The 144,179-nt window shown below is 38.2% G+C and overlaps 7 protein-coding genes, 4 long non-coding RNA genes and 5 pseudogenes across 12 annotated transcripts in view; 9 read left to right on the forward strand and 7 right to left on the reverse strand.

Annotated features, from left to right (window-relative positions):
• The window catches only part of LOC148297514 (uncharacterized), a 600-nt gene extending 210 nt beyond the window's left edge, over positions 1-390 (reverse strand). The window contains exon 1 of the mRNA XM_088254487.1: positions 1-390. This exon is cut by the window's left edge and continues 210 nt beyond it. Within this exon, the coding sequence (XP_088110613.1) occupies positions 1-390 (390 nt within the window).
• A 2,673-nt stretch (positions 391-3,063) lies between these two features.
• On the forward strand, positions 3,064-4,151 carry LOC148297515 (DNA repair protein XRCC3 homolog pseudogene; annotated as a pseudogene).
• Positions 4,152-4,376: 225 nt separating this feature from the next.
• Positions 4,377-6,889, reverse strand: LOC148297516 (uncharacterized; annotated as a pseudogene).
• Positions 6,890-18,506: 11,617 nt separating this feature from the next.
• Positions 18,507-78,979, forward strand: LOC148297517 (uncharacterized). Its single transcript, XR_015825634.1, has 3 exons — positions 18,507-18,579; positions 78,524-78,633; positions 78,934-78,979. It is a non-coding gene; the product is annotated as an uncharacterized LOC148297517 (long non-coding RNA).
• Positions 28,999-31,339, reverse strand: LOC110763138 (uncharacterized). Its single transcript, XR_002527682.2, has 3 exons — positions 31,079-31,339; positions 30,222-30,302; positions 28,999-29,304 (listed from the first exon to the last, which is right to left on the reverse strand). It is a non-coding gene; the product is annotated as an uncharacterized LOC110763138 (long non-coding RNA).
• On the reverse strand, positions 32,035-34,269 carry LOC110763137 (uncharacterized). Of its 2 annotated transcripts, XR_002527678.2 has the most exons (3): positions 33,774-34,240; positions 33,538-33,680; positions 32,035-32,455 (listed from the first exon to the last, which is right to left on the reverse strand). It is a non-coding gene; the product is annotated as an uncharacterized LOC110763137 (long non-coding RNA). The 2 variants fall into 2 exon arrangements; XR_015835254.1 differs by having other exon boundaries at positions 33,538-34,269.
• LOC110763143 (F-box/FBD/LRR-repeat protein At5g22700-like) lies at positions 41,299-44,102 on the forward strand. Its single transcript, XM_088247528.1, has 4 exons — positions 41,299-41,619; positions 42,098-43,102; positions 43,184-43,327; positions 43,605-44,102. The coding sequence occupies exons 1-4, from the start codon at positions 41,575-41,577 to the stop codon at positions 43,908-43,910; spliced, it is 1,500 nt and encodes a 499-aa protein (XP_088103654.1). The 5' UTR covers positions 41,299-41,574; the 3' UTR covers positions 43,911-44,102.
• On the forward strand, positions 53,382-54,190 carry LOC148297518 (uncharacterized). The gene is made up of 2 exons (XM_088246741.1): positions 53,382-53,462; positions 53,537-54,190. The coding sequence occupies exons 1-2, from the start codon at positions 53,382-53,384 to the stop codon at positions 54,188-54,190; spliced, it is 735 nt and encodes a 244-aa protein (XP_088102867.1).
• Positions 62,289-70,540, forward strand: LOC110763145 (RNA-binding ASCH domain protein). Its single transcript, XM_021965902.2, has 13 exons — positions 62,289-62,450; positions 62,590-62,857; positions 63,134-63,324; positions 63,429-63,489; positions 63,649-63,697; positions 66,698-66,752; positions 66,829-66,916; positions 67,855-67,973; positions 68,159-68,284; positions 68,680-68,773; positions 69,514-69,668; positions 69,934-69,997; positions 70,152-70,540. Exons 2-12 carry the CDS (start codon positions 62,614-62,616, stop codon positions 69,991-69,993), a joined length of 1,242 nt encoding a protein of 413 aa, XP_021821594.1. The 5' UTR covers positions 62,289-62,450; positions 62,590-62,613; the 3' UTR covers positions 69,994-69,997; positions 70,152-70,540.
• Positions 74,181-75,585, forward strand: LOC148297519 (uncharacterized). Its single transcript, XM_088246747.1, has 3 exons — positions 74,181-74,263; positions 74,349-74,546; positions 74,659-75,585. The coding sequence occupies exons 1-3, from the start codon at positions 74,237-74,239 to the stop codon at positions 75,583-75,585; spliced, it is 1,152 nt and encodes a 383-aa protein (XP_088102873.1). The 5' UTR covers positions 74,181-74,236.
• Positions 78,980-84,762: 5,783 nt separating the features above from the next.
• On the forward strand, positions 84,763-85,644 carry LOC148297520 (DNA repair protein XRCC3 homolog pseudogene; annotated as a pseudogene).
• A 305-nt stretch (positions 85,645-85,949) lies between these two features.
• Positions 85,950-87,329, reverse strand: LOC148297521 (uncharacterized). The gene has a single exon (XM_088247411.1). The coding sequence runs from the start codon at positions 87,327-87,329 to the stop codon at positions 85,950-85,952; it is 1,380 nt and encodes a 459-aa protein (XP_088103537.1).
• A 129-nt stretch (positions 87,330-87,458) lies between these two features.
• Positions 87,459-88,309, reverse strand: LOC148297522 (uncharacterized). The gene has a single exon (XM_088247412.1). It carries the CDS (start codon positions 88,260-88,262, stop codon positions 87,459-87,461), a length of 804 nt encoding a protein of 267 aa, XP_088103538.1. The 5' UTR covers positions 88,263-88,309.
• Positions 88,310-94,005: 5,696 nt separating this feature from the next.
• On the reverse strand, positions 94,006-95,451 carry LOC148297523 (uncharacterized). Its single transcript, XR_015836467.1, has 3 exons — positions 95,382-95,451; positions 94,346-94,536; positions 94,006-94,053 (listed from the first exon to the last, which is right to left on the reverse strand). It is a non-coding gene; the product is annotated as an uncharacterized LOC148297523 (long non-coding RNA).
• Positions 95,452-112,825: 17,374 nt separating this feature from the next.
• On the forward strand, positions 112,826-114,555 carry LOC110766463 (protein SHORT-ROOT pseudogene; annotated as a pseudogene).
• Positions 114,556-120,122: 5,567 nt separating this feature from the next.
• On the forward strand, positions 120,123-129,613 carry LOC148297524 (uncharacterized; annotated as a pseudogene).
• The last annotated feature ends 14,566 nt before the right edge of the window (positions 129,614-144,179 follow it).

The following is a 144,179-nucleotide window of genomic DNA, read 5'->3' on the forward strand; positions in this document are numbered from 1 at the left end:
ATATTCTTCAGATTTTGTGAATTTTTCGACGGCATCTTTCTTTCGCTGTTCCAATTTCAACTTCAACGACTCTAACTTTTTGCTCCGACTTTTTGCTTTTAGAGTTTGCTTCACTTCTCCAGCAAATGCTTTGTTCAACTTGTTGGCCAAGTTTCCCATCACTTGGCCATCAAGATCACATTTGGTCTCCCACCAATCTGTTGCCTTAGAGAAATATTGGAGCTCCTGATTCACGGCACAGATTTTGTCAAGGGGATCAGTGCTGTCGGCCTCACTTCCAGATGAAGTGGGATCATCATTGGGAGTCAGCGGTGGAGATGGGAATGGCACATGCCACGTCATGTCCCCCGGGTAACTCACTTGCTCGTTTGGAGGCCGTACATCCGACATCTTCAAGTATTGAAGTATTGAAGTACTACAATTCACAGCTGCCGACTGCAACAAAACAAATAAACGTAGATTCTGTCTGAAGTTGTAAACGACAATATGGTTAGCTTTAGTGGAGAATGTTTGCGTTTGAGTAAGACTGATATGAAGTACTGATATGAATGTGGAGAATGCTTGCCTTTGAGTAAGACTGATATGAATGTTTGCCTTTGCCTTTGAGTCAGACTGATATGAATGTTGACCTTTCCCGTTAATTAAGCTACCTATGTTGCAGTTATATATACGAAGGTTCATATATTGGGTATTTTGTTGGTGCATTAAATTGATGGGATTGCAAACTACACCATTAACTCCTTGGCTGTAATTTACAGCAGTACAGCATTACATTAACAACAATAAAATTGGCTTACAAACGAAAAAAAAGCAAACCTTAATGGGAAATTGCAAAATTGCAAAATTGCAAAATAGCAAAATAGCAATAGTGCAAAAGTGCAAACTTGGAAATTGGGAAATAAGGAAACTTGGAAAATTGGAAAATTGAAAATAGAAGAAAAGGAAAATCGGAAAATCGGAAATACGAAAAAATGGAAACTTTGAAAATTGGAAAATTGGAAAATTGGAAAGAGGAAACTAGGAAATAGGATAAAAGGACACTTGGAAAATTGGAAAATTGGAAAAAGGAAAAAAGGACAGTTGGAAAATAGGAAATTGGAAAATTGGGTAATTGGAAAATAAAGCAACTTGGAAAATTGGAAAATTCGAAATTCGAAATTGAAGAAAAGGAAACTTGGAAAATAGGAAAAAGGAAAAAAAGGAAACTCTGAAAACATGAAAATTGGAAAAAAGGAAAATTGGAAAATTGGAAATAGGAAATAGGAAATAGGAAAAAAGGACACTTGGAAAATAGGCAAATTCGCAAATTGGAAAATTGGAAAATTGGACTATTGGATACCTGGATAATTGAAAAATAGCAAATAAGGCAACTTGGAAAAGAGCAAAATAGGAAATAGAACAAAAGGAAAGTTAGCAAATTGGAAAATTGGAAAATTGGAAATAGGAAAAATAGAAAACTTAGAAAATAGGGCAATTGGAAAAAAGAAAATTGGTTAATAGAACAATTGGATAATTGGACAAAAACTGAAAATTGGATAAATGGAAATAGGAAACAGGGACACATGGAAAAAAGGAAAATTGGAAACGAATTACAATTACCATATTGGACAATTTTAATTACTTTCTCAATTAGGCAAAGTAGGCAACTTTTTTGAATTACATAATGGGAAAATAGGAACATTGAAAAATTGGAAAACTGGAAATAGAACAAAAGCAAACTTGGGAAATTGCAAAATAGGAAAACATAATAATTTGATAATTGCATAATTGGATGACACATGGAAAATAGGAAAATATGAATAATGGAAAAATGGAAACGAATTGAGATTGCTGAAATGAGAAATAAGACAATAACCATATTGGTAAATTTGAATGAGTTGATCAATTAGGCAAATAGGCAAATCCCTTATTTGAATTACATAATGGGAAAATTACCAACTTTGGAACATCCAAAATAGAAATATATTACAAAAAGGCATACAATCAACTGGGTAATAACTCCCGCCCAATACTATCCCGCCTAAGACTCCCGCCAATCCCTCCCGCCACTAACTGTCTCTGTTACTCCAGGTCATTAAAACCTGCCTATATTAATAAACCCAGCTGTTTGAAATCAAAGCTTCCATCACATTAACTCCTGCATGCAGCCATTACCTTCCCCACTGATTTCACTCCCATCACATTTAGTCCCCCTTTTTTCCAATTAAGTCATACACCAACCTACAATAAATATCGAAGACCATGGACCATAACCTCACACCAAACCCAACGCTTTCAATTACTGAAGGAGGGGAGACTGAAACAGAAGCCAAGTCACCCAATTCACTCACTGCAGACTTGGTCCATGGCATGCAACAGTGTCGAGGCAATACCATGTTTTGGAAAAATCTCCATGCAGACATAGTATCAAAAATTGTGGAGGGCCAAGCTAGATGGGATGTCATAAAAAAGCGCACAATTCGCTCTCGTTATCATGCCCGCATGCATCTCGTACATATAAAGGCAATGAAAGGAAAAATTGAAATTGCCCCTACCACTGCAATTATGGTATTCAAGGAATCAGAAGAAATGGCCAAGTTGAAGCAAGAACAAGTGGAAAGGGGATTTGAACTATTTCGTAAGTTTGCAAAAATAGTGGATCCGGCAGGAAACTGGGCCAACATCACTGTGGGCGGGGTCATGAATTTCATGGGTCGTGGTCGCCGCACTTGAACAGTATGCAAACTTCGAATTTGTCAACAGCAGGGAAATGGAACTATGAGGTGGCGTATTTTTGTATTATGTAACCATGGGGTGGCCTGTTGTTGTATTATGTAAGTTTGGAAATAGGATTTTATGGAATGATCATGCCTCTTTTTGTATTTGTGCGTATACAGTTTATCGGTGTCCAGTTGAGTGGCGATATAGCAGCAATAACTATACAATAAACAAGCGTATAATGGCAATATTATGTCAATAAGAGTACAATAGAGAGATGATAGAGTTACAATATGATCCTATTACAGTACGTACTGCATCAGAATGTTTTTCAAATTATTTGGTCCTCAACAATTTGGTGAAAAAAAAAAAAAAAAGTAATTACAACCTGGAAAAAGGATGAAGTATACATCCCTTAAAAGACATATGGCCTACATTACAGACCTTCAAAATGAACTCTATATATATAATGCATGCCTTGTGGCACCATCACATCCCCCCCTAAATTACAGAAACATGACACCCCAAAACCTCATGCTCCTTCCTCTTTCAACCCCTAAATTATCCATTGGATGCCCAATACTAGATCACTGCTTGGGGGGTGGGATACCCTGCAACTCCATAACAGAATTGGTAGGGGAGAGTGGTTCCGGGAAGACGCAGCTTTGTCTCCAACTTACGGTACGAGCTCAGCTCCCACCCTCACATGGCGGACTAGGGGGCTCCTCCATCTACATATTCACAGAATTTAGCTTCTCATTTCGTCGATTGCAACAACTAGGCAACCTTTATCATGCATCATACCCCAACTTAATAAGGTTGGAGCCATTGGAAGACATATATGTTCGTGGTGTTCATGATGCTCAAGAACTCATCCATGTCCTTGGAGACATAGAAGCATTTATTGCCATTGATCACACCCGCCTACCTGTCAAACTCATTGTCATTGATTCCATTGGTGCATTGTTCCGATCACAGTATCAGACAACACCGGCAGATTTGAAACGGCGGTCTGAATTGTTCTTCAACATATCTGGGATATTGAAGGGTTTAGCAAATAAGTTTGGGTTGGCGGTGGTTGTCACCAACCAAGTGGTGGATTTTATTGGGCCACATGATGGAGTGAATGGGGTGAGGTTGGGAAACTTGGAGTCCCTGGACACATCAGGCAGACGGGTGAGTCCAGCTTTGGGACTGGCTTGGGCACATTGCATAAATTCAAGAGTGTTCTTGGCAAGACATGAGCAATCTATTGGGGTTAACATTCGTAATGCTCCTTCAACAACTATATGTAGTCAAACACATAGGACATTTCACCTTGTATTTGCCCCACATCTGGCCTATGCATCCGCCGAATTTGTAATCAGAAAAGAAGGTTTAGTCGGAGTATCAGGGTAACTGTGTAATAAAGGAATTCTAAGAACTTTAATGTTTTGGATCCTTTTGGAATTACATTCCAGGCCCTTTAATTTCGCACTCAAATTATAATAGCAATCTGGAAGCAATACCAGTGCAATAAAAGTACAATAAAATAGCAATCTGGAAGCAATACAGCATGCTGTAGCAATGCAACCCAAATTATGCAAATTTAAAACAATTCCCATTCAACATAACACGAAACCCACCACAAATAAAAGTAAAGTTTACATGACCTACCAAAGAAACACAAATCATATTGTCTAAGATACATTACGCAATGGAATATTGTTTTTACAGGTGCTTTTATTGTGGCCTCCGGAACCTCACCTTGAGCACTTTCTTGTAATGGTGCCCTCTCCGTGCGAGGGAATTCTTAACTTCTTTCGTCTGCCTGGCATGACCCTTGCCATGGGAGGCAGCACAACTTGACTTCGAACATCTTCAGGAATATCCCACCTTCCGTGAGGCTGTACCGGGTAGATGCTATCCGAATAAGCATCCATCCAAGTTTTTCGAGTGTAATACCGAGAAGCCTTTGAGTATACATTTACTTTCAAGAAGCGGCAAACTGCAACTACATGCTTGCAAGGTAGCTGCTCAAGCTGAAACTTTCTACAACTACAACTGTTGTTCGTCAAATCTACGAGGCCGTCCATATAACCGTCCAAAACATTATACTGTGCATTATTTACTTTAACCACATTCATCCTTGCAGCATCCTCCAACCTGTTCCTCAACTTCTTCTCTCCAAAATTGGGGCACAATGTTGTTGTGCAATTCAAAGCCAAGTCACGACATTCGGTGAACCATTTCACAAGGAGATTCATAATTTCCCCTATCAAATGAACCACTGGCATCATCCTTGCAAACCTAAGGACTGAGTTGATTGACTCCGCAATATTTGTTGTCATTACATTGTAGCGGCGTCCATCCATGTGAGCTCTAGACCACTTATGTAACCCTGCGTCTTCAAGATATTGAGCAACATGTTCCTTTCGCTTGATCTTGCGAAAATGACAATCAAATTCAGCAATGGAATAAGATTTCGCAGCCTTCTCAAAGTTCATAAGTATGCGATCATGCTTTTTCAACTTGCAAGTGCGTTTCATGTTCCCCTTCATATGATAAAAGCATATGCCATGTTGCGCCGTTGGAAAAACTTTGTTCCACACATTCTCTATGCTAACATTGCGATCAGAAATAATAACAAGATTGGGACACTCACCAATGGCTTCATGAAGTTTAGTGAAAAACCAATGCCATGATGCATCCGTCTCCAAATCCCCAATCCCAAAAGCAAGAGGATATATATTTTGATTACCATCAAATGCATTTGCTACAAACATAACACCCTTGTACTTGGATTTTAAATGAGTGGCATCCACGGCTATCACTGGGCGCATGGAAGAACGAAACCCTCTGATACATGCGCCAACCGCCATAAATAAATACACAAAGTGATTGTTCTCATCAGTTTGGATGTATGTTTTTGTGCCGGGATTCATACGCTCCAATTCATAGCAATAAGCTGGAAGGATATAATATGCCTCCTCTGATGATCCTCTAATGGACAATAGAGCTAACTCCCTTGCTTTCCAAGCTTTCGAATAATGGATGCTGAAACCAAAGTTGTGTTTCACATCTCTCATAATGTCACTTGGTGTGTATATTGTCCGAGAATCCTTAAACTTCCTTTTAAATGAAGTGGCTACAAGTGCTGCAGTTGCTTGACGATGGTTGTCACTTACAACCCTCAAATCACATTTATGGACAGTTGTACACCTCACAATCATGAAGCTATTATCTCCAAATCTCGATGCTCGGACTCGCCATGGGCATGGACGTTGACAAAAAACCACAACCAACCTCTTAGTGCAAGACGATTGCACCTTAAATTCAAAGTGGCCTCTTAATGCCATCAACTGTAACTCCGTCAACAATGCTTTCTTAGTAGAGAAAATTTGCCCAACTGTAATTTTCGGATTCCAATGACTTCGCGAAAACCCCCCATCCAAATATGCTTCTCCATCATTTACACCGGCTTCATTGTACTGGTTCTGTTCACCTATTTCATTCGAATAATGTTCACGAATGGGTTCAGATTCTCCTCCTAAACGCATTATTGGCAGTTGGGCAGATGTGTTCAAGCAGCCCAAAATAGGAGGGGCAGAGTACACTGACACTTCATTTCTTTCAGTACCATTATCACCACCATGCATCTGATCCACCTCGCTAAAATCAATCATATCCATAAAATCTGTCCCTATTTCACCTCCCACATCAGTGCCATTTGTATTATTCCAAGTTACTTGATTGCTTTCAACAATGCCAACTGAAGAACGACCCATCCGACTACTATCTGTCGTCATATGCATACTATCAACTACATCATTTCTCAGTCCTTTATCTTCTATACTCACGAGTAAGGGAGCTAGTTTTGAAGGTGTTACCTCACAATTGTACTTCATAAAAAATTTGACATCATCATCGTCCTCAATCTTTATGTGCTTCCACTCATTCGAGGCCACCAAAACTGAGAATTTTAAGCTAACCTTGTCTTCCCTGCCGTTTGTATTACGAATCTGATGCACACGGTCCAACAGTTCAGCAAATTTGATGGTCCGTGGAACTATTAAGCCTTTTGACTCACCCCCTTCGTATTTGCACATCTTCTTCGAGGTGACCCATTTTCCATTGTAGCACACGAGAATAACAATTGTCTCCATTTCTGACCATGACAAAACAACATTTCATTAACACAATATAACCACAATAACCATACAATACAATAGCAATATAACAACAATATAAAACCAATATAATAGCAATATAACATCAACATAACAACAATACGACAGTGAAATAAGAGGAACGCAACAGCAGTACAACGGTAACACATCAGCAATCACACTATACAGATATACTACATCAAATGGAAAATCCCAAGTTTTAAGATTCACATATCCAAACCAATCTAAGTGCAATTGGTACAAACCCAGATGACTGAGCATGAATATTCAACAAAACCTAACCCAAAGCAATTAAAGCCAAAACGAATTTATCACAAACACAAACAATCAAAATATAACCCATTTCACATAATCCCACTAATTTTAAGAAAATAACCATCAACACAACCTTTTCGAGGTCGGCAATCCATTAAAGCTTCAAGGTTGCAAGCAGCTATTCAGAAGACATACCTAAAGGGAGGGGTTCGCGATTCCAAACAGAGAGCAAGAGACCGAATAGAGGGAGAAAGATACATAACGAACCTAGAGAGAGAAAGAGCTGCGCTATGAGAAAGAGAGCAAAGAGAGAGACACAGAGTTGCGCTAGACACAGAGAGAGCCAAGAGAGAGAGAGCCAAGAGAGACACAGCGAGCTGCTTTAGACAGAAACCAAACAGAAAGAGAGCTGTGCCAGAGAGAGAGAGAGAGCTGAGTGACCTAAGAGAGAACAAAATTTCTGAAGTTGTGAAAATTCAGCAATAAGTGGACAATAATTTTATATTTATAGGTGATAGTTGTACAAATATTGGGGGGGTGTGGTATTTTTAGTTAAGATTATAAACTTGGGGGTATATACCGCTATTTCCCTAAAATCTTTAGCACTTTGACGACGTAGCATATGCGTCATGGATTTATAATTTTTTCCCCCAAAAAATTTTCGCGTGCCGCCCTTTTTTCACCAAATTTAAGTTTGGTGCGTCTTTTTTTTGGGGTCAAATTCTCTCTCCCTTACAGAAGCCTCATATTCTACCTCCAATCTCTAACTTATTCTTTAATCCCAAATGCTCTCTCAGATCTTTTCCTTCTCAGACTTTGCAAATTTCTCTCTCTCTCTCTCTCTCTCTCTCTCATCATATCCCATCGAAACCCTCCCTCTCTTTCTCTGGCTTCTTCTCTGTCTCCCTCTCTCACAATCTATGGCTTCTCTCTCACTAGAACATTCAAGAGCTTCAACTCCTCATCAGCTAGAAGACAATTGCTCGAGGCCAATTGCTTTGAAGGTGAAGGCTGCGTGACAGTTCCCAAGGTGCGATTTTGTAAAGCTCTAACCTCCATGCTTGATACAAAGTTTTGGTATCAATTTAGGATGTCTGTAGCTTGCTTTAATTGTGGATCCTATGTGAATGTTTGTTTTTATTTGGATTCTATATGTATGTGATTTTATTTTATTGAATCCAAGATCCTACTTGCATTTCTGATTTTATTTGATTGTTTGGGTTCTAGTTGTGCGTTAGTATTTAGAATTTTTATTTTTGTTTTATTTTCAAAGAGTAATTACGATTTTGTGAATATTTCTCCTCTTGGTTATTATTTGGGTATTATCAGTAGCTTAAGAATACAACACTTCAAACTTAATTTTCTTCGGTGGGCACTTCAATCATCGTTTTGTACTGGGTGGGCATGTGTGCTGGAATTTTAGTTCTTGCTTGAAATTTTAATTTGATATCTTATTCCCTGACAATTTATTCTTTGATGCAGCTCTTAATAAAGATGAGTTACTTCAAATGGTGAGGTTTGGTGCTGAAATGGTGTTGCTCATATGCTTGCACAATTGTCTAAGGCCTTTGAGATAAATTTTATGGCTTAATATCTATGTTTGCACCAAAGCAGGTGGAACTTTCAAGAGAGTGTTTTTGATTGATTATATCTTTTAGTAGCTTTGATTACATCTCTTTTTGCACCATGTAGAGTTTAATTAGCTTTGGTTACGTTTCATAAATGTATCAAATATCCCTTTTCAGTTTCTGTTTTCACATCATCATCACCCATGTTTTTCAATTAGCCTCGAGTCATTCAACTGCATCTCTCCTAACACAGGCATATTGCTTTTGTTATCTTTCTGTTTGGATAGTCAGATGCCTATGAATGTTTTGTGGATATGACATATATATTACTGATGCAGCTATGGTTCGAAGACATCTCCAATTGAGTTATAATCTACTTTATTTTAATTACTTTCACAATTACTTTCTATTTCTTATTGTTTCCATTTTATCTTGACACATTAAATGCTTTAACCCTTGACTCTTATGCCCTGCTTACTTGCACCTCTAACTTTCTGATTAAGTCAATTGCTACTTTTATCCATCTAATAATCTTATATTGGCTTGATATATACTCTATCTTAACAAGTTGTTCACTTTAGCAATGGACAAAGAATGGGCTGAATTTGAAATATTGTTGCTTTGGAAATGTTAGGAAGTTCAAAAGTTGGCAAGGGAGGCTGCTGAAATTGTGATCTTAGTCATAGATGAGGACGATGTCGAATCTCTTATATCTAAGGTTGTTATAGCTGTCAATGGTAGTCAAGTATTTCATGTTCTATTATTGACTTCAAGCGTATAATATTGTATTTCATGTTCTGTTATTTCATGTTTTGTTCACCAAAAGCATTTAAGCCTTTGCTTCCACTATTTCTATCAGAGCTGCCGAACTTGGTATTAATCGTGCTATTGCAGATATTGTCATTCTTTATGATAGTGATAGGTATTAATCGTGTTCTGAGATGATACATTTCCAGCTATGCATTGATGGCATTATGTAGTTATTTATCAAACCATGATTTTCATTTTCAAACAGTATATATACTACTGAGGAGAAAGCGATTGAGAGGGCTTATAACCACTTATCGATTTTTTTTTCTTTCTAGACCATTGAAAGCAGTCTCTTGGATAATTCAGGGTCTGTGAAGTCTTTTGAAGCCAACTTGCTGGAAGTGAACGTGCCTCCCAAACAAATGCAGATGGTAGAAGATTGAAGGACGGTAGTCTACTATCACCCCGTACCTCTTATTCTTCAATGTATGAATCATTTCCTCATTGACGAGAAGAGAGACGAATGAAGTTATGTACTTCTTAGTTAATTTAAATGTACTAAAGACAATTTATTTTCATTAAACTTCTCATGATGTACTAGAATCATTTTGAGTAATAGAAATATAATTTAAAGTACTTTGCCTTTGTGTCTTTATTTTTTCTTTAATATATTAATTTCTTTTTGCATAATTAAAATGATGGAATATATATAGATTAAGAATTTTTATTTTTTAAAAATTTTTAAAGAATTTCAACGACGTCTAAACTGTGTCACTGAAACCACATTCCATGACGCGGAATAGACGTCATGTTTTGGAAATGTTTCCATGACACGATATCCGCGTCATTGAAACCCCATTCCATGACGTGGAACAGACGTCGTGTTTTGAAAACGTTTCCAGGACACGCCATTCGCGTCATTGAAATCCCATTCCATGACGCGGCACAGACGTCGTGTTTTAAAAAAGTTTCCATGACGCGCTATCCGCGTCATTGAAACCCTATTCCATGACGCAGAACAGACGTCGTGTTTTAAAATGTTTTCATGACACGCTATCCGCGTCATTGAAAACCTATCCCATGACGCAGAACAAACGTCGTGTTTTGAAAAAGTTTCCATGACCCCCCCTTTCGAAAATGCGGGTAACGACGCTTGATCCGCGTCATTAAATGCCTTCTATGACGCAAATTAGACGTCATAGAAGGGTTTTTGTGTTGTAGTGAATAAAAGCACAAATAAAATACTCAAGCGCCAGCACACACAATTTAAAGCACACAGTTTACAAATGGCATCCGACCACAAATCCAACCCTACATGGGCGTATTCAGAGCATACTAAGAATTTCGTTAGTTTGCAAGTAGAAAACAAAAGAAAAGTCATGAAAAGAAAATCCTACGATAGCGACGGCCATGCGGAGAAGGAGTTCCTAATCTTGGTTGTTAAGCTCCTCAAGTCACGGCCTAGGGGGGGCGCAAAACCATAAAAGATGTGAGTGGACGAAAAGTAAGTTTAACCAAAGTAAAACAAACATACTAACCCTGCCTTTTCGAAAACATTAGCCTGAAAGCCATGCATGTAAAACCTTTTAACACGTGCTTGATTTAAAAACCTGTTTAATCCCATAAATCCCTTTTATACAAATAAACGCACACACATCCATAGCTATGTACCAGGGGAAAACAATCCAACGCAAGGATTGTTTTACTAGACCACATGGCAGAATCCTCAATGCTCATGTGGCTAGGGAATGAGCAGTCCAATCGGGCGACTATTGCTCCCTAGACACGAACGGTAGAATCCTCAATACATGTGCGGCTGAATTAAGTCATACACGCACTGACAGCCCGTCAAGGCCTTCGGTACACCCAGTCAGTGGTGCTCGGTTCCAGACACGCCTCCGAAGAGTTACCACGTGTCAAAAATAAAATATCCAGAGTAACCCCTTTTTATTCCCACATGCAAACATGCATAAATTTTCAATATTTCCCATATCCAAGTAAAAACAAATATAAATTTAAAAATCCATTTCTATGCATGAAATTTATACTTTAAAACAATACTTGTTTAAAACAAGACTCACAGAAAGTCCAAGCTGGTATGGAAAGTCTAAGCTGGTATGGCCCGATGGGGGTCCCGCCTGCTGGCTAGCCGGAGCTTGAGCACCTATTCAAGAAATATCGAGATATGTTAAAAATTGTATTTCGAACACGAACTTTAAATTAGAAAGAAAACCCTAATTCCAGGGATTTCATGCGTAGTTCATGCTAAGACGGTCTCGATAGGTTCATGGTCAACGGTTTGGTTAACTTCCCATTTTTGGTCAACCCGGGCCCACGTGGCCTACGACCTCTGATTTCCAAACTGAGAGTTCCTAAAGATCCAACTCAAAACAAACAACATGTCCTGAGGGTTTGGTCTCGATCGAGCGGTCGGATTACTCTCGAGCGCACAATCGGACGGTTATCGATTACCCAATCCTAAACTCCTTGAATCAAAGTATCTGGGACTCCGATTCCCGATCAACCAATTCTTACACCATCCTAGGCATACGAGGAACCACATAATTTAAAATGAAACAGATCGGACAGTCTAAACCTATCGAACTCGAGTATCGCCTAACATGTGAAATTTTGTTTGATAGTCAAACAATAACCTATCGCAAATCCGAGCATACCGTCGTGCTCGGGACGACATGGGGATTATTTTGGAACCTTAAAAGTTGCCACAGTGGTCCCACACGTGGGTGTCTTGAATAATTTTCGATGATAAAAAAAATCCCAAACCATCGATCAACACCCACACCTACAGAACCCCAACAACTAGGGGAGTCACTTTTGGTCTTGGACCCAAGCCAAAAAGTGGCCGAAGCTAGGCTAAAAACACCTCAACAGTCTGTAACATCCTGGGCCAAGTTTTAATTATTTAATTATGAAATTACAATTTTGCCCTCATTGATAGGGTTATTTTGGTCACTTTTTAATTCGGTAGGATTTTGGGGAAATGAATGGCACCATGATGTAGATCGCGTCGATATGAGTCCGTAGACACATAGTTGGCTCTCTCTCTCCCCTTATCTTCTCCTTCGCGCGACAAACCCCCCCCCCCCCCCCAATTTTTGTACAGCCGATCGATTTTTTGGCTACCACCACCACCTCTGGCCACCAATCTTGATGGGGTTGGTACCAAAAGAACCACTGTGACCTCCTCTCTCCATCCCATCCCCATCCCCGCCACCAATAGCTACCGCCGCTACCGGAAAATACCAAAAAGCTGCTGGTTTTGACCCAAAACTTCCGCCGTTCATTCCGGCGATTCCGGCCACCAAATTTGTCGATCTAGGTACGCTTTCCGATCCTCTCAATGTGCTCTAGCTGATGGTTGGCTTGATTAGGATCGATTTTTGAGTTTTGAAACTCGATTTACAACTTAAAGTTTGGCCAGTATTCGACTCGAGTTTCTGGTAAGTTCCGGTCACTTTTTGGCCATGGTCCAAGAACAAAAGTTGCTCCACTCGTTGTCCTGGTCACGTAGGTATAGGTATTGTTAGGTATTGCTGGTGGCGTGTGGGCCACTTTTGGGTGGTCCATTTGGTCCTAAAATGATCCTCATATAGTCCCGAGCACGATGGTATACAAGGATTAAAATGTCGGCTGTGCAGATAATATCGGGCCTCCAATTTATAGATATTTCGGGGGATATATCGTTATCGTTTTAGGTATCAGAAAATGACAGATATAGGCATTGAAACACATAATTTTGGTCTAAAACTTTCATAGATGTTATGTACATTGTCAATGAATGTATAGAACAAATAAAACTCAAAATTTACTAATAATAAGATATAATATATATATATATATATATATATACATATATATGATGAAATATAAGTGGTATGTAATGCGCGTTAATGAAAAGTTTGAACATAAAATGTTTATTAGAATGAATAAACCATGCATAAATCCATAGTTTGTTTAAACATTAGATTACAATTTAGATAAGTGTCCAACTACATAAATTAAGAGCTCCTATGAGGTTCAAACAATGAGGAAAAACCATCTAGATTCATACAATAGTCATACCAAGTCATGTAAACCGAGCAGTTTGTAAGCCATGTTTGAACATGGTGCACATATGTCTCTCTTGAGCTCCCTATTGTCCTCCCATATATGGGATAGTTAGGATTAACCCAACTAGTAGGTCCATAGTCTGTTTCATCATCTTGAGCTCCATAACTAGTTCCATTATAATGAGACATGACATAACCATAGCCATCATAAGATTCATTTGAGTTAGTACTAAGTCTAGTTCCTATGCTCATAGATCCAAAACTGATCGCCATGTCATCTTCAGATGGATTGGTTGGTTGGCTTATTTTCCTTGAGTGTTGCTTCCCAATTGCTCCAATGCCTGGTCCAGCTTCTCTGCATCCATGATCCTCATCTTGGGTGCATGAGTAAAATCAGCCTCAATAGTAAATGGGCTATATTGTCTTCCTTCTTCATTACCTCCTGATCTAGCATTACTTCCTCCATCATTATCTGACGAATTGGATGAACTTTCCTTTCTACTAGTACTGGCATCGTCTCTCAAGGGACGTCTTTCACCTTGCCGAGGTCCAAGCATATCCCTTTCAAATGATGAAGTATCTCCACTCCTAACATCTTCGGATATGACTCTATCAACATCAACTCCTTCTTGGGTAGCATGTTGTGCTATAACGGCATCAGGATTGCCTTGTTCATCATCCAAGTGAGCTGTCATAATCCATTGTTGAATTGGATTATTATCATCATCATATGGTTGCCCTGCAATGTCAAGAAGGTCTATGTAGTCATTTTCTGCAACCTTGTTCATTTCGGCCTCTTCATCACGTAGCTTAAGTTTCATATTATAATAGCAAAAGACAATCTTTTCCAACCTAGTATATGCGAGATGGTTCCTTTGTTTCGTGTGAATAAGAGCAAATGTACTCCAATTTCTCTCACATGCCGATGATGATGCTGTCTGTGACAATATACGCATAGCAATTTTTTGCAAGTTCGGGGCAGAATCACCATGAAGATTCCACAATCTGCTGGGGGATCGATTTTCTTGATTTGACGGCCATCTTAGTGCGAAATGTCTTTCTACAGTCTCTAAAATTTATCACCTGGATTCACAATGGATTCACAATGTTTTGTGTTCAGTATGCATAAAACTAAACTTAATGAGGAAGACATTGTTTTGTGTTCACTTACCTCGGCCCCAAATGCTTGCAAACCTCTATCCCCAGTTGGATTCAACCTTTCAAATACGCGTTGGAGTCCAGAAAGTAACTATTTATTGTGGCCAACCCCTGTTTCATATTGATATCTAGGGTTCAAGTAGTGGGCTACAAATATGAAGATTAGTTAATGCCCGTTGTATAAATTTAAAAATTGATGCACGTTTTTACTAAGAGATTAAAACATACCAGCTTGATGTAATGGACAAGATAATGTGACATCCCATCTGTGATTGATGATTTTGAGAATCCATTTTTTTCCCTTCAACTTAGAAATCTTCTCTTTCATTATGTGAAACATATCATATAAGATAGGCATTGTAGGAACTACCTCTGTGTCAACAATTCGCAGGATGCTATACAAAGGCTCATAGATGGATTGCACTCCTTCCATGGCATCTCAGAATCTATGATCAAGGACTCGACTTTCAATTCTCTTCCCCTCTTGTGATTCACTGAATCGACTATTATACCATTCCTCACTTGCACTACTACAAATATTCAAAAGGACAACGATGAATACACAACGATTGGCTCCAAAACCGTTGTAGTTGTTTCTTCCACAACAGTTACTACGTAACCGTTGTTAAAAGGGGTTTTTAAGCGTTGTGGTTTAGGGTATGTGGTTTTTTGATTTTTTTTTTTTCACAACTTTCCACAACAGTTTTCGTTTCAACCGTTGTAATTGAAGCTTTTTTTAAAAAAAAACCCGGAGTGAATAGTGACTCAATATTTTTTCTTAAGCCCCGATAGTTCTCATTCTCTCTTATCTCTCTTGTCTGTCACGTCTACCTCTCTCCACGGTCTTGTTCTTCCCACCTCGTCGCCTTGCCTTCGCCATGGCCAATAGATAGAGAGACTCTGTCTCTCGCGTCTCCCTCTCTCCACGCTCTCTCTCTCTCTCTCTCTCTCTCTCTGTGTGTGTGTAAAACCAGGCCCTAAGCTCTAAAAGCCTACAGAGGGGGGGTGAAGTAGGCTATAGGTCAAAGACCTACCCTTTTTAAAATTAAACTTCTTTAAAGGCACACAAGCACAAACACAAGCAATTTCGTGGTTAATAAAATAAAACTAGTAACAGCGGAATGTAACTAACACACAATAATTGTTGACCCAGAAAACCCAACAAGGTGAAAAACTGGGGGCACCAAGCCAGGAGAGATCCAATCTACTCAATTAAGAAATACAAGAAAAACGAAAGAAGACTTAGCTCATCTATCACCTGTAGGCAGCTATAATCCAACCTTTCAGCAAGCACCTTTTCTTTATCTCTTAGCAGCAGATCCTCTCAAGAGCACCAAGCTCAAGTTGCATGTAGTTTGATGTATGAAGTGAGTTATGGTTTCACAGATTCATCTATCTCAATCACAAAGTATGATTGAGCTAGACAAATGAAACCTAAGTGTTGTGATGATTAAACTAGAAGTAATGAACTTGAAGCATATAGTTTAATTCAGCAAAACAACAATGAAACAAACAAATGTTCAACCGAAATCTTGTAAGTGTTTACTTGGAGAAATCTATATGTATACAATCAATCATATACTCACAAGTAACATATACTAGTTGAACAAATAATAAAGAGAATGAATTAAAGAAAAACATTCAGCCATTTAGAGATTTAAAGTTATCTTGGGGAAGCACTTATGTGAATGCAATCATTCTCATAACCCTCAAGAGTATGAACTCTGGCTGAAGCAAAAACTCTTTTCAGAGTTTTCATTCCCACTCGGTTTTCATGACAGGAAGGAAGGCATAAACCATCTGTGAAAATGCATGAGCCGAACCAACACTTCTAACAGTTTTTTTGAAGGAATAAATAGAGAGCATTTTGAGAAACACACTTTTCTTTAATTTAAAACAAGCTGCAGACAACAGCATGGGAGTGGCTCAAGTTACCACCATACAAGATAAGGAAAGTTATTCCTTTTGTAGAAGAAAAGTGAGCTGACAAGTTTTAAGGGAATGGGAAAACCCAAGAGCATGGGTGTCGTGGGTTCCTATCTGAAAAGCAAGTTTTAAATAATAAAAAGGAACAACACTCTATAAGGTGGAAGACAAAAGAATAATTTATAAAATAAATGTCAAGCTTGGTTTCAAACAAAGCAAAACCGTTTGAGAGTAAATAAAATACTCTCAAATGTTTGTCAACTTTTTGAAATGGAGAATAGAGAAAGAAGCCCATGCTTTTGTCAGAAAAGCATGTTTAAAATATTTGGGAAATAGCCTTCTATGCCACCCATTTTATAATTTTAACTAAAAATATCACACCTTCCCAATTTTTTTACAACTGTTACCTATAAATATAAAACTATTGTCCACTTATTGCTGATTTTTCACAAGTTCAGAAATTTTGTTCTCTCTTAGGTCACTCAGCTCTCTCTCTCTCTCTCTCTCTCTGGCACAACTCTCTTTCTCTTTGGTTTGTCTAACGCAGCTCTCTGTGTCTCTCTTGGCTCTCTCCCTCTCTAGCGCAACTCTCTGTCTCTCTCTTTGCTCTCTTTCTCATAGCCCTGCTCTTTCTCTCTCTAGCTTCGTTATGTCTCTTTCTCCCCCTATTCGGTCTCTTGCTCTCTGTTTGGAATCGGGAACCCCTCCCTTTAGGTATGTCTTCTGAATAGCTGCTTGCAACCTTGAAGCTCTAGTGGATTGCCGACCTCGAAAAGGTAGTGTTGATGGTTATTTTCTTAATATCAGTGGGATTATGTGAAATGGGTTATATTTTGATTGTTTGGGTTTGTGTTAAATTCATTTTGGCTTTAATTGCTTTGGGTTAGGTTTTGTTGAATATTCATGCTCATTCATCTGGGTTTGTACTAATTGCACTTAGATTGGTCTGGATATGTGAATCTTGAAATTTGGGATTTTCCATTTGATGTAGTAGATCTGTATAGTGTGATTCTGATGTGTTACTGGTATACTGCTGTTGTGTTCCTCTTATTTTACTGTCGTATTGCTGTTATGTTGCTGTTATATTGCCATTATATTGCTGTTATATTGCTGTTATATTGTCATTGTATTGTATGGTTATTGTGGTTATTTGTTCTATTTCTAAGTTGATTCAATTCTCTTATGAAAATTTATTTGAAGTCTTATACATAGTTTTTGCTCTAATTTTTCGTTTTGAATTATTCGTTAAAGTTTATTTATTTATTCATTTAAAATTTTGGAATTGATGAGATATCTGGTCTAGGCTTGAGATTACCCTAATTTATTGTTCTTTATTGTGATTGTGATTTTAGCTAATGATTGGGTGATGTGTTTTTGTTTTGGGTCATTTGATATGGTTTTGAGATTGGTTTCATATCTATGATTTTGGTTAGTGTTAAAGTAAATAAATGGGTATTTCATTCTTGTGGTTTTTGTGGAGGTACACCATTGTATCATACTTATTTTCTCTTCTGATGATATGGTTCTATAATGTATTTGTTTGGTCAGGCCAGTTTGATAAGTGCATGAGCTGTGCTGAAAAGTGGCAAAAAAAACTTAAAATGCAGAGCAATAGGCTCTTTAAATACACAAGTTGAAATGCCTCAGCAGGTTTGTACCTGTCAGTGCATGGATTTAAATGTGTTATTGACTCTTCAACTTTTATAATATTTTTATATTGTGAAAAATGAAAAGATTATGTTCATTGTATCAAAGTTACCTGTAAGTAATAATATCATGTCGTAGTGAAAGATAAGCCCCTGCCATCATTTAATCTCACTCTGTTATTTACCTTTTACTGAGGCCCTCAGTATAGTCTCTTATGTAGTGTTTTTTGGTATATATGATCACTGCTCTAATTAATTTTTCTACTTGCAGACGAAACTTAAACTTACTGGGAATCCACGTGGTCGTTTAGTGACATATTCAGAAACTCAGAGTCTGATGGTTTGTTTCTAAGAATCTTTTTTCTTCTGGTTGCTAACTTTATCCTGGTTGAAAATATTGAACAGAGGTCTTCGCATTTATTAATTATTATGGACTCATGTAAAGCATCTGTGCCCATTGTTTTTCACAACAAAGAAAGAAAATAACTTATAGATTACACTGCGATTAGATGCTAAAATTAGTAAAGCATTGATGGAGCGTTATGCTTTAGGTTTGCATTCCCTTTGTTTCCAGTTAATTTTACACCATGAGATTGGGGGAAGGGAAAGAGGTCAAATAGGGATTCCTTTAGAGCTATTCCCAATTAATTTTTTCTTTCCAAGATGCAAGCAGGAGGCTTAAGGCTGCTGAGAATCATATGCCTGTGATTTCTTTCCCATGCCCTACAAAATTTCTTAGATTTATATGGGGGTGGGTTGGGCCATGTTGTGTATGAAGGTTTGTCTGTCTTTAATAATGATTTCTCTCAGGGTGTAATTCCATTCGGAGCTATCTCATTTGCAATATGTGTTTTTTGAACCATTGGGAAAGCATGATGGCATGTAAGTGAGCTCCTGACTCGTGCTATGTTTTGTTTTTGGCATCTCATGTGCCAATCATAAAAATGGTATATTCTTGGTTCTGTTGTTCCTAACAATTTCTCATTTCCTTAGAATAATCATAGCAAGGTTAATATCATTTATTGTTGTGAGTACATCTAGTGATAGACGTTGAGGACAGAAAGTGCATGTGAAGAAATTGTTTTGTTCAAATAAAAGAAACCTGCATAGAGTGATGTAAAAGATAATGTTTACGTGATTTTTTTTTGTGTGGTTAATGTATTAAATATCTAAGAAATAAAAGCAGATTTCAATTACAAGTCTTTGGATTCAACATAGTAGAGTAGTTCAACCTAAAAAAAACAAGAGCCTAGTATCTATAAGCTAGACTATGAGCTAATATATTATGTCTGCTATCTTTTGATTGAGTACATCACAATTTTTCCATTCTCATGAGTATATTTTGCTCAAGGAGAAAATTCCCATAGGAAATAATATATATAACTCTCATTTTACCTGCAGAAAGTAAATTCTTGGTTGACGCTTGGTTTTGTGTGTGTTAAATTGGTGGATGCTTCTCATCTGGTTTTGGCTGATAACATGTAATATTGTCTGGTAGTAAAGATACACTTTTTTGTCCCTTCTACTTTATTATTTTTGTTCTTCCTTTTAGCTAGTAGTGTACATGTTTTGTTACAGCATGCTTTTCTTCATTCTTTCTCTCTTTTATCAGGTTTGGTAAATCATGTTTGTGTCATTCAGTGCAACATTATATTACAGTGCACTACGAGCAAAAAGACACACTAATTGTTATGTGTTACGAAGATAATGGAATCTAAACTCATATTATACAATTTTAAATGCTTTGGAGAATTTAGGGCTCACCTCATATGTGTATGAATCCAATCAATAGCCATTCTTGTCACTGAACTAGTTTCTAAGATTGGTGAATTTTGAATATTCTTCCCTCTGAAATTCTGCACATACAACCTTATATTTCTTGAAATTGGTGTCTGTTACAGTGTTGGTGATCTTTGGTATGTTACTAAATCCGCTAGAACCAAAATTCTTTCATGTTGTGATTTTGCTATACCATGAGTGGACATTTTTGAATTGCCTATTTTAAATTTGCATTCCTGTTTTCTGCATATTATTTGGTTGAGATTCCTCTTCTTCATATCATAGGGTGAAAGGAACAAAATATTTCAATTGCCCCCCACTTCATGGTGGAATCGTTCGGCCAGACAAAGTAAAGGTTTGTATGCATTTGTATTCTAGAACACTTCGAAATGATTTTTTTTCCTGATTTTCCTATCAAGATGTGGAGTATATTATTGTTTGGTTCGATTGGCTGTTTCACAAGGAACATGAATGTGTTTGTTTTAAGGTTTAATATGACCTGTTAGCTCATAGGTTGTCACCCATCTGTGGTATTTCAATCGCTTCATGAACAGAACAATAGTTTGGGGCTCACCTTTTAGCCCTGGATAAGCTAAAAGTTCACCTATATCCTTCTTGGTATGGACTGTCATCCAATGTTGCAAACTGTGATAACTAAGTGATATGTCTTTGGTAGTTTTGTTAAGAGGGACTCGTAGATTTTGTATTACTGGGAACTGTTGCAAAAGTATGATAAATGAAATTTGTCAATGATTAAGGTAAAATTCGATATATGGAGTCCTATTTGACAATTTAATCTAGAAGGTGTGAGTGTTTTTCAATAATATAAAAATTAAGACTTTTACTGTTATACATTAGAAGAAGAACTCAAGGTTAAGGCGGGGAGTTAGCTTAGGAACTATTCCTCAATGATGACTTGGTTAATTGCAAATCGTGGAGTCAGCAATGACTGTTAAATGCAGTTGGATTCCTACCATTCTAGTGCACATACCTTTTACATCTGAAGTGTCTTATGTGAAATGAAATTGCTTTTAAAGACCTAATTGAAAGGGTTTCTTTATATTCATTCACAGCGGATAAGTAATATCATTGTAAAATTCTAACTTCAAACCTTTTAGCTAACAGTCTATTGAGTGCCTTTGTGTATTTCCTGCATGACTTGTTCATGGAGTTGACTAATGTGACTAATGCAATTTCAGGTTGGTGACTACCCTGAACGAGATCCATTCGAGGAGGATGAAATCTAAGCTGGTCTTAGGGAGAGTACTTATGTATTTCGTGTTTCTACATAACCTTTTTGGGGCAATCGCCCTGAAGTTTCCTTATATTTTTCAAGGTGTTATATTATTGGGAGGGAGGGTCCAGGAATGAAACCGAGAAACCTGCTGAGGTTTGAATAAGAACTCTTTTATCTAGTATTTACATCATTCTTGAACATTGTAATGGAGCCAATCTGCTTGTATGCATATCTGATGCTTTCTGCTGAGGTTCCCATTTATGTCATGCCTCTTTTTTCTTTTTTACTTTGCTTTTTTTCTTTTGGCTTGTCATATCTGTGTGCCAGATAACTGCATTTGGCACTATGAACTGACTCGGTGGCAGTTACAAATTAACATAGGTCTTAATTCTGGAACTGCCATTCATAAACTCTATCTTTGTACTTAACCCAGTTTTTTTGCAGGTCGGTCTCAACCAAGTGTTAATTGCAATATTCTAAAGAAGATGACCATACACTGTTATTTTATGTAGGCATACGTATGAGATGGCTTAGCTTTAATTGGTTTGGTTGTTCCAAGTTTTATGTACACAATCTCACAGTCACTGCCGAGTTGTTTTTCATTTCATGTATTTCTCCGTGGTTTTTTCCCCCCAATATTCTGATTATGGAGATGAAGTAAATATTACTGTGGAGCTTATAGCATGTTTAGTTTATTTTGTGGGCTTAATTGTGTGAGAGATGCCCTTATAATGTCAAACAAATAGTATTGACATCAATCTTTTGAAATAATTGAAATCACACCGTTTATTATTATTATTATTTTTGTTTCTTCCTCCGAGAACAAGCAAAGTGGTTACAAATATGAAAGATTCCGAATAAGTTTTCTTCTTTCAAATTCCGCATGGACCTATAGTTCTACGGTACCATCCGATGATACTTCACACTGGTGTTGGAAGGACATGTAAAAGGGTTATTGTGCGTTCCATTGTACAAGCTTGAATGGATTTTCTTTTCTGTTGTATTTGGCCCTTCTCTTTTCAAGTATGCCAAAAATCATCCTGGTTTTGTAATATGTGGTTTGTGCCCAATTAATTTACCGTGGATATTGCATTTTTGTACCCAATATTTGATAGCTGCCTTCTTTTGAATGACGATTCATTGAGGGAGAGAATTACTTTCCTTTTGAATATGAATCGATGTGCAACTCCAACTATCATTTGAAAGGTCAACATCAATTCATGGTAATATAAGGATGGATAACAATTGTCGTGTCCGTGATATTTGAATTCAGGATTACTTTGAACGAAGTGGAGACTGTTATTAGACCAAATGCCATTGACATACGATATAATAGCAATATTAGGCCAATATACTTGCACTATAGAGGCAATATTAGAGCAATATAAGGATAATACAATAGCAATAGTATTACAATATACATCCAATAGGGTGGCAATATGCATACACTATCTATACAATACAAAGGCAATATTAAGCAATATACATACAATATAACAACAATATTAAGTGAATCTACATACAATACACACACACATCCATTACAGACTACATTTTACACATGCAAAACAAATCGCATTTTACACATGCAAAACAAATCGCCACCGAACCTTAACAATACTATCCCGCGAAGGGAAAACGAAGGCAACAAAAGATCCATGTACACGGGTGAGATGAACTGAAGCAGCACTCACCCTTACTACAGGTCCATCAAAAGATCCATGTCTTTGTCCTTTCACTTGGGAAACTGTCTTCGGATCAGCCTTCCTCAATAACAAGCCGTGGACAATTGGCGAAGTCCACTTCAACTCCTCAATCAGTAGGAGATGACCAAAACAGCTCTCTTCAAACCTTCGTAGCTGTTGCTGACTGAATTTCTCCTTTATGGTACTGATTGCAGTCTTTGTATGGGATAGAGACAATGCTTTTCCTTGGAACTTTTCTTCCTCTGCAATCATCAACTTAATTGGAGAAACCATATTTCCCTACATGCCAATATTATAAAAATAATTTCAGTCCGTTGCAATCTAGACAATAACAAGCAATAAACAATTAGCACTTATCAACAGCCTATTATAGGATATTAAGTGAAAAATAAACAAAAAATACATAGCATAAACAAAATCCCAGCTATTTACAACTGACCTACTAATTCAACGGCTCAAAGCCATTTAGAAAATTGTCATATCCAAATAAATAGTGTTGGTTATAACTCTTTTATCGGTTACAATTGTTTAGTAAGCCAGTTGAGGTTAGCTGTAACTATAATAAGATGGTGCAATGTAATTGAACAAATCAGAATATCTAATTTCTTAGCACCTCTTATCTCTATAACCACTCTGTCAAAGTTGTGCTCACAATGGGGTCTTCTTGGACACAAATACTAATAACTAGCTACTAGCAATACCAATATCCTATGATCAAAGAGTCGTTGTTCATAATGTATGCATGTTGTTTTTCTATTATAAATCAATTGTTCAAAAATATTGCATTCAAATTCATAATTAAGCTCACATATTTTTTAAAAAAAACAAAACAAAACAAACTCAGCACTTATCAATAGCCTGTTATTATATCATTGTATTCAAAGAGCCTATCACCCCACTATTGTATTCAAACGAGCATTTTTTACACCAAAAAGCACCTTTTGCTATGCAAAATTGTGTATTTAAGGAGCCTATTGCTCTGCATTTTAAGTTTTTTTGCCACTTTCCAGCATAGCTCATGCACTTATCAAGCCAGCTTGACCAAACAAATACATTATAGAACCATATCATCAAAAGAGAAAATAAGCATGATACAATGGTGTACCTCCACAAAAACCACAGGAATGAAATACCCATTTATTTACTTTAACACTAACCAAAATCATAGATATGAAACCAATCTCAAAACCATATCAAATGACCCAAAACAAAAACACATCACCCAATCCTTAGATAAAATCACAATCACAATAAAGAACAATAAATTAGGGTAATCTCAAGCCCAGACCAGATATCTCATCAATTCCAAAATTTTAAATGAATAAATAAATAAACTTTAACGAATAATTCAAAACGAAAAATTAGAGCAAAAACTATGTATAAGACTTCAAATAAATTTTCATAAGAGAATTGAATCAACTTAGAAATAGAACAAATAACCACAATAACCATACAATACAATGGCAATATAACAGCAATATAATGGCAATATAACATCAACATAACAGCAATACGACAGTAAAATAAGAGGAACACAACAGCAGTATACCAGTAACACATCAGAATCACACTATACAGATCTACTACATCAAATGGAAAATCCCAAGTTTCAAGATTCACATATCCAGATCAATCTAAGTGCAATTAGTACAAACCCAGATGAATGAGCATGAATATTCAACAAAACCTAACCCAAAGCAATTAAAGCCAAAACGAATTTAACACAAACCCAAACAATCAAAATATAATCCATTTCACATAATCCCACTTATATTAAGAAAATAACCATCAACACTATCTTTTCGAGGTCAGCAATCCACTAGAGCTTCAAGGTTACAAGCAGCTATTCAGAAGACATACCTAAAGGGAGGGGTTCCCGATTCCAAACAGAGAGCAAGAGACCAAATAGGGGGAGAAAGAGACGTAACGAAGCTAGAGAGAGAAAGATCTGCGCTATGAGAAAGAGAGCAAAGAGAGAGAGACGGAGAGTTGCGCTAGAGAGGGAGAGAGCCAAGAGAGAGAGAGCCAAGAGAGACACAGAGGGCTGCGTTAGACAAACCAAAGAGAAGAGAGCTGTGTGTGTGTGAGAGAGAGAGAGAGAGAGAGAGAGAGAGAGAGAGAGAGAGAGCTGAGTGACCTAAGAGAGAACAAAATTTCTGAACTTGTGAAAAATCAGCAATAAGTGGACAATAATTTTATATTTATAGGTAATAGTTGTAAAAAAATTGGGAAGGGGTGGTATTTTTAGTTAAAATTATAAAATGGGTGGCATAGAAGGCTATTTCCCAAAATATTTTGACATTTAAAAAAGATTCTTTTGAAAACAAGTCTCATGGAAAATAATATATTATAAAAATAATATATTATGTTTCTCAATCTCCACACACACTCGTTGGGCTAAGGAGCCAACATTAAAAAAAGGAATGAAGAATGAAAAAAAAGGAATCTGCCACCAACTTGAAAACACTGACGCAACATGGATTAATATTGTCATAGAAAGTATTAATATAAAAAAACATACTGGAGAAATATGTTGCAGCATACAAGAATGTACGTTGGATCAATCCAAGTGAATATGGATTATTCCATGTGAACAATGCAAATGTTTTACCTTTTGACCTGCAATGAGGAGACTTGGAAGCCCTTCAACCCACACTGATTCTAACCTAGAATCTAATTAATATTACAAGGGTTTTATTGGTTTAAGAGAAGAGCCAAAATACAATAAATGTTCAAATAAAAACCTTACACACACACACACTCTCTCTCTCTCTCTCTCTCTCTCTCTCTCTCCTCCCTCCTTCTAGTTCAGAGGGATTTGAGTTGTAATTTTAGGGTTACTGATTTGGGGTTACTGGTTTGGGTTTTAATCTAACCTTTTGGGTGTTGGCTTGCGGTTGCTCTACCTCAATCAACAAAGGTAAAGAAAAAAAAAATTTAGGGTTTAAATTTATTTCAGCACTGTTGTGATTTGGGTGTTAGCAATCTCTCTTTGTTTCCTCTGCAGGTGCTTAGCTTTTCCATCTCTCTTGCCCTCTGCGGATGTTGCGCTCACTCTGAAGCTTTGATAGGTAAGAACTCTGGAGTGCTTCTCTTTCATAAGAACTCTGGCCAGTCCCCTTTCTCAGTCTCAGGCCACTTTCTCAGTCCCCTTTCTTTCATAACAACTCTGTGGTTTGCGAATTTGAAGGTGGGGTTCAGATAATCTCAGTTGAGTCTTGCTAATGCTACAGCTATTTCATATGTATATTTTAATTTCATTTGAGATCTCTCTGTCTTTTTTCTTTTTTAAAAAAAATTTTGGGTTCTCTTTCTTGATCCATGGTATGTCTCAAATTGTCTTTACTTCTTGTCATTGTTTTCTCTATTTATGTTTCTCTTTTTTTCCCATTGTTTCCTTGTTTCTCAATCACGATGGCTGCCTCTTCTCATCTGAATTGTCCGTTTTCCCCCTTCATTTACTCGATTCATATATGACCAATGCTTCATATCTTATTTAACCAAGTCAATTTCGATCCCCGGCGGCATGAATTTGCATTGTTCTCTTGATTTGAGACTAGGGGCGGATCCACATAGGGGCAAGAGGGGTCAATTGACCCCTGCAAACCCGAAATCCATCATTGGAGGCGAAGATGTTGACTCCTAAAAATTGCCCATAAGTAAACGTCTTTATCCTTTTACTTTCATTTATTTTTATATTACTTAAGTTTACAATGTAAATAAGGAAGTACCCCCCATTTGGATTCAAATAAAAATACTAGAAAATCAAATTCCCACCAAATCAAAATATGAAAAATCGGTTTTAGTGCAAAATACGATTTAGGCTAAAAATGATGACTCATTAAGTCAATATATACTTCATATTAAAATCACATAAAATCAAGTTTTCTTATTTGATGTGTAAGGAATAAAAGCCGCCAAAAATTATCTTGAGAAAATGATTATTTTGAAAAACCATTTTTCATACTTAGCCAATATTTTTACATACCTTATTTTTAATTAATTAATTATTTGTGTTTCTCAAATGTGGTTATTTTGCCTTTTTCTTTTTTTTTGGTATGCAAATTTGTTGCTTTCGTGCTTTGAATTTTTATAATGTGCTGTATAGCCTGCTATATATGGAATTTGGAGTTGTCAATAATGGACGTTTTAGCTATCCTGTGACATTTCAAACATGGTTAAATTTTTATGGTTTTATGGTTTATATTCCTTTAAATCTCTTCAACTATGTGTGTTGTTAAAATTGCCCTTTTGGAATCCTGCCGTCAAAGATTGCTTGAAATTCTTTAAACATCCTTTTGTGAGACTTGTGCAGGTGTTGTCTGATGGTTCACATAGTTAGTTTTAAAGTTATGTAAAATTGTTCAAAATACGGTTTTTGTTTAAGAAAAAGCCAAAGGAGGAGATTGTAAGGATTGTAATTGTTGTTTTGTTTGGCTCTTCTCTTTTTTGGAACAAAACCATTGTAATCTCCTTAGATATTTGAGATAGTCTCTAGGTTAGAATAAGTGGTTGCTGTTTCCAAAGATATCTTTTTGTGAAGAACAGGTAAGAACATCTTGCATACATTCACTAGGATTGATACAACTTTAAAATCGTTTGATGCTTTCATTCTATATCAATCCTCTCCTGTCTGTTTCAATCCATCTGTTACTTTGCATACATTCGCAGAGTTTGATATACGGGGATTGATACACACTTTAAAAAACGTTTTTTGTTTCATTTTGTATCAATCCATCCTATATCTGTTTTAATCCATCCATTGCAGAAATCAACTAATAGTTTATTAGAAATATCTTCTTTGCACTTGATTTCTGAAATGATTAAAAAGAATTATCCTCTGCATCTTCATTCTCTTTTCAGTCAAACTTTCTTGAAACTATTGCTCTTCATGGGATCAATAGTTTCATAATAGTTCCACTTAGTTGAAACTATTATTTTCTTTAAAGTGAAACTATATTCTTCTTGAAACCAGGTTCCCAACTGAACCTGTTTTTTGGTTATTGAACTCCTCTTTATTGAAACTTGTTGTTCAGTTCTCTATAAATACTGAACTTAGTTTTGATGAAGAGGTAAGCATATTAAGCATTTGGCATCACGTTTTAAATCTCAGCCTTTACTATGCTTCCAAGTTCATGTTTTTTGAAAGATCATCATATCAGTTTTTAAACATTCAAAAACTTACTTCAGTCATCTTGAATTCTTGAGAGTTATGAGTATGATTGCATACACATAAAACTTACTCCAAGTTTATTCTGACTTTGATTAAATGACTGCTTTGGTTTCATTATTGTATTTATGATTAAAATCATGTTTCAAAGTTCAAACATCTTTTGGTTTTAATTCATAACTGTACACGGTTTCTTTAATCTAATTTAATCATTTGAATGATTGAGATAGATGAATTTTATGAAACCATAACTCACTTCATAACATTATATCGGGAGCAACTTATGCTTGGTGTTGTTGCGAGGTCGAGAAAAGAATTCGTTGCTGTGAAGTAAAGAAATGGTGCTTTGCTAGAAGGTTAGATAGTTAGCTGCCTATTGTGTGTAGTTGAGCTAATATCCCTATATTTCTTGTACTTTACAATTGAGTGGATTGAATCTTTTCCTGGCTTGGTCCACCAGTTTTTCCCTTATGGGTTTCTGGGTTAACAAATACTGTGTTATTTACATTATTGCATTTACCTTGGTTACTTGATCACCACAAGCAGTATTTGTGTTTAATGTCATTTGTCACTAAGTAATAATTTTAAATTGGTGAGTTTTTTTCAAGTCAGTTGGAATAAATTTATAGGGAGAGTATGGAGTTTGTGTATTGCTGTTGTATAGCCCGTTTTTGCGTTCATATTACCATTGTATAGCTCCCGTATTGCCCTTTATTTTCAATTCTTGAATGAAATTATAGTAGGAATGTGGAGTTTTTTTATTGCCATTGTAGTGCCTTGCCTTGTTATTGTCACGCCCCGAATTTTCAACAACAAATAATCTGCAAAATTAAGCAGAACAACCAACGATCCGGGACGCGAAGCTCGGAACCTTCAACAAAAGTACCTAGAAATTTAAACTTTTCTTTCTTGATACAACACCACTGTTCCGAACCACAATGTCAATAATGACTCAACTCTTCTGAGTCAAATATTACATTACGAACTCACATAATAAATGAACAATCATCATTTTACATAATATGCTCCTCAGAGCTTATTTCACACAGCGGAAGTCTAACACTCACCAACACTCTCACACCACACTTTACAGTCTGTGGAACCACCAATGAGCCTCCTGCTCCTCACCTTAATTCTCCTGCTCACCGTCTCTACAACCTGCAGGATTTTCCCCTACACCATTGAATAGTGCACCGGGTTCACCACAGAACAACCCGGTAAGCTTTCTAAAGCTCGTATGAGTAAACCACGTCCACAGTATAATATGTCAATTGCACATAATATACAAACACATGCACTTACATTAGCACACCACAATCCTTGTATAACCAAGGTAATCATAATCATCAATATCATCACAATCACAATTCTTTTGTTTTATTTAAAGAACTGTTACGATCACCACCTGTGACCACACCAAAACTCTTTATTTCAAAGTAGTTTTCACACGTCAATTGTTTGACAGATAGAAGAGAGAATACTATGAACCTCTAATCTATAACACTACAAAACACCATAGTAGTGTTCACTCATGATTACACACCAGTCATGAGTACTAGATGGCGCCAGACTAGAGCTCTAACTGTTCTTGGGTCTTGCTCCCTAGGGTAATTTATCCCTCATTATTTGCCACGAGAATGCCCACCTGACAAACTCAGAAGGGATTCAAGGTATTCTCACCTAAATCCATCAACACCAAAACACCAACACCAAAACACCAACGCCAAAACAATATAAAATGTAGTTTCACATTAAACATTGTTTTATAGCCAAATACACCAATCACAGCAATATATATTTATTATATATATTTATGTGGTTATTCACGAATGAATTTCCACCATACATCCACAACATATATTATATGGTTAAACACCAAAATCTCCAATAATAATAATTAATTCAAAACAAAATAGGTTTCACTTACCTCATGAACCGTTGATGAACAAGTTCATGTGTTTTAAATCAATTAAACATTTTATAAAATCACAACCAACATGTTAATTATAGCCATTAACATTATCCAAGGTCACCTTATAATAAATATAATAATTCGTGACTTTACTCACGATTAGGATGGTTTTACTCACCTCTCGTCCAAGCTGCGTCTTCAACAACTTAACGAATCCTCAATCTCAAACCTCAACGAGCAACTCAATCTCCAATAGTACCTAAGCAAAGTACATAGCTCAACTTAGCACAAAACTCCAAAAATCCAAGATTTCGCAACTAATGACGAAATTGCCCTTTGGACCAACCGGGGGTCCAAAGCGATCAAATCTCGTCCAACCAACTTCAAAACTGTGACATACGTGCTGTCGACGTCGAATCATGACCAATGACACCCATTGTCCAAAAGGTCACTATTTGGGTCCCATGGGTCCCACATGTCTAACCGACACTCCAAAAATCCGCCTTTGGCCCACAACCTCGGATTCCAAATCCGATCTCACCAATGGACTCTAAATAGTCCCAACATCACCCTGCAACAATTTGGGCCCAATCCAACGGTCGGATAATTCTACATTACACGATCGAATGGCGATCGCTCGCCTTAACTTTGAAATTTAATAACTTAAGATCGGGACGTCCGATCATCAATCCGTCTGAACCTACAGACTCCTCACAACACCAGCTACAACATAATTAAAATTGGACACGATCCAACGGTCCGATCATCTCCAATCAATGGTCCACATTTGTGAGGCTCCGATCGTCGATTAAACGACGGAATCTCAACAATTTAAACATACTAACATGTTCAGTTACTCCAGGACTACATTCTGTCTCTAAAGCCCTAACTCAGAATCGCCACCCAGCGCCGCCACGCGCCGCCACCGCCGGTGGTGGTTCGGGTACTATTCCGGCGACGGACCACCCTAAAATCGCCGGTCAAGACCTATGCCAAAATGTTCGTAATACTGAGTAGAACAACTTTAATTCTTACCTCGAGGTCCAATTCGAAGCGTAAGTGACTCAAACCGCCGGTTGAAGTTGCTGATTTCACTATTGACGAACCAACTTCGCGGCGTCGCCCAGCCTTCACCGCACCTCCGATGGCTCCGATTCTTCTTGGGTTATGTTCACAAGATAGCAGGCTTCCTATCTGGGTTGGTGGTGTCGATCACCTCCACCGTACGCCGCCGCAGCAGCCGCCGGAAATCGCCTCTCCGACGAGCTCTCAAACCGCCCCTCCTCTCTGGCCCTCACGGTTTTGTTTCTGGGAGCTCACTACCAACTTCCCAGTGGGTCACCCATCCTGGGATTGCTCTCGCCCCCAACTCGCTTAACTTCGGAGTTCCTTCGACTCCGAAGCCAGTTAGCTCCCAAAAGGCCTCGTGCTATATGGATGCGGGCATGTACATATAAGGCACATCAACACACTTTCCGTTGGTCGATGTGGGATCTTACAATCCACCCCCCTTAGGGCCCGACGTCCTCGTCGGCACACTCGCACCACACGGCAAAGTGGCTCTGATTGCAATTTAGTCCCTGAAACTTCAAACGAGTATAACTTCTTCGTTTCAACTCGGATTCACGAACCGTTTGCGCCTACGCGTTTCGTAAGATCAATCTCGATTTTCCAAATCAAAAATCATAATTTTCTCGCTTCAATTTCTTGTACTTCCTTTGTAAAATCATAAACTTAATCATAAAGGTATTTTGTCCCAATTTGAGATTAAGTCACTTAATTCCAATATTTTCACACCAAACCAAAATAGTCACACGACTTAATAATAATTTCCACAAAAATAATAAAACCAAATATTATTTTTGAGGTCATTACAGTTATTGCCTTTTCCTCCATGTATTTAAGGTTTATCTTAACAAATCTAAAGTCGCAAGCATCAGTATTTCAATGAAAAACGAAGCAAAAAATAGGATCTGAAAGAAGGCTTGACATAACACAATTTCTCACTTCAATTTATTTATACAGAAAGTCATACAAGTTGAGAGAGAAACATTGTCGCTTAGAAACAAGGACAAGTTGAACGAGTACATGATAGTTTACAGGATACCACCCAAATTTCATCAACTTAGACATATTAAATGACTACTTCCACGTTAAATAGGCCAAGACTTAGCCGCAGCCACAGCTTCTGCAGGCTTTGCTTCGGGCTCTGCAGGTGCTTCTGAAAAGTTTGATGAAAGTAAATTGGCATTAACCAAGTCAAAAAAGTTTTCCTATAGCTTGAGAGGATTGGATACTTGCATTGTCCAAAAGAAAGTAGACATCCAAAACGATCAGCCCCACGAAGATGTGTGAGGATTTGTTACTCCATATTCAAAAGAGAGAGACATTCAAGAAACTAGCCCTTATTACCTGCTTGAAAATGTAAATATACATAAATAGAATGAGCTAAATAACCAAAAGAGGACTCGAAATGAATTCTTAAGTTGTTCTTGCATATCCCCTTTGCCTCTGAAGTCTTCATGACATTCATGTCATTTCTATAAATCAAACAGAAAATCACTGAAATAAAACTAAGGACAACCCAACATTTTTCTGATCTAGCTAAATTAAGCCAAGTATTATTTTAAAAAAAAACAAAAACAAAAGGTATTTTCTACAAAGAACATGACAGAAACAATATGCACCACAAGAAAAACATGACACAAAAGCAGAAAAAGAAGCATACATGTGCTGTTGATTCACCATAGGCCTACAAATTTCTAACATGCCCTACAATCTAAATATTATAGACTCCACGAATCCAGTACAACAAAATAAATCTTTTGATTCACCACAGGAAATTTGTGGCGAGGCAAAGTAAATCACAAGCTATCGAATCAGATAAACTGTAAATCGAATCTTCAAAGTTGCTGCCTACTTGTATGGGCAAGGGTCACTACTACAAAACTGCTCTAAAGACACATTTTATAGAGCACAAAAGAAGGATCATGTCTTTTTCAACTTCATTTAGCACAAAAATGTCTTAAACATGTCTTTTACACAAAAAAACACTGTAGGTTTGTGTCTAAGACGAGCACAGAAAGAATCCATTTGTGTCCATTGAAATTTGGACACAATATTTGTGCCCAATATCCATGTCAATATCACCTTTTACCATGTCACTTCAACTTCCCTGTTGCATACAAAAGTTTCAATTTACCCCACTTATCCTTCACGGGCAGCACGTCGAAATGAAAGAAACTCAAGACATGACACAAAAGCATAAAAATAAGAAAATAAATATAATAGAATTCGAAATATCAAATGACAGAACCAAGTATCCATTCACTATAAACTTTGACATAATATGGCACTTGTGTAAGTCTTCATGTCAAAACAGGGACATTTCTCAAGCATTGTTAAAAGGTAATCAAACTAATGTCAATGGTGATCTAACAAAACCATTATGCACTATAAAGACATCTTCGTAAACAAAATATAATAAAACTCACATGTTCTTCCTTCCATTTGGATGGGTTCATTGGGTCCTCCCAGAAGTTCACGTATATACCATGAGAATTGGCCCAATTTGTTTGTATCTCAAAGAAAACCATAGTGCGCTCATTAAGGTGATTCATCGAACACCTGCGGGGCACTTTTTTCATGCACTCATCAACTCAGCCTAACCAAACAAATAGAACTATATATTAAGAACAAGCAAATAAGCATGATAAATAAAACGATGTACCAAGGATTTGGATTTTGAGCAACTTTCTAGACCAATATTCTCCATCATTAACTATCAATTTTGATCCGGGCATGGATTAGGAAACCTTTCTTGTTGATTTATGTATTTACTTCAGGTATGAGCTCGACCTTGCATCCTTCTAGAACCTCCTGCAGTTTCCATGACTTCGTTGCTCCAAACACAACACTCGCAACAAGGGGTGGCGCAAAAGAAGATGGCCTTTGGATCCAGAAAACGAAGAATATGTAGAATTGAGAATTAGGGCTGGGTATCAGTAAGAGAGAGGAGATGCAAAATTGTGGTTTCATCACAGATAGAGCATAGCAGAGAAGAGAAGAAGAAATTTAGGGTTTCATCTGTGAGAGAGAGCAGAACAGATAGGAAGAAGAAGAAGAAGAAAGCAGATTTTTGAGAGGGAGCAGAGGCCAATTTCAAACGACAAAAATAAAAGTGATAAAAAGGTTATACGGGCAATACGGAGTTTTTATATGAGACATTTTTTATTGAGTTTCCGAAGGGTTACATTATTGAAAAAAACATTGGAGCGGGGACAAAGCCACCTATTTTAAAGGGTGGTGATTTTTCCACTCCCTTTTGTTTTTTAATAGTTTTTAGTATAACAAAAAAGGGAGTGTAAGTGGACAAAAGATGAGTGGGAACTAGAGGTGTCAAATGGGACGGGCCGGCCCAGCACGGCATGAGCCCAGCCCGTTTAAATGAGGCACGGCACAACATGAGCACGAATATTAATGGGCCATGCTTGGCACGGCACGAAAACTTGGGCCAGGCTGGGATCAAAAAATAGGTCCAATGGACCAGGTCGTCCTATGGCCCGATATGGGCCGGGCTTGGCCCGAGCTCGCTTCAAGCACGGCACAAGCCCAAGCCCACTTCAAGCACGGCACGAGCCCAAGCCCACTTCAAGCACGACCCAAGCCCGTCCCATTTAGCTTTTTTTTTTCCTTCTCAAAAAGTCAAAATGCAATAATTTGACATCTAATGTCATTGTTTATATGTTTATTTTTAATCATAAACATATATTTGATGTCTTTCATTTTAGGGAAATTACTTGGGTCCTTAATTAATTAAACATATCAACTACAAATTAATTAAACAACATTGGACTTGATATCTAATCGATACATATGACATATACGCTTCTCTTATAATCAAAGCAAGACATTTCTTCACATATAAAATAATAAGTTGTTTAAAGATTAAAAGTTGAAGTGGACTTTGTGGATTTGGACACTTTTTGCCCTCCGCCCCTTCATATTGTTTGGATGTTTGATTGATTAATGTTTTCAAATAGTTCATTATTTCTTGCCTCTAATTATATTTTTAATGTTTATAATTTGAATTATCTAGTGAAAAAAAAAATCAAGTGAAAAAAATTCAAATTAAATGGGTTGGTTCTTGGGCTCGAGTATGGCACGAGCACGGGCACGGCACGAGCCCGACCCGGCCCGTTTGAATGTGGACAGCCTATTGCCCATCTTTCACTTTTGTTTAGTCGTTCTGAGCTCTCTCAAATCCTCTTTCACAATTTCTCTTGGTCTCACTCACTCAACCATCCTCTCCTTTCTTCTCTTTCTCTCTCGCTCGCACCCACATTGGCAACAGTCACTGTCACCTCCTCAAAAACCCTAACCCACATCGGAGACGACGACCTCACCCTTTCCACCTCCATCTCTCACTCTCTGTCACCTCTTTCAACCTCCATGCCTACATATGGCGTCTCAAGTAGCCAGCTTGGCTTTTCTCCTACACATTTGGGTTTTCTTCTCCTTGTTTAAATTTCATATATGGGTTTGGATTTTTGGTGCTTGATTTGAGTGAGATTGAACATAAATTTGTTGAAACATAATTGTGGGTTTAATTTAAAATTTTACTCTCTCTGTTTACAATTAATATTTTCAGCTTATGTAAAGAATGTTAGAGCAGTGGGATTATACAATAACCTTTTGAACCAAAATTTTGGGATTGTGCAACAAATATTTCTCAGTTTGTCTTAAGGAATAGGCCTTTTATCACAAAACGTCCCCGACGTTTGCGAAACTGTCAAATTGCATCCTTAAAGTTTTTTTGTATCACTCAGGGTCCCTAACGTTAATATGGGTGCTCTTAAATAGTCCCTTTGTTAAAAAGAACGGTTAAATCTAAGGATATAATCGTCAAATCAATCCAAAATTATTAAAAATATACATATAGGCTTCGTTTGGTACATCGTATTAGACTCTGGATAGGAGTAAATAGTCTATGTCAGGTGTTTGGTGTCAACTTGTATTATTTAATTACCTAACTATTTTATACGGGTTGGGCTTTTAATACTCTCCTTACCTGACTAACTAATACAACTCACACACCCCGGTTTAGATAATACACGCTTAATTATACGGCTAGGGAAAAAAACCACACACGTTCACGGGAAAAATCAGACTCTATTTTCTTCTTCTTCTCTCTAGGGTTCTTCTCTACTATCCTTCTCTACATGTTATTTTCTTCACTCTTCTCCAAGAAAATGAACTAGCAAAATAGAGCTTGAACATCTATTTAGCTTGGCCCCAAGCAAGCTAAAACCCCAAATCCTATTATGCAAACTCGCAAATCTTGGAGAACCCAGTTAATCAATTTGAGAACAACTCTATTTCAATTCATCTCCCCTTTATCTCCTGATGCAAACAGAACAAAAGGTTTCTACGAATTCCAAGATATATAATTATTTTGATAATTAATAACGAAGGAATTTCCAATTCTGAAAGAAACCCATATGATTTGAAAATAAGGGGAAAGAGGTCAATTGACCTTTGTCGTCGATGACAACACAGGGTCTTTCGAACGGTGATGGAAGATGCGGAATCCAGTCCCTCTGTGTCGTCACCATCCCAAGAGACAAGTAGAGGAAACGAAGATGAGGAAGTTAAACTCAGGTTTCATTTTTCTTTTTAAATTATTTTATTAATATAAACCCCAAAAAAAATATTGTAATATGAATCTTACCAAAACAAAATTCGTGTTATTTGAATTTCAATTTCCACTTAAATTATCCCCAAAAAAAAATATTAAAACAAATAGTCTAATCCGATGTTATCGCGAACAGCATCAAACACAGTATAACTTAGTCGGACTATTTATCCAGAATAGCACCAAACACCTTCTAATATTATAGATAAACAGTCAGTACTCTCCGAAACAGATTAATACTATCCGACAGAAATTAGTCAGTACAATCCGATGTACCAAACGAGCCCATAATTTTCATTTCTTCTCCGTCTCCTTCGTCCCTCTCTTCCTCCATTCTCATTTCTTCTCCCATCTGTGTTGCTGAATTTTCCTTCCTTTTATTTTTATTTTTATTTTTTCCTTCCATCTCCCTCCCTTCTCTCGCACTCTTCGTCTCCTTCCTCCCTTTCTTCTTCCATTCTCATTTCTTCCCCCATCTGCGTGGCTGAAGTTTTCTTTTTTTCCTTCCATCTCCCACCCTATGTCATGTTGATAATTTCCCACATCTTTGGTGTTTGCAAGCTTCTGCTGTTCCAAAATACAATTGCCCACTTCACTATTTGAGCCAGTTTCTGTGAAAGTTTACCTCTTTGGTGGGTTTGGGCATCATTTGAATCTTAAAGACAGAGATCTCCTTGGCTATTCTCAGGTGTTGTTGTTTGGTGCGTAGGAAACGAATGTGCTTGAGGAGGAACAAACTGCTTTTGAGATTGGGGTAACCAAACAAATAAACAGAACCATATATTCAGAACAAGCAAATAAGCATGATAAATAAAACGATGTACCAAGAATTTGGATTTTGAGCAACTTTCTGTATATGAAATTGAAACAGGCAGAAGAAAACCCAAATAACATATGGGTATGAAAGTAAAGGCAAAAAGCTGAGCTGGGTACCTGGGACGTCATTTCTAGGTATAGGGATTTCAAGAATGCTGAAGAAAATTGAGAAATTTGTTGAACCGGAGGGGAAGAACGGCGGTTGAAATAGGTGACAGAGAGTGAGAGATGGAGGCGGTGAACAGCGGCCGAAAGAGAGAGAGTGAGGTCGCCGTCGTCGATGTGGGTTCTGAGGAGGTGACAGTTGTCATTTCCGATGTGGGTGAGAGGGAGAGAGAAAACAGGAAAGAGGAGAGGCGAGTGAGTAAGTGAGAGTGAGAGCTCTGAGCTCAGAACCACAAAAAAAAAGTGACACAAGGGCAATACGGAGGCATTAGGGAGGTTTTATAGGTGGCATTTGTGATTAGGTTTCAAAGAGGGGATATTACTGAAAAAAAACATGTGTGCCAGGGGCAAAGCTAGGGATGGCAATGGGTCGGGTAGGGGGCCAGGTATGACAATACCATCACCGCCCCCATCCCCAAACCCATCCTCGTTTAAAAGGTTTCGGGGAATCCCCGTCCCCATCCCCGTCGAGGGACTATCCCCCATACCCGCCTCTAATCCCCAATTTTTTTTGCATAAAAATTATTTATCATACATTTTAACATTAAGTTTCATATTAAATTATCATTCAACACATCTAAATTAACTATAAAGTTTAACTCAACTATTCAAAATCGCATCAATATGAAATTCCAAAGAAGATTAGGAAGAATTAGGAGAAGGTGATTAACTTAGGGTTAAACATAAATATTATAATTATATATTTATTTATTCAAATATAAACATATATATTTCGGGTCGGGTTTGGGGATGGGGATGCCAAAACCATCCCCTCCCCATATCCGTCGTGGATTTTTCAAGTTCGGGGATGACAGGACTCAACCCAAATTCCACTTTGGAATTCGAGCCGAACCCCGTGCATGTTCGACACTTGGCGGTTGCCGGACACAATTGACCAAATTGCCTTTCTAACCAAAATTCCAAGAAATTCAAGTGTGACTTCTACCCAAAATTAGCCAAAGTCCCCCCTGTAAATTGAACATTTCCCAAAAATTTTCACTTGTAAAACAAGCATAAATATTTATATATAACCCAACTGCCAGCATGTATCAAATTATATCCAAAAATCAAGTATCATATCATTTTGGCCTCATGCCTCAATAAATCGAATAAATCATTCTGCTAACAACATTCAATTAGCTTTTCTTAGAACATCCTCAGAACAATGTTAGATTTCATAATAACTTAACTGGACTACCTTCTTATTACTTGACCTCGCAGCTGCACCTAGAATTCTAGGTTGCCTACGTACCCTTGACAAGGGATCAAGCCACACGCAGTTCTTTCATTTAATAATGTAACTGAATATCTTACTCATTCATCATATTGCCATGTGTTTTGCAGATCAAACTGAATTCTTATGTGCGTGATGTACTCAATCATATTCATAATTCTAAAAAAATACTTTGCAACTTCCCAATTCATGTAGCAGCCATATACTGATTATAAATAAGCCATATACTGAACTCCCTTTATTTTAGTTTAAGAACTTCTCAAAACCAAGATTCTCTCCACCTAGGCGTACCCCCCATTCCTGATCCGTCAATTTCATCCTCGCAGGCCTCGGAGACATCAATTCTTCTCGAGCCGCAATCCTCACAGGCCTAAAAGATACCACTTCGATCCGAGCCGCAATCCTCGCTGGCCTTGAAGATACAACTTCTATCCGAGCCGCAATCCTCGTACCACACGGTTCAAGGGTCCTCGAAACATGTGAGGCATTATTTATGAATGACATTGTTTCAAGTAACTACGGGGTACCCTTGTGATGGGTTTGAAAAACCGTATCCCAAACTTACATCAATACTTTCCTTTATTTTACAATATATTTCCTGGCCTGTATATCAATTTTATGATAAATGGATTCAAATAACTCATTCCCGGTCAGGACTCATTTCCATGGTCCTTCTAACTCTTCTCAAAGGATATAACTGCCTCGGAAGACTCACAGTCAACCGAGGGGTCAAACCACCTAAATTTGGTCAACCTGGCCCGCGGGGCCCACGACCTTCTATCACAAATCCGGGAGCCCCTAAAGTCTCCAATATGCCTAGGACACATGTCTCGAAAGTTTGGTTTCAATCGGACGGTCAGATTAATCACAATCGTACGATCGAACGGTTACTATAAACCTAGCCCTTGGATTGGTGCTTATTGAGGTATCCAGGACTCCATTTTACGATTCGTCGAATCCTATACGATCCTGGAATTACCAAAATCCAATTCAAGATTCAACCTATTAACGCTAGAAATCTTTCAAATCCTACCCAACCAACAGCTAGAGCTCGAAAAATAGGTGGAAAAGCATACCTTATTCGACCAGTTTGGTGGCCGGAGGAGGGAGAAACGGCCGGCGAAAGTTTAAGAAAAATCTATCCAAAACCGCCTGTTTCATGGCTGATTCCGGCGATTACGGCCTCGGATTGAGATGGCGAAGGGCAGGGGCTGGAAGAGGGAAGTGTGGTGGTTCGTTTGGTACCGGTCTTGCTTGAAACAGAGGCCGGAGTTGGTAGAAATCCCCATATGAAGTTGGCTGATCGAGCTGCCCAAAAGAGAAGAAATCTAGGTTTTAAAAAAAACTGAACTTCGAAATATTTATGATTTTTCCACTAGGCTTCCATAGATCATAACTTCTTCGTTACAACTCCGATTTGAGCCCACTACATGTCTACGGACTCATCTCGACGTGCTCTAAGCAAAAGTAAAAGTAAAAATCCCCAGATTCCTTCCCGAACTTAAAATGACCTTTTTGCCCCTTTTAAATTTAAATAATACTTTAATTTCCAAAAACCTTACTTAATTCAAATCATTTATTTCCACTTCTTTCCTCATTTAAACTTATTTCCTCTTATTTTAATTATTTAATCCTCCCAGAATAAAAAGTCAAATTTTAAAATCATTAAAGTATTTTCAGGGGTAAAATTGTCTTTTTCTTGAATAATTTAAAATTTAACTACTAATTTAGAACCGGGTCGTTACAGGGGATCCCCGTACCCAATACCTGTTTGACCCCGAAATCTCCCCTAGTTAGGATCGAGAATCTGAAGGGGACCCGCCCCCACGGGGATTTTGCCATCCCTAGGCAAAGCAGCGTATTTCCCTTAAATAATTACCATTTTCGTCTTAAACTCAATACCAAAATCTGACCCCAAATAATTCCAATTTTGGTAGGAAATCCAATGCTGGCAAGATCCTAATTCTATTAGGATTTTTTTTCTCTTTTGTACAAATCTTGTGTAATTAGGAGTTTATTTGTTTCCTTATATAACCTTATTACACACTTGTATAATAAATACCTCTCTTTGAAAAATAAAAATATATCAGAAAATATTCTATTCTGACTTCCAATCCCCAAAGCCTTTTAACTTCTTTTAAATTACAAAACTGCCATTGATTTCTTAAAACAAACCCAACCCTAAAATCTCATAAAAAAGCCTAAAACACTCAATAGGGCATCAAAGTAATTTAATAATCAAAATTCAATTCAATTGGATCCGCTATAATTTTTTGTATTTTTTAATAATTTTAATGCTAAGAATGGATATATGACTAAATATCTCTTTAAATAATTCCCATTTTCTTCTGAAACCCAATACCTAAATCTGACCCCAAATAATTCCGATTTTGGCAGGAAATCCAATCCCCAAAATCTGACCCCAAATAATTCCGATTTTGGCAGGAAATCCAATCCCCAAAATCTGACCCCAAATAATTCCGATTTTGGTCAGGAATCCAATCCCTAAATCTGATTCTTCACCTTACCTCTTGAAAAATAAAGTAAAAATCTAATCTTTTAAGCCATCGTCGTCGCTACCACTCCATCAGTACCATAGCCGGGAACTCCCAGACGAATTTCATGAAGAAAAGAGTTCCCCCAACTTTTCCATCTCTCCAATTCAAGGTACTTCACTCGTGTTTACAGTTAAAAGTTCCAACGTTTGCATCTTTTTCTCGTTCCTTTTCATATATCACAGGAATAAAACTTCTACTATTTTTCTTTTCTATTTATTTCCCGCATATCCAATTGGTTTGGAAGTTGTATCTGTTTTCCCAGTTGTCAAACTTTTATAAAATTGTTTATTTTTATAAAATATTCCCAGATATGATTTACCTGGTTTTGAAAGCTGCATCTCTTCTATTTCCCACATATTAACTCGTACAAATTTGCACACTTTTTTCGTTGAGTGATATAATAAAGTGTCTTATGATTTGGTTTCCTTATTGTTGTCATCGTTTTCGGTTATGTTTTTGGTTAATGAATATGATAACTTAATGAAATCATGAAATTGAAGAGAGAAGAGTACCCTGTAACGAATATGATAACACTGCCAGTTCTCACTCCTTTCGTGTTCTGTTTTTTGGGCCAATTCATATATTAGAAGTACGCGCTCTACATGGGAATGAAACACAGGCAAAGAAAAAAGAAAACCTTGGGAAAGAAAAGGAAACATAAGGACGAGTACAACTTGGTGGACCGACTCACTGAGTCGCCAGATGACGTTCTTGTTAGTATATTGTCTCTCTTGTCCCTAAAGGAAGCAGCTACTACTAGTATCCTTTCCAGGCGATGGCGATATGTGTGGGCATCTACTATGGCTCTCGACTTTGATGCTAAATTTTTTGATGATGAAGTTTATAAAAAGTTCCGTCAACTCCAACCAGCACTAAGAGAACAGGAAAGCCTCAGATACGTCAATTGGGTAAATCATGTAGTGGAACAGCATAGAGGCCCATCCATCGAACGATTCAGGGTTTCCTTTGATATAGATAGTCGTTTTACAAGTTCCATTGACAAATGGATTCAATTTGCAATGAATAAGAGAGTTCAAATACTTGAGTTAGAATTACATCTATGTGATTTCTCCACTCGTAGCGGTGCTTATTCATTCCCCCACACACTATTAGGTTTTGGGAAAGAGTCTGCCTATCCAAGTCTGCACTCTTGCCAATACAATATTGGATTTGAGTTCCTCAAAGTTCTTCATCTCCAATTTGTTGATGTGACTGGAGAAGTTCTTGAGCACTTCTTGTATAACTGTCCAGTTCTTGAACGTTTGACAGTGTCTTGCGCTACCAAAAGTTTGGTTAAGTTAGGAGTTGTCGGTCCCTCAATTGCATTAAAGTATTTAACTATAAAATGGTGTAAACTTGAAAGCATTGAGATTCGTGACGTAAAACTTGTTTCATTTATTTATGAGGGAAAAGCAACCAACCTTCTCCTCAATAATGTACCATTCCTTGTTGAGGTGTCCGTTTCTGAGAGGCTTGTTCGTATTTTTTCGGATGAGGTACATGTTTACCGCAAATCCATAGAGCTTCCCTTCACCCAACTCTCTTGCTGTCTTTCTCAGCTGGAGATATTCGTGCTGGATATTGATTTAGCGGTTAGTATATGTAATTATGACGTGTTGGTTTTTTTTTTTCTTTTGGATTATGTAGTTCCTTACAACTTGTTTGGGTTTCAGGTCTACAATCAGGATTATGTATTTCCCGTATTAGCAAATGTCAAGCATTTGGAATTAACAGTGAAGGCAAATTATGATATGGATCTTTTTCATTTAACTTCTTTCATGAAGGCATCTCCTCTCGTGCAGAGACTTGTGTTGAAGGTATTACTCATATCCTGGTAGATTACATAGTAAAGCTTGGGCTTTTTTGTTTTGTTGAGAATTTAGGTGATTTGTTAAAACTTGGGTAAAAACTTGGGCATTTTTGTGTGCACTTTAGGTGATTTGTTAATCCTATAGTCATTCTATTACCAATTTATAAGAAAGAAAACAAAAATGTCAACTTTTGCTCCACAGTTGACAAAACATGGTAATAGACTTAAATGGTCCTTGTAGTTCATGTAGCGTAGTGTTGAATTTGCATGTTTTCTTGGTGCAGTTGAATTTTACAACACTTGCAGGAATGGGACCAATAAAGAGCGCAGGCGAATGCCCCCATCATTACCTGAAGGTATTAGAAATTGTAGGGTATCGTGCTCATACATGTGTTGTTCAACATGTCATGCACCTAATAAAGAGTGCTGTTGCACTGGAGAAAATTATTGTCCATCCTGTCCAGCGTTTGAATGAATCTTATGTAAGAGTTAGGGAAGTTGAAAAGGTCGAAGAAGCGAAAGCAAGAGACCATGCTATGCAATGCCTTCGAGAAAAAGTGCCTGCAACTATTGAATTTGTATGCCTGTAGAGATTTTGTTGGCATTTAATGTTGTGATCGAACAAACTCAAATTGAGACATAACTGTGCTCTTTCTTTTTATTATTTTTGTTCAACCATAAGTTAGTTTTCTATGTTGTCTAAAATTTTGTAGCAAACAAGCAATATATATCTTTTTGTGTGCCTTTTTTCTCAAGTTCAAATTTAATGGTTCAATAAATAATTTGAAGGCTTATTTTGGTTTTATTTATTCTAATAGCACAAATTGCTTTAATTTTCATGATGCCAATCCTAGTTTGGTATATTTGCATAAGATTCATTTTTAGGTATAATATTTTTTAAATATATTGGCCATTGGTCTAGGTTTAGTCAAAGAGTTTGGTTATTATATATATTTTTTTCTTAAGTTATATAGTAATCTATACTATTGTTTAAGAGAATACTCTTTATCCATCACTTTTGACCCAAAAAAAAAAGTGTAACAAAAATATTTAAAAGACTTTGAAAAAAAAAATTATAAAAGCCCGGTCGATTAGGCCCATGGTGGCACGCCCTAGCTCGATGGTCGAGCCCGAACCAAGCCCTTTGAAACCTCAGCTCGGCCCAAAATTTTTATTAAAAACAACAACAAAAATAGGGTTAATTACAATTTAGTACCCTGTACTTACACCCTTAAGGCATGTTAGTCCCTGTCTTTTCAATTTTAACAATCGCATACCCTTAGTTTGTAAATTTTTTGCAATGTGGTTCCGCCGTTAGGATTTCTGTTAGATCTCTCTGTTAACTGCCTACGTGGCATTGTGGATCCTACATTTTTTAATTTTTTAATTTTAAATTGATTAAAATATGAATAAAATATTAAAAATCAAAAAATCAAAAAATTTCTCTCTCTCTCTCTCTCTCTCTCTCTCTCTCTCTGTGTAAAAATTCTCCCAAACCGCTGCGATTTTCTTCTCCCCTTCATTCCACCATGCCCACTCGCAGCCATCCTCCAAAACCCCCACCTCCAAACGAACCAAGACCCCAGCCGGCAACCACCCAGACTCCCTCCCTCTCCCTCTCCCGATGAAGCTCCAACACCCAACCTTCAAACCCATACCACAGCCACCCTCCACAGCAGCGCAACCACCCAGCGCCCCCTTCCCCCATGACCACCGCCTTCCAACCCCCAACGAACCCAGAACCCCAACCCAGCAACCACCCCCTCTCTCTCCGATTTCCCTTTGTTGTTGAGAGAATACCCTAGCTTCCAACAAACCCCAGCATGCAAGGAACCCAGAACCAGACTCGCCGACCATTCTCTCTCCACCTCCACCTCATATCCCTCCACCATCCACTTCCTCTCTCTCTCCCCCATCTCCACCTCCTTTCTCTCTTTCTCCTCCCGATCGGGGTTTTTAGATCGCAGCCTCAAAACCTGCCCGAGATTCGAGCCTTACCACCATCAATCTCCGCCCAGTGCCTTATCTCCCTCCGTCTCCCTCCAAATCTTCTCTAGACACCCATCACTTCAAATTATAACCTCTAAACCCACCTCAAATTTGAACCCTGCACTCACGATCTCTCGCAGTTGTCAATTTGAAATGTGGGTTGGGTGGGTTGGGTGTGGTTGCAGATCCATGTGGATGCAGATGGCAGTCACTCGAATCTGTGCTAGGTATGCGACTTTGGATGGTGGAGGCAACAAAGAAACAGAGATAGGGGGAACGGCTAAGACATTTTTGCCATCTCCGACATTTTTTCTGAAGTCTCAGCTCCTGAAAATACATTTTTGTTGTTGTAGGTTTTGGGGTTTGATTGGGTTGGAATTGGAATTGGAATTAAACGTGTGCCTTTGTTTTTTTGGGTGAGGGAATATTGGTGGGCTTGAAATTGTGGGTGCTGGAGAGAGAGAGAGAGAGAGAGAGAGAGAGAGAGAGAGAGAGAGAGAGAGAGAGAGAGAGAGAGAGAGAGAGAGAGAGAGAGAGAGAGGGAGAGAGTTGTGGTGAGGGGAGTGGTGGCTTGCTGTAGGGAGGGTGGGGGAAGCGAGGGAGAGCTGCGGTGATGGGAGAGGTGGCTTGGTGGAAGTTGGGGCTGTGGGGAGGGTGGACGGTGGAGGCTGCGAGGGAGAGGTGGTGCAGGTGGTAGTAATGGGGGAGAAAGAAACTGGGGAGGGTTGGGGGGGGGGGGGGGGAGAAAGGATCGAAGGGGCCGCTGGTTTTGAGTCAATGGGTCCCAATATTTTTTTTTCTTCTCTTTTTAACTTTTCCTAAAAAAATAATATTTTATTCATATTTTAATCAATTTAAATTTTAAAAAATAAATAATGTGGGACCCACAGTGCCACGTAGGCAATTAACGGAGAGATTTGACAGAAACACTAACGGCGGAGCTACATTGTAACAAATTTAAAAGATCGGGGTATGCGATTGTTAAAATTGAAAAGACAGGGACTAACATATCTTAAGGGTGTAAGTACAGGGTACTAAATTGTAATTAACCCTGAAGTTGTACCCTTAAGGCATGTTAGTCCCTATCTTTTCAATTTTAACAATCACGTACCCTTAGTTTATAAATTTTTTGCAATGTGGTTCCGCCGTTAGGGTTTCTGTTAGATCTCTCTGTTAATTGCCTATGTGGCATTGTGGGTCCCACATTTTTAAATTTTTTAAATTTTAAATTGATTAAAATATGAATAAAATATTAAAAATCAAAAAAATCAAAAATCAAAACATCAAAAAATTTCTCTCTCTCTCTCTCTCTCTCTCTCTCTCTCTCTCTGTGTAGTCGAATTGTACAGCGTGATGAGGGCGACGAGTGCTGACCAACGGGGGTGGGTGCAGTCGAATTGCTTGGCGGTCGGTCAGAGGGGGCATTTTGTAGTTGGGGTGCTGAGCTCCCAGAAGACCTAGCGTAAGCGTCGGGTGTTGGTGTCCGGAGCTTGGGAATCGGCACCGGGGGTTATAGTTGAGAAGCACATTCCCACGACGTTTCTAACAGTCGGTAGGCAATAGAGTGCCGTTCGGTAATTTGTTGTTGCTTGGCGTTTTATAGACTAACTGCCGAAGCTAACCTGTGTTGTCTTTTATTTCAGTGCCCTTGAAACGGCCTACCGCATTGAAGAGAGACATTGAGGCGATCGAGCGCGTGCGGGAGAAGATTGCCAAAGGTGATTGTTGTGTAGATACAGCTGCACCAAAATGGATTAAGCTGCATCCTCAACTTGTGATACTCGCAAGTGCACGAACCGTTGGTAGTATAGCATATGTAAGTGCGAGGTCGATTCCACAGGGATTGGTGATTGAATGATCCAATTTAGTTTCCCTACACAAAATAGAAACAAAAACAAAGAACATAAAACAAGGAAGAAAGAAATAAGTAACTCAAGCAAATAAGTTCCCAAGTTCAATTTAGATTAATGGATTGATTCTAGCTAAAGTATGATTAAGCCATGGTGTGTGGTCATAACCTTGTGTTCCTAATTCCCTAATTTGATCATTTGTTGTCTAACCTAAAATTAAGCATTAGGAACCCATTAAGCATAGAAGAACATTTTAAACAACCAAGCATGTATCTAATCCCTGTTGTCGAATGTCCATACATACTCTTCCTATTCATAGTTCAATTCGAATTAAAGCATGGTGTCTACTCTTAATTCAAACCAAGATAGCTAACATGCAAGCCTAAATGGTGATCAATCATTCAAACTAGCATATTAACTTATAAGCATAATGAATAAGAACAAAAACCATAATTGAAACTTGGAAACTAATTAAACTTGAATACTTAAGAAAGAATGTACATTACAAGAAAAATAAATTACAACTAAGAAAACATTAAAGAAAGCTAGAATTGAGAACTAGAAAGGAAAACTAAGAGAATTTGAGGGAGAGAAGGGAAGGGAGCTCTAGAGAAGTGTTTGAGAGCTCCCCCCCTTGGGGTGTGTTTACAAGCTTAGAGAACTTCCCTATTTATAGGCCTAGGGGAAGTGAAAATCTGAATTCAATATGGCTAATGCATACAACACTTGTTTTATAAAATCTGAAATGGTTGATGCACTTGTATTAGAAAATCTAAATTGGGTGATGCACTTGTATTAGAAAATCTTGAATTGGTTGATGCACTTCACCAATAGATCCCACCAGCAGCCCTAGCTCATCTTCATGTCACCATGACCAAGCTTCCAACCAGAAATGATAGCTCATACCTAGCTCACCATGACCAAGCATCCAACCAGCACATGCTGAGGTCAGCATGACCAGCAACTTCAAGGGCTTACAACTTGGGCTTCTCTTAATCAAATTAGGACTTTAAGTACTCGAAATTGAAGTTCAGAATGTCTTCTTTCCAGCCATATGTTATTTGGGCAAATCCAAGGTCGGATGAAGAAGTTAAGGCCGAAACAAATTGCTAACTCATTTTCCGCGCTGATAAGATCCATCCTGAGCATGGTTCTGTGTTTGCTAGGTAACGGACTCCAGATTTATCCAATGGGGCTGAAATTTGGATATGTTATAGTACACACCAATTGGAACAACTTTCATGAAGCATGTGGCCTCATTAGAGCTATGTAGGTTGCTGAAACAAGGCTTGACATATGACCTACGAAACTGGACTGGCAGGGGGCTGTAGCCAAAATTGAGTTTGTCTTTAAGCTCTTCTTCCCTTCATCCAAATTAGGCCTTAACATGCTTGAATTGCATGAATTATGCTCTCTTGCTCTATTTGCCTACAAAACACACAAAGGAAGGCAAATAACTTAGAAGTCTAGGAAACTAAGCAAAAGAAGTAAGTAAATAGGGCATGTATATGTATGAAATTATGAGCTTAACACACCCCCAAACTTAGATTTTGCTAGTCCTCGAGCAAAACAAAAGAAAAACAAAGCTAAAAACAAAACAAAATAAGAAGTTAACTAGACCACTTTCGTAGGTAACTCGATTGCATTGAGCGTATGCAACAAGCCTTTAAACCTCTAGGCATCCCTAGTAGGAGGAGTTGTGTCTCCTGAGGGTTTAACAGATACGATACCCACAAACGTTTTTCTAACTCTACAAAACAAAATGGTTAGAAAACTTAATAGATTTGTTAGTCCTTAAGCAAAACAAAACAAAACAAAATACAAAAACGTTAACCTTCCAACCAGACAGAAATTTTAACTTCGTAGACATGGCTCAACAAGGAACAAAACAAGCACTAAGGAAGTTCTAAACATTATTCAAGTGCTACCACAATCTCAGAAAAATCATGCTCAAGGTGTGTGTGTGAAGTAGCCATGAAGATACAACTCATGCTTCTCAAACAACGATATGAATTCCTGCAAGAATGAACACAAGTTTGCCAAGCTAAACCAAGATCAATAGGACTTTACTTATGGATGTAATGGGGTTATGATAATGGTTAGACAAAGAATGGTTATGGAAACACAAGGTCTAAAGAACAAAGTAGAGCATGACATGTAAACAAGATTATTGACATTTGAAATGTAAGGCACAAAAATTGAAAAGCTCACAACACCAGATTTTGCAATTGAATCACTTCACAATTTGATTTTGACATTTACACACTTTGTATAATATTTGGCCCAATTTTGCGGCTCTTTACCCTAGATCACCTTTATTTCTCCTTATATCACCCTAGGGTCGTGACTACATTGGCCACACTTCTTTTCTCTTTTTCTTTTGATTTTTTTTTATAGCTCATTTATTGCCTTGAATACAATCTGAAATACAATCATACTCTACATGTTCCCTAGATGGTAGGATGTTTAATGGATGATAAGGTGATAGAAAGAAATGGCTAAGTGTTTGAGCACAAAGGGGTTTACAATGGAATATGTATTGTATGGGTTGATGGAGGAAAAAGAAAGAGGCTTAACAAAGATGGCCTAAATCATATCTTAGTTATAAACTTGACATTCCAGTGAATCACACAAGCAAAAATGCATACAATTGGGTAACACATGCAAGAGTTGTATAATCATGGCTAAAGTGCATAGAAAGCTCAAACATAATTATGTTAGACTTAGCTAGCAAAAGAATAAGATTCAGACCTAACACAATGCTTATCAAATTCCTAAGAGCCATATTATAAGTTAGACTCAAGATTTATCATTGGTGTGGGAAGGAAAACTGAAAATGACTCAAAGAAAAGAAACATAAAAGAAAAACGTGAGGTTTCAAATTGCTATTCTGCTCAATTTCAACATATAATCTGTTTTGACATGTAACTTTCAAACCACTTGGTCAAATTTAACGTTCTTTACGTCGTTGGATTCAGCATGAAAACATGAAGGACACAACGCGGACCAAACATTCAAAACAGTAGCAGAAAAAAAAAATTGTAGCAATGAAGAAGCCTACGTTTTCAGACACAAACACAAAAACTAAAAAAAACACTTTCCTCACCCCCAAACTTAAATGATGCATTGTCCTCAATGTTAAAGCAAAGTAAAGATGATTGAGAACATGTAAATGATAAGGGGGAAAGTTAAGAAGAAGGTTTAGAAAGAAAAAAAAAATGAATATATAAGCAACTCACGGATGACCAGTTAAGGGCCTCAGAAAACACAGCCAGGGGATCCGGGAAGATTGGAGGGGTCACAATGGTCCCGCTTAAAACCCAAACTTCTTAGACACCGAAGGTGTCGCCTAAAGAACTCCTAGACACTGTATTGACGGAAGTGCTCACTGGAGTTACCATAAGTCAGCTCATATGAAAAATCTTTTTAAATTTTTAAATTTTTTATTTTTTTAAATTTTTATAAAAAAAGAAAAAGAAATTTAAAATAATAACAAGTAAAGAGAAAGGATTGAAATGCTCCCCCTTGAAGCGATTAGGTCGAGCGTGATGCATTTGGAGGTCGCGACTTCTCCCACTACTCCACACTTCCTATCTTTGAAGTTGCCATCTCTCTCCATTTTTATTGAGCTATTTACATTGCTAAAACAAACACACACAAAAACTTGAAACGGAATTAAAGGATTACGAAATAATAAAAAAAAACTAAAAATGAAAAGGAAAAATCAACACAAGTCCAATTCCATGCTTCAAAGCAACAAGCACCAATGGGTTGTGTAAGCTGGGACTTAAACCCAGTTCTCTTGCTTGTTGGGCAATTGTCCTTTTCTGTTGGACTACAAACACAACTTGTCCATTAACGTCATTAACTTTAAAACTTGAAATTGTCCAGTTAAGAAAAAAAAAATTAAAGTAGGAAAGCCAAATAGAATCAAACAATGTTACCGATCCCCGGCAACGGCGCCAAAAACTTGTTGTGTAGATACAGCTGCACCAAAATGGATTAAGCTGCATCCTCAACTTGTGATACTCGCAAGTGCACGAACCGTTGGTAGTATAGCATATGTAAGTGCGAGGTCGATTCCACAGGGATTGGTGATTGAATGATCCAATTTAGTTTCCCTACACAAAATAGAAACAAAAACAAAGAACATAAAACAAGGAAGAAAGAAATAAGTAACTCAAGCAAATAAGTTCCCAAGTTCAATTTAGATTAATGGATTGATTCTAGCTAAAGTATGATTAAGCCATGGTGTGTGGTCATAACCTTGTGTTCCTAATTCCCTAATTTGATCATTTGTTGTCTAACCTAAAATTAAGCATTAGGAACCCATTAAGCATAGAAGAACATTTTAAACAACCAAGCATGTATCTAATCCCTGTTGTCGAATGTCCATACATACTCTTCCTATTCATAGTTCAATTCGAATTAAAGCATGGTGTCTACTCTTAATTCAAACCAAGATAGCTAACATGCAAGCCTAAATGGTGATCAATCATTCAAACTAGCATATTAACTTATAAGCATAATGAATAAGAACAAAAACCATAATTGAAACTTGGAAACTAATTAAACTTGAATACTTAAGAAAGAATGTACATTACAAGAAAAATAAATTACAACTAAGAAAACATTAAAGAAAGCTAGAATTGAGAACTAGAAAGGAAAACTAAGAGAATTTGAGGGAGAGAAGGGAAGGGAGCTCTAGAGAAGTGTTTGAAAGCTCCCCCCCTTGGGGTGTGTTTACAAGCTTAGAGAACTTCCCTATTTATAGGCCTAGGGGAAGTGAAAATCTGAATTCAATATGGCTAATGCATACAACACTTGTTTTATAAAATCTGAAATGGTTGATGCACTTGTATTAGAAAATCTAAATTGGGTGATGCACTTGTATTAGAAAATCTTGAATTGGTTGATGCACTTCACCAATAGATCCCACCAGCAGCCCTAGCTCATCTTCATGTCACCATGACCAAGCTTCCAACCAGAAATGATAGCTCATACCTAGCTCACCATGACCAAGCATCCAACCAGCACATGCTGAGGTCAGCATGACCAGCAACTTCAAGGGCTTACAACTTGGGCTTCTCTTAATCAAATTAGGACTTTAAGTACTCGAAATTGAAGTTCAGAATGTCTTCTTTCCAGCCATATGTTATTTGGGCAAATCCAAGGTCGGATGAAGAAGTTAAGGCCGAAACAAATTGCTAACTCATTTTCCGCGCTGATAAGATCCATCCTGAGCATGGTTCTGTGTTTGCTAGGTAACGGACTCCAGATTTATCCAATGGGGCTGAAATTTGGATATGTTATAGTACACACCAATTGGAACAACTTTCATGAAGCATGTGGCCTCATTAGAGCTATGTAGGTTGCTGAAACAAGGCTTGACATATGACCTACGAAACTGGACTGGCAGGGGGCTGTAGCCAAAATTGAGTTTGTCTTTAAGCTCTTCTTCCCTTCATCCAAATTAGGCCTTAACATGCTTGAATTGCATGAATTATGCTCTCTTGCTCTATTTGCCTACAAAACACACAAAGGAAGGCAAATAACTTAGAAGTCTAGGAAACTAAGCAAAAGAAGTAAGTAAATAGGGCATGTATATGTATGAAATTATGAGCTTAACAGTGATCACTTTTGGAAGGACCTGCTAGACTTCGGTAATCTACATAAGGCAGGCTTGATTACCGAAGCCGAGCACGCTCGAAGGGAGAAGGAGAAACAAGAGGAAAAAGAGTAAGTGATGTCGTTCGGCAACCTGTGTGTTTTCTCCCTTATGTATGCCGTTTCCTAACTGACTTGTTTGCTTATGCAATGGCAGGAGGAAGGCCGATGAATGAGGCGACGAGGAGGCGGCTGGAGTCTCGTGCGCCTAAGCAGTAGAAGAAGAAGAAGGGTGGATCTTCTGGATCGAAGACGAAGCCTCCCTGTTTGGCCGGATGAGCTTCAGGGGATGATGTGACCGTAGCCGATCGCCACAGGGATAAGAGGGCGGCGGAGGCCGATGCTGTTCGTGAGGTCCACCAGTAGGTGACAGGGAAGAGGCTGATCGAGGGTGCCCTCGACGTGATGCCGTTGCCCAAGAAACCAAAGGGGCCGGACGAGGGTACGACCATTCTGATTACTGGCGATGAGGAAGGGCCGGATGCCAAGCCAGTTAACGTTGTCGTTCCTCGAAGGGTCGTGCCGTTCATGAACTGTATGATCGACGGGGCACAGATGGAGCTCACGAAGCTAGAGCAGCTGTCAGCGAAGACGGTGCGTGATCAAGCCGGTCGGGCTTTCCAGCTTCAGGCTGCGGTAAGTGTTGTGGTGTTTTGCGTTTTCAAGTGTTTTGTGCTTTCGGCGTGTACTAAACTTTTGTTGTTTGGCAGGTTGACATGGAGATGTGGCTTTGCATGAAGCGAGCCGTAAACAATGCCGAACGGTACCAGAAGAAGTTCGAGGAAAGCCGAGCGAAAATTGCCAAAGTCGGGAAGCTTATCCAGGGTGCCGATCGTCATGCCGAGGAAAATGCGGCGAAGATCGCAGAACTCTCGTCAAAGCTGGCTGCTGCTGAGTTGGCAGTGGTGGAGGCCCAAGAGGCTAAGGCAGCGGTGGAGGTGATAATGGACGCGGCCGAGCGGTCGCGAGCAAAGGAGGTGGAGGAGGCTAAAGCGAAAGCCTTGGCTGACTACCGATCCTCGGAGGAGTTCACGGTGCTGGTGGACAAGGAAGTCATGGAGCAGTGTGACGACCTTGTCTACCGTTTCAAGCGGTACAACGCAGATAAGAGGCTGAACCTGAACTTCCTCTGGGATCCGCCTCTGTTGCCTGAGGGCGTCACCGAGGAGATGGTAGAGGCCCATAAGGGAGATGATGCCGATGCCGATTTAGCCGATGAGACCGACTCCAGTAGTGAGGAGGAAGAGGGCCATCCTGTACCGACTTCTGCCAGCGTTCTTGCCGCCGCTGTGCCAACTGGCGCCGAACCTGTGAACGTCGATGCCGATGCCGTGACAACTGATGCCGAACCTCCCGTTGCTTAGAAACCAATTTATTGTAATTTCTTTTGTTTCTTGTTTATGTGTAAAAAATTTGGACCATGCCGAATGGCGATTTTTGCTAAGACATACAGCCCTTTTGTGGCTTTTTATCAAAGTTTGCTTTGATTCGGTTATATGTTGAAATTTCATATTCTTATACAAGTATGCATGCCGTAGGTAATATATTCTGGATACTGTACTGCCGTTATGGTGTTACTGAATGTATAGAATAAGAATACGAACATCAATGCCGAAAGCACTTTTATAATGAGAGCAACCATAGTGGGTTTACATAGTGTATTGGCCGTAGGTTTAGTCACTTGTAGTAATACTTTAAGTGTTCTACGTTCCAAGGGTGACCAAGGGTCTGTCCATCGGTATCGCGTAATCGGTAGGTACCGGGTCGGTAGATGGTTACGACTTCATGAAGGGCTGAGGGTCCCCTCGTTGGGATTCTTGGTGGCAAAAGAGACTTTGAACGATTGGCTTTGACGAGCGAATCATAATATCGGGAAGTTCGTTGTTTGTATACGACATTCCGAAGTTGCGCTTGTGAACGGTGTTCCTCGATGAGATCAAGATTCAGGGTAAGTAGTGTTTCATTTTGCTCCGGGGCATAAGATGCCGTTCGGCACGTGGGTGCATTGATTTCGACTGAGACAACAGCTTCGGTACCGAAAGTGAGGGAAAATGGTGTTTCACCAGTCGACCTTCGGTAGGAAGTGTTGATGGCCCACAACGCCTCTGGGAGTAGATTGGGTCACGCGCCTTTAGCTGCTTCGAGGCTTTTTTTTAATAGCATTATCTTTATGATTTTGTTGATGGCTTCTACCTGGCCGTTTGATTGCAGGTGGGCTGGAGAAGCGAAGAACAAGTTGATGTTGAATCGGCTGCACAGGTGCCGGAACTGAGAGGAGTCGAATTGTTTACCGTTGTCGGTGATGATCGTGTTCGGGAGGCCGAACCGGCAAATAATGTTCTTCCATACAAAATGCTCGACCTTGGCAAATTTAAGCTGTCCCTTCCCTTGTGGCATGGGGCCAATGAGATCCAAACCCCATTGAGCGAAAGGCCACGGGCTGACGATTGGAGTGAGGCAGGCAATTTTGGAACAGAGCCAAAACGCTAGCAGTGGTCACACTTCTGGACGAGCTTAATGGTGTCTGCCGCGCAAATCTCACGGCCTGGAGTTCCGGGCCGAGGGGATATGCGTTAACACGCGGTTTCCTGCTTTTGGGTGCGGTGCGGTTTGTGCGTGGGCGTGCCAGCACGGTCTACCGTGCGTCGATGAATTGATGAGTGTTGGATGGTTGAGTGGTGCGCCTATTTGAACTCGTCTTCCTAATCAAACGATTGTAGCCGAGAGAGGAAATGGTCTCGGTTGTTAGGTTCACGGCCTGAACTACAAGGCCGTTGAGTGATGGTGTAGGTGGTGGGTTTTGGGCGGTGCTCCGGGAGCGACGGTCGTATGATATATGGGGTGAGTGAGCGAACAACAAGGATGGTGCTCCGGCGCCTTGAAAAATCAAGGGTCGTATGATATATTGATGAATGGATTTTCCTTACAATCTACCACTACTCCTAGGAAAGCAAGTAAAGATATTGAAAGTGCATTACAGGAAAAAATAAGTTGCTCCGTGGGAGGCTTTGTTTTGGTGTTGAACCCTTTGAATGTAGCTCGAGTCTTGTATTTATAGGAAGAGTCCCTGGAGGAGTAATCGAGGCTAAAAATCTGCATGGTGGAGCTGGATTGGAGCAAGTGGGCAGTCCAATCGACATTTGGGATCGTGAAGTATGGTGGTGTGACCCCAGAAATCCCGGTGAATCTCGGCCGCCGCTCTTGATCGGGTTCTGAGCTTCTAGCCGTGGAGACGCATTTATGGCCTGGATAGCTGGTGAACCGATATCTCAGGCTGTCAGAATTCCTTGTGAGAATGTCCACGTCTAATCGCTCTGATCCCCATCACCAAATTCTGACTTCAGTCACTTCCCACCTTCCCTCATGCATTAAATGCTTCCTTGTAGCCAGTGGGTTTGCTGCATTAAACAGGCACTACTTCATTAAATGAAGCCTGGGTCCCTGCTATCACGTGATGGTCTGATTTTAATATTTCTGGCCGCGATTTTGTTTGGCATCGGCCTCGGCCTGCGCTTGAGGCCGAGATGATCATGCCTTAGCATTTCTTCTTTTGTCTTTTTAGGAAGGCGAAGTACCTTGGCGAAACGCTGCGTTTCAGCTTCTACGAACAAGTGCCAGGGCCGAGAGAAAGGGCTCCTTCGGCCAACTTATGGCCGTGATTTATTAGGCACAAACAAATGGCATCGGTATGGAGAGTTGGCCAATAATACCCCAGCCGAATGGTCTTGAAGGCCAAAGATCGGGCGCCATAATGGTCCCCACAAGCCCCCTCGTGAATCTCTCGCAAGACGTAGTCGCCTTGTTGTGGGGTCATGCATCGAAGCAGCGGTAATGTGCCGTCAGTGAGGTATGCGTGGATTGGATCCATCCACCCCGGGTCCTGCTGCGAACGGCATGTACCTCGATTTCAGTGGTGCTACGGTGAGCGAGTACTTCGACCGGTACGTGGCGCCCCACCTTGTCATCGATTGCCGATGCGATGTGTGACAGGGCATCGGCGTGGCTGTTTTCGGATCTGGGGATCTGCTGAATCTGGTATGCGCTGATGTGGAGGAGCAATCGGTGGGTGTGCGTTAAATAGGCAGCCATAGATTTATCCTTAGCTTCAAATTCGGTGAGCACCTGATTAACGATGAGTTGGGAGTCACTGCAGATCCTGAGTTGTGTGGTTCCCATATCTTTAGTAAGCCGAAGGCCTGCTAAGAGAGCTTCGTACTCGGCTTCATTATTGGATGCTTGAAATTGGAATCGGATGGTGTATTTGATTGTCATTCGGTCAGGGGCCTTTAGGACCAGGCCCGCTCCACTGCCCTGTCGATTGGAGGAGCCGTCCACGTATAGTGTCCAAACAGGAAGGGCCGAGTCAAAGATCCCTCTGGTTTGATCAACGGTCGTGGCGGCGGAGGGGGGCTCGGAGATGAGATCATCCGCAACTGTGCCTTCCGATGGGAGCGTTAGTTCAGAAATGAAATCAGCAACGGCTTGCCCCTTTTCGTGGGTCGAGGTTGATAGAGGATGTCGAATTCGCTGAGTTCGATGACCCATTTGACTAGTCTTCCCGAAGCTTCAGGTTTCTGTAGCACTTGATGGAGAGGCTGATTAGTGAGTACGGCAACGGTATGAGCCTGAAAGTAGGGCCGAAGTCGACGTGCAGAGAGGACAAGTGCGTAAGCTAGCTTTTCCAACTGGGGGTACAGAATCTCGGCGTCTTGCAGGGCATGGCTGGTATAGAAGATTGGAAGCTCTATGCCGTTCGGTTTGCGGATGAGTACGAAACTGAGTGCCGTTGCCGAAACCGAAAGGTAGAGAATAAGTTGTTCTCCTAGAAGAGGTTTAGACAGTAGGGGTGCCCTTCTCATGTAGACCTTGAGGTCTTGGAAAGCCCGATCGCATTCGGTAGTCTAGACAATCTGCCGTTTGCTCCCTTTGAGGGCTTTGAAGAAGGTGGCACATCGATCGGTGGCTTTTGATACGAATCGGGCCAGAGCAGTGACGCGCCTTGTGAGGCTCTGAACATCTTTTTGTGTCCTCGGCACCTTCATGTCAAGTAATGCCTTTATTTTTTCAGGGTTGGCCTCAATGCCTCGCTGGCTGTTCATAAAGCTGAGAAATTTGCCGGAGGAGACGCCGAAGGCACACTTGTTTGGGTTGAGGCGCATGTTGTATTTCTTTAAGACGCCGAACGTGAGAGAGAGGTTGTGGAGATGGCCATCAGCAGTCTTGCTTTTGACCAGCATGTCATCCACATAAACTTCTATGGAAGTGCCGACAAGTTCAGAGAAAATCTTGTTGACCAACCGTTGGTACGTTGCACCTGCGTTCTTTAGGCCGAACGGCATGACATTGTAGCAGTAGAGTCCCTTGTTGGTAATGAATGTCGTATGTTCTCGATCGGCGGGGCTCATGAATATCTGGTTATAGCCTGAGTATGCATCCATGAAACTAAGAATATCTGGCGTCTACCAGCTAATCGATCCTCGGTAGAGGGAAGCTGTCTTTTGGGCAAGCCTTGTTTAGGTCAGTAGTTACGATCAATGGAAGCATAATGGCATAATCGTAAATATTTCAAAAATGGTTTTGAAAAATCAAATTTCCTTTCTTTCCTCTATCTCTCCCTCTCCCTTCGCATGTAGCAGCCCCCCTCTTACTATTCATCTGACCCATTTTTGGGTCACCACCACCACCTCCGACCATCAAAAGTGACGAGGTTGGTACCAAAACAACTAGCACGTTGTCCTCTTCCTACCCCAACCCTCAGCAGCCGCAATTGCCGCCGTCATTCGTTGGAAATTACGAAAAATCGACCGGTTTTTTCCAAAAATTTCGACATTCGTTCTGGCGATTTCGGCCACCAATTTCTTCGATCTAGGTATGCGTTTTCATCCTCTCAATGTGTTCTAGCTGATGGTTGGGTTGAATAGAATTGATTTCCGCATTTTGTAACTCGATTTATCGCTTAAAGTTTGGCCGATTTTCGGCTTGTGATTCATGTAAGTTCCGATCACTTTTTGGCAATGGTCCAATAATAAAAGTTGGTCCACTCATTGTTCTAATCATAAAGGTATAGGTCTTGACCGACGGTTTGGAGATTTTCCGATTGCCGGAATTACTATGGGCATCCACGTGCTGCTGGTGCTTGTGGCGGAGCGTGGGCCACTTTGTGTTAAGCCTTTGGGTCCTAAAATGATCCCCATGTCGTACCGAGCATGACGGTATGATCGGATTTGAATTTGGTTATCATTTGATTGTCGATCGGATATTGCATATTAGGCGTTATCTGGGTTCAATATGTTCGGACCGTTTGATCGACTCCAATTCCATATATGATGATCTAGGCATATCTAAGATTGTATAAGAATTTGAGGATTGTGAATCAGAGTCCCGGATGCTCCGATTCAATGACTTAAAGTTTGCGTTAAACGATAACCGTCCGATCGCGAGCGATCCGACCGTTCGATTCGGACCAAACTTGCAAGACATGTATAATAAACCTTGTTAAACCTGTAGGAACTTTTGGATCGGAAATTGGAGGTCATGGGCCTCATGGCCCCGGTTGACCAAATTTGGGATGTTTGACCACTCGGTTCACCTGGCGTCTTCCGAGGCTGTTTCATCATCCAGAACACGTAGTTGGACCTTAGGAACTTCTTGTTTGTCGTACACATACTGAAATCCAAGGAAAACTAGGATTTTATTTAAAGTTCTCGTTCGACGTATTTTATGTTAATTGCACCCTCGTATTTCTTTTAAATAAGTACTCTGGCTGCTTGTACTCAACAGGCGGGACCCTCTTAGAGTCAAGCAGCGTGGGACTACTTGTGAGTGGATTTTGTTTTAAAAGTGCATTATTTTTATCGATTGAATTAATGTGCATTAAAAAAATGGATTATTCTGACTATGGGATATATATATTGCTTAATATTGGAATTTTGACTATTTTGATATTTGAGATTCTTGGTTATTTTGAATATGGATTTTATGTTTTGAGAAATTGTAATCCATACTGTGATGAAGTAATTGGGCAAAAGATTAATAAGAGTTAGGGTACTTTGTGATTGTTATTTGAATATGTGATTGCACTCTATACTTTGGAGTGTTATTTAGATCATCGTATTTATGTGAAGATTGGAAATGTTAGGGAAGAAAGCGATGTCATTTAAATGGGTGTTATAAGTAGCCATCTATGAGTAATAGGGATAAACCTTCGGCTTTACTTACTTAGTTGGGTCAGAGAAATCATCCACTTGAGCTATGTTTGGGTGATTTTAACTAGATCCTATGTAATGAAGAGAAGGACAAGTTTCCTCCTAGAAGTGAGTTGACTCTCGACTTGCCATTAATAATGTATCGATATCATGTCGCCAACTAAGTTAACTTGTGGTACTCAATCAACTTTTAACTCATTGTTCTTGATCAACTGTAATCTTATCCTGCTTAGCCTTTGTTGCCCACTGAGAAGAAGTGTCCAATGAAGAATTTTTTATTCTCTAACTTTTCTTTACACACAATCGATAGAGGTTGATTCAAAGCCAAAAGTACCAAGGGTGTGGGAACCCTTGGACAATTCATGGGCTAAAGGTTATACTGTGCCAAGAAGGTTCAGTTATTGTGTTTCTTTGCGAGATATGATGTACTAAAGATCACATGTATTTTGAGAACCTTAGTTTAATCACATGTTTGAGCAATGAGTATCCACAAATGGTCATGGCTGAGGGGGTTGAGGTGGGGTTTAGCGCTTATGTGGAAAGATCATATTAATTTGTTTATCAAAGAAATATTAAGATCAATTTATTGGTGAAAAGATTGAAAATGTTGGGGAAGCAAAGTGATGGTGTGCTTTACTAAGTTTTACGGGTGGCCACCGTTGAGTAATACGAATGATTCTTGAGCATTACTTACTCAATTGAGTAAAATGAATCATCACTCGGGCAATTTGTGGGTGATTTAACTAGATCCTACGAGATGAAGAGGAGGGGTTCCTCCTAGAAGTGACCAGACTTTGGATATCTTTTTCGCCAACATCGATACAATATTGATGCATAATTGCCTCGTTAAAGTTATGCATATCTTTATGGCTTTAAATATATTGAGAGTTTTTGTGCTAATAAAGTGCTGTGAAATAGATGAAATATGATAATAGAATTGTATTTACTTTTATGATGCTACAACCGATAGAATTGTATTTGCTCTCTCTTGTAATTTTTCTACACTGAGAAATAGTGTTTCATAGGATTTCCTCATGATTTCAACTTCATTTATGGTCCGTCTTCAAATACTCGAAGATTTCATCATTTTATAGGCGAACCTCTTTCTTCTTATCAATAATGACCCCAACTACTTGAGACTGAATTGGTCTTCACACAACATTTACTAATCCATAATCGGAATCAAAATAAGGAGTTGGATTCCGATTACAAATTACTTATGTGTTTGCTTAACATAAAGGAATGAAAATGGGGCCCACCCAAAATCAGGAATTTAACTCTTGATTTTGGAGGAATTGGACTCATGGGTAGGAGGTGCTATTCGAATTCCTAGAGAACTAACCCATCAACAGAGATGGGCCTACCCTTTGGCTAACCTGGGCTATAGCCTAGGTGACTTTGTGTTTTTTCAGCCTAAACTAATATACCTAGCCCAGCCAATAGACAACCATGCACTGGACTCTTTTATTGGTTGTGCGCCACTTGGGTACACCTTCACCTTTTTTATTTTTTTTGGGTACAAAAAGCCAAAGGCTAAACCCCAATTTTTTGTTCGAAAATACTCCTATTTTCTTTTTTGATAGAAAATAACATGTCTTTCACTTCACACACCCCTACCCGTAGAAAACGAAAAAGCCATATGTACTAAATGAATTTTGTGGGGTAAAGCTCATTATGTCCTCTTGATTAGGATATATTTTTTGTGATCAATGAAATTCACTCGTATTGTCGAGTTTTCTATCTTCTTAATAGATTTGTGCGTAATGTAAATTCAACCCACCCCAATTTGAAATCTTGGGTCCGTCCCTGCCCATTAGGATATCTGTTTTACCTATTATATCCTTAAAATTCCAAATTTGCCATCCACTTTAATCTAACAACAATGGCATTTTAGTAATCAAATTAGTTTCAATTCCAATTCATGGGAACTTAGTAAACAACTTATAAGGAATCGGTACTATTCCTACCCCAATTCCAAATAATTTACTAAACAACTTCAATAAAAATATATATTTTGACTCCTCAATTCAATTCCTTCTCACCTTACTACGGATTATTAAACATGCGATTAATTTTTCGTGTACCTTGCCTATAGATACACCACCAAGTCTTCAGCTGCAGTAAATGTTGCTTATTCATCTTTCACCACCACATCGGGTATCCACATTTATATTACAACAATTTATAATTTTCTCAATTGAAAAAACAATGTTAAGAGTTTTTTTTATTCAATTCCGAAGTCTTTTTATATGTGCCTTAATCGGCGAGAGTATATACAATCTATGTCATTGGCAAGAGCATATGATTGAGAGGGCTCTTCAATTGGTTATTGGCTCTACCCCTAGCTCCTTCATATTCCGCATCCTGCTGCTTCTTTGCTTGCTTTTCTCGATCGAGCATTCCTGTGCTTATCAAAGAGGTAGTAGCATTTTTTTTTTTGACAATATTTGTTCACGGGTTTTGGGAATTGGAAAGTGAAATTTATGAAAAAAAAAAATGAAAAAAAAAAAGGAGATACCTTTTGGCGCCAAGAGGCTATTAACGTGTTCCATCTCCAGGCTCGTTAATAACTTAGAGCAGAAATGCGTCAGCCCATTTTCTTTGGGACAAAAGCAGAGCAAGAAATGGAGGCATCGAATATCCCCGTCTCAATGCCAAGGGTTAACCTGAAAGACACTATTGAAGAGCTCTTGAAGTTCACTCTCCAATCTTGCACAAACGGAACCCTAGAAATCGATCTAGGGCTGCCCAAGGAATTGTGCTCCCGCCTCCTCAAACCCGAGCCAAACGACCTCTCCTCCCCTTCCCACTTCGATTCTTCTACTGGTACAATAATTAATTCATCCTTCATTTTCCATTGCTTTGCAGTAAAATTCTTGGATACTATGCCCCAATTTTTATAGCTTTTCATTGTAAGTTTTAATTTTGAATTTCCGGTGGGTTTATGCATGTAATACGTATGTAATGTATGTATGTGAGTGAGGCCAGAAATGTATATATGCATTGTATGATTGAGATTTACACGCTTTAGGTGACTTTTCATCTGAATTTGATTCATGGACTCTTTGGATTGTATTGTATTCAAATATACCCATTATGCAGGTATTTTTGAAGGGATTCCACCATACCCTTTATACAAGCGTCTCGCATTGGCTTTGCATGAATCCATAGCTTCTGGTACCCTTTTCGGTTCATGCAACAATATGGCCATTATTCATCAAGAAAGTGCCTTGAAGGAGAAAGAAAATGAATGGCAGAAGCTGATCTCAGAGAAGGGATCTGAATTAGTAAATGTAAACTACAATTAGCGGTGTCATTTTTGCTACATTTAATCTTGATGTTTTCATATTTAAAGTAGGTTCATTATTTAATGAAAAAATTTGTTGCCTTTCACCAGGTATTGAAGACTGTTAAAATTGAGCTTCATGTTCAGGAGCCTTTCTTTTCGCAGCTTAAAGGTAGTAATGAGTTTCTATTCTAAAGTTCCATGTTTGCTGCAGGCACGTAACTATTTTTTATTTTTGTAATAAATAGCATGGTTGAAAATCTTTTGATATAATTTTCTATCCTCTACAAAGTGAAGCTTATTCTATCAATTTATTTGGCATTGTCCATAGATGGCCTCAAAACAATTGAAGGAAGGTGTGCTTTGGGTAATTGCAGTAGGTACGACGATTCGAGTTTCATGCATATACCAGTATGTATTTAGGCTTGTTGGAATATTAAAGTAGATTGGTTTTTTCATTCACTTAGATGGTGCCTCTCATATGATGGCTCTTCCCTTGGCTGAGTTTAACAGCGATTTCTGTTTAAAGTAGTATATGATTTCTTATTCTCAATTTAATATAGCCATTGAGTTTAATTTTTTAAACAAAAACCTGCATAGGTTATGTTGTCTAACATTGATACCAAGAGTCTCATTTAACTACCTAAATGCATTGCTATGTTTATTTTTCATGCATTCTGTACATAGCATTCCATTTTATTGATTTATTTTGTTTGTTTATTTCCATTAAATAAAAACAATGAGAGTCATCAAAATTGGAGTCGTAAAACTGAACTGAATTTTCTCACCCCATCAATTTATTGGAGGAAAGCTCTATGACAATATCTTAATAAGTGTGAGAATCATATAGCTTCACAAGGACAATGCATGTACAAGATAAACATATCCATAAATTATAGTCCTTCCTCTTCATACAGGTGAGGCTTTATGAATGGGGTTCCTGTTAAGTAAAAAGAAAAAATGGGTGGGGGACTTAGATCATAGTGCAGTCTTGAGTCAGTATCTAAAGAAGGAAGAGTTTTTTAGAAGGTACCTCTCCTTTGGCTAGGGCTTTCTTGAACTGGTTGGATTGCTACTAATGGAAGGGTGAATATTTAGTGAGGTTCTTCAACTGAAGAGGCCACATTGTTGTTTGTCCTCTCACTAGTGCCCTATATGTAAGGGGATGCGGAGACCATTGATCATCTGTTCATTCATTGTTTGGTGGCTTTTTGGCTGGAGTATAATTGTTTTCAGTGGTCTGGGTTGAGTTGGTTGCTGCCTTATCATGTAAATCTTTATTTTTAGAGTTTTCGTGCTTTTGAAGGTGGAGCCTATCAAAAGTTTTGTGGACAGTGCCCTAGCTATTTTCTGGTGATATGGATGGTAAGGAGAACAGTTTAATCTTTGAGAGCAAAGTTGTGGAAGTTATGGGATAAGGCTAGATTTTGGGCCTCTATGAACCTTGGTCTGTTCTGTCTTTCGTGATTGTCTACTCTTTCTCTTACATGTGGATTGAGAAGCTGGTCTGTCATAGTTCTCCTGATTGTTGTTTGGGCATCTTTTGCTTCTATTTAATGCATGGTTGGATTCTGTATTTCATATACTGTTTTCGGTCTCTTGTTTATTGCAGGACGAGGGTTGTATATTTTGTGAACTGCTGGTCCCTTTGATTGTACTTCCCATTGTTATTAATATAATAATTATGCTTCTTCTCGGGGGGGAAAAAAAAAAGAAAAATGCATGAGCAGTGATGGATCATTGTTCTGATTATGGTTGGTGGCTGATTTTATTATGTGGATAGTGTGTTGTGGTTATTTCTTGTCCACTATGAACTTTTATGTTTCTTTCGCCCTTCATAGTACACTTTTTTTTAAGGCTTATTTACTGTTTCACCCCCTGAAACGGACACTCGGTCTCACTTTACCCCTTTAAACTGAAATTTTCAAACTTAACCCCCAGAATCTCTAAAAATTGCTAATATTTTCTCACTTTACCACTTCCGTCCATTTCCGTCCACAAAACTGTTAAGGGTGCTGATGTGGTATAGGCATTCTAGTAATTTTAGCCATCTATCTTATCTCTTCTCTCTGCCTCTCTCACTCTCTCTCATCTCACTCCCTCTGCCTCTCTCTTCTCTCCCCTCCCCAACCCAACCCCCATCGCACCCCACCCCTACCCCTCTTCCCTCTTCCCTCTTCTCTCTTCTCTCTGCCTCTCTCTTCTCTCCCATCCCCTGCCTAGACCCAACCCCCATCGCTCCCCACCCCTCCTCCTCTTCTTTCTTCTCTCTCTCTCTCTCTCTCTCTCTCTGCCAAGAGAGAATATGGGGAGTGGCTGTTGACGATATTGTTTAAAAATTTTGAGTGGTGGTGGTGGTTTGGGTGTGTTGAGTAATTCCATGGATGGGTTAGGTCTAGGGTGGGGGTTGGGTTTTGCGAGGGGAGGGGAGGGAAGGGAGAGGCAGAGGGACATAGGGGGAGAGAGAAGAGAGAAGATAATAAGGAACTAAAATTACTAGAATGTGCATGCCACGTCATCACATTTAATGGTTTTGTGGATGGAAGTGGACGAAAGTGGTAAAGTGTGACAATTTCAGCAATTTTTAGATATTCAGGGGTTAAATGAGAAAATTTCAGTTTGAGTGGGTAAAGTGAGACCAAGTGTCCGTTCCAGGGGGTGAAACAGTAAATAAGCCTTTTTATTTATTTATTGTTTTTCTATACAAAATATCCCATGCTTGCAGCACATTATGGTTACTGTGATGTAGGATATGGGTGAATTGTAGATTTAGGTAGTTTAGCTGAAGCAAAAACAATGAAAACAGAGAATTAAACGAATAAGGATAGTTCTGGAATCACTCCAGGGGCACACCTGACCTTAGCTTCACACCAGAAATCTCCAATCTCTGGAATAATAAACTTTTCTTATAACTCAAATCTAATCTCTAATGAATTACATGGGGGGTATTTATAGCAAACTAAAACCTAGAGACAATAGGATAAAAATCCCTTACTAAAACAGAAATCCTAACCCGAATAAAATAGGGAACTTAGAAATCTGGAAAAACTAGAAATCCTATTGAAATCTGGGAAACTTAGAGAACCTAGGAAACTAATCAATGATGTCCGCATCATACTGTTTCGGAGGTTCAAGATTGGAAAATCAATGCTTAAAAAGAAGAGTAGAGATAATGCTTCTTGTTAACTGGCACTGGCTTTAATGTGGGCATGAGATTTTGTTCAAGAATTGCATTATTGATTCCCATTCATTTTTTGTTTTACTTCCATCTAATCAATGTTCCAATTTTAACCATTAATTGTTCATCCACTAGGTTTTTTTTTTTTTCCAGGTATGCTAAATGAACATATCTTTCATGTGTTTTTATTTTCTGGTTGCAGAATTGACTCAGGATCTTTGATTCTCTTCAATAAATGTCTACTATTTGAAGTTCAGGTGCCAATGCTTTTGTGTTATTAGTTTCTGTTTTTGTATATCCACGTGGCTGCAGTTTGACTTAATGCATTTACAGGATATTCACAGTTATTCTTCATTCTCTGATATGATGGAGGCAGAGGGTCTTTCTAAAGTCCTTCCTGGAGTTGAAACCATTGAAGAAGGTAGCTGCTTTTTATTTTTTAGGTACCATGCCAGTTTGTAACATGATTTATCAGCTCATACGGTACCAAGTTAATAAGGGTTTGATGTATAGCTAAAAAGATTTCTCTTGTTGTATGGTTATCTTGATTATAAGATTTCGAACTGGATCTAAGGGCTTTTGAGAAACAAAATCTGGCATTTGGTTAATATATTCAAAAGACAAACTTTAAAGTACTATGGATAATATAATCATTTGATCATATAAAAACGGGAGTGCAAGAACACTGGTTGGTTCCTGATAATGAGAACACTGTCTGCACACATTACCTAAGTGGTCATAATCGTGGTCAGCACTACAATCAGGCTATATAGTGATCTGATGTATTAGAAATACCTACAAATGTGGAAGATTTTTCATAATGCGCAAACTGGGTTTGGTGCAAAGTTTATCATATCCCTTGCACTCATATTCACAACTTTGGGTTGTGACAGAAATATTCAAGCTTATTTTCTGTGTTCGAAGAAGAGTCATAAGTTTTTTGTTTGTTGGATTTTTCCAACTATACATTGACTGAAGGAAGGACCTTTCTATTCAGCATATAAGCTTACCCATATTTCAACCTATCTTGCTACTCTAGAATTTTCTCTGCATCTTACACTCATCATTGTCAACTATAGTTGTTGGATCTTCAATCTATTTAGTGCCTTTTATCTCCTACGTTACTTGTATAAGGGGTTGAGTGGAGAATATTGAGATCACTATCAGTCATGAATGTTAGGAAAATATGTTTTCAATCACCCTAATATGTATTTTCAATGCTTTAAACCATTTTAATTTGGTCTTATGGAAGAACCACACCAACACCCTAAATGTCTTAATTATTTTTTTCCTGTCATCAACAAGTGATTTATGGCTTTTGTAAAAATTTCTTGATATTAATGGGTGTGCAGCTTGCAGGTGCGCAAATTTACAGAAAGTTTTACACCGAAGAAAAGGAAAGGTCAAATGGTGTTCTTGCGATTTGTGTTTCAAAGTTTCCTCTCCAGCCTTACATTTCATTAGCTAGAATGCTCTTTGTAAGTGTATTTCTTTCTGCGTTCTTAGACACATTCCTATCAGTGTGTGGATGTGTAGTTTACTTGTGAACCTAGTGCTCTAATCTCCTCTTATTGAGACATTTTGTACATAAACAGCTGCCTTGAGTTGATAGAAGTTCACAATGGTTGTGTGAAAGTTTTGACAGTTATATTCTTGTATTCAGGGATTGAGTCTGGGGGGTCTTCAAGGCCTTCTTGGTCTGGCACATACCACAGGATCTACTCCAGATGCTCTACCCCCGCCAACATCTACTCTTCTGTCATCATTTGTGCTGCCATATAAATTGAATGTACAACAATGATTGCTTGGGAAAATTGCATTGTTAGATGCTCTTTTCTTTGCTGTAGAGTAGGCATTTAGAAACCTCCTAAACTTCTAAAATGATTAAATCAGAAACAGAAAAGATTTTTGGTTAATTCCTTTAAAAAATAAAAAATAAAATAGAATCCTGGTTGTTGATTATGAAGCCACTTATTTGTGATCATGTGACAGACTGATCTAGTAACTGGTGTGAAAACAGCACATAGCTTTTGAATTGGTGGATTTCTGGGTACAAAATATATAAATAAATAAATAAAAAGATAGACAATATACTTCTGTTTTCTGCATGTTTATTCCTAGAGGCTTCAGAGACTGATTTATGTATTGCATGCTTTTTATTTACTTCATTCTTTCTGGCTACAGGTTGAAGGTAGTACATTGACTCATGGAGCTAGGGCCTTGGCAAAACATGCACATCGGAGTAGCAGTAAATATTGGGGTTCCTTAGATGGAAGTGGTGAGAAACTGTTAAGGCCTTGATTTAAATCTAGACTCTGGAGATTATTATTAGTATCTTGTTTGTTATTGATTCTTTCACACATTTAATTATGGTTACATACAACCTGTCTTTCTTTAAAAGGCCTAGAAATTTGGGATTTTTTTGATTATGTTAGTTTATTTTGCTTATATAAATTTTCTTGACTATCACGCTTCCATCACCTGGTGTTGGACACAGCAACTCTCACTCAAAACTACAAAGAAAAAAAATTCATAATTTAAAGTATAGAAATTTGCTTAAGCACTAGAGGTATGAGAACAATTATGAAAATAATAATGATATTTATGTTTCTTGACAAAACCTCTGAACATCAGTGTTCTGCTACCATAGTGTTATTTAAATTCGTAAGTACTAACACAGGTTTGTAGGTTGATTGTATAGAAGATTCACACATCTTTCTTGGATATTCGCATAAATTAGAGGCTAGAGGATAAGAACACTAAACACTTTAACCTTATTGGTCAAGGTCCTAATATATTTTAAATGTTTTTTGGTTTTGATAATGAATTGAATACATCATTCTATGGTCGAATGTGACAAGCTTTGTGCACTGCTACTCGTGTATTTTGAGTTTTTGGGTATAAATGTTTACAACTAAGTTTTATTCATGTGATTATGTGTTGATATACAAATACTGTGATTTTATGTTTTTTTTATTAAGATCAGTTGTGTTTCCTTTTTCCTTTTGCTCTTTATAGATTCCAATAAAAACAGGCTCGCATTGGATGTCATCAGTCGATTAATGACACATTGTTGCTGGTTAAATGTGCATAGTGTTCAACCACACGGTGTTGTCTTTGAAATAAGGGTTGCTGAAGGATATGGTGCACGGTGGTCGGAAGATGGTAGCAAGGTATCTGTGATCATCCCTAACTATGCTTTTATCCATACTCAACTCAATCTAAAGTTTCACCATGGGCCTAAATCATGTCTAACTAATACTGTTGGGGCTTTTGGCAACCTGAACTACAGTTGTACCATTTAGTTAAACATGTTAAATTAATTATTGAAAGAAGCTTAAGCATCAAGTTTCCTCAATATGAAGCTTAAGCATATAGATTGAAATACCCTTTTTCTAAAAAGCAATAAAGTGATTGTGTTTCCTTGTGGAATTTCAGTTTATTGGATTTTTAGAGCCATACATGGAAGACGGTCATCCAAAGGGATGGAAGCACTGAACAGGTTCATCAGATGTTGCCTTTAGCTTCTTTGGTTCAGATAGGCATTGCCTTCTCAAGGACCCCTCTCGCTTGCTTTTCTTGATGAGGCTTTAAAAGATTGTTCCTCTTTCTTTTCCACACTACATTTGCGCTCCTGATCGCTTCCATTTATACAGACGAGGAGATCTTGACTGATCTATTCCAGATGCACTCGAAATACATTCTAGCAATTTATCATATGGATAAGCCACGGAGAACTCTCCTGTAAGTCACTGCGCCAGCTCTAAGACTCCTGCACATAGTATCTCAACTGATTATCATCTTTCCAATTTCTTTCAACGATCAGCTGCTGTGTTTATGCCTCCATGCCATATTAGCCCCTGTTGGTTATTCATATACCGAATACTAATTACTCCTTTTGGACATATTAGATTTAAGCTGTCCCTTGTAACTTCTAAGACTTACAAATACTGTTTGTTTTATTGATTTATTTTGAGTAAAAATGCATATATTGTAGCCATAGCATTATCTAATAGCTGAAACTAAAAGGCACGCACAATGTACTCGATGATTTTTCTGTTTTTCTTTCTTCTTTTTCCCCACTTTTATCATGAGTAGGCCTTTCGTAAAGAAAGCTTATACAAGTTTATACCAACCAAGAGGGGTTATTTTAAAGGGTGGTGATTTTCTCACTCCCCTTTTATCCACCTACACTTCCTTTTGTTTTTTAGTACTTTTAACTATAAGATAAAAGGAAGTGTAAGTGAACAAAAGAAGAGTGAAAACATGTAATTTTAAAAAAAAAATGGAGTGTAAGTGGATAAAAGGGGAGTGGGAAAATCACTACCCATTTTGGGTGATTTTAAATGTTGTCCCTAGTTCATAAGACTAGCCTCTTGGCTCTCTGGCATAGACGTAAAGCATCTTGGATCGCATGTTTACTTACCTGGAAAGGGAATGATAGTAATGGCATTAGGAAAACAAAATCACGTTTATTTCTTAGTAGTTAATGATGAGGTTACGCATCTTGATCTTGAACTCAAGCATTTGGACGGAAATTTAGATGTGCTTAAACTGCAAAAAGCATCAAACTACAATGGCAAAATGGCAAAAATGAAATGTACATGGATGAAAGCGAAACATGGCGAGCAAATTACGTGGATCAAAATTTGAACATTATTTTATGTATCACAAAATATTTTGGGAAATAGCGGTATATACCCCCAATTTTATAATCTTAACTAAAAATACCACCCCCACCCCCCCCCCCCCCCTAACCAATTTTTTTACAACTAACACCTATAAATATAAAATTATTGTACATTTATTGCTCACCTAACACTTTTTCTGAAAATCACCTCTCGCGAATCAGCTCTCTCTTTGGCTCCGTCTCTCACAGTCTCCACTCTCTGGTCACTCAGCTCTCACTCTGTCGTCGCTCGTGGCTGAGCTCTCACGCTCTCAGTCTCTAGTGGCTCAGGTCTCACTCTCTCTTCTCTCTTCCTCTCCCAACGGAATCCGTTAATTGAAGATCAATGCCATCGATTACATGAACCAGGTACTGTTCATCGAAATTTTCTTACGGAAAACGAAGGTTTTATGGGTTTGTATGAAAATCGTTTATGGGTTTGTTTGAAATTGGTTTAGGGTTTAGGTTTAGGGCTTTCTCTGAAATTGGTTTAGTGAGTTCTCTGAAATGGGTATAGGGTTTAGGGGTTTTTCAGAAATTGGTTTAGGGGTTTCACTGAAATTGGTTTAGGTCTGAAATGTTGTGATTCCGATGATTCATTGTTTGAAACAGTGAATGGGTTTGTTGTTTGTGGAATGATGCTTGCACTGGTGTTGTTTTGCTGTTGGTATTGATGTTGTATTGCTCTGTTGTTGCTGGGTTATTGCTGATGTAGTGACGTTGTATATTCATTTTAGTGCTGTTGTATTGCTAGTTTGTTATGGTTGTAATGGTTTATTATGGTTTTATTCATGTTCCACAACAACAAATGTAGTTCAATGACACACCTTTATGACTTGTTTTAAATGTACGTCTTTGAAAGTAATTTGGGCTATACATTGTACGGCAGTGAAACAAACACGTCATTGATAAGTTTAGGGCTTGCATATTGGATATGGATAAGTTATCTTTGTTTTTCATATTCTGTTGTGATTATTTGGAATTTTAGTTTGGGGATGAATATTGAATGTGTAAACAAAGGGCAAAGAACCATATGCGGGGATGTATATTAGTTTTGGGTGCACAATGGGCTAGTTTAGAAGTTACAGTACCTGCAGATGTGTTGCTTGTGCTATCTTTTAAATGGATTTGAAGAGCCTATACTGAAATAGCTTCTCCTTCCCATTTCCCTTCTCATTCGGGAAGCATTTTCGTGTTAGGCCTTTGGTTTATCAGTCACTTATTTGTTCAAACAATATTGGATGTAACTAGTGTTTAGTATCTAATTGTAGAAACTAATTTGCAGGTTTCTAGTGAGCAGAAGTCACCATAACTTTATCTTTTGGAGAATATTGTAAAGAATAGTGGACGGGACTACATAAAATATTTTGTTGTCAGACTCCCTGAGGTTAGATTTCTGTTTTTTGTGATGCCTCTCATTTCTCAGCATGCTTTTTGTGGTTACGTAACGCAGCTTCTTGATTTATTGACATGTAACAATGTATGAATCAACCTGGAATACACAACATATTTAGTTTGAGGTTTAAATAATGGCAATTCGGATTAAATTATTTTTTATATCCACACTGTTCACTGCTTACGAATTACATTGTTTCTCTCAAATAAAATGATGTTTTTCTGCACAATGTGTCATTATTACCCCCTTGTGTCAAATCCGACGATAGGCTTCACTTCACTTCACTTCGACTCCGTAGTTACTTTGTAGTCAAAAGTTTTTCCCATTTTTTGCACTTGTAGGTGTATGAAATGGGAAAAACTTTTGTAGGAAGCCTTTTGAAGATAAAATATAAGAGAAGGACGTGGGAAAATATAAGAGCACGGCTTGTGGACAGAAAATATAACATAAGGAAATTGGAAAATATAAGAGAAGGAAATGGGAAAATATAAGAGCAAGACTTGTGGAGAGAAAATATAAGGGTTGAAGGTACAATGAATTTGTATTTTTTCTGTCATGGGCCATTGGTGAACAAACATGAAATGCATATAAAGTTCTATTGGGGCTGTATTGTAGGTTTATCACTGATATATCTTGTGCATATTGCCATGAGATGCATCTGTATTGTGTGTTTATTGCTTGTAATTGTGTATATTTAAAAGGCTTGAAATTATTTGTATAATGGTGGTGTGTAGGGAAATATGGTCTCGAAATCAAAGTTGATGATTGCTGCGGATGAAAAAATCCAGGGAAAGGCGTTGACCTTTTCCCATACAAAAACAGCGATCTGTACAATTAAGGACAAATTTAGTGGGCAACAGTTACAAAGGTACAAGGACAGTTGTTTTGGCCATTTGTTAGTAATTGAGGACACAAATTATCCATGGCTTGTTGTTGAGAAAGGCAGACCCGAGGACAGTTTCTCAAGTCAACGGGATCAAATTCATCGTTGGCAACAAGGTCATACAGTTCACAGCGCAGCAGTTTTGCGTCATCACAGGGCTGTAGTTTGGAAAGCTTCCCTTCATTCCGACTGCAACTAATGACAACTGCTCATTGAAGAAGAAGTATTTCTGCAACAATAAAACGGTCAGCCTTTCCGAACTCGAACAAGCCTTCATCGACTACAGTGATAAGGAGGACGTCTTCAAGTTTGGGCTTTTATATTTCGCTGTGTTTGTGCTGTTGGGCAGTGAAAAGCATGTCAACATTGACATGCGCTACTTGAAATTGGCCGAAGATGTTGAAGACTTCCAGAAGTATCCGTGGGGTGCTGTGTCATATGCCAAGACAAATTCGTCATTGTTGAGGGCACTGTGCGCAGAGTACCAGCGAGTCAAAGTGCCCCAGAAACCAAAAAATCAGCAAAGCAATCCAAGACAATGGCAAGTGGTAGACCAAGGGAGTACCACATAAAAGGATTTGGCTTTGCACTTCAGGTGAGGAAATATCCGTTTATGTATAAGTTCCATTTACTTTGTTTACAGTGATTGATATATTTTTCTTGAAAACAGATATGGGCTTTTGAGGTGTTTCCAGCATTCGCTGCATTGCATATCGTTGTGCGCGAACAGAATGCCCAAGTCCCTCGTATACTACAATGGAGAATCAATAGTTTGCCTCGTTTTCACGAAGTAATGAGCCAAGTCTTTGAAAATGCAGAGGTTAGTTCTGTTAATAATACTAATGTTATGCTTCTGATTCAAATTATAGGTTTCATAATATGTTTTTTATCTCTGTAAATTGCAGGTTGATGTGCAACCTCTCCGCCCATCTGTAATTGAGAAGCAGCAGCCGTATTGGAGTTGGGGTGACGATGTTGATGACACTGAAGAAGTTGTTGAGTTGATTGGCGATGACGAAGAACCAAAAACCAGAACTTCTGCCTCTGTGCAAGAAAAAGATGAGGACATTGCTGAAATTGCTAGCCTTCCATCGTCTTCTAAGGCAAGCATTACTTTTTTTTCAATATATACGTCATAATACCATAGGAAAAAAACTGCTGTTGATGGGAAATATTTTCGAAATATTGTAACATTTGCATTATAACTTAATGCAGGGCAAAGTCGCGTCCACTCATTTACTCACTTTGAAGCGTGACTTTGAAAGGACAAAGGATGAATTGGCCAAAGTAGCTGCTTCGAATCGAGGACTTCGCAAGAGAGTGCATCAGTTGGAAGAAATTGTACGGACGGAGTCCTTGAAACGTGAAACAGAGTCTGCAAAATATAAACAGTCAGTGGAGGATTTTGCCAAGACCCTAGCTTCCATGGAACATTATTTCAAGGGGGAGATAGAGCAGCTGAAAAAAATAAATAGTGTGTTGAATGAGGGTGGGGAAGGACATGAGGACCTCCGTAGTCCTCATATGAATGAAGGACCATTACATGACTATGGTAGTCCGCATATAGAACCGGCAGCAATGGAAACAAAAAGCCCCGGTGATGGAGCCGAACCATCCGCAGCCTTGGTAGTCGAAGAGGCAGAAATTGTCACTTCCGTTCCTCACTTAGAAGTGCATGAAGCAGCTGAGCATGCACAAGTCGAGAAGCTGCCTACCCTGGAAGATGTGGCCGGGTGTGACGAAATCTGCAAAAGACTGATGTTTTTGTTAGAAGATTGGAAAATAAGTGATAGTATGGCATCGGGAGGTCCGATCAATCCTCCAAGTATACCGAAAGTGAGTATGGCTGGTGATGGAGAAGGGTCTAAAAGTGTTGAAACAAAAGAAGAGAAAGGTAAAGGCTGTAGACAGAAGCATCCGTCCCACACTTTGTGTAGTCCATTTACTGATCCGTTGAGGAAGAAGAGGACGATGAGTGTGTCGGATGCGACTGAAACCCCGCCATGTTTTGATCCATCAAAACCCCTTCCCATTGAAGATGTGAAGGCAGTAATGGAGTTTTGCATTGGCTGGAAAAACGAGATCAGGTTAGGATTCTTTACCTTCAAAATCCAATCTTCATGTTATGCTAGTATGTGCTGATATAGAAATGAGAGAATTACCAAGTTCACTTTAATATACATGTGTATATTTGTGATGAACAAAATTCAGACTTTGTTAAAGCAAAAAAATATTGACTGCTGTTGTTAAATGTATTTTGTTAAATATAGGTAGTAAGAAATTTTGAATTGTAGTTTATTATTATAACATTTAGACTCAAAAGAAGACAATAACAGAGATTTAGAAGGGGTTGTAATAACGGCTCCTTCCGCCCATGGCATCTGGTCTTCTCCTCCATGTTATGTTCCTCATGTTCCTCGACTCTGCTAGTGTCTTTCCTCAGTGTTTTATCTTCAGTCATAGCTGCCTAGATTTTCTTTAGTTGTTCTGGAGTTTTCCTTTTCATTGTTTAATCGATGTTTTTTCCTCTTGATTATCAATAAAACGTTTCTATTCATAACAAAAAATATTAATGCAGTCGAGGATGTTTTTAAAGTGTATATGGCAGTTACCTCTTGGATTATGGTTATGTGTTCAAAGAGTTTCTTAATCTAAAACAAATTATTACGCGAACAAAGAATTGAACTTATGGTCACATTTGAAGTGAAGAAAAACAGAGTTGAAATAGAAGACAAATACAATTGCTTGGTTGTCGTTACAATTTCAAGTGGAGAAACAAATAGAGATAAGTAGTTTACCTAAGAATTCTCAATTGGTGCTCAAGGGGACAAAAATGGAGACAAATAAAGTCAAGATGATTGGCCACTAAAACATGGAGATAAAATCTAACAAGTTTTTTGTTTCCTGTTTTATCATGTTTCTTCATATGTATATATAGAATTTGAAAGTTTTGTTACAATTGAGGCAAAATTATTCCACTCCCCAGTGAAGTAGCTTCCTACTTAGCAAGAATTCTATATTTGTCTCACCTAATTGCTACATATAAGTCAATTCTATATTTGTCTGACGTAAGGGCCATATATAACTCCCTCATTGTAGCCGGACTGTAGCCGGATTTCAACTTATGCCCGTAGGGCCTCCGCATGACGGCCACATTATTGATTGCTCACGGCCCAATGTGCTTATAGTATAATTTGACAGCATGTATACGAATATTATTTTACAATATAAACGATTTTAAATGGGAATTTACGTTTTTGCCTAAGTTCTGAAAACTGTTATTTTAAATGGGACAATATTATTTTATATATGTTGTGAAAACTATTACCACCTAAGTTCTGATCGGGAATTTACGTTTTTGCCTCTTGTAGTGCGGAGGTGCAGCTGGAATCATGTTCGGTGGGCGCTGATTTTTTCTACAAACTGATCGATGATACGGAATGGATTAGCTCAAGGGTAAGAATACACAATTCTCTACTTTATTACGATACTTCAATTGTTTTCTAACCTTTATTAAGTGTACAGTTGTATGAAATTGTGCTGATATTATATACGTGAACTTTCAACACTTGGACATGGCAACCTTTCTCATCCGAAAAAGCAACTCGCACATCCGTTGGTATTTGGAACTCAGTGGACAATGGAAGATTGTTGCTTGCAGGTAAACATGTTACCATTTAACATTCACTGCTTCATTTGCTTTTGGTTGTCATTATGTAATATGGCTTCATTTCAATGTGTGCAGCAATTTCTAGAGCCGGTCAAAGCGACTGGCAAGACACGTGGAGCGAAGAAGGCAGCTGCTTCAAACATCAGTGACCTTACACCCAGCAAGCTGAACAATATACATCACTATGTGCGCGGTACGTGGCAACACGGGTATGGCCAAGCTTGGACAAAAGTTAGGAAGGTCTATTTTCCATATAATCTGAAATTGTCCCACTGGGTTGCAATCGAACTTGATTTCGTCAATCATACTGCAACTGTGTATGACTCGTACTCTGATTTTACCGCCACAAAGAAGCTGGTTGCACTGCTTCGCCCTATTGCCGAGACGCTGCCTCAAGTGCTGTACAATATGCACTTTTATGAAGCTTCTAAGCTTGAAGAGGTTAAGCAAAGGGGGCTGCAGATGTCAAGCTTTACGCCATTCTCAGTTTGCACCATTGGAGATGTGCCACAACAACGAGATGGGTAAGGTTTGTGAATTTAGTGGAGTTTAGAAACTATTTTACATAAATGCAGTTCTAATTTCCCAACTTATTGGCTTGATAGTGCGTCTTGCAGAATCATGACCGTAAAATTCTTGGAGCATCTTAGTGCTGGGATTTCGTTGCATACAATTGACCCTTTGAAGACCAAATATTACAAACTGAAGCTTGCAATAGAGGGTTTAAGGGGGGAGGCATATGTATGAGGTATATGTCTTCATGTCTGTGAATTTAGTTGAGTGTGGACTTAGGACTTGGGAATTCACTGTGCTCATTAATTATGTCAGGAACTCGTTTATATGAAGATGCAGACGTGGATGCTTTGCTGGAAATTCCTGCCTTTTTGCTAGAGCTACTAGGTTTAGTTATTATGTGTAGCAACCCGGGTCTTTGGCCCTGCTGTATATTGTGAGGTGTAATATTGTACAGTCTAGAAGCAGTGGCTAATTGCCTTACATGGCACACACACTGTTTCGATTTTGAAGGTTACCTATTTTGTACACCTCCATATATAAATATTGTTGCTCTTTATGGATGCTTTTGTAGCCATTGTTCACATTTTGTGTCTGTGGTTTTGTTTGCAATTTATGTGATATAGGTAAATTTCATTTCCTGCACTGGGAATCTGTTAGTGGACTTACTGAAGCATACAACTTTCTTAAGATTTCTCAATTTAGTTTTGACTTAGTTCGTTTTAAATAATGTCGGCAGCAATTCTACTTTTCTACTTAGCATTATGTTGTTATTGGAATTTGGAACCTCATACTGTGTTTGCTGATCTTAGCTGGAGCAGGTACCAATCACTCGTCTTTCATCTTGCATATTGGATTAGTTTCCTTCTGTATTTAAGTCATGCCACTTTGTTGCAGGGTCTAAAAGAAATTGCGGAGTCTTTGTCTGGAAGTTTGACGAAGTCAAATGATGCTATTGTGCAAGACGATATTGAAGGTCCAGGAATGAAACCGAGAAACCTGCTGAGGTTTGAATAACAACTCTTTTATCTAGTATTTACATCATTCTTGAACATTGTAATGGAGCCAATCTGCTTCTATGCTTATGTGATGCTTTCTGCTCAGGTTCCCATTTATGGCATGCCTCTTTTTTCTTGTTTAGTTTGCTTTTTTTCTTGGGATCTTTTGGCTTGTCATATCTGTGTGCCAGATAGCTGCATTTGGCACTATGAACTGACTCGGTGGGAGTTACAAATCAACATAGGTCTTAATTCTGGAACTGCCATTCATAAACTCTATCTTTGTACTTAACCCAGTTGTTTTTGCAGGTCGGTCTCAACCAAGTGTTGATTGCAATATTCTAAAGAAGATGACCGTACACTGTTATTTTCTGTAGGCATACGTATGAGATGCCTTAGCTTTAATTGGTTACGTTGTTCCAAGTTTTATGTACACAATCTCACAGTCACTGCCGAGTTGTTTTTCATTTCATGTATTTCTCCGTGCTTTTTTTCCCCCATTATTCTGATTATAGAGATGAAGTAAATATTACTGTGGAGCTTATAGCATGTTTACTTTATTTTGTGGGCTTAATTGTGTGAGACATGCCCTTATAATGTCAAACAAACAGTATTAACATCAATCTTTTGAAATAATTGAAATCACACCGTTTATTATTATGATTATTTTTGTTTCTTCCTCCGAGAACAAGCAAAGTGGTTACAAATATGAAAGATTCTGAATAAGTTTTCTTCTATCAAATTCCGGATGGACCTAGAGTTCTACGGTACCATCCGAGGATACTTCACACTGGTCTTGGAAGGACATGTAAAACGGTTATTGTGCGTTCCATTGTAGAAGCTTGAATGGATTTTTTTTTCTGTTGTATTTGGCCCAAGCATGCCAAAAATCATCCTGGTTTTGAACGAAGTGGAGACTTATTTGAGCAAATGCCATTCACATACGATATAATAGCAATATGAGGCCAATATACATACACTATAGACACAATATTAGGGCAATATAAGGATAATACGATAGCAATAGTATGACAATATACATCTAATAGGGTGGCAATATGCATACACTAGCAATACAATACAAAGGCAATATTAAGCAATATACATCAATATAACAGCAATATTAAGTGATTCTACATACGATACATACACATCCATTACAGACTACATTTTACACATGCAAAACAAATCGCCACCGAAGCTTTAACAATACTATCCCGCGAAGGGAAAACGAAGGCAACAAAAGATCCATGTACTTCGGTATTTAGTTGGTGAATTAAATTGATGGGATTGCAAACTACACCATTAACTCCTTGGCTGTAATTTACAGCAGTAGAGCATTACATTAACAACAATAAATTTGGCTTACAAACGAAAAAACCAAACCTTAATGGGAAATTGGAATTTGTGGATTTCAACCCAAAATAGGACTATGTAACTAAGCATTTATTGGGAATTTCAGAAAATAAAATTGGAAAATAGGAAAATAGGAAAATAGGAAAATAGGAAAATAGCAAAACTGCAAACTTGGAAAATGGGAAATAAGGAAACGTGGAAAATTCAAAAATTGGAAATATAGAAGAAAATGAAAATTGGAAAATTGGAAAATCGGAAAAACCAAAAAATGGAAACTTGGAAAATTGGAAAATTGGAAAGAGGAAAATAGGAAATAGGATAAAAGGACACTTGGAAAATTGAAAAATTGGAAAATTGGAAAAAGGAAAAAAGGACACTTGGAAAATAGGAAAATAGGAAATTGGAAAATTGGAAATTGGAAATTGAACAAAAGGAAACTTGGATAATTGGAAAAAGGAAAAAAAGGAAACTCTGAAAACATGAAAATTGGAAAAAAGGAAAATTGGAAAATTAGAAAAAGGAAATAGGAAATAGGAAATAGAACAAAAGGAAAGTTAGCAAATTGGAAAATTGGAAAATTGGAAATAGGAAAAAAAGGAAACTTAGAAAATAGGGCAATTGGAAAAAAGAAAATTGGTTAATAGAACAATTGGATAATTGGACAAAAACTGAAAATTGGATAAATGGAAATAGGAAACAGGGACACATGGAAAAAAGGAAAATTGGAAACGAATTGAAATTGTGGAAATGGGAAATAAGACAATTACCATATTGGACAATATTAATTACTTTCTCAATTAGCCAAAGCAGGCAACTTTTTTTCATTACATAATGGGAAAATAGGAACATTGAAAAATTGGAAAACTGGAAATAGAACAAAAGGAAACTTGGGAAATATAAGGATGGATAACAATTGTCGTGTCTGTGATATTTGAAATCAGGATTACTTTGAACGAAGTGGAGTGTTATTAGACCAAATGCCATTGACATACGATATAATAGCAATATCAGACCAATATACATGCACTATAGAGCCAATACGGGAGCAATATATGGATGATACGGTAGCAATAGTTTAACACTATACATCCAATAAGTGGCAATATTCATACACTATATATGCAATACAAAGTCAATATTAAGCAATATAACAGCAATATTAAGTAAATGTACATACAATACACACACATCCATTACAGTACATTTCACAGATGCAAAACAAATCGCCCCCGAACCTTAACAATACTATCCCACGAAGGGAAAACGAAGGCAACAAAAGATCCATGTACTCGGGTCAGATGAACTGAAGCAGCACTCACCCTTACTACAGGTCCATCAAAAGATCCATGTCTTTGTTCTTTGTCCTCGCTGCACGCACGAGACTATGATGAGGCATTCCCTCAGCACCCAAATTCAGCACATCCCACACACCAACTACATCAATTTCACTCCAATTGTAGTTTGGTGAGATGACCGAAGCATAATCTCGGAACATTTCGAAGCCGTTGTTGAAACATTCAACCATTTCATGGTTACATTCTTCAGATTTTGTGAATTTTTCGACGGCATCTTTCTTTCGCTGTTCCAATTTCAACTTCAACAACTCTAACTTTTTGCTCCGACTTTTTGCTTTTATAGTTTGCTTCACTTCTCCAGCAAATGCTTTGTTCAACTTTTTGGCCAAGTTTCCCATCACTTGGCCATCAAGATCACATTTGCTCTCCCACCAATCTGTTGCCTTAGAGAAATATTGGAGCTCCTGCTTCACGGCATAGATTTTGTCAAGGGGATCAGTGATGTCGGCCTCACTTCCAGATGAAGTGGGATCATCATTGGGAGTCAGCGGTGGAGATGGGAATGGCACATGCCACGGCATGTCCCCCGGGTAACTCACTTGCTCGTTTGGAGGCCGTACATCCGACATCTTCAAGTATTGAAGTATTGAAGTACTACAATTCACAGCTGCCGACTGCAACAAAACAAATAAACGTAGATTCTGTCTGAAGTTGTAAACGACAATATGGTTAGCTTTAGTGGAGAATGTTTGCGTTTGAGTAAGACTGATATGAAGTACTGATATGAATGTGGAGAATGCTTGCCTTTGAGTAAGACTGATATGAAGTACTGATATGAATGTTTGCCTTTGCCTTTGAGTCAGACTGATATGAATGTTTACCTTTCCCGTTAATTAAGCTGCCTATGTTGCAGTTATATATACAAAGGTTCATATATTGGGTATTTTGTTGGTGCATTAAATTGATGGGATTGCAAACTACACCATTAACTCCTTGGCTGTAATTTACAGCAGTACAGCATTACATTAACAACAATAAAAATGGCTTACAAACGAAAAAAAGCAAACCTTAATGGGAAATTGCAAAATTGCAAAATAGCAAAATAGCAAAAGTGCAAAAGTGCAAACTTGGAAATTGGGAAATAAGGAAACTTGGAAAATTGGAAAATTGGAAAATTGGAAAATTGGAAAATCGGAAATACGAAAAAATGGAAACTTTGAAAATTGGAAAATTGGAAAATTGGAAAGAGGAAACTAGGAAATAGGATAAAAGGACACTTGGAAAATTGGAAAATTGGAAAATGGAAAAAAGGACAGTTGGAAAATAGGAAATTGGAAAATTGGGTACTTGGAAAATTGGAAAATTCGAAATTCGAAATTGAAGAAAAGGAAACTTGGAAAATAGGAAAAAGGAAAAAAAGGAAACTCTGAAAACATGAAAATTGGAAAATTGGAAATAGGAAATAGGAAATAGGAAAAAAGGACACTTGGAAAATAGGCAAATTCGCAAATTGGAAAATTGGAAAATTGGACTATTGGATACCTGGATAATTGAAAAATAGCAAATAAGGCAACTTGGAAAATAGCAAAATAGGAAATAGAACAAAAGGAAAGTTAGCAAATTGGAAAATTGGAAAATTGGAAATAGGAAAAATAGAAAACTTAGAAAATAGGGCAATTGGAAAAAAGAAAATTGGTTAATAGAACAATTGGATAATTGGACAAAAACTGAAAATTGGATAAATGGAAATAGGAAACAGGGACACATGGAAAAAAGGAAAATTGGAAACGAATTGAAATTGTGGAAATGGGAAATAAGACAATTACCATATTGGACAATTTTAATTACTTTCTCAATTAGGCAAAGTAGGCAACTTTTTTTAATTACATAATGGGAAAATAGGAACATTGAAAAATTGGAAAACTGGAAATAGAACAAAAGGAAACTTGGGAAATTGCAAAATAGGAAAAAATAGGCACAAATAATGAAAAAATGGATAATTTGATAATTGCATAATTGGATGACACATGGAAAATAGGAAAATATGAATAATGGAAAAATGGAAACGAATTGAGATTGCTGAAATGAGAAATAAGACAATAACCATATTGGTCAATTTGAATGAGTTGATCAATTAGGCAAATAGGCAAATCCCTTATTTGAATTACATAATGGGAAAATTACCAACTTCGGAACATCCAAAATAGAAATATATTACAAAAAGGCATACAGTCAACTGGGTAATAACTCCCGCCCAATACTATCCCGCCTAAGACTCCCGCCAATCCCTCCCGCCAATGACTCCCCCTAATCCCTCCCGCCACTAACTGTCTCTGTTACTCCAGGTCATTAAAACTTGCCTATATTAATAAACCCCGCTGTTTGAAATCAAAGCTTCCATCACATTAACTCCTGCTTGCAGCCATTACCTTCCCCACTGATTTCACTCCCATCACATTTAGTCCCCCTTTTTTCCAATTAAGTCATACACCAGCCTACAATAAATATCGAAGACCATGGACCATAACCTCACACCAAACCCAACGCTTTCAATTACTGAAGGAGGGGAGACTGAAACAGAAGCCAAGTCACCCAATTCACTCACTGCAGACTTGGTCCATGGCATGCAGCAATGTCGAGGCAATACCATATTTTGGAAAAATCTCCATGCAGACATAGTATCAAAAATTGTGGAGGGCCAAGCTAGATGGGATGTCATAAAAAAGCGCACAATTCGCTCTCGTTATCATGCCCGCATGCATCTCGTACATATAAAAGCAATCAAAGGAAAAATTGAAATTGCCCCTACCACTGCAATTATGGTATTCAAGGAATCAGAAGAAATGGCCAAGTTGAAGCAAGAACAAGTGGAAAGGGGATTTGAACTATTTCGTAAGTTTGCAAAAATAGTGGATCCGGCAGGAAACTGGGCCAACATCACTGTGGGCGGGGTCATGAATTTCATGGGTCGTGGTCGCCACACTTGAACAGTATGCAAACTTCAAATTTGTCAACAGCAGGGAAATGGAACTATGAGGTGGCGTATTTTTGTATTATGTAACCATGGGGTGGCCTGTTGTTGTATTATGTAAGTTTGGAAATAGGATTTTATGGAATGATCATGCCTCTTTTTGTATTTGTGCGTATACAGTTTATCGGTGTCCAGTTGAGTGGCGATATAGCAGCAATAACTATACAATAAACAAGCGTTTAATGGCAATATTATGTCAATAAGAGTACAATAGAGAGATGATAGAGTTACAATATGATCCTATTACAGTACGTACTGCATCAGAATGTTTTTCAAATTATTTGGTCCTCAACAATTTGGTGAAAAAAAAAAAAAAAAGTAATTACAACCTGGAAAAAGGATGAAGTATACATCCCTTAAAAGACATATGGCCTACATTACAGACCTTCAAAATGAACTCTATATATATAATGCATGCCTTGTGGCACCATCACATCCCCCCTAAATTACAGAAACATGACACCCCAAAACCTCATGCTCCTTCCTCTTTCAACCCCTAAATTATCCATTGGATGCCCAATACTAGATCACTGCTTGGGGGGTGGGATACCCTGCAACTCCATAACAGAATTGGTAGGGGAGAGTGGTTCCGGGAAGACGTAGCTTTGTCTCCAACTTACGGTACGAGCTCAGCTCCCACCCTCACATGGCGGACTAGGGGGCTCCTCCGTCTACATATTCACAGAATTTAGCTTCTCATTTCGTCGATTGCAACAACTAGGCAACCTTTATCATGCATCATACCCCAACTTAATAAGGTTGGAGCCATTGGAAGACATATATGTTTGTGGTGTTCATGATGCTCAAGAACTCATCCATGTCCTTGGAGACATAGAAGCATTTATTGCCATTGATCACACCCGCCTACCTGTCAAACTCATTGTCATTGATTCCATTGCTGCATTGTTCCGATCAAAGTATCAGACAACACCGGCAGATTTGAAACGGCGGTCTGAATTGTTCTTCAACATATCTGGGACATTGAAGGGTTTAGCAAATAAGTTTGGGTTGGCGGTGGTTGTCACCAACCAAGTGGTGGATTTTATTGGGCCACATGATGGAGTGAATGGGGTGAGGTTGGGAAACTTGGAGTCCCTGGACACATCAGGCAGACGGGTGAGTCCAGCTTTGGGACTGGCTTGGGCACATTGCATAAATTCAAGAGTGTTCTTGGCAAGACATGAGCAATCTATTGGGGTTAACATTCGTAATGCTCCTTCAACAACTATATGTAGTCAAACACATAGGACATTTCACCTTGTATTTGCCCCACATCTGGCCTATGCATCCGCCGAATTTGTAATCAGAAAAGAAGGTTTAGTCGGAGTATCAGGGTAACTGTGTAATAAAGGAATTCTAAGAACTTTAATGTTTTGGATCCTTTTGGAATTAATTCCAGGCCCTTTAATTTCGCACTCAAATTATAATAGCAATCTGGAAGCAATACCAGTGCAATAAAAGTACAATAAAATAGCAATCTGGAAGCAATACAGCATGCTGTAGCAATGCAACCCAAATTATGCAAATTTAAAACAATTCTCATTCAACATAACACGAAACCCACCACAAATAAAAGTAAAGTTTACATGACCTACCAAAGCAACACAAATCATATTGTCTAAGATACATTGCGCAATGGAATATTACAAATCATATTGACTTCGAACATCTTCAGGAATATCCCACCTTCCGTGAGGCTGTACCGGGTAGATGCTATCCGAATAAACATCCATCCAAGTTTTCCGAGTGTAATACCGAGAAGCCTTTGAGTATACATTTACTTTCAAGAAGCGGCAAACTGCAACTACATGCTTGCAAGGTAGCTGCTCAAGCTGAAACTTTCTACAACTACAACTGTTGTTCGTCAAATCTACGAGGCCGTCCATATAACCGTCCAAAACATTATACTGTGCATTATTTACTTTAACCACATTCATCCTTGCAGCATCCTCCAACCTGTTCCTCAACTTCTTCTCTCCAAAATTGGGGCACAATGTTGTTGTGCAATTCAAAGCCAAGTCACGACGTTCGGTGAACCATTTCACAAGGAGATTCATAATTTCCCCTATCAAATGAACCACTGGCATCATCCTTGCAAACCTAAGGACTGAGTGGATTGACTCCGTAATATTTGTTGTCATTACATTGTAGCGGCGTCCATCCATGTGAGCTCTAGACCACTTATGTAACCCTGCGTCTTCAAGATATTGAGCAACATGTTCCTTTCGCTTGATCTTGCGAAAATGACAATCAAATTCAGCAATGGAATAAGATTTCGCAGCCTTCTCAAAGTTCATAAGTATGCGATCATGCTTTTTCAACTTGCAAGTGCGTTTCATGTTCCCCTTCATATGATAAAAGCATATGCCATGTTGCGCCGTTGGAAAAACTTTGTTCCACACATTCTCTATGCTAACATTGCGATCAGAAATAATAACAAGATTGGGACACTCACCAATGGCTTCATGAAGTTTAGTGAAAAACCAATGCCATGATGCATCCGTCTCCAAATCCCCAATCCCAAAAGCAAGAGGATATATATTTCGATTACCATCAAATGCATTTGCTACAAACATAACACCCTTGTACTTGGATTTTAAATGAGTGGCATCCACGGCTATCACTGGGCGCATGGAAGAACGAAACCCTCTAATACATGCGCCAACCGCCATAAATAAATACACCAAGTGATTGTTCTCATCAGTTTGGATGTGTGTTTTTGTGCCGGGATTCATACGCTCCAATTCATAGCAATAAGCTGGAAGGATATAATATGCCTCCTCCACTGATCCTCTAATGGACAATAGAGCTAACTCCCTTGCTTTCCAAGCTTTCGAATAATGGATGCTGAAACCAAAGTTGTGTTTCACATCTCTCATAATGTTACTTGGTGTGTATATTGTCCGAGAATCCTTAAACTTCCTTTTAAATGAAGTGGCTACAAGTGCTGCAGTTGCTTGACGATGGTTGTCACTTACAACCCTCAAATCACATTTATGGACAGTTGTACACCTCACAATCATGAAGCTGTTATCTCCAAATCTCGATGCTCGGACTCGCCATGGGCATGGACTTTGACAACAAACCACAACCAACCTCTTAGTGCAAGACGATTGCACCTTAAATTCAAAGTGGCCTCTTAATGCGATCAACTATAACTCCGTCAACAATGCTTTCTTAGTAGAGAAAATTTGCCCAACTGTAATTTTCGGATTCCAATGACTTCGCAAAAACCCCCCATCCAAATATGCTTCTCCATCATTTACACCGGCTTCATTGTACCGGTTCTGTTCACCTATTTCATTCGAATAATGTTCACGAATGGGTTCAGATTCTCCTCCTAAACGCATTATTGGCAGTTGGGCAGATGTGTTCAAGCAGCCCAAAATAGGAGGGGCAGAGTACACTGACACTTCATTTCTTTCAGTACCATTATCACCACCATGCATCTGATCCACCTCGCTAAAATCAATCATATCCATAAAATCTGTCCCTATTTCACCTCCCACATCAGTGCCATTTGTATTATTCCAAGTTACTTGATTGCTTTCAACAATGCCAACTGAAGAACGACCCATCCGACTACTGTCTGTCGTCATATGCATACTATCAACTACATCATTTCTCAGTCCTTTATCTTCTATACTCACGAGTAAGGGAGCTAGTTTTGAAGGTGTTACCTCACAATTGTACTTCATAAAAAATTTGACATCATCATCGTCCTCAATCTTTATGTGCTTCCACTCATTCGAGGCCACCAAAACTAAGAATTTTAAGCTAACCTTGTCTTCCCTGCCGTTTGTATTACGAATCTGATGCACACGGTCCAACAGTTCAGCAAATTTGATGGTCCGTGGAACTATTAAGCCTTTTGACTCACCCCCTTCGTATTTGCACATCTTCTTCGAGGTGACCCATTTTCCATTGTAGCACACGAGAATAACAATTGTCTCCATTTCTGACCATGACAAAACAACATTTCATTAACACAATATAACCACAATAACCATACAATACAATAGCAATATAACAACAATATAAAAGCAATATAATAGCAATATAAGATCAACATAACAGCAATACGACAGTGAAATAAGAGGAACGCAACAACAGTACAACAGTAACACATCAGCAATCACACTATACAGATATACTACATCAAATGGAAAATCCCAAGTTTCAAGATTCACATATCCAGACCAATCTAAGTGCAATTGGTACAAACCCAGATGACTGAGCATGAATATTCAACAAAACCTAACCAAAGCAATTAAAACCAAAACGAATTTAACACAAACCCAAACAATCAAAATATAACCCATTTCACATAATCCCACTGATTTTAAGAAAATAACCATCAACACTACCTTTTCGAGGTCGACAATCCACTAAAGCTTCAAGGTTGCAAGCAGCTATTCAGAAGACATACCTAAAGGGAGGGGTTCGCGGTTCCAAACAGAGAGCAAGAGACCGAATAGAGGGAGAAAAAGACATAACGAAGCTAGAGAGAGAAAGAGCTACGCTATGAGAAAGAGAGCAAAGAGAGAGACAGAGAGTTGCGCTAGAGAGAGAGAGAGCCAAGACAAACACAGAGAGCTGCGTTAGACAGAAACCAAAGAGAAAGAGAGTTGTGCCAGAGAGAGAGAGAGAGAGCTGAGTGACCTAAGAGAGAACAAAATTTCTGAAGTTGTGAAAATTCAGCAATAAGTGGACAATAATTTTATATTTAGAGGTGATAGTTGTACAAATATTGTGTGGGGGGGGGGGGGGGGTGGTATTTTTAGTTAAGATTATAAAATTGGGGGTATATACCGCTATTTTTAGTTGTACAAATATTTTTGGGAAATAGCCCTATATGCCACCAATTTTATAATCTGAATTAAAAATACCACCCCTCCCCAATTTTTGTACAACTATCACCTATAAATATAAAATTATTGTCCACTTATTGCTGAATTTTCACAAGTTCAGAAATTTTGTTCTCTCTTAGGTCACTCAGCTCTCTCTCTCTCTCTCTGGCACAGCTCTCTTTCTCTTTGGTTTCTGTCTAACGCAGCTCTCTGTGTCTCTCTTGGCTCTCTCTCTCTTGGCTCTCTCTCTCTCTAGCGCAACTCTCTGTCTCTCTCTTTGCTATCTTTCTCATAGCGCAGCTCTTTCTCTCTCTAGCTTCGTTATGTCTTTTTCTCCCTCTATTCAATCTCTTGCTCTGTGTTTGGAACCGCGAACCCCTCCCTTTAGGTATGTCTTCTGAATAGCTGCTTGCAACCTTGAAGCTTTAGTGGATTGCCGACCTCGAAAAGGTAGTGTTGATGGTTATTTTCTTAAAATCAGTGGGATTATGTGAAATGGGTTATATTTTGATTGTTTGGGTTTGTGTTAAATTCTTTTTGGCTTTAATTGCTTTGGGTTAGGTTTTGTTGAATATTCATGCTCAGTCATCTGGGTTTGTACCAATTGCACTTAGATTGGTCTGGATATGTGAATCTTGAAACTTGGGATTTTCCATTTGATGTAGTAGATCTGTATAGTGTGATTCTGATGTGTTATTGGTATACTGTTGTTGTGTTCCTCTTATTTTACCGTCGTATTGCTGTTATATTGCTGTTATATTGCCATTGTATTGTATGGTTATTGTGGTTATTTGTTCTATTTCTAAGTTGATTCAATTCTCTTATGAAAATTTATTTGAAGTCTTATACATAGTTTTTGCTCTAATTTTTCGTTTTGAATTATTCGTTAAAGTTTATTTATTTATTCATTTAAAATTTTGGAATTGATGAGATATCTGGTCTGGGCTTGAGATTACCCTAATTTATTGTTCTTTATTGTGATTGTGATTTTAGCTAAGGATTGGGTGATGTGTTTTTGTTTTGGGTCATTTGATATGGTTTTGAGATTGGTTTCATATCTATGATTTTGGTTAGTGTTAAAGTAAATAAATGGGTATTTCATTCCTGTGGTTTTTGTGGAGGTACACCATTGTATCATACTTATTTTCTCTTCTGATGATATGGTTCTATAATGTATTTGTTTGGTCAGGCTGGTTTGATAAGTGCATGAGCCGTGCTGAAAAGTGGCAAAAAAAACTTAAAATGCAGAGCAATAGGCTCCTTAAATACACAAGTTGAAATGCCTCAGCAGGTTTGTACCTGTCGGTGCATGGATTTAAATGTGTTATTGACTCTTCAACTTTCATAATATTTTTATATTGTGAAAAATGAAAAGATTATGTTCATTGTATCAAAGTTACCTGTAAGTAATAAGATCATGTCGTAGTGAAAGATAAGCCCCTGCCATCATTTAATCTCACTCTGTTCTTTACCTTTTACTGAGGCCCTCAGTATAGTCTCTTATGTAGTGTTTTTTGGTATATATGATCACTGCTCTAATTAATTTTTCTACTTGCAGACGAAACTTAAACTTACTGGGAATCCACGTGGTCGTTTAGTGACATATTCAGAAACTCAGAGTCTGATGGTTTGTTTCTAAGAATCTTTTTTCTTCTGGTTGCTGACTTTATCCTGGTTGAAAATATTGAACAGAGGTCTTCGCATTTATTAATTATTATGGACTCATGTAAAGCATCTGTGCCCATTGTTTTTCACAACAAGGAAAGAAAATAACCTATAGATTACACTGCGATTAGATGCTAAAATTAGTAAAGCATTGATGGAGCATTATGCTTTAGGTTTGCATTCCCCTTGTTTCCAGTTAATTTTACACCATGAGATTGGGGGAAGGGAAAGAGGTCAAATAGGGATTCCTTTAGAGCTATTCCCAATTAATTTTTTCTTTCCAAGATGCAAGCAGGAGGCTTAAGGCTACTGAGAATCATATGCCTGTGATTTCTTTCCCATGCCCTACAAAATTTCTTAGATTTATATGGGGGTGGGTTGGGCCATGTTGTGTATGAAGGTTTGTCTGTCTTTAATAATGATTTCTCTCAGGGTGTAATTCCATTCAGAGCTATCTCATTTGCAATATGTGTTTTTTGAACCATTGGGAAAGCATGATGGCATGTAAGTGAGCTCCTGACTCGTGCTATGTTTTGTTTTTGGCATCTAATGTGCCAATCATAAAAATGGTATATTCTTGGTTCTGTTGTTCCTAACAATTTCTCATTTCCTTAGAATAATCATAGCAAGGTTAATATCATTTATTGTTGTGAGTGCATCTAGTGATAGACGTTGAGGACAGAAAGTGCATGTGAAGAAATTGTTTTGTTCAAATAAAAGAAACCTGCATAGAGTGATGTAAAAGATAATGTTTACGTGATTTTTTTTTGTGTGGTTAATGTATTAAATATCTAAGAAATAAAAGCAGATTTCAATTACAAGTCTTTGGATTCAACATAGTAGGGTAGTTCAAGTAAATAAATGGGTATTTCATTCCTGTGGTTTTTGTGGAGGTACACCATTGTATCATGCTTATTTTCTCTTCTGATGATATTGTTCTATAATGTATTTGTTTGGTCAGGCTGGCTTGATAAGTGCATGAGCTATGCTGAAAAGTGGTAAAAAAACTTAAAATGCAGAGCAATAGGCTCCTTAAATACACAATTTTGCATAGCAAAAGGTGCTTTTTGGTGTAAAAAATGCTCGTTTGAATACAATAGTAGGGTAATAGGCTCTTTGAATACAATGATATAATAATAGGCTATTGATAAGTGCTGAGTTTGTTTTGTTTTGTTTTTAAAAAAAAATATGTGAGCTTAATTATGAATTTGAATGCAATATTTTTGAACAGTTGATTTATAATAGAAAAACAACATGCATACATTATGAACAACGACTCTTTGATCATAGGATATTGGTATTGCTAGTAGCTAGTTATTAGTATTTGTGTCCAAGAAGACCCCATTGTGAGCACAACTTTGACAGAGTGGTTATAGAGATAAGAGGTGCTAAGAAATTAGATATTCTAATTTGTTCAATTACATTGCACCATCTTATTATAGTTACAGCTAACCTCAACTGGCTTACTGAACAGTTGTAACCGATAAAAGAGTTATAACCAACACTATTTATTTGGATATGACAATTTTCTAAATGGCTTTGAGCCATTGAATTAGTAGGTCAGTTGTAAATAGCTGGGGTTTTGTTTATGCTCTGTATTTTTTGTTTATTTTTCACTTAATATCCTATAATATGCTGTTGATAAGTGCTAATTGTTTATTGCTTGTTATTGTCTATATTGCAACGGACTGAAATTATTTTTATAATATTGGCGTGTAAGGAAATATAGTTTCTCCAATTAAGTTGATGATTGCAGAGGAAGAAAAGTTCCAAGGAAAAGCATTGTCCCTATCCCATACAAAGACTGCAATCAGTACCATGAAGGAGAAATTCAGTCAGCAATAGCTACGAAGGTTTGAAGAGAGCTGTTTTGGTCATCTCCTACTGATTGAGGAGCTGAAGTGGACTTCGCCAATTGTCCACGGCTTGTTACTGAGGAAGGCTGATCCGAAGACAGTTTCCCAAGTGAAAGGACAAAGACATGGATCTTTTGATGGACCTGTAGTAAGGGTGAGTGCTGCTTCAGTTCATCTCACCCGAGTACATGGATTTTTTGTTGCCTTCGTTTTCCCTTCGCGGGATAGTATTGTTAAGGTTCGGTGGCGATTTGTTTTGCATGTGTAAAATGTAGTCTGTAATGGATGTGTGTCTATTGTATGTAGATTCACTTAATATTGATGTTATATTGTATGTATATTGCTTAATATTGCCTTTGTATTGTATAGATATTGTATGCATATTGCCACCCTATTGGATGTATATTGTAATACTATTGCTATCGTATTATCCTTATATTGCTCTAATATTGCCTATATAGTGTAAGTATATTGGCCTAATATTGCTATTATATCGTATGTCATGGCATTTGGTCTAATAACAGTCTCCACTTCGTTCAAAGTAATCCTGAATTCAAATATAACGAACACGACAATTGTTATCCATCCTTATATTACCATGAATTGATGTTGACCTTTCAAATGATAGTTGGAGTTGCACATCGATTCATATTCAAAAGGAAAGTAATTCTCTCCCTCAATGAATCATCGTTCAAAAGAAGGCAGCTATCAAATATTGGGTACAAAAATGCAATATCCACGGTAAATTAATTGGGCACAAACCACATATTACAAAACCAGGATGATTTTTGGCATGCTTGACAAGAGAAGGGCCAAATACAACAGAAAAGAAAATCCATTCAAGCTTGTACAATGGAGCGCACAATAACCCTTTTACATGTCCTTCCAACACCAGTGTGAAGTATCATTGGATGGTACCGTAGAACTCTAGGTCCATGCGGAATTTGAAAGAAGAAAACTTATTCGGAATCTTTCATATTTGTAACCACTTTGCTTGTTCTCGGAGGAAGAAACAAAAATAATAATAATAATAAACGGTGTGATTTCAATTATTTCAAAAGATTGATGTCAATACTGTTTGTTTGACATTATAAGGGCATCTCTCACACAATTAAGACCACAAAATAAACTAAACATGCTATAAGCTCCACAGTAATATTTACTTCATCTCCATAATCAGAATATTGGGGGAAAAAAACCACGGAGAAATACATGAAATGAAAAACAACTCGGCAGTGACTATGAGATTGTGTACATAAAACTTGGAACAACCAAACCAATTAAAGCTAAGCCATCTCATACGTATGCCTACATAAAATAACAGTGTATGGTCATCTTCTTTAGAATATTGCAATCAACACTTGGTTGAGACCGACCTGCAAAAAAAACTGGGTTAAGTACAAAGATAGAGTTTATGAATGGCAGTTCCAGAATTAGGACCTATGTTAATTTGTAACTGCCACCGAGTCAGTTCATAGTGCCAAATGCAGCTATCTGGCACACATATATGACAAGCCAAAAGAAAAAAAGCAAAGTAAAAAAGAAAAAAGAGGCATGACATCAATGGGAACCTCAGCAGAAAGCATCAGATATGCATACAAGCATATTGGCTCCATTACAATGTTCAAGAATGATGTAAATACTAGATAAAAGAGTTCTTATTCAAACCTCAGCAGGTTTCTCGGTTTCATTCCTGGACCCTCCCTCCCAATAATATAACAACTTGAACAATATAAGGAAACTTCAGGGCGATTGCCCCAAAAAGGTTATGTAGAAACATGAAATACATAAGTACTCTCCCTAAGAACTGCTTAGATTTCATCCTCCTCAAATGGATCTTGTTCAGGGTAGTCACCAACCTGAAATTGCATTAGTCACATTAGTCAACTCCATGAACAAGTCATGCAGGAAATACACAAAGGCACTCAATAGACTGTTAGCTAAAAGGTTTGAAGTTAAGAATTTTACAATGATATTACTTATCCGCTGTGAATGAATATAAAGAAACCCTTTCAATTAGGTCTGTAAAAGCAATTTCATTTCACATAAGACACTTCAGATGGAAAAAGTATGTGCACTAGAATGGTAGGAATCCAATTGCATTTAACAGTCATTGCTGACTCCACGATTTGCAATTAACCAAGTCATCATTGAGGAATAGTTCCTAAGCTAACTCCCCGCCTTAACCTTGAGTTCTTCTTCTAATGTATAACAGTAAAAGTCTTAATTTTTTATTTATTGAAAAACACTCACACCTTCTAGATTAAATTGTCAAATAGGACTCCATATATCGAATTTTACCTTAATCATTGACAAATTTCATTTATCATACTTTTGCAACAGTTCCCAATAATACAAAATCTACGAGTCCCTCTTAACAAAACTACCAGAGACATATCACTTAGTTATCACAGTTTGCAACATTGGATGACAGTCCATACCAAGAAGGATATAGGTGAACTTTCAGCTTATCCAGGGCTAAAAGGTGAGCCCCAAACTATTGTTCTGTTCATGAAGCGGTTGAAATACCACAGATGGGTGACAACCTATGAGCTAACAGGTCATATTAAACTTTAAAACAAACACATTCCTGTTCCTTGTGAAACAGCCAATCGAACCAAACAATAATATACTCCACATCTTGATAGGAAAATCAGGAAAAAAAATCATTTCGAAGTGTTCTAGAATACAAATGCATACGAACCTTTACTTTGTCTGGCCGAACGATTCCACCATGAAGTGGGGGGCAATTGAAATATCTTGTTCCTTTCACCCTATGATATGAAGAAGAGGAATCTCAGCCAAATAATATGCAGAAAACAGGAATGCAAATTTAAAATAGGCAATTCAAAAATGTCCACTCATGGTATAGCAAAATCACAACATGAAAGAATTTTGGTTCTAGCGGATTTAGTAACATACCAAAGATCACCAACATTGTAATAGACACCAATTTCAAGAAATATAAGGTTGTATGTGCAGAATTTCAGAGGGAAGAATATTCAAAATTCACCAATCTTAGAAACTAGTTCAGTGACAAGAATGGCTATTGATTGGATTCATACACATGTGGGGTGAGCCCTAAATTCTCCAAAGCATTTAAAATTGTATAATATGAGTTTAGATTCCATTGTCTTCGTAACACATAACAATTAGTGTTTCATTTTGCTCGTAGTGCACTGTAATATAATGTTGCACTGAATGACACAAACATGATTTACCAAACCTGATAAAAGAGAGAAAGAATGAAGAAAAGCATGCTGTAACAAAACATGTACACTACTAGCTAAAAGGAAGAACAAAAATAATAAAGTAGAAGGGACAAAAAAGTGTATCTTTACTACCAGACAATATTACATGTTATCAACCAAAACCAGATGAGAAGCATCCACCAATTTAACACACACAAAACCAAGCGTCAACCAAGAATTTACTTTTTGCAGGTAAAATGAGAGTTATATATATTATTTCCTATGGGAATTTTCTCCTTGAGCAAAATATACTCACGAGAATGGAAAAATTGTGATGTACTCAATCAAAAGATAGCAGACATAATATATTAGCTCATAGTCTAGCTTACAGATACTAGGCTCTCTTTTTTTTTAGGTTGAACTACTCTACTATGTTGAATCCAAAGACTTGTAATTGAGATCTGCTTTTATTTCTTAGATATTTAATACATTAACCACACAAAAAAAAATCACGTAAACATTATCTTTTACATCACTCTATGCAGGTTTCTTTTATTTGAACAAAACAATTTCTTCACATGCACTTTCTGTCCTCAACGTCTATCACTAGATGCACTCACAACAATAAATGATATTAACCTTGCTATGATTATTCTAAGGAAATGAGAAATTGTTAGGAACAACAGAACCAAGAATATACCATTTTTATGATTGGCACATGAGATGCCAAAAACAAAACATAGCACGAGTCAGGAGCTCACTTACATTCCATCATGCTTTCCCAATGGTTCAAAAAACACATATTGCAAATGAGATAGCTCCGAATGGAATTACACCCTGAGAGAAATCATTATTAAAGACAGACAAACCTTCATACACAACATGGCCCAACCCACCCTCATATAAATCTAAGAAATTTTGTAGGGCATGGGAAAGAAATCACAGGCATATGATTCTCAGTAGCCTTAAGCCTCCTGCTTGCATCTTGGAAAGAAAAAATTAATTGGGAATAGCTCTAAAGGAATCCCTATTTGACCTCTTTCCCTTCCCCCAATCTCATGGTGTAAAATTAACTGGAAACAAGGGGAATGCAAACCTAAAGCATAACGCTCCATCAATGCTTTACTAATTTTAGCATCTAATCGCAGTGTAATATTAATCTATAGGTTATTTTCTTTCCTTGTTGTGAAAAACAATGGGCACAGATGCTTTACATGAGTCCATAATAATTAATAAATGCGAAGATCTCTGTTCAATATTTTCAACCAGGATAAAGTCAGCAACCAGAAGAAAAAAGATTCTTAGAAACAAACCATCAGACTCTGAGTTTCTGAATATGTCACTAAACGACCACGTGGATTCCCAGTAAGTTTAAGTTTCGTCTGCAAGTAGAAAAATTAATTAGAGCAGTGATCATATATACCAAAAAACACTACATAAGAGACTATACTAAGGGCCTCAGTAAAAGGTAAAGAACAAAGTGAGATTAAATGATGGCAGGGGCTTATCTTTCACTACGACATGATCTTATTACTTACAGGTAACTTTGATACAATGAACATAATCTTTTCATTTTTCACAATATAAAAATATTATGAAAGTTGAAGAGTCAATAACACATTTAAATCCATGCACTGACAGGTACAAACCTGCTGAGGCATTTCAACTTGTGTATTTAAGGAGCCTATTGCTCTGCATTTTAAGTTTTTTTTGCCACTTTTCAGCACGGCTCATGCACTTATCAAACCAGCCTGACCAAACAAATACATTATAGAACCATATCATCAGAAGAGAAAATAAGTATGATACAATGGTGTACCTCCACAAAAACCATAGGAATGAAATACCCATTTATTTACTTTAACACTAACCAAAATCATAGATATGAAACCAATCTCAAAACCATATCAAATGACCCAAAACAAAAACACATCACCCAATCCTTAGCTAAAATCACAATCACAATAAAGAACAATAAATTAGGGTAATCTCAAGCCCAGACCAGATATCTCATCAATTCCAAAATTTTAAATGAATAAATAAATAAACTTTAACGAATAATTCAAAACGAAAAATTAGAGCAAAAACTATGTATAAGACTTCAAATAAATTTTCATAAGAGAATTGAATCAACTTAGAAATAGAACAAATAACCACAATAACCATACAATACAATGGCAATATAACAGCAATATAACAGCAATACGACGGTAAAATAAGAGGAACACAACAGCAGTATACCAATAACACATCAGAATCACACTATACAGATCTACTACATCAAATGGAAAATCCCAAGTTTCAAGATTCACATATCCAGACCAATCTAAGTGCAATTGGTACAAACCCAGATGACTGAGCATGAATATTCAACAAAACTTAACCCAAAGCAATTAAAGCCAAAACGAATTTAACACAAACCCAAACAATCAAAATATAACCCATTTCACATAATCCCACTGATTTTAAGAAAATAACCATCAACACTACCTTTTCGAGGTCGGCAATCCACTAAAGCTTCAAGGTTGCAAGCAGCTATTCAGAAGACATACCTAAAGGGAGGGGTTCGCGGTTCCAAACACAGAGCAAGAGACCGAATAGAGGGAGAAAAAGACATAACGAAGCTAGAGAGAGAAAGAGCTACGCTATGAGAAAGAGAGCAAAGAGAGAGACAGAGAGTTGCGCTAGAGAGAGAGAGAGCCAAGACAGACACAGAGAGCTGCGTTAGACAGAAACCAAAGAGAAAGAGAGCTGTGCCAGAGAGAGAGAGAGAGCTGAGTGACCTAAGAAAGAACAAAATTTCTGAACTTGTGAAAATTCAGCAATAAGTGGACAATAATTTTATATTTAGAGGTGATAGTTGTACAAAAATTGGGGAGGGGTGGTATTTTTAGTTCAGATTATAAAATTGGTGGCATATAGGGCTATTTTCCAATATTTTTACTGCCACCGAGAACATATTGTGGGGGAACAATTTCGTTTGTCCCAAAAATGACTTTCTTTACCCCTGAAATTCAAGAGAAAAGCAGATTGATCGTGAGTCTTTTGAGCACAATGGTGTGGTGTGAGCCAAATAGCCTCCGATGCTAAAACCAGTTATGATATCAAAAATTAGGTTTTTCATATTAATAAAACGTTACCTCCTTTTGATGGTTGAAGTTGGGTTTTATATGGCTCGTTAGTGGCTGACTTATCATCATATGAGGCTGCGTTTGGCATTAATTAGGGGCGTTTCTTGCCCATTATGTCACATGTTCAGTCAATTAGCTATTTGACTTGGGATGTGTGGAATACTTGCCCAAAATGTGTGGACATGATCTCCGAGATTGTTGCTACTGTAACGAGGGAGAACTTGGGGGATCAATGCTGATCCATTTTGGAGGCGTGTTGCCCAAGGATTAGTCATGTTTGGACTCACTTCATGGAGCCAAAGGGGAATTGATCTTAGGCCCACATGTCTTCTTAACCCATGTTTGGGTTCATTGGTCTGACGAGGCCTAGGATGGGTGGCCCTATTGGGTTTACCCCATGGCGCTTGCTGTCCCAAGCCCACACGCTCTTATAAATTTTGGTAAAGGAATGCCAATTAGGAGTTCATAATGTCATCCTTCTCCGTATTAATGATCTTCACGCCCCTTTTGCTAGGGATAATTAGGTCTAAGTGGCAACATTTCGTACACATTGTTTGTTGGCTATGCAAGGCATTGCAAGCTATCTTTGAATTGAAATTAGTCCCACATTGGAAAACTAGAATTCATTGGAGATCTTTATAAGGCCTACTCTTGGAAGTAGGTTAGTTTGAGTTGGGCTATGCAAGTGGCCCAAATGAGTGGCAAGTGGGTTTGGCCTATTGGGTCAATGCCTATCTTCTCACCTTATCTTCTCACATACCATGTAAATTTGAAAAAATACAATCCTATCTTTACACCCACCATTATTCATAAAATACCATTTAATTATTAATTCAAACAAATTCTCCTTGCTAATCATTAATAGTTGAGATATGGAGAAGAACAAGTTGTGTTTGAAGCATAAATGTTTTAGTCTAATATTTTGATTTTGGGTAAATGTTTTTAAGAGAAAGGTGTTTGAAGGGCAATTTTCTATTGTGTTCCATTTGTGCGTAAAATGAGAAAGGTGAAGGGCCATTTTCGCTGGAATCGTGGTTTTATTCTTTAGAAATAATTTGATTAAGTGCCCGTTTGGCATTGATTATTTGGACTAAAAAGTGATTTCTGATAAAGTTTTTGAAGTTCACCTTGTTTGGTAAAGGTGAGATAATCACTTTTGGGATAAAATAGCTGTCAGCGACCATGATTTTGGAAAGCAGCTTAAGGACTGATTTTAATTTAGCTTTCGCGGAAAGCTAAACAAGGAACCGGGTTGTTTAATGAATTTTAATGAATTGCCTATAATATCCTTGTTAACTTTTCTAATTTACATCATCTATCCCTCATCTTCTTCCCACGTCGACCATCTCATTCTTCTCACAATGTTTCGAAGGTTAAAACCTCTCAAACCTCCAGGGAATGTTTTGATAAAGCAGCCCATTCCAACTCCCCCCATTTTCATTTTTTTTCAGTACATCCTCCCATTTTCATTGACAAAGCATTATTGCACACAACAAATTGAAATATTTGAATAATTTGATAGAGCAATAGAGGGTTTTTCGTCCTTAAGCTTCAATCGGCCAAAGAAAGGTAACTCTCTCTATCTACCACGAAGTTAGAGCACAAGGTGGAGAGTGGATTATTTTTGGATGTTGTAGTCGGTGATGGTGCGGCCATCCTGGAGCCGCTTGCAAGCAAAGATTGACCTCTGTTGGTCTGGCAGAATACTCTCCTTGTATTGGATCTTGACTTTGACATTGTTGATTGTGTGGGAGCTTTTGAGGGTGTTGATTGTCAAGATTAGGTGGATCTGTGGGAGGGTGGGTTGGGGCAAAGAGGGTGGGTTAATTTTGTTTTAATTTTTTAATGTTATTTTATTTAGAGTGTCTCTCCACAAAAATATTTAATAAAAGATTTGCATACTTGAAAGTAACAATGTTTTGGCAAAAAAAAAAAAGGTTTTTTTTTAGGTTTGTTATCACAAAACGTCCCTAAGGTTTACGAAATTATCAGATTGCATCCTTAATGTTTTTTTGTGTCATTCATGATCCTTAAGGTTTGTATGTGTGATCACAAATTGTCCCTGCCGTTAAGTTCCGTAAAAAACTCCGTTAGTTTGCTGATGTGGCATATATATATATCACAAAACATCCCTGAGGTTCACACATCTATCACAAATGGTCCCTGCGAAATGTTTTAATTTTTTAATTTAAAATTCATAAAATTTTGGTTTTCTTTTTTATTTTATTTAAAAATATATATTGTATTTTAAATACATATGGCACTATATTTTTGAAGATGTGGGCTCCACATATATGCCACATCAACAAACTAATGAAGTTTTTAAAATCATTTATAGATGGATTTTAACCTTGAGGACCATTTATGAACCCTAAACTCTTGGTTTTTTCATTTTTAAATTTTATGAATTTTAAATTATTTTTTAAAAACTCCATTAGTTTGTTGATGTGGCATATATGTGGAGCCCACAACTACAATAATATAGTGTCATGTGTATTTAAAATACAATATATATTTTTAAATAATTTAAAATTCATAAGATTTAAAAAAGAAAACCAAAATTTTATGAATTTTAAATTAAAAAAATTAAAAAAATTTGCAGGGACCATTTGTGATAGGTGCGTGAACCTCAGGGATGTTTTGTGATACATATATAAACCACGTCAGCAAACTAACGGAGTTTTTGACGGAACCTAATGGCAGAAACCATTTGTGATCACACATACTAACCTTGAGGACCACGAATGACAAAAAAAAACATTAATGATGCAATCTGATAGTTTCGTAAACCTTAGGGACGTTTTGTGATAATAATAATAAGCCTTTTTTTTATATATATAATACCAAACACTTGAATAAAAAAATTATTTCAACATCATATCCTTTTTAGTCATTTTGCACAGCTCATAGCTGTTTTACACAAACATTTACCTCTTAAATTGATTTTTGTATCAAAATCACTTTCAATACAAAGTTTACCAAACGCCAAACTACTTTCATTCACAGCTGATTTATTTTACAGCAAATCCGAAAGTAATTATTTTCACTACACAATAATCCCAAATTGGCCCTAAATGAAAATAAGAAAGAAGAAAATTGTTTGAGAATTAACTTATGAGCACTGATGACTCATAAGAGCAATTGAGGAGTCATATATTTTTTTTAAGGTACAATAGGTGGGTTACGTGAGTTGACGTTTTTTTTTTTTCTTAAGTCCTTAGAAGTCATTTTACAAAGTGGTTTGTTTTTAAAATTTTGAAGATAAGGTGGGTGGGGAAATAGAACAAGGTGTTGAAATAGCAGCACTTTTAAAATAAATAAAAATATTGGGAACGTGTGCCAATTTTTGTTTTTTTTAGAAAAGATGATCTTTCATTAAACGCATAAGAAACAATACACGAGAAGAAACTAGCATGATAAAAGGCAGCCTCCTTAAAACCTTCACGGAGAAAAGAATTCCATAGTAAGAAAGAGTAACACCCATGCTAATGACTAAACAAATAAATCAAAAAGTTTATGCAAAATAGACAGAACATAGAACCCACCCACAAACCTTGAAAACAAATCCCAACACTCAGCCGATACTGTCAAAGAAGGCCTCCTATGATCTAGAGAAAGCATCATATATAGTCCTTTGTACAAGATCGAACATATTGTGGAGATAAAACATATCCAACCAAACACTAACCACAAAGCCCTTGAAGCACATCCCATCACTACGCAAGGAATTGTCAAAGACGGTCTATTATGATCTAGAGAAAGCATCATAGTCCTTTGCACAGAGCTAGAAAAGCATATTATGGGTATCAAATAGATCCAACCAAAATTGGCCTCTTAGCCTAAAGAAATTTCCAAAGAAAGATCTTCGTAGAACGAATGTTCATCAGATGCCAAGCCTACGAACGTTCCCGAGTAAAGATCAGGGAGACCTTGAAGACCCCTCGAGGCTGGTCTCCTTCGCCGTATCAAAAGCATCGTCACCATAGAGTCTTGCCCCCACCCGGATCCACGATCCCCATCACAATCGTAGAGATAGGTACATAGTTGGTACCCAACAGCTCCAGCTACCGAAAATCATGACAAATCACGCCACAAAACAGAAACCTACACGGCTAGGTTAAAGTAGAAACATAGATGCCCCCTTAGAGGAAGTCCCTAGGAATGCGGACCTCATCCCCACCAAACATCAACGCCCCATGAGAACCAACAACCAAAACCACTTGGAGAGATCAAGACCCCAAGGCCTTGGGAGCAAAGGCCTTCAATAAGACATTTAGCACACCGATGTGAAAAAGGCAGGCACAAGCAAAGGTGCACATGAGAGGTGGCGCAGACTGACGGTGGTGCAGCTAGAGGAAGAAAAACCTAACCCTTAAATTTACTCTCCTCACTCAACGTGAGAGAGCAACCCCAAGCAAAATCAACAAAATATATTTTCTTCTAGTATTTTAAACGTATATGCATGTTTGTTTGTTTCACTTGGAAAAAATAAGGCATAGGGTAGTTGGGATACCGAGCCTCTACATTTAGCATTCACACATTTATACGCATTTAATAGAATCTTAACTATTTTATTAATCTAATGGAGATTAAACATTACACCTTAGCGTAGTTATATGTTATTTAAAACTCACTCGTTACACCGAATCACTTACTCTTCTTTCCTACCGTCTTTATTTCCCATTCACTCTTATAATTATATCATTTTTATTACTATCCAAACTGTAAATTGATCCCTTTGTTGACGCTCGGCACATGCCGAGCTCATCCACCCAATAGAATCTTGACACGTGGCCCTCATTTGACACCTACACAAACACGTCAGCAATGAGACCCCCTCTGACTGCCGACCCGCCTGACCTCGTAACACGCCCCCTATCCCCTCAGAAGCCACGTGTTGGCCATGCAGACCTCTTCCTCCCCAGATGGGACAAGCGCCGTTTTTGGGCAGAAAAGGCTACTTCTGTCTGTGCCCGCCCCTAGTGGAAGTGAAAGGAGTCACCCTCAGCTGAAGGGAGGAGTGAATCCCGGCCATACCCCCTCTAACAGACCTGATGTGATGTAAGCGACTCGGCTCCGAGCTGCGATGGCCGGCTTGTAAATCAAACTCCGTCTCTCTATAAATAGAGGGGAAAGTTGTTGTGAAAGGGAGGAAGAAAAGAGATCTGTACTGTGCACTACTCAATTCAAATAAACCATCCTTTTCCCCCCCAAGGGATGCCACCAAACAATCTCGCATTGCTTCAGCTTGGTCCCATTACTATTATAGGGGGATCAAACACCCTTCATCCATATATATTATGAAACATGTATTTTTTGGTCGAACCACAATTAGACTAATTGTAAATCGACCAACAAACCATACAACCATGAAAATATTTTTCAGATTCTCAAGAAGGGGGAAAGACACGTGCCTGCGCATCATTCTCTCCTTGACTTGCAGGACAATGAAAAGAAATACAAGGAAAAGCTCAAAGCTTGCTACTAAAATATTGAAAATTGTTGAACCGCAATAAATTTTTAGGCTTGCCTTTTGCTTTCTCTATATAAAAAAAACCTCTTTTTTAGGTCATGCATTATCAATATCATTATTACTATTTACCAAAACAAATAGTGATTATTTATTGCCGTTTTAGTGCCACTTTTTTCTTTGATATAGTGCAAATTTTGAGTTTAAATATAATACAACTATTCTAAGGTGAAATAATTAATATTCATTAGATTAATTGAATAGTTAAGATTCTTTTAAATGCATATAAATGTGTAGATGCTAAATGTAGAGGCTCAAAATCTAGGTAGTTAAATCATGTGACATGTCCTTTGGATGCCCTCGTACTTATTATACTTAAGAACATGTACTATTAGAGCATCCGCAATGATGCACTCTATTTCTTAGCTAAAATTTAGCTAAAAATATAAGAAAGGTATTTTAGGAGCTCTCTAAAAAATTTCAACTCCAACCATACTCCCTAATTTGGAGAGTCATAAATGCTATAACTCTTTTTTGATTGGTCCATCTCTATTAAAAAATAAAATAAAAAATAGTTAGCATTAAATAAAGGTTTGAAATACTCATTAAATAAGGCAGTATTAAATTATAGGGAGCCACTAGGAGTCTTTTCTCTCTCCTCAGATTTAGGAGCTCCTAGAGGACTCCCTCACTACTACAAAAAACACTTTGCGCGACGAATGATTTTTGGTCGTGCAAAGGAAAATTTCGTCGCGCAAAGTTTGCGTGACGAAATTTTGGTCGCGCAAAACTCGTAAAGAAAGGGTTTGCGCGACGGCGAAAATTCTTCGTCGCACAAAGCCACTTTGCGCGACGAAGGATAACAACTTGCGCGACGAATCATGACGACTTTGCACGACGAAAATAACAATTTTGCGCGACGGAAAATAACAACTTTGCGCGACTAATACTAATTACTTTACGCGATGAATATTATCTACTTTGCGCGATGGATATTATCTACTTTGAGCGACGAAAGTTAATGTCGCGCAAATGTACTTTGCGCGACGAATGTTAACGTCGCGCAAAGGTTTGCGCGACGAAATATTCATTTTTTATATTTTTATATTTTTTGAAAATTTTAAACTAAAATAAACTAATTTAATAGTTTGCGCGACGAAATATTTTGTCGCGCAAGGTTTTTGACATTTTTTATTATTATTTCTCTTATATCAATTTCATTATATTAATTTTTTAAATTTAATTTAATTGTATGATTTTATTTTTCTTTATTACTTTAATTTAAATTGACATATTCAAAATAAAATTACATAAGAAAAATAGTGGTCAAATTATCCAATATACATGATATTCAAAATGTACACTTAAATTAACAAAGTACAATAATAAAATCTACAAGCATCTTATATCAAATCCTCAACTTTAGCCTCAACAATTCCCTACAAAAAAAAAAAACAAATATTGTCAAATAACAAAACAATAACATAAAATAATGACAAATAATTGGCATAAACTCAAAACTAACTCCAAAAACACATATTAATGAAAAAAAATTAAAATTTACAGAGAAGTGAGTGTGAGAGAATTGGAGAAGATAGTGAGAGAGAGATGAGAGAGTGAGTGGAGGAGTTATTTTGCTTTTAAAGAACGTATCACTTTGCGCGACGAAACAATATATTGGTCGCGCAAAGTGTTTAAAAAAAATTTATAAAAAAAATTCTCATTTTCGGTGCCCGCCAATTTTTTTCAGTTTTGGGCAACGAATTTCCGGTCGCCCAAACTTTTGCGCGACCAAAATATTCCCGCATCCCATTTTTGGTGCCCGCCAATTTTTTAGAGAATACTTTGCGCGACGAATATTTATATATTGGTCGCGCAAAGTCGAAATTTTTTTTTTTTTAAATCCCATTTTTGGTGCCCGCCAAATTTTTAGAGTATACTTTGCGCGACGAATATTTATATATTGGTCGCGCAAAGTCGAAATTTTATTTTATTTTTTTAAAATCCCATTTTTGGTGCCCGCGAAATTTTTAGAGTATACTTTGCGCGACGAATATTTATATATTGGTCGCGCAAAGTCGAAATTTTTTATATAAAAAAATCCCATTTTTGGTGCCCGCCAAATTTTTAGAGTATACTTTGCGCGACGAATATTTATATATTGGTCGCGCAAAGTCGAAATTTTTTTATAAAAAAATTCCCATTTTTGGCACACGCCCAAATTTTGAGAGTATACTTTGCGCGACGAAATACTAATTGGTCGCGCAAAGTCTTAAAAAATATTTAAAGCTACTAATAAATACATATACTATTCAATTTCTTAAGTGTTATACGTACAAAATAAATAAATTTAAAGCTACTCAACGATCCAACCGTCAAACTTGTTTGTTTATACTTCGAGATCATATACACCAAAATTCAGAAAAAATAAACATTAAGAGATCAATTAATGGGACAAAACATTTCGACGGTTATAAACGAAAAATCATGATTTAACGGTTATTTCAACCCTGATTTTGATGATTTTTTACAGCTACACTCCTTGACCCTATATGAATACAATGACTGCATTCGATCGTCAATTTAAAATATTTACACTAGTAGATACCACAAAATCTTATGTTATATTTAATAAAAGTATAAATAAACTCTTATTTGTTAGTGAATATATTATTTTCATGGCATACGCATTCTACAAAACTAGTTTCAACAATCCAACCGTCAAATTTGTTTGTTTACACTTCGAGATCATATAAGCCAAAAATCGGAAAAAATAAACATTCAGAGATTAAGTAATAGGACAAAACTTTTCAACGGTTATAAACGAAAAATCATGATTTAACGATTATTTCAACCCTGATTTTGATGATTTTTTACAGCTACACTCCTTGACCCTATATGAATACAATGATTGCACTCGATCGTCAATTTAAAATATTTACACTAGTAGATACCACAAAATCTTATGTTATATTTAATAAAAGTATAAATAAACTCTTATTTGTTAGTGAATATATTGTTTTCATGGCATACGCATTCTACAAAACTAGTTTCAATGATCCAACCGTCAAATTTGTTTGTTTACACTTCGAGATCATATACGCCAAAAATCGGAAAAAATAAACATTCAGAGATTAAGTAATAGGACAACTTTTCGATGGTTATAAACAAAAATCACGATTAAACGGTTATTTTAACTCCAATTTTGATGATTTTTTAGAGCTACACTCCTTGACCCTATATGAATACAATGACTCAATTTGATCTTCAATTGAAAATATTTACACTAGTGGATACCACAAAATCTTATATTGTATTTAATGAAAGTTTATAAACTCTTAATTGTTAGTGAATATATTGTTTTGATGGCATACGCATTCTACGAAACTAGTTTTAACGATCCAACTGTCAAACTTGTTTGTTTATACTTCGAGATCATATACGCCAAAAATCGAAAAAAATAAACATTCAGAGATCAAGTAAAAGGACAAAACTTTTCAACGGTTATAAACGAAAAATCACGATTTAACGGTTATTTCAATTTCGATTTTGATGATTTTTTACAGCTACATTCCTTGACCCTATATGAATACAATGAACCAATTCGATCGTCAATTTAAAATATATATTTTCTAACAAAAACCCAATCCGAACTACAATAATATATTTTTCTAGCAAAATAATTTTTTAATTTTATTTATTTTTGTATAGACTTTGCGAGACGAAGATTATTATTTCGTCGCGCAAAGTCATCCAAGATTTTTTTTTTTTTTTAATAAATTTTAGTGAAGACTTTGCGAGACGAAGATTATTATTTCGTTGCCAAAGGCATCCAAAAATTTTTAAAAATAATTTTTTATTTATTTATTTTTGTAAATACTTTGCGAGACTAATCACTATTCGTCGCGCAAAACTCTGTGCACCGAACTCTAGTATTCGTCGCGCAAAGCTACTTTTCGCGATGATGATTTGTCGTCGCGCAAAGTGACTTTGTGCAACGATTTGTTTTTCGTTGCGTAAAATTGAGTCGCGTAAGACTTTGAGCGACGATGATTAATATTTGTCGCGCAAGGGGTTTTTTTTAGTAGTGCCTATTTTAGGAGGTGAATAGGAAGCATGGTTGGAGTTGCATTTTTACAATGCCTCCCTAAAATTTGTCTAAAGAGGTGATTTAGGGAGCCTATTGTAGATGCTCTTAGATTAAAAGCTAGTTATGAAAAAGTTATTAATAATTACATTTTTCAAAACGTGCTAACCAGACAAATTTTTTTTTCATTTTTTTTTTAAGACAAAGGATTATAAGGATTCAACTTTACTGCTACTTCCTTTGTAACAAAATAATAATAATAAATAAAAAACTTTACTACTTAATAAAAATGAAAAATCAAGCAAAAGATTTGTTTCTTTGATTTTTTAATTATCAAAAGCAAGGCAAATACTTATTTAAAAAACCTAACTATGGTCTTGTATTGGACGTCGTATGTTCGACCCCCCTCCAAAATATTGTTAGTATGAAAAAAAAGAAAATAGAATTAACTACATTTTATTCCATGCAGGTTAGCGTCATTATTGGAATGGGCCCTAAAGTTTTCATTTCATCAATATGAAATCCAACGTTTTTTAAATATATTATCAAATTACGCACTCCGTCAACTTCACCGTTTAATTTTCTATTAAATTGTTGTCAAATTACATACGCCATTGCCATTTTCTCTATTGTTTTCTTTTACACATATATCAACATAAAAGTGACTATCCTACCAACTAACGTCACCAATTTAACAGAAAATCAAACGGTGAAGTTGATGGATTGTGTAAATTTAAAAACGTTGGGTTTCATATTGAGGGTTTAGGGATAATTTTGTACCTAACTAAGCTTTTTAAGGAGAAAAACAATCATTAATCCTTAGAGTTAATAGGGATAATTTTGTACCTAACTAAGATTCATGTTCTATCGGATCACTCCATAGACACCAAGACACACAGAAAATCTGCAGATGACTTGTGACATGCTGGATAAAGAGAGACACCAAACTTTTCTTCATCACTTTACAAAGCACTTTCTTTTTCAAATACCCAGCACTCATTATCTTATCATTTTCCTTATTCGCATCATTACCTTATCGTTTCCCCATATGAGAGAATTTTCTTTTTATTAATAGTTTATTTATTATCTTGATAAAGATATAATTTAGATGCCATCTTCAAATGTCTCGATGTTATTCATTTGTTTCTTCAATAAATTTGTCTTGTGCCGTCGAGATTTCTTTTCTTATTAATTTTTTTAAAAGCTAACTGATATTATTCTTTACATAATATTTATACTTTCATTGATATATGGTAACATTCTCAATTAATTTTCATTATTTGCAGGCCGGAAACAATCATATGATTTAAAAAAAGTTGGACATCAAAGATCGTGGGCCGTACATGACAATGACTTTCATGGTTTCTCCATCAAACTAAACTCATTCGAAAATCAAACAATATATAAATATGATGCATGAAAGACACATGCAGACAAGGAAAGCTGCAAAACCAGGGGGCCCTTTTGAATGGAATCTCCCTTAGGACTAACACCATGCACCTTTATTTATTTATTTATTTATTTACTTGATTTTCTTAATTAAGAGACCATACACACCTTTAGGCCAGAAAATTAAATACATAAATAATTAGGGATATATAAGGAGGGTGGGAGCTTCTGAGTGTCATCGTCTTCTAGTGCAATCATTGGAGGAGAATAAACTTGCATTAGATACCACTTAATGTTTGTTTATTCACCTTCCAAAACTTCCTCACATTATAATAGAATTTTATATCAAGATCTGGGTTTAGCCACGTTGGTTAGAGCGGATGTACTCATCACTGTGCGCTAGTTCGAATCCCCTTCCCCGTAGTTTAGATGAATTAAAATATAATATCGTTTGTATATAAAATAAAATAAAAAGAATTTTATTTAATGGAAATTGTAATTAAAAATGTTGGCTTATTTACGTAACCAAATTAGAAAAGAGACAATGGTTTATACTTTTTTGAAAGACATCGATCCATTTAGAAATTTAGATGGACACTTCTGTGGCTTATTTACTTTATGTGTGTTTTCAATCGTGTGACCGACGTCTGAAGGGCAAAACGGTCATTTAAGGTTGTATTTACTCTCTAATCATACAGTTCACCCCGTAGAGCATCTCCTTCATCTTCATTAATTATATTCATTACCATTTATAAAGTTGGGTTGGCAGAGTCGTTGTTGAGTAGGGGAACAAATGCGACAAGTAAAGCCATTGTTGTCTCTCAAAGTTGGTCAAGTGCAGAGAACAGGGGCCATTATGGCTGAGTTCTTTGCTTTCTGCAGATTTAGAAGCTAATGGCTGTTTTTTGTGTTTGATGGCAAGTGGGAGGCGCTCTTTTTCCTTTAGCGGTTTTTCTTATGCTAAAAGTTTCTTTTTTACATAGGCCCAAGCTTGTACATCTTTTTGTCTTCTTTACACTGCTATATTGTTTCGTTAATGAATGAAATTCCTTTAAAAAAAAAGTTATCCACATAAGAAAACTTCGTGATGGTTCTTCGGTACTTATATTTCTTTTGCTCGATATATTGGAAGGTCTCATTTTAAACATACATTGCCAATTCGAGTTCAACTACTTAATCTATATATATGTTGGGAGGATAATTCACAACTTTAAATCAGTTAGGTACAAGATTGGATTAGGGACAATGCTAAGAATAAATAAATTATTAGCCGAGAGAAAGGGTTGAATTGACATCAAAGTGCCATGAGAAAAGAACATCAGAATAAAGAAATAAGTCGAGGAATAAAGAAATTCCTCTGATTAATAACATTGTAGTTCAATTATTGAAATTTGTTCGTCTTTTGAGTCATTTCTTAGGGGTGATCATCCTTGCAAAAAATCAAGCAAATTAACTATTTGATTATCTAATTGTGCTTAAGTAAACAACGAACACAATATACTCAATAAATTTGAAATGAATAACGATGAGGATAATCAAATGACTAATCAGTTTCTAATTTGCTTGATTTTCAGTTTGCAGGGGTGACGGAAGGACGTGAGACATGTGTTTTTTGAAAATGGAAAAATTGTGAAAAATGTGGCAGTTCAAAAAAAGAAGCAAGGAAAAGCTAGAAATCATGTAAGCGTGTGGGAGTTCAATCATGTTCAGCTGGAATGGTATGAAGATGTTTTAGTTTCCAATTTTCGACTCAACTTTTAGACTTTCGGTAAGATCTTGAGTATCGCAGGCACATGCCTGAGTTTTCTAACGAGTTCTTCTTGTGATCAATTTTAGACTTTCATTGCAATGCATCATAATGTGAATATGTTAATGCATATAGATTATAAAATTAATCGTCGTACGTAGAAGCTACACCAAACTAAAAAGGGATGGTATATATTCTCAAAAAAAAAGAATCTGATATCAAAGTTTGGCAAAATCTGATAAAACTTAGCCGCATTTATAATACTGTTGTTTTCATGTGACATAGCCTTTATCATCATCTCCTTGTTTGATAGAGTAGAAGAAAATGTGATGTTTGTTGTCTTTCCTTTAACTTGATCCAGTTGCTTCTGAGCAATATAAGGATTCTTACACACATATTTAATTAGGGGAACAAGTGTTTTATTCCTGTCCAAAACTTCCATGTCAATGATTATTATTGTATATTTATGATGACATCAACCTAATCATATTTTAATTTCCATTTTTAACAAAGACACGGCTATTGACAGAGAAGTGTACGTCTAACCTGACTTTAATTGAATAATAACCCTATCAAAATAGTTTTCGTGGCTTTATAACTCAAGCTAATTAATAGACATTTGTGCATATATGCGGATTAAGCCAATTGGCCAAAGTAATGCAACCGCCCCTTTGCATCCTAATTCAATCCGTCCCTCGCCATACAGTAAAGTAATTAGAATATCGCTTTGTGAAAAAAAATCATTATGAGTTTTTAATTTCAATTTTTATTGCTTTGGTCATTTGCAGCCGCCATGCGTAGTAAAAAAAGAGTTGTGCCATTTGGACTAAGTCCCCATTTTGAACATGATATATATACTTGCCAGGTGTTTTAACCTTTTTTTACCAAACATTATATATGGTTGTCTATTCTTCAGATGGGCATATATAGTTTGTTGAAATTTCAAATGTCATGTACTTGCCCATTGTTACTATTGCTGCTAAAAATATGGCCCAACTTAAAAAATTATGTATACTATACTCTCAGATTTTAAAATATACTTGTCGAAGCCAAGCCACATATAATAATTAAATTAAATTAATTAAATAATTAATTAATTAGGATGAAAAAGACTTGTAATATAATGGTATTGCTTTCTATATCCTGGCCAATTCTGAGTTCAGATGAGATAGAGGTAGAGGTCTGCAAATTAGGTGGTTCACAGTCTCAGCACCAAAGGGGCTTTGCTGCTTCAAAAGTAATTAAAGTAAGCCATGGACATCACTCTTTTCTCTACCAATAAAGAAGCAAACTTTCTGCAGCAGTACTCCAACCAGATCAAGATCAATGGTCTGGCAGCCATAGACATGCAAAGCACCAACCAGCCCCAGAATAGTCACACATCAACAAGCCGTTCATCGGGGTCCAGCGAGCCTTGCCCGGCCGGCACGAAATGGGCATCTAGGCTTCTTATGGAGTGTGCAAGGGCAGTCTCAGAGAAAGACTCTTCTAAAATCAATCACCTTCTATGGATGTTGAATGAGCTGGCTTCTCCTTATGGGGATTGTGAGCAGAAGCTAGCCTCTTATTTTCTGCAAGCTCTCTTTTGCAAGGCCACAGACTCCGGTCTCCGATGCTACAAAACCCTAACCTCTGTAGCTGAAAAGAGCCACTCCTTTGATTCAGCCAGGAAGTTAATACTAAAGTTCCAAGAGGTAAGCCCATGGACTACTTTTGGTCATGTGGCTTCAAACGGTGCCATATTAGAAGCCTTGGATGGAGAGACCAAACTTCACATAATTGATATAAGCAATACCCTTTGCACCCAATGGCCTACTTTGCTAGAAGCTTTGGCCACAAGAAATGATGAGACGCCACATTTAAAGCTCACGGTCGTGGTAACAGCGAACATAGTCAAGTCGGTGATGAAGGAAATAGGCCAAAGAATGGAGAAGTTTGCTAGGTTAATGGGAGTTCCCTTTGAGATTAATGTGATCAGTGGGCTAAATAATTTGGGAGAGCTCACAAAAGAGGATCTAGGTGTTCAGGAGGATGAGGCTATTGCTGTGAACTGCATTGGGGCCTTAAGAAGAATTGAAGTTGAAGAAAGAGGGGCTGTGATCCGAATGTTTCAATCGCTAAGGCCTCGAGTTGTGACGGTTGTTGAAGAAGAAGCAGATCTTTTCAGCTCATCAGTAAACCATGACTTTGTCAAGTGCTTTGAAGAGTGCCTTAGGTTTTACACATTATACTTTGACATGCTAGAGGAAAGCTTTTTCCCAACCAGCAATGAAAGGTTGATGCTAGAGAGGGAGTGCTCAAGAAGCATAGTTAGGGTTTTGGGTTGCGATCACCATGATCATGATGATAAAAATGGTGGTGGGGAGTGTGAGAGAAGGGAGAGAGGAAGCCAATGGTCTGAGAGGCTCAAGGAGGCATTTTCGCCAATCGGGTTTAGTGACGACGTTGTGGATGATGTCAAAGCGTTGCTAAAGAGGTATCGATCCGGCTGGGGGCTGGTGCTACCACCACAAGGAGAAGATATTGATCAAACAGGAGTCTATTTAACATGGAAAGAGGAACCCGTAGTATGGGCTTCCATATGGAAACCTTCTAATTAGCACCATTATTGCTAAGTCTACATTCAGAGAGAAGGGAATTTGAAGATCGCATCGTATATGGAGTTTCCCCCTTTTCTTCAATATTTAATTTTCTTACTATATCATGCATATGCCTTTTCTTTTTCTTTTCCATCTTCATCATGTCCTACTTTTCTTATGCTTTGTGCTTGGGAGTTTGTGTTCGTTTCTTTGTTGGTTTTATTTTATTGTTCTTGTCCTCTTTTTGAGTTCCATACTGGATGGTATAAATTTCCTTTTGGATATTGCTTGCTTCCTGCTTTCATATCCCTGAGTGCTGAGTGTGAGTGGGATTCTCTCTCTGTTATGCATTTACTGGATATTGAAGCATATAATTCATTTCATTTCCACTGTATTTGTTGGTTCATTTGTACACAAAGAAGCAAACCCTTTTCGTATTTGAATAATTAGTAAACCGATGTTGACCAAAATAAATTTATGGTTTATCATATTGGTTTTGTGATTGATCCTCTTTTGTTTAAATCAAGATTATGTATCAGCCGACCGATTTGACATTTCTGATAAATTTACTTCAGAAATAATACATATAATGATGATTAGGCATGGATGTCACTTAATCGTCATGCTTATGAATTATAGTTCTAGTCCAAACCCTAAAGAATCTAAAATTAGGTACTTGTTAATTTATTATCATTTACACATAAAGAAAAACAACTTTTTCACTCTCTCTCTCTCATCAAGAGAATCTGCTTTTAATCTCCACAGAGAAAGCTAAGCTGAGAGAGAGAGAGAGAAAGCTAAAGAAGTATAAATCAGAAAGTAAACATATACATACATATTGGTAAAGTTGAAGACTATATATATATATATTTATTTATTTATTTGTGGAAGTATACATATAAATTGACATAAAGAGAGAAGGGTCCCAAGAGAGCTTGGTGGCAAGCAGAAATGTACCAACTCGATCCCATGTTTGCCTTTTGGTCCAGTGATTTGAATAGCATATTTCGCCTTTTAATTACTATATTCATGTACTGCCTTTAAGCCAACATTATATAGTGGCAAGCCACTTTTCTAGTTTGAGATAAGACGGTGTACTAGCATCGCAAGCTCATCTCCTTGCTTTGTATGTTACTTGTTTATCATATTCTATTGGTGGTATTTTAAACAACAATAACAGCAAAAGAAATTGAAAAAAGAAACAAGAACCCTCTTGGTAGTTAATGAAACCCCTCTAGCTTTACTTCTCTTTTCACACACAAACTCAGAACATGCATGTGCCTGCATGATAACCGATATCGACTAGAGTTTTATTTTATTTAATTACCTTTATCTTTACAAGTAATGCTGCAACTGATGGGGCACCAACATGGACGAAGTGGGGTCCTAGTGTAAATGTTCACTCCTCTCTATTTATGCTTTTGAGTTATTTCAATTTGTAAGAGGAAAATGTTAGGCTTACTCTTTGTAAAAATGTGGTAAACCTATCATTATCTTTTGTAAAAACAAAAACCTCTAATCAACAAATCAGCAAAAATTTCATCCAATAAATCAAACTAATACATGTAAACCATAAATTTAATCCAAGTAATTATAAATTTGATTTCATACATCATACAAGTAATTAAATTAAAAACATAACTACGACCTCGGCGGCAACACCTCGGCGGCACTACATCAGGTGGGGATAGGGGAGGTTGGGGTTACGATTTGAGGAGATAATAATTGAAATTTGGGGCTTTTTTGGGGTGATTATCTAGTGGGATTTGAGAGGTGGGGGGGAAAAGCTGAAGGAAAACCCTTTTTTTTCTCTATAATTGACTTGGCTCAAAACGGCATCATTTTGGCCAAGTAATTTTTTAAAAATTGCCTATGCTAAAACTACATCGTTTACCAAGGAGATTTAAAAAAAGACAGCTACAGTAGCATCTGCTGCTGAAAACAAAGGAGTTCCCCATTGAACAGAGGTGTTCCGATAGAATGATTAGATGTGTAGGATGATTCATCTAATCATTGTCCATTAGTCCATTCATATATAGTACATGTTCCGATATAATGATACCATCTAATCATTAACACACTACATATGTGCAATATATGATATATTAATACATGATGATATACATTGATACATGATACATTAATACATGATGATATATTAACATATGTGCAATATATGATATATTAATAAATGAATTTTTGTTAATTGTACTAATACATCATTCCGAATTAATACAGTACGTCGTTCCAATACAATACATTGTTCTAAATTAATATAATACACGAATTGCGATCTGTAATATTGTACCGATTATGTCTACCCTTTCGAATTTTGTACCCTAGAAATTAACGAACTCCGAATCCGTTCCCATTCCACGTTCCAAGTTAAATAATCCAAGCACAACGAATTCCATCATTGATAATCAAGCATTATTATAATGTAGATGTGAAACTAATTATGAAACAATTGCAAAATCGATGCAAAACAAAATGTTTATCATGCAACATCAGAAACACCTCGAAGAAAGAAAGGGAAAAGGCTCTCCAATCAAACCCAAAAGGTACAACTTTAAGCAAAATCATTCTACACTATGAGAACAGAGCTTAGCCTAAAGCTTATCAGGAGCAACATTTCGGTGAGCCACCAAAATGGTAGTTTTGGTTTGGAATCCGCTAAATGGGTCTGATTATGAAAGAATAAACCCTAAAAAAACTTTAGCAACCAGGAAAAAAAAAATAGATAGAAGAAGATTTAATGTCTTATCAAATATCAAGTATGAGGACAAGCAAAAGAGTGGTGCAAAATGCAAACATACCCAGGTGAGTCGAATCCTTCTTTTCGTTAATCTGGACTTCTTTTGTTCTTCACCTCTTCAAATGGCGGTATGCAGAAGTTAAATAACATAAAACCCTAAACCCTATCCCTATTTCATTTTTTTATTTTATTTGTCAGAACCCTATAAGTTTTGTTTCAAAGTTAGTTTTCAAATATTACATTACTGACTCCATTGGTAAACAAAATTATATAATGACCCCTCCCTGGTATGGGTACGAGTATTAGCAGGGATGAATGCAGCTAATGGGCTGTATGAGCTATAGCCCATGCCAAAAAAAAAAAAATTCCTTTTTAAATGTGAGGTGGTCTTGTGTGAGACCCTGATATTTTTTGAGGTGCTTAGAAAATAAGTTGTGATTTTTCTGGGGTTCTATTGATTATTTTGGGAGATAAGTTTTAGAATTAGGCTTGAAATTGAATGAAAGAGAGAGAATGTGTAATTCTGTGATAGGTGGAGAGAATTTGTGATTTGGTGGGAAATCTCTACACTTGTATTTTCCCAAGTGCTGCACCAGTTTTTGTGTGGTATTAAAATACTAGGGAGGCATGATATTCCTATGTTGGTTTCCTCCCCACGCATGCCTATTCATTATTCCCCTTGCTGGTCAGTTTTATAACTCTCACCCCTACCTCTTATAGTTCCCAAGTCTGACATTGATAACTCTCACACAACACAAGTTTCCCATCATTCTCCTCAAAGCTGAGAGCTCCAACTCTCCTTCACGTCAGTCTTGTTGACTGCTTCGAAACCCATCTCTCCTCAGCTCAAAACGAAATATTTCCTTCTTCAGATTTGTTCATCTGCTTGTCTACTAGAACATATCAAAAATTGAGCCCAATCAAAGAAGTTTAGCTACCTCAAACGCAGTTTGAGTGCAAGTTGTTCGTCACAGCCTGGTACTTTGTGTAAGGCTCGGGTTTGGCCTTGCATGTCTGTTTTCCACTGCTCTTTTGGTGAAGTAGTCTTCATCAAATGTGTTCCTCTGTTTACGAGCTATGACATATCCAAAATTCAAGGCAATTGGAGATGTCTATCTACCTGAAACCGTGTTTAAGGTGAGATTAGTCTTCTCTTTCTTTCTGTTTGCTGGTTTCACTCTAGTGTGAACTTTATTGAGGAATACTTAAGTTAGGTTCTCTAAATTGATCTTGAGATTTAATTTGGAAGATGAATTCTGTATTTTTGGGATATAATTTAATTATTGGACATTAGAGGACATTTAGGTTGTGAATTAATCTCTTAAAAGGTTGTCTTCGAGGTAATTCTTGAAGGTTGGCCTATTTGAGTTGGTGGTTTTGGTGATTTAAACGTGATGTGGACTATGGTGAATCCAAGTATGGAATCAAGGTAGTGGGTTGTATACTGGATTTGGCCTTGGATTTGAATGTGGATTTAAGTTTCGCCGGATGGGTCACACGTATAGCTTGTGATGATGACCGTGTGATACTTGGATATCTTGCCGGAGTGCAGTATCCGGCATATTTCGCGTGGTATGCGATATGCGTTATGTGTTGTTTGGTCATCCAACAGTGTGAGTATATCGTGACGTTCGGGTAACTCTCCTCCACTGTTTTTACTCAATAAATTGAGCATGCTCGTGATATTTCAAATTGATTTAAGCTCATGATCTTTCAAATTGATTTAAACTCGTGTTTCGAGGAACTGATTCAAATATGTTGTTATAAAATTATAACTGTTTTTACTCAATCGGAGCACCCCTGTGGGGGGGCAATATTGTACGTGTTGCTCACCCCTACAACTACATTTTCTTTATGCAGGTGATCCTGTGGAGTTGGTGCACGATATGACATGGCAGTGGCGACAGTAAAAATCTGTTTCATTTTGTGTAACTCTCATTTCATTGTAAAATGACTCGTATGAAAAAAAAAATCGAGTTTTTCGATTATTTCGACCTACCTTATGATTGACGTTTCCGCACTGTTTTCAAAGTATTATTTCTAACTCAAAAGCCTTACGTTCTATCGAGAATGTGGTGTTATGATGTTCGATTTTTAACATTGTAGAACTGCGTTCGATAGGACGTACCGCTATTATGTGCTTGGTTTTCCGGGGTGTGACATCTTGACCTAAAAATAATAATATCTATAATATCTATAGTTAAATAGAAGGGATAGCCCAGGCTCCCAACTCAGAAACCTACTTCAGTGATGGAGGATAAATCATGGTTTTGTTCCTATGAAGGAAATTTGGAAAAGGGGAAAAATTCGAAACCTGAAAATTGGGCTTCAAATATGGAAAATCATGCTTTAGCATCAATTATGGTGCTAGAAAAAGAAGGAAGCCGTATCATTGGGATTTTCAGGTTGCTTGATTTCTTGAGAAGATCTATATTAATTTATATTTCTAGAATAAGTTATCAATCAAGACATTATTTTCCTAATATGATTTTAATTAGGATTTAAATTCTTTTCTTATTAGTTAAGTTTTAGGAATATTCTAGAATCTAGGGTTTCCTATGGTTTTAGAGTTTCTTTGTTTTCTATTTAAGTCAACTCATGAGATTTTATTAATCAATTTTATCATATTATTAATCAAAATTTAGAGATTTTCTCTATTTTCTAGTGGATTTCAGTTTATCATTCCGAGTTTAGACGTTTGTCAATCTGTAAACTCGTGCTTCTGTGTTGCATCATTGAGTGGAAAAAAGAAAGAAAGAAAGCAAGCAATTCGTGAAGGTGAAAATGTAGAGAAGCCAGCCAAAGAGGCGCACCACCAATTGGTCTAGTTCATCAAATTAACAAGCCAATTTCTCCTCTTTTTGTTTGTTGAGGTAATTTTCTAAACTTAGTTCTTACTAGGGATTTGTTATAATTATATTTTTTTAATTTGTGGATTTTTGGCCGCATGTATAGAGTTTGCTCCATTTTAGAAACATTGCTACATGTATTATCTGCTTTTCCCCTATTGTTTTACCTCACTAAATATTATTTTACAAAATTACAATATATGCTTACATATTCTATACATCATTCATATTATAGGTTATACTTATAATGTTAGATCATCATCGAAATCCTAAGAGAACGAAGAATATTTTGCATTTTTTTAAGAAAAAGAATGATGGATCATCAAGTAGCATGCCTTCTAGCCCTTCTTTATCTTCTCCAATTTGTGGGGAGAAACCTCCTTCGGAATTTCAAAGAGCTAAGTCTCAAAGAGTCCATTGTGATCAACAAGTTGATACCAATTCTCTAGAACGTGATCCAAGATTACGTCGTCAAATATGCACATATCCAATTATTGAACGTGATAATGTTCGAAGAGCATATATTCTCTTAGGACCATGTCAACGTGCATTAGGGGAATATCCAAACCACTTAGATGGGAAACAAAATCGTCGATTTCAACAATGTTGGTTCAAAAAATTCCCTTGGCTTGAGTATTCTATTCATGAAGATAAAGGGTTTTGTTTTCCATGCTTTGTTTTTGAAATTGATCATTCACACAAGGCATTCACTATAGATGGGTTTAAAAATTGGAAGAGAGTTTGTGGAGAAAATGTGCTTTCCTTGGTCATTTAGGCAATATAAATTCCCCACATCATCTTGCCATGCAAAAGTGGATTGATTTAAGCAACCCTTCTCAACATATTGATAGAGTGGTGCAATCACCACAAGATGTTACAAAAAATCAGTTGAGACTTACAACCACAATTGAGTTCATTAGGTATCTAGCAAATCAAGGAATGGCTTTTAGAGGCAATGATGAATCTTGTGAGTCATCAAATTGGGGTAATTTCATTGAGTTTATAAAAGCTTTTTCAAGAATGAATGTAGAAGTTGAAAAAGTCGTCTTAGATAATGTTCCTGGAAATGCGAAATATATTGCATCAACGATACAAAAGGAGATCCTACATATTTTTGCTAACAAATTAAGGAAGAAGATTCATGAGGAAGTTGGAAAGGATGGAAGATTTTGTATTCTTGTTGATGAAGCACTTGATAAATCTAAAAAGGAACAAATGGCTATTAACCTAAGATTTATTGGTTGTGATGGGTTTATTCAAGGATGGTTTTTTGAGATTATAAGTCTTCATGATACTAATTCCTCAACTCTTAAAACTGAGATTTGTAAGGTGCTTGGTAAACATTTTAGCTAAAAATATGCGTGGCCAAGGATATGATGGTGCTAGCAATATGCATGGTTAATGGAATGGCTTACAAGCATTGTTTCTCAATGATTATCCATATGCATATTATATACATTGCTTTGCTCATCGCCTTGCTTTGCTCATCACCTCCAACTAGCATTAAATGCTGCAGCTAAAGAGGTAGGAGTCATTTGGAGATTCTTTTCAATGTTGAATAATATTGTACAGATAGATAACGAGTACAGCCAACAAATCATTTGGTTAAGGACGTACTTGAAACCTTATACCCACAAGCATGGTGGGAATAACTTAACTAAGACGAACGAAACCAACAAACTGTTAGGTTGAGGTCTAGTTCTCAAGAGGCCATAGTGATGGGTATTCACATTAATGATGTGATTGAATAAGAGTATCCTCTCATTAGTAACTTAGCAATCCAACAAACTGTTAGGTTGAGGAAAACTATGTGAAAGTGAAACTCACATCCCCACTAAGAATTTCAATTGAAACTCTCGGATTTCAAGAAGGATATGAAATTTGCCATATCTTAAAGACCCTAAGTCCTTGGTAGAAGATTAATCTAAATTAAAAGCTATTTACGTTAAGCAGAATTTCAAAATAATAATCACAAACCCAATCTCAAAGATACTTGACTCAAACGTCCAAGATGGCACGAACTATCCGGTTTGATTACACAAACACCAACTGGTCCTATAATTGGATAAGATTGGTTGTGTATTAGAAAAATCCCACCACATACCCCTCTTGGTCCATATGCCATTGAGGAGGGAACAAAGGCTTATAAGAAGCATGTGTCAAATGACAACCAAGGTAAAAGTTACATGTTGGCATCCATGAAAGGTGAAGCTACTTGTAGCTTATAATACCATATCTGAACTTGTTATGACAAGAATCGTAAGTGGGTTCCCAGTTAATCAACATGATCTCAAAGTAATATAATTACTTAAGAGATTGGAAAATATGGATTTTTCCTTGATGTTGAAGTTCAACAAGATTCTTCCTTTCATCCCTATCATCAGTTAATCCCAGTATGTTATGAACTATAATATGGGAAAGATGAACAACACCCTATCTGAGCTACTCAACATGGCCATAGTAGCTTAAATGAATATCTCAAAAGATAAAGGGTTAAATAGGATAGTTGCAATTTTTAGAAGGGTTCTTCTTCGTTCAAATCCAAACAAAAAGCTAAGGATAAAGGAAGAAGAAAGGTTTTCTAAAAACCCAAGGAAGGAAGAATACAAAAGAAAGACAAGTAATTGAAAGGTACTTTTTTTTTCACTATGGCAAGGATGGACATTGGAAGAAAAATTGCAAGAGATGTCTTGCAAGCCTCAAGAGAAAAACCTTCATAAGGTAATTCTAAAATTAGTAATTAAAAATTAAAGCTTCTAAATTGAATAGTTGATTCAAAAGCTAGTCAAAATATATGTAATTGTGTGCATGGACTAGTGGGAAGTAGAAGACTTGGAAAATGAGAAATGGTGCTTACTGTGGGAAATAGCACTAATGTAGTTGCCAATGCTATAGGCACCTAGCATCTTAGACTACCCTCCGAAGAGGACCTAAATTTGAAATAGTTGTTATTTCTTTCATTTCTGGATGTGTAAAGAACTTAGTATCCGTCTCTATATTTTTAGGAGATATGGATTTGATGTTTTGTTTGACAAAATGCTTTGTTTTATTTCACATATCAATCGAATCTTTGCTTATGCAATTTTGATTGATGGATAAAGATGCAACTAGACCTGATAGGCCTAAAGATGTGGATACCTAAACTAAATTGTGACACCTTAAACTTAGAAACATTAGCCAAGATAGAATTCACCAGATGGCAAAACATGGAAGCTTTGGATCATTTGATCACATTCCTATTCCTACTTGTGAATCTTGTCCACATGGCAAAATGACCAAGTCTCCTTTCACTGGTAAAGGACAAAGAGTTACAGAATTGTTGGGATTGATCCACTTAGATGTTTGTTGAACCTTTTCTACAAATGCAGAGGGCGGTTATTCATACTTCATTACCTTTACCAATGATTATTCACGGTTCGGGTATTTATACTTCATGAAGCATAAGTCTGAAGCTTTTGAAAAGTTTCAGGAATTCAGAAATGAAGTTGAAAACCAAACAGAGTTGAAAACCAAACAGGCAAGAGTATTAAAATCCTTAGATCTGATTGAGGAGATGAATACTTAAGCACAAAGTTTCTTTATTACCTCAAGGAACATGGCATCTTATCACAATGGACTCCACTAGGGACTCCACAACATATTGGAGTTTCTGAAAGGAGAAATAGTTTCTGAAAGGAGAAATCGAACCTGAATGGATATGGTTCATTCCATGATGAGTTATACTGATTTACCTATATCCTTTTTGGGATATGCACTTGAAAACATAATTCATTTGTTAAATAGAGTGCCTTCCAAATCCGTTCCACAAACTCCATACGAAATGTGATTTGAGAAGAAACCAAGTCTTGATTATATCAAGATTTGGGGTTGTCCAGCATATGTCAAAAGATAGGATGCGAGTAAACTAGATGCAAGATTAGTGAATTGATTAATTTATAGGGCATCCCAAGGAAACTATGCAATATTACTTCTATCACATCGACGACCAAAAGGTGTTTGTCGCAAAGTCAGCTACCTTCTTAGAAAGAGAATACATTCTTAATGGAAAAAGGGGGACATGAGATAGAACTCAAGGAAATGTCCAATGAGCTAGAAATCAACACTAAACTAAATGCAATCCTAGATCCACAACCTGTTGTCACAGAGACTTAGCATAGTTCAAGTAGGGTTAGTAGAATACCTGAAAGGTATTATGGTTTCCTTCACGAAAACAAAGGAGAGTTAAATCTTCCAAGTGATTGTAAGGATATTGAAGACCCTTCGAACTACAATGAGGCAATTTCAGACATTGACTCACAGAAATGGCTTGGAGCCATGAAATCCGAAATGGATTCTATGTATACCAACCAAGTTTGGACTCTAGTTGATCCACATCCTGGTATTGTACTAATAGGTAGTAAATGGATCTTTAAGAGAAAGATAGGCTCATATGGGAATGTAGAAACCTACAAGGCAAGGCTAGTAGCAAAGGGCTACAAACAGAGAGAAGGGATTGACTATGAAGAAACATTCTCTCATGTTACTATGACAAAGTCTATTCGGATTTTGTTTGCAATAGCTGCATATACCATAACTATGAGATTTGTCAAAATGGATGTGAAGACAGCTTTTCTGAATGGTCACGTTTAGGAAGAACTATATATAGATCAACCTAAAGGCTTCATTTCTAAAGTTGATAAGCATAAGGTTTGCAAGCTACATAGATCCATTTATGGGTTGACGTAAGATTCTAGGAGTTGGAACATCCTATTTGATGAAGTTGTCAAATCATTTGACTTCATACAAAACATGGATGACAAATGAGTGTACAAAAGGGTCAATGGGAGTTTGGTAGTATTCCTAGTGATTTATGTAGATGACATACTACTTATCGGAAATGATATAGCTAGGAATGATATCTTTACTGAAGCTGTGACTCATTAAATCATTCTTAATGAAAGATTTTAGAGAAGAATCTTACATACTTGGAATAAAGATTTATCTTGATAGATCTAAGAGAATAATTGGATTATCTCAATCCTTGTATGTTGATAAGGTGCTAAGCAGATTTCATATGGAACAGTCTAAGAAAAGTTTACTTCGAGTACGACATGGACTTCACTTTTCTAAGAGCATGTGTCCAAAAACTCATGATGAGATACAGCAGCTGAGTAAAATCTCTTATGCATGTGCAATAGAGATTCTCATATATGTCATAGCATGTACAAGACATGATATCGATTATACAAGTATAACTAGAAGATATACATCAAACCCATGATTAGATCAATAGGGAGCAGTCAAGTGTGTTCTTAAATACTTAAGAAGGACTAAGGACATGTTCCTCATATGGGAGGAACATCAGAGTAGAAAGTGGAAGCATTTACTGATTCGTATAATATATCTAATATCGATTATTGCAAATCCACCTAAGGGTACGTCTTCATTTTGAATGGACACTAGTTAGTTAGAGAACAATTGAAGCTAAATACATTGTCGCTTTAGAAGCTACAATAAAATCTATTTGGATAAAAAGTTCATTACCGAACTAAATGTGGTTCTAAACATAATGTCACAAGTATCTTTACGGTGTGATAACAATGAGGTGATAGCTCAAGCCAAGGAACTTGGCCTCATCAGAGATCCAAACACATAGAAAAATGTTACCATTAGATAGGACGTTTTGCATCCTAAAGGTTGCATCTGCAAACAACGTAACAGATCCACTCACTAAGCCTATGTCACAGTCACAACTGGATAAACATACAGAGATAAGGGGTATTAGATACATGGCTATATGGCTCTAGTGCAAGTGGGAGATTGTTAGAAATGTACCTTAAGAGCCAATACATTTGATGTAATCTTCTTAGAATTCATTTCATATATGATATATAAAGGGCAAACTTATTTTGTTATCTTTTACATTGTATAAAGAAACAAATGTCCAGGGTATGCTAAATAAGAGATAAAGTAATCTAAGGAAGATTAGATTCGGGAGACCTTTAATCTCTAACTGTAGTATCCCAAAATGTTCCTAATCATAGGTTATCAAATGGGCATTGATAAACTGTCAATATTAGCACATATTACGTATGCTCAATTAGGAGGATGGTTAGTCTCAAACCATTTGTGTAGTTGACACTAATACAAGTATGTGGGTGCTCATTAGTGAATGAGTACACTGAACATGATCAACCGTAGTTCTCGTATGGAGTATTTATCTATATGTCATGATGAGAACTCATAGTTGCAATAATGCAAATTAGTCCTTAGACCTAAGGCATCATGGTTGTCATGTGATGCGTTATTGATCTTTAATAGCTCTCAAAGGCAAGCTAGAAAAGATTTGTCTTAAGTGTTGTTGGGATCTCTTAATTCATCATAGGGGCATGTGAATGTACAATAAGGAATCTCTACTTTCGATAAAAGAAGGAGAATGTTTCAAGATGTGATTCAGCAAATCTTTGGCCAAAGTATTTTGAGCTTGATTTAGAAAGTTGTTCTTAATCATGTTCTTTTGAATCACATGAGGTTATAAATCATATCATGGGTTTACATAATCAATCCGTACCCTAATAATATGATTAGAAACATTGTATAAGAGAATGACCGTTTTACATTGCAATTCCAACTGAATAGGTTCTTTATCTATTCTGGTTAGCTTGGGTATCCTTGATATATTGCTAGATGTCACTCTTGGCTCGTGGAAATAAAAGAGAGTTTTCAAGAGTGAAACACTTTCATCTTTCAAAGGGTTTAGATTGAAACCAATCTTGAGAATCTTGCACTAGCATCCTTGTATTCTCAAGATAATTCCTCTCATCTCAAGTTTCCATTAGTATGGTGACTTAGAGGCCATATACTTTTGTGGCTCACATGGAGGAGAAAGATTAATGAGCAAATATCAAAGAGGAGATCAACAAAGTGGAAATCATCAAGAGAAGACCAAACACAAATTGGTTCATATAATTGCTTCAAGGGTAATTAGAGCATATCATTTTCTCTTGAATTTCCATTTATGAAAAACATATCAATGTTCATGGCTTAAGATACTTGGAAGAGGTTTTGTTTTTGAATTTAAACAAACCACCAGACTTCCGCTGCGATTAATTTGATTAAATGCGTGTTCAATATTCAAATGAACTTCTCAAAAATGTTTTGAACTCCTACAGACATGTCTATTGTGAGACCCATTTTTGAAAAATGATAAATTAACATTTTTAAAAAAGGCTTTAATGACCTCTTCAAGCTCCATTCTATGCAGAGACAAAAGCTACTCTGCTCCTGCATCAGGTTTCAATTTCAAAGCTTTTATGCCCATAAAAAGCAACCCAACAAACCAAATCTCAATATTATGAGCTCACAATATATAACAATTATGAGTTAGATTTAAATGGAAATTCATGGAACTCAAAACCTCCAACAGAACCCAAATGGTTCCTCAACGAAGATACAAAATCTACCATTTTGGCAATTCTCTGAAAGTTGTTTTTTGATGAACAAAGAAACTAAATCAAACACTCAACTGGGTCTTGCCTAAGCGCTCGTGCACCGCCCAAATAACTAGCGAGCTCAACAAACCTTGAATCCGAGGCTGAGAAAACCTCCCAAATGTCAGCCAGAGAAATAACCACATTGAGAAAATCAACCTTGACATGAGCCCCAAATGGACAAGAGGCTAGTGCCAGCGAACTTCTTCTTGTTGATGACCTTGACGGCAATGCGCTGGCCGCTACACACACTGGTGCGCCCGAGGAGCTTTCCTAGTTCGTATTTCCCGCACAAGGCGTTGTCAAGGATGAGTGGTGCCTGCGACTGTTGCTGCTGTTCGATCTTTGTCATCCTAGTTATGGGTTTTGATTGGTTGAGAGAGAGAGAGAGAGAGAGAGAGAGAGAGAGAGAGAGAGAGAGAGAGAGAGAATTTAGGAATTTTTGTCGTCGGAGGAAGATGGGAGTTGGGGTCTGGGGCTGGGTTGTTGGCCAAGAAAGTGGCTGGGGTTTGGGTTTTGTTTAAGCCTTTTTATTTTTTTTAAACATGTTATTTTATTATTTTATATAATTTTTTTTAGGAATTGGTTAGTGGGTGAGTCCCACAGTGGACATGTCATTAGTTAACATCTGACCAAACGGTCAACTTAACAGAAGGTTTAATTGGTCATATTTGAAAATATTGTGATGTAAATTGATGAAATTGAAACTAGAGGGTGTATATTGAGAATGACCCCAAACCTTTATAAAGTCTTTTGACGTTAGCATCTTATCGGATGTTTGTGCTCAACTATGTCGCAAGAAATATTAAACGGACTAGCTTTGATTTCAATTGCAAGTGAACTTCTAGAGAAAAAAAAACTTGATTATGAACATTTGATTGATGATTTCTCTTCTAAAATTTCAAGAAGATCAATTCTCAGACATTAGTATTGTACTGGCTGTGTTTTTTTTCTTTTGGGGAAAAAGCTTTCGTAATAGTTTTAATTCTTCACATAAGGACAAAAATACAATGTGAATGATTTTGGACAATCAGTATGTTTTTGTTGTTGCTTTTGTGTTTAATGCAATATAATCTAATTTGTTAATGACATTTGTGTGCAACTACTCTTTAATTTGTGATTGCCAAATTTGTTTCCTATTAAACACAGATTGCTTATTGGAGGCAACAAGGGACCTTATAGGGGAACAATGAGCACATTTTTGTACCGAACATACTAATATTTAACTTTATCAAATGGAAACATTTAAATTTTTATGAATTTGATTTCTAATTGTCATTACATGTTTATTGCTGGTGACTTTTAGTTATAAAAAAAAATTGTTTATGACATTAAGTTATGGCAAATTTTTATTTATAGTATTTTTGTATTAGATTAGGTGAGGCCCCAATTTAAGTTTCACACAGGGCCCTCAAAATCTCAAGGACGACCTTGGTGAAGGTGAGGACCTTCGATAGGTGTGAGCATTCGGTAGGCAAATAGACATGCATGCAAAGCACAGATGTACGTGGTTTACCCTAATGATTGGGCTACGTCCACGGAGAAGTATATTCTCATTATGATAATGTGTGTTTACATTGTACAAAGGGTTAGACCCAAAGAGAAGAGGAAGAAGGCCGAAGGCTGAAGGTCAAGGATCACACCGAAGACCAAGGATCCAAGGACCAGCAAATGGGCTCATGGGCCTATGAGGCCTAAAGAGCAATATGGAGCCCAAGGAGAGATCCGGGTCCAAAAGTTCCCGTCCCTTTCTTGGTGGTGAGAGGTCTCATTTTATAAGTAAGAGGGAGTCTCCTCCTCTTGCGTTTTGTCGATGTGGAACTCCCTTTCTTTTGCTTGGAATGGCTTGGGAGTGCTTGGCTAGATATGGTACAAAAAGGAGTCTCCCAAGTTTCCGATTAAGGAGGTACTTCTTGATTGAGGACTTGTAGTCTTCAATACACTGGCTGAGCAACACTTTAGATTTGTTTCCATGCAGCACAGTCTGCCACCTCCAATCCCCCCCAGAGGTAGACTACTTAAGACATCTTACCATAGGACGTGGTGCCGCATGGCATCACAATGCACCATAGGGTGTAGTGTCGACAACGTGACCGAATGGAATGGTGCCAATGACATCCCAGTGCGCTGTACTGGTGGTACCGACGCTGCCACGTGCCGCACAAGTGGTGATACCAACAACATCACGCTCCAGCTAATGAGCTGTTGGTGTTGCACATGTGTTGATGAGGTTGGTATCGTAGGTTCATGCCATAGGTTCATGTCATAGATGGAGAAGTGTTACCAAGGTTCCATTCGGCAGTTGGTGAGGTGTCGTTTGGCAATTGGGTTATTGCCTAGCAATTGAAGAGGTGTTGTTCGACAATTGATGGGTGCCGTTAGTGAGATGCATCGCTCAAGAGGTGTTGTTCGGCATAGTCTGAAATATCGATAATATCGACGAAATATCGAGGATATTTCAGTTTTTTCAAATCACGGATATTTCGAAACATATCCATGTACATATCGTATAAAAATCGACAATATCGACGATAATATCGGAAAATATCGATGTCGATAATTTCGCTCACACTTCAGCAATATTTTGTCAAAATATCGGTGTAATATCGCTAAAATATCAAAAATATCGAAATATCGATGTAAGGGGAAAAAAAAAGGAAAATGAAGAAAAAAAGGGGAAAAAAAGGAGAAAAAAAACACAAAGGGGATTTGAACCCCTCACATTTTACTCCTCCAACACCTTAACCACCATATCACTTATGTTTTTGTGATAATATGCTAAAATATTTATATTTGTATGGGTGGCATGTTAACAATTAAATGCAAAACTATTTTTGGGATTTATCATTTGATGACTACTTTTCATAATACACTTACTCAACACATAGAGATGATGAAGAGAGTAAAAAATTTGAATCTCATATGAACTCTATGTGGTACTAAGCCACTCATGTATCTTACCATGCAATGTATAAAGTGTAAAATATTGTAGTAAATCATTATATAGAAATGATTATGGTGTGTTTAATCTTTTTTCATTAATTACTACATATTTTCTACACTCACAGTGTTTGCCAGCTCGCTGTATAATCAACTTAAATCAGTTAAATCCATCATGCAATGCATTTCCTTCTAATTTTTTGTGATAAACTAATAGATAATTGACTAAATAAACATTCTCCAAAGTTTCAATAAAAATTTCCAAGTTTTTCTTACAATTTCCGTGGTTTTTATTCAATTTTTATCGATATCGATAATATCCCGATATTTCCATCGAAATTTCTATATTTTTGGACTACCGATATTTCCGATATCATCGATATTTTAGACCTTGTCGTTCGGTAGTGTCATAGGTACTGTTTGGAGGCGTCGCCCAAGAGCTACCATTCGGTGGGTGCCAGTAGTGCCGTAATGGAGAGGTGTCTCCATAAGGTATCGTAAGCGTTGTACCTCCATGGATGCCGTTCAATAGTGGAATTAGGGCCGAATTAGAGGCGTAATCCACAAGGTGCCATTCGGAAAGGCATGGGTATCATTAGGTAGGTGCCTTGCGTGCTACCGATTGGTTGGGTACTGTCGTAGGTGCTATCATTTGGAGCTTTCATAAGCACTGTCGTAAGAGCTGTTAATTGGAGTTGCCGTAAAAGCTGTCGTAGGTGCTATGATTGGAGATGCTCAGATCTTGCCATTCGGTAAGGTATGGATGTCGTTAGGTAGTTGATGATTGGCTGTCGATAGAAGTTGCCGTATGTGGTGTGAGCTGTCGATTGGAGTTGTTGGAGCAATCAAAAAAGCATAATGATTAAACCATGGGAACCGATCAAGTCTCATGTTAATTATCAATAATATAGTACATTGTTTAAATAATAGGAAAGGCTATATGCCACTTATCTTATAAAGGCTTTGGCATGTGAGGCGCTAGGCTCCAGAAAGGAGAAAACTACTCCCATGTCGTTTGGAAATTTGGCTTGGTATTAGAGAGAGTTGTTCTCGTGCCAAACGACAGTGCATATCTTCTGCATGTTGCTATAGTTGCAGAAGGCATATGCTGATTGTAGGGGTGCCTAAGGGCACTGATTGTAAGGGTGTCGAGGGAGAACAACATAACCTTTTGTGTTGATTCCCACAGACGTCACCAATTTGTTTGTGCTCAAAACTGGATGACCAATAGTAGGCCCAAACTTAACGATGTGATGTGTTGGATGATGGGTAAAGGTGAGGACCTTCGGTAGGTGTGAGAATTCGATAGGCAAATAGACATGCATGGAGAATTCAGATGTATGTGGTTCACCCTAACGAATGGGTTACGTTCACGAAGAAAGATATTATCATTATGATAATGTGTGTTTACATTGTACAAGGGGTTAAACCCAAAGAGAAGAGGAGGAAAGGTGAAGGCAGAAGCTCAAGGATCGGGCTGAAGACCAAGGATCCAAGGACCAGAAAATGGGCTCATGGGTTGGCCCATGAGGCCCATGGAGCAATATAGAGCCCTAGGAGTGATCTGAGTCCAAAAGTTCCTGTCCATTTCATGGTGGTGAGAGGTCTTCTTTTTTAAGTGAAGGGGAGTCCCCTCCTCTTATGTTTTGTCGATGTGGGACTCCAATCCCTTTGCTGGGAATGACTTGGTTGTGCTTGGCCAAATATAATACAAACATCGCAAAAACTTTCATTTTCAATGTTAGTGCATGACAATTTTAATCGACATATAAATTGGAATTGAATATAAAAGTTTATTCGCAATATTGTTATATCATGATTGAAGCAAAAACAAACTTCATTCATGTACTTGAAAGTTGTTGGTACTAAAAACTGAACAGATGGAGATGAGTGCAACTTACAAGTGGGATGGACGATCGAGAGATCGATTGGATGTTGGATGCCGATTCTTCCTGTCCTTGGATGCCGATCCTGAATAGAAAGAAGTCGAGACTCGTAAGGTCTATGGAACCGGTGTGGAACCAGCCTAAAACCCTCCGATGCCGAAGTAAGTTTGTTGTTTTAAGAGCTCTTGCTGTTGACCATATAGAAGTATAAAAGTCAAGCTGAAAAGTCTTACCCCTGTATTGTAGTGGAAGGGGCATATTTATAGAGGGCATTTAGTATGCTCTTAGTGCTTATTTTCGATGTGGGACTCGTGGGAGGGCCTTCTGAGGTCGACACGAGTCCTTAGATATTTTGGGCGGGTACTTCGAGGTTGATTCTCTACAATCGGTAAGGGATGCTGATTGTAGACGAGTTGGGCTCGTAATGGCTGTTCGCAGCTTTGAGGCAATTCCATCGGTGGCCGATGCCGATTGTCCGAGGCCTTGGGTACTTGGGCGAGTTTATAAGGTCCACGTGTCGTTGTACGAGTGGAGGGTCAGATATGGTACAAACAGTAGTCCCCCAAGTTGCCGATTGAGAAGCTTCTCGGTTGGGGACTTGAATGTGTATTCGGCGTTCTGACCCGGACACAATGGTCCCATAATTGCCGATGGTGGTATGTAGTCCCCCAAGTGCCCAAGGGAGTGAGCTTGGATAAGAGACGGCATGATGTGCCGATTGTTGCAAGGGGTGAGTGAAAACTCATGAATATGCGGCTACCGTTCGGCACGAGATGTGAGTGAAAACTCATCGATGTGCGCCTGCCGTTCGGCAAGAGAGGTGAGTGAGAACTCAACAATGTGCGCCTGCCGTTCGGCACGAGAGGTGAGTGAGAACTCATCAATGTGCGCCTGCCGTTCGGCACGAGAGGTGAGTGAGAACTCAACAATGTGCGCCCGTTCGGCACGAGAGGTGAGTGAGAACTCATCAATGTGCGCCTGCCGTTGGTTATTGGAGTTGTGCTCGAAGGTGGCTAGATCTGCCACGTTTGGGAAGTTGAAGCGTCTCTGAGGATTGGAAGCGTTGCAACTGACGTTTGGTCTCCCCCATGCATGCGTGACACGTGTCGGCATGGCTGTGAAGAGCCGCGTCGTTTCGTATCCCGATGCGTCGCTTCGCTTCTCGATGCTAAATCGGCCTTATAAATGTGAGGAGGAGACGAGAGTTCAAATACTTGGAAATTTTGAGAGCAAAGAGAGCTTGTGAGAGGCGATTTCCGGCAACCGTGCAAAGGCTGAGCAGGCGATTTCCGGCAAGGTTGAACAAGGCGGAGGCGATTTCCGGCGAGCTTGAGCCACCGTGCAAACAAGGTATGTTGCCATGTTTTCATATTCCCATGGATCAAAGTGTTGAATTTCAAGAATTTATGTTTGAACAATGTATGAACGAGCATGAACACGCATGAACACGTATGAACATAGTGTTTTTAGGAGGTAGAATAGGATGTGGATTCTAGCGTAGCCCTTAGTGTACGTTCGTGTGTTGTTTGTAGATGTCAGATACCGAATCCGAGCGTAGGCGTAGTCTGAGGGCATACGAGGATGAGTCGTCCTCGGGGAGTTCTGTCGAAGGGAGTGGGAGTTCTGAATCTGCTAGCTCTTCGAGCTGTGAGATAGTGGAGGGGGCAGGAGAGCGTGCCGAGGCTGGGGGCACTTCAACGAGAGTGCCTGAGGGTGATGAGCCTTCGACGTCGGGTCGTGAGGCCGATGGGGGTGGCGTCTCTGTTGCCGTTCCAGGGGAAGGCGTGCTGAGGGTCGTCAGGGGTAGGCAACGGATCCCGATGGCGAAGCCCACGGAACCTGTGTTCGGAGTAGATGACTTAGAGCCGAACACACTGACCGAATCCGAGTTGGCTAAGATTCGGTCGGAGTACAATATTCCGGAATCGGTAGGGATGCGAATTCCGGAGCCCTTAGAGTCGCTTAGTGACAATGACAAGGGGGTGGTCTTCTTCACGGACGTGTTTAAGCATGGCCTTCGGCTGCCGTTAAGGCATTCGGTGCAGAAGATCCTGGCGGCGATCGGTTATGCACCAGGGCAGTATAACCCAAACTTTTGGATTACGCTGCTCGGGACGATCACAGCGTTCAGCTTGGCTGGTGAGGGGGAGCCAAGCTACGAACAGTTCGCCCAGCTGTACAGTGTGACGAGGGCAAAGAGTGCCGATCATGGAGGGTGGGTTCAGTCCAACTGTCTCTCGGCAGGGCAGCGTGGGCACTTTGTGGTGGGGGTGCCGAGCTCTCAAAAGACGTGGCGTAAGCGTCGAGTGATTGTCTCCGGTGATTGGGAATCGGCACCCGGAGTTATCGTTGAGAGGAGGATTCCTACGTCCTTCCAGACAGTCGGTAGGGTAGAACCTACCGTTCGGCAGGGTCAATAAATATATATATATATATATATATTTTTTGGTACTGACCGTTTGTATTTTGGTTTCAGTGTCCTTGAAACGGCCGGCCGCACCGATCAGAGAGATTGAAGCAATCGAGAGGGTGAGAGCGAAGATTGCCGAAGAATATCGGTTTTGTAAGGAGCTGCTCTACTTCCGGAATCTGTTCAAGGCAGGCCTGATCGGTAGGGCAGAACACGATCGGAGGGTGAAGGAGGAAGAGGAAGAAGAAAAAAGGCAAAGTAAGAGATGCCGTTCGGCAGGGTCTGTGTTTTTTTATTTTCCTATGCTGCCGTTTCCTTTCTGACTTCGTGTTTGTTTTGTTTTGCAGTGGCAGGAGGAAGGCCTATGAGCGAGGCGACGAGGAGGCGTCTAGAGGGGCAAGGGGCGCCAAAGACGAAGAAGGTTCAGGGCCAGCGGGAGGGACGTCGGCTGATGAGCAGACGGTGGCTGATCGCCGCAGGGAGAAGAGGGCGGCGGAGGCAGAGGTCGTTCGGGAGGCCCACCTCCAAATGACGGGCAAACGGCAGATCGAGGGTCCCATCGATGTGACGCCGTTGCCGAAACGGCCAAGGGGCCCGAACGAGGGGACATCGGTGCTGATCCCTGATGATGAGGTGGAGGGGGAGGAGGGACCGGTTAACATCGCGTGTCCTCGGAAGGCTGTGCCGTTCATCAACTGTATGATTGACGGTGCCCAGATGGAGCTGGCTGAGCTGGAGCAACTGTCAACGAAGACGTTGCGTGAACAAACCGGTCGGGCCTTCCGTCTCCAGGCAGCGGTAAGTATAGGATTTGTAGCTTCTCAAGGATACTTCGATTCGGCATGTATTAATGTGTCCGTTGGTGTGGCAGGCTAATATGGACATGTGGCTCTGCGCGAAGCGAGCTGTGAATGCTGCCGAACGGTACCAAAAGAGATTTGAAGAGGGCCGTTCGAAGATCGCTGATGCAGGAAAGATGCTGCAGGAGGCGGACCAGCGTGCCGACGAGAATGCGGCCAAAATTGTTGAGCTGACGTCGAAGCTGGCGGCGACCGAGCTGGACGTGGTGGCTGCCCATGAGGCGAAGGCAGCGGTAGAGGTGGCGATGGATGCGGCCGAGCGGTCACATGCCAGGGAGCTGGTAGAGGAGAAGGCGAAGGCCGTTGCTGACTACCGATCGTCGGAGAAGTTTACGCGTTTGGTGGATAAAGAGGTCATGGAGCAATGTGACGACTTTCTCTATCGAGTCAAATGGTATAATGCTGACAAGAAGCTGAACCTGAACTTCCTCCGGGATCCACCACCGCTGCCGGAAGGGGTGACCGAAGAGATGGTGGAGGCCTACAAGGGCGAGGATGCCGAGGCCGAGGAAACCGACGACACCGAATCCAGTAGTGAGGAGGAAGGGAACCTCCCTACGCCAAACGTAAGTAGTGCGCCGAATGCCGAAGCCTCGGCCAATGCCGAGGACGCAAATACCGGTCCTGGATGTGAAGGTGCAGCCGCTGATGCCGAACCCCAAGCCCCTTAGACTTCTCAGTGTTTGTAATTATTTTGAACATGCCGAAAGGCGGCGTGTAAAGACAAATGGCCCTTCTGTGGCCTTTTATTTATCAATGTTAAGTTTGGTTCGGGTTAATGTGCTATGTCCCTTAATTCTGTATGTGTGCATGTCGTATGTAGAATATTTTCGATATAATATTGCTGGATGGTAATGCCGTATGTATAGAATAGGGAGTTCTCAAATAAACCGATTACAAAAGTAGATGACCGAAGGTGACGACCGAAGGTACGACCTTTGTGTACAAAGGTGGTGACCGAAGGGGCGTTCACTTGTAGTAATATTTGAGATGTTCTACATTCCAAGGGTGGCCGAGGGTTTGACCATTGGTACCGCGCAAATGGTAAGTTCCTGGGCGGCAGATGGCGACAACTTCGTAAGGACCTTCCCAAGATGGACCAAGGGTGCCTTCGTTGGAGTCCTTGGTGGCGAGGGAGATTTTACGTAGTACCCAATCCCCTACTTTAAACGATCGGCGTCTGACGCACAAGTCGTAGTAGCGGGAAGTCCGTTGTTTGTAGGCAGCATTCCGTAGCTGAGCCTGGGAACGATGTTCCTCAATGACGTCCAGGTTGAGAGTGAGCTGGGCTTCGTTTTGCTCTGGCTCGTAAGATGCCGTTCGGCACGAGGGTACGTTGATCTCGACTGGAACAACGGCTTCGGAACCAAAGGCAAGGGAAAATGGCGTCTCGCCAGTCGACCGTCGGTAGGAGGTATTGATGGCCCATAGTGCTTCCGAAAGGAAATCGGGCCATGCTCCTTTAGCCGTCCCAAGCTTTTTCTTCAGCGTCCTCTTGATGATCTTGTTGATGGCTTCGACTTGGCCGTTCAACTGTGGATGTGCTGGGGAGGCGAAGAACAGGTTGATGCCAAATCGGTGGCATAGGTGCCGGAACTGAGAGGAGTCGAATTGTTTTCCGTTGTCGGTGATTATTGCGTTCGGGAGGCCGAATCGACAAATAATATTCTTCCATACGAAATGTTCGACCCTGGCTGCAGTGATTGTTGCCAAAGCTTCGGCTTCGGTCCATTTGGTAAAATAGTCGATGGCGACGATGGCGAATTTGACCTGTCCCTTTCCTTGGGGCATAGGGCCGATGAGATCTAAACCCCACTGGGCAAAAGGCCATGGGCTAACAATCGGAGAGAGTGGTTCGGCAGGCAGCTTTCGAACGGAGCCGAAACGCTGGCATTGATCGCACTTCTGGACCAGGGTGGTGGCATCGGCATGGAGAGTCGGCCAGTAATACCCTTGCCGAATGGTCTTGAAAGCCAATGATCGGGCCCTAGAATGTTTCCCATAGGCTCCCTCGTGAATCTCTCGTAGGACGTAGTTTCCCTGCTGCGAGGTCATGCACCGAAGCAATGGTAAGGAGTGACCACGCCGATAGAGAATCTGATTCAGAAGGAGGTATCGTGCCGATCAGCGGCGGATAGTCGTTGCTTCAGATTTGTTGTCAGGCAACGTGCCGTTGGCGAGGTAGGCGTGGATAGGATCCATCCAACTTGGATCCTGCCGAACGGCATGTACTTCGAGGTTGGTGGTACTGCGCCGAGTGAGGACCTCGATCGGCACATGGCGCCCTATATTGTCGTCGATCGCCGATGCAAGACGTGATAGAGCATCGGCGTGGCTGTTCTCGGATCTGGGGATCTGTTGAACTTGGTACGCAGTGAAGTGGTGTAGCAATCGGCGAGCGTGTGTCAAGTAGGCAACCATCGAAGTGTCCTTGGCTTCAAATTCGGTCAGTATCTGGTTGACGACGAGTTGTGAGTCGCTACAGATCCTGAGTTGCTGAGCGCCCATTTCTTTAGCGAGCCGAAGGCCTGCCAACAGAGCTTCATATTCGGCTTCATTGTTGGAAGTCCGGAATTGGAATCGGATGGCATATTCGATGGTTGTCTGGTCAGGGGCCTTGAGTACCAAGCCGGCTCCGCTGCCCTGTCGGTTGGACGAACCGTCCACGTAGAGTGTCCAAAGGGGAATCGACGGATTAAAGATTCCTTCGGTCGGGGGGGCGACTGGTACCATTGAAGATGAATCGGAGGCGGCGTCCTTCGGAACTGGCCCCTCGGACGCGGTTAACTCAGAGATGAAATCGGCTACAGCCTGTCCCTTCTCGGCAGGACGCAGAGGCTGATTGGTGAGGACGGTAACACTGTGAGCCTGAAAGTATGGACGAAGCTTGCGTGCTGAAAGGACGAGAGCGTAGGCGAGTTTTTCGAGCTCGGGGTACCGAATCTCAGCGTCTTGCAAGCCATGGCTAATGTAGAAGATGGGGAGTTCGATGCCGTTCGGCTTGCGAATGAGCACAGAGCTGAGTGCCGTTGTCGAAACCGAGAGGTAAAGGATGAGTTCTTCGCCGGGAAGAGGAGTGGATAATAGGGGTGCTATGCTCATGTAGGCCTTAAGATCTTGGAAGGCGCGATCGCATTCGGCAGTCCAGACAATCTGCCGTTTGCTTCCTTTGAGGGCTTTGAAGAATGGAGTGCACCGATCGGTAGCCTTGGAGATGAACCGGGCCAGAGCGGCGACACGCCCAGTCAGACTCTGAATATCCTTCTGTGTCTTCGGGACCTGCATGTCGAGTAATGCCTTGATTTTTTCAGGGTTGGCCTCGATTCCTCGTTGGCTGATCATGAAGCCGAGAAATTTGCCCGAGGAAACGCCGAAGGCACACTTGCTCGGGTTGAGGCGCATGTTGTACTTTTTCAAGACGCCGAACATGAGCGAGAGGTTGTGGAGATGAGAATCGGCTGTTCTGCTTTTGACCAGCATGTCGTCCACATAGACTTCCATCGAGGTGCCAATGAGGTCGGAAAAAATTTTGTTTACCAATCGCTGGTATGTTGCCCCGGCGTTCTTCAGGCCGAACGGCATGACTTTGTAGCAGTAAAGTCCCTTGTCGGTGATGAATGCCGTGTGTTCGCGATCGGTAGGGCTCATGAATATCTGGTTGTAGCCGGAGTATGCATCCATGAAGCTGAGAAGTTCCATGGCCTGCCGTGGCATCTACCATATGATCGATCCGTGGCAGAGGAAAGCTGTCCTTTGGGCAAGCCTTGTTTAAATCGGTATAGTCCTGACACATTCTCCATGCGCCGTTTGATTTTTTGACTAAAACCGAATTTGCCAGCCAAATTGGGTATGTTACTTCCTGGATGAAGCCGATGGTCTTCAGTTTATCTACTTCGAGCCTCATTGCCTCATACCGTTCGGCATCGTAGGCCCGCCGTTTCTGCCTGATGGGTTTGAAAGTGGAGCAGATGCTGAGCTTGTGGCTGATGACGTTCGGGGCGATGCCGGGCATATCATCGTATGACCAGGCGAAGACTTCTGCATTGGTGCGCAGGAAGGTGATAAAATCGGCCCTTAGTGCCGGACTCAAGGTGGTACCGATTCGAACTTGTCTGTCCGATTGTGCTTCGGAGAGGATGACCGATTCTAAATCTTCGGCGGGTTGCGCTTGTGGGGTTACGGCCTCATCTCGGGGGTCATCTGGTTTGTCCGTTCCCCTGCCGTTCGGTATGCCCAAGTTGGTGGCGACCGAGTATGTTTCGCGAAGCGCAGCCCTTGCCGATTCCTTGGTTGCCGAAACGTAACACGTCCGTGCGCTCAATTGGTCCCCTCGCACTTGGCCGACGCCAGCGTGTGTGGGGAACTTGAGGAGGAGCATGTGTGGTGACAGCATGGCCTTCATTTTCGTGAGCGCCGTTTGTTGCGTAGATACAGCTGCACCAAAATGGATTCAGCTGCATCCTCAACTTGTGATACTCACAAGTGCACGAGCCGTTCGGTAGTATAGCGTATGTAAGTGCGAGGTCGATCCCACGAGGATTGGTGATTGAATGATTCAATTCATTTTCCCTACACAAAACAGAAATGAAAAAGAAGGGAAATAAATAAAACAAGGAAGAAAGAAAATAACTAACTCAAGCAGATAAGTTCCCAAGTTCAATTAGATTAATGGATTGATTCTAGCTAAAGTATGATTAAGCCATGGTGTTTGGTCATAACCTTGTGTTCCTAATTCCCTACTTTGATCATTTGTTGTCTAACCTAAAATTAAGCATTAGGAACCCATTAAGCATAGAAGAACAATTTAAACAACCAAGCATGTATCTAATCCCTGTTGTCGAATGTCCATACATACTCTTCCTATTCATAGTTCAATTTGAATTAAAGTATGGTGTCTACTCTTAATTCAAACCAAGATAGCTAACATGCAAGCCTAAATGGTGATCAATCATTCAAACTAGCATATTAACTTATAAGCATAATGAATAAGAACAAAAACCATAATTGAAACTTGGAAACTAATTAAACTTGAATACTAAAGAAAAGAATTTACATAATGAAAAGTAAAGTGGAACTAAGAAAACTTAAGAAGAATTTCAGCACAAATATTTCATTATAACAATTGAAAACTAGAAAATGAAACTAAGAGAATTTGAGGGAGAGAAGGGAAGGGAGCTCTAGAGAAGTGTTTGAGAGCTCCCCCCCTTGGGGTGTGTTTACAAGCTTAGAGAACTTCCCTATTTATAGGCCTAGGGGAAGTGAAAATCTGAATTCAATATGGCTAATGCATACAACACTTGTTTTATAAAATCTGAAATGGTTGATGCACTTGTATTAGAAAATCTAAATTGGGTGATGCACTTGTATTAGAAATTCTTGAATTGGTTGATGCACTTCACCAATAGATCCCACCAGCAGCCCTAGCTCATCTTCATGTCACCATGACCAAGCTTCCAACCAGAAATGATAGCTCATACCTAGCTCACCATGACCAAGCATCCAACCAGCACATGCTGAGGTCAGCATGACCAGCAACTTCAAGGGCATACAACTTGGGCTTCTCTTAATCAAATTAGGACTTTAAGCACTCGAAATTGAAGTTCAGAATGTCTTCTTTCCGGCCATATGTTATTTGGGCCAATCCAAGGTCGGAGGAAGAAGTTAAGGCCGAAACAAATTGCTAACTCATTTTCCGCGCTGATAAGATCCATCCTGAGCATGGTTCTGTGTTTGCTAGGTAACGGACTCCAGATTTATCCAATGGGGCTGAATTTTGGATATGTTATAGTACACACCAATTGGAACAACTTTCATGAAGAATGTGGCCTCATTCGAGCTATGTACGTTGTTGAAACAAAGCTTGCAATATGACCTACGGAACTGGACTGGCAGGGGGCTGTAGCCAAAATGAGTTTGTCTTTAAGCTCTTCATCCATTCATCCAAATTAGGCCTTAACATGCTTGAATTGCATGAATTATGCTCTCTTGCTCTATTTGCCTACAAAACACACAAAGGGAGGCAAATAACTTAGAAATCTAAGAAACTAAGCAAAAGAAGTAAGTAAATAGGGCATGTATATGTATGAAATTATGAGCTTAACACACCCCCAAACTTAGATTTTGCTAGTCCTCGAGCAAAACAAAAGAAAAAAATAAAAATAAAAATAAAAACAAAAAAAAATAAAAACAAAACAAGAAGTTAACTAGACCACTTTCGTAGGTAACTCGATTGCATTGAGCGTATGCAACAAGCCTTTAAACCTCTAGGCATCCCTAGTAGGAGGAGTTGTGTCTCCTGAGGGTTTAACAGATACGATACCCACAAACGTTTTTCTAACTCTACAAAACAAAATGGTTAGAAAACTTAATAGATTTGTTAGTCCTTAAGCAAAACAAAACAAAACAAAATACAAAAACGTTAACCTTCCAACCAGACAGAAATTCATGGCTCAACAAGGAACAAAACAAGCACTAAGGAAGTTCTAAACATTATTCAAGTGCTACCACAATCTCACAAAAATCATGCTCAAGGTGTGTGTGTGAAGTAGCCATGAAGATACAACTCATGCTTCTCAAACAACGATATGAATTCCTGCAAGAATGAACACAAGTTTGCCAAGCTAAACCAAGATCAATAGGACTTTACTTATGGATGTAATGGGGTTATGATAATGGTTAGACAAAGAATGGTTATGGAAACACAAGGTCTAAAGAACAAAGTAGAGCATGACATGTAAACAAGATTATTGACATTTGAAATGTAAGGCACAAAAATTGAAAAGTTCACAACACCAGATTTTGCAATTGAATCACTTCACAATTTGATTTTGACATTTACACACTTTATATAATATTTGGCCCAATTTTGCGGCTCTTTACCCTAGATCACCTTTATTTCTCCTTATATCACCCTAGGGTCGTGACTACATTGGCCACACTTCTTTTCTCTTTTTCTTTTGATTTTTTTTTTATAGCTCATTTATTGCCTTGAATACAATCTGAAATACAATCATACTCTACATGTTCCCTAGATGGTAGGATGTTTAATGGATGATAAGGTGATAGAAAGAAATGGCTAAGTGTTTGAGCACAAAGGGGTTTACAATGGAATATGTATTGTATGGGTTGATGGAGGAAAAAGAAAGAGGCTTAACAAAGATGGCCTAAATCATATCTTAGTTATAAACTTAACATTCCAGTGAATCACACAAGCAAAAATGCATACAATTGGGTAAGACATGCAAGAGTTGTATAATCATGGCTTAGGTGCATAGAAAGCTCAAGAATAATTATGTGAGACTTAGCTAGCAAAAGAATAAGATTCAGACCTAACACAATGCTTATCAAATTCCTAAGAGCCATATTAGAAGTTAGACTCAAGATTTATCATTGGTGTGGGAAGGAAAACTGAAAATGACTCAAAGAAAAGAAACATAAGCTAAAAAAACTTTCCAGCACCCCCAAACTTAAATGAAGCATTGTCCTCAATGTTAAAGCAAAGTAAAGATGATTGAGAACATGTAAATGATAAGGGGAAAAGTTAAGAAGAATGTTTAGAAAGAAAAAAAAAATGAATATATAAGCAACTCACGGATGACCAGTTAAGGGCCTCAGAAAACACAGCCAGGGGATCCGGGAAGGTTGGAGGGGTCACAATGGTCCCGCTTAAAACCCAAACTTCTTAGACACCGAAGGTGTCGCCTAAAGAACTCCTAGACACTGTATTGACGGAAGTGCTCACTGGAGTTACCATAAGTCAGCTCATACGAAAAATCTTTTTAAATTTTTAAATTTTTTATTTTTTTAAAAATTTTTATAAAAAAAGAAACATAAATTTAAAATAATAACAAGTAAAGAGAAAGGATTGAAATGCTCCCCCTTGAAGCGATTAGGTCGAGCGTGATGCATTTGGAGGTCGCGACTTCTCCCACTACTCCACACTTCCTATCTTTGAAGTTGTCATCTCTCTCCATTTTTATTGAGCTATTTACATTGCTAAAACAAACACACAGAAAAACTTGAAACGGAATTAAAGGATTATGAAATATAAAAAAAAAACTAAAAATGAAAAGGAAAAATCAACACAAGTCCAATTCCATGCTTCAAAGCAACAAGCACCAATGGGTTGTGTAAGCTGGGACTTAAACCCAGTTCTCTTGCTTGTTGGGCAATTGTCCTTTTCTGTTGGACTACAAACACAACTTGTCCATTAACGTCCTTAACTTTAAAACTTGAAATTGTCCAGTTAAGAAAAAATAATAATAATAAAGTAGGAAAGCCAAATAGAATCAAACAATGTTACCGATCCCCGGCAACGGCACCAAAAACTTGTTGCGTAGATACAGCTGCACCAAAATGGATTCAGCTGCATCCTCAACTTGTGATACTCGCAAGTGCACGAGCCGTTCGGTAGTATAGCGTATGTAAGTGCGAGGTCGATCCCACGAGGATTGGTGATTGAATGATTCAATTCATTTTCCCTACACAAAACAGAAATGAAAAAGAAGGGAAATAAATAAAACAAGGAAGAAAGAAAATAACTAACTCAAGCAGATAAGTTCCCAAGTTCAATTAGATTAATGGATTGATTCTAGCTAAAGTATGATTAAGCCATGGTGTTTGGTCATAACCTTGTGTTCCTAATTCCCTAATTTGATCATTTGTTGTCTAACCTAAAATTAAGCATTAGGAACCCATTAAGCATAGAAGAACAATTTAAACAACCAAGCATGTATCTAA

Source organism: Prunus avium, chromosome 1, assembly GCF_965620075.1.
Source record: "Prunus avium chromosome 1, drPruAviu1.hap1.1, whole genome shotgun sequence".
NCBI lineage: Eukaryota > Viridiplantae > Streptophyta > Magnoliopsida > Rosales > Rosaceae > Prunus > Prunus avium.

What these genes read in the sequence shown, in the direction of transcription:
- LOC110763145 (XM_021965902.2), top strand. Translation starts at nt 62,614, where the DNA reads ATGCGTCAGCCCATTTTCTTTGGGACAAAAGCAGAGCAAGAAATGGAG. An exon ending in GCTTTGGGTAATTGCAGTAG is followed by an intron (nt 63,698 to 66,697) that starts GTACGACGATTC and finishes TTCTGGTTGCAG; the next exon opens with AATTGACTCAGGATCTTTGA. An exon ending in CATTAGCTAGAATGCTCTTT is followed by an intron (nt 67,974 to 68,158) that starts GTAAGTGTATTT and finishes TCTTGTATTCAG; the next exon opens with GGATTGAGTCTGGGGGGTCT.
- LOC148297518 (XM_088246741.1), top strand. Translation starts at nt 53,382, where the DNA reads ATGGAGCTCACGAAGCTAGAGCAGCTGTCAGCGAAGACGGTGCGTGAT. An exon ending in CTTTCCAGCTTCAGGCTGCG is followed by an intron (nt 53,463 to 53,536) that starts GTAAGTGTTGTG and finishes GTTGTTTGGCAG; the next exon opens with GTTGACATGGAGATGTGGCT.
- LOC148297522 (XM_088247412.1), bottom strand. Translation starts at nt 88,262, where the DNA reads ATGGAGACAATTGTTATTCTCGTGTGCTACAATGGAAAATGGGTCACC.
- LOC148297521 (XM_088247411.1), bottom strand. Translation starts at nt 87,329, where the DNA reads ATGATTGTGAGGTGTACAACTGTCCATAAATGTGATTTGAGGGTTGTA.
- LOC148297519 (XM_088246747.1), top strand. Translation starts at nt 74,237, where the DNA reads ATGAGCCAAGTCTTTGAAAATGCAGAG. An exon ending in AAGTCTTTGAAAATGCAGAG is followed by an intron (nt 74,264 to 74,348) that starts GTTAGTTCTGTT and finishes TGTAAATTGCAG; the next exon opens with GTTGATGTGCAACCTCTCCG. An exon ending in GCCTTCCATCGTCTTCTAAG is followed by an intron (nt 74,547 to 74,658) that starts GCAAGCATTACT and finishes AACTTAATGCAG; the next exon opens with GGCAAAGTCGCGTCCACTCA.
- LOC110763143 (XM_088247528.1), top strand. Translation starts at nt 41,575, where the DNA reads ATGAAGAAAAGAGTTCCCCCAACTTTTCCATCTCTCCAATTCAAG. An exon ending in TGCTGGATATTGATTTAGCG is followed by an intron (nt 43,103 to 43,183) that starts GTTAGTATATGT and finishes TTTGGGTTTCAG; the next exon opens with GTCTACAATCAGGATTATGT. An exon ending in TGCAGAGACTTGTGTTGAAG is followed by an intron (nt 43,328 to 43,604) that starts GTATTACTCATA and finishes TTCTTGGTGCAG; the next exon opens with TTGAATTTTACAACACTTGC.